At 32.6% G+C, this 137,425-nt stretch overlaps 13 protein-coding genes, 2 long non-coding RNA genes and 3 pseudogenes across 19 annotated transcripts; 10 read left to right on the top strand and 8 right to left on the bottom strand.

Annotated features, from left to right (window-relative positions):
- Nucleotides 1–5,553: 5,553 nt before the first annotated feature.
- LOC107605436 (7-deoxyloganetin glucosyltransferase) lies at nt 5,554–8,575 on the bottom strand. Its single transcript, XM_016307316.3, has 2 exons — nt 7,975–8,575; nt 5,554–6,663 (listed from the first exon to the last, which is right to left on the bottom strand). Exons 1-2 carry the CDS (start codon nt 8,498–8,500, stop codon nt 5,717–5,719), a joined length of 1,473 nt encoding a protein of 490 aa, XP_016162802.1. The 5' UTR covers nt 8,501–8,575; the 3' UTR covers nt 5,554–5,716.
- Nucleotides 8,576–10,765: 2,190 nt separating this feature from the next.
- LOC148563097 (uncharacterized) lies at nt 10,766–12,977 on the top strand. Its single transcript, XM_088489737.1, has 3 exons — nt 10,766–10,829; nt 11,376–11,660; nt 12,730–12,977. Exons 1-3 carry the CDS (start codon nt 10,766–10,768, stop codon nt 12,975–12,977), a joined length of 597 nt encoding a protein of 198 aa, XP_088345863.1.
- A 3,453-nt stretch (nt 12,978–16,430) lies between these two features.
- On the bottom strand, nt 16,431–18,257 carry LOC148563096 (uncharacterized). Its single transcript, XM_088491166.1, has 4 exons — nt 18,177–18,257; nt 17,956–18,048; nt 17,279–17,647; nt 16,431–16,472 (listed from the first exon to the last, which is right to left on the bottom strand). Exons 1-4 carry the CDS (start codon nt 18,255–18,257, stop codon nt 16,431–16,433), a joined length of 585 nt encoding a protein of 194 aa, XP_088347292.1.
- A 13,546-nt stretch (nt 18,258–31,803) lies between these two features.
- Nucleotides 31,804–35,579, bottom strand: LOC107605435 (7-deoxyloganetin glucosyltransferase-like). The gene is made up of 2 exons (XM_016307315.3): nt 34,792–35,579; nt 31,804–32,879 (listed from the first exon to the last, which is right to left on the bottom strand). Exons 1-2 carry the CDS (start codon nt 35,309–35,311, stop codon nt 31,933–31,935), a joined length of 1,467 nt encoding a protein of 488 aa, XP_016162801.1. The 5' UTR covers nt 35,312–35,579; the 3' UTR covers nt 31,804–31,932.
- A 21,555-nt stretch (nt 35,580–57,134) lies between these two features.
- Nucleotides 57,135–61,992, top strand: LOC107605434 (putative protein phosphatase 2C 60; annotated as a pseudogene). Its single transcript, XR_015886093.1, has 11 exons — nt 57,135–57,378; nt 58,125–58,247; nt 58,333–58,396; nt 58,968–59,076; nt 59,549–59,702; nt 59,787–59,912; nt 60,161–60,284; nt 60,425–60,501; nt 60,722–60,774; nt 61,148–61,202; nt 61,576–61,992. The product of XR_015886093.1 is annotated as a putative protein phosphatase 2C 60 (transcript).
- Nucleotides 61,993–62,715: 723 nt separating this feature from the next.
- On the top strand, nt 62,716–64,231 carry LOC107605431 (uncharacterized). Its single transcript, XM_016307311.3, has 3 exons — nt 62,716–62,923; nt 63,271–63,406; nt 64,016–64,231. Exons 1-3 carry the CDS (start codon nt 62,841–62,843, stop codon nt 64,112–64,114), a joined length of 318 nt encoding a protein of 105 aa, XP_016162797.1. The 5' UTR covers nt 62,716–62,840; the 3' UTR covers nt 64,115–64,231.
- A 1,714-nt stretch (nt 64,232–65,945) lies between these two features.
- On the top strand, nt 65,946–68,069 carry LOC107605430 (uncharacterized). Its single transcript, XM_016307310.3, has 4 exons — nt 65,946–66,445; nt 67,085–67,155; nt 67,243–67,375; nt 67,492–68,069. The coding sequence occupies exons 1-4, from the start codon at nt 66,338–66,340 to the stop codon at nt 67,669–67,671; spliced, it is 492 nt and encodes a 163-aa protein (XP_016162796.1). The 5' UTR covers nt 65,946–66,337; the 3' UTR covers nt 67,672–68,069.
- Nucleotides 68,070–68,630: 561 nt separating this feature from the next.
- On the bottom strand, nt 68,631–70,155 carry LOC107605432 (mitotic-spindle organizing protein 1A). Of its 2 annotated transcripts, none has more exons than XM_088491327.1 (3): nt 70,007–70,155; nt 69,625–69,883; nt 68,631–68,937 (listed from the first exon to the last, which is right to left on the bottom strand). In XM_088491327.1, the coding sequence occupies exon 2, from the start codon at nt 69,879–69,881 to the stop codon at nt 69,663–69,665; it is 219 nt and encodes a 72-aa protein (XP_088347453.1). In that variant the 5' UTR covers nt 69,882–69,883; nt 70,007–70,155; the 3' UTR covers nt 68,631–68,937; nt 69,625–69,662. The 2 variants fall into 2 exon arrangements, with proteins under 2 accessions (XP_088347453.1, XP_020960868.1); XM_021105209.2 differs by having other exon boundaries at nt 68,748–68,929; nt 70,007–70,139.
- A 15,239-nt stretch (nt 70,156–85,394) lies between these two features.
- Nucleotides 85,395–86,608, top strand: LOC148563095 (uncharacterized). Its single transcript, XM_088491165.1, has 5 exons — nt 85,395–85,490; nt 85,566–85,658; nt 85,714–85,815; nt 85,921–86,238; nt 86,516–86,608. The coding sequence occupies exons 1-5, from the start codon at nt 85,395–85,397 to the stop codon at nt 86,606–86,608; spliced, it is 702 nt and encodes a 233-aa protein (XP_088347291.1).
- Nucleotides 86,609–89,092: 2,484 nt separating this feature from the next.
- LOC107648524 (sugar carrier protein C-like) lies at nt 89,093–95,416 on the top strand (annotated as a pseudogene).
- A 3,703-nt stretch (nt 95,417–99,119) lies between these two features.
- Nucleotides 99,120–100,668, top strand: LOC107605429 (uncharacterized). Its single transcript, XM_016307309.3, has 2 exons — nt 99,120–99,567; nt 100,202–100,668. Exons 1-2 carry the CDS (start codon nt 99,223–99,225, stop codon nt 100,520–100,522), a joined length of 666 nt encoding a protein of 221 aa, XP_016162795.1. The 5' UTR covers nt 99,120–99,222; the 3' UTR covers nt 100,523–100,668.
- A 1,931-nt stretch (nt 100,669–102,599) lies between these two features.
- LOC148563094 (uncharacterized) lies at nt 102,600–104,004 on the top strand. Its single transcript, XR_015886111.1, has 4 exons — nt 102,600–102,757; nt 102,841–102,906; nt 103,528–103,578; nt 103,735–104,004. It is a non-coding gene; the product is annotated as an uncharacterized LOC148563094 (long non-coding RNA).
- A 967-nt stretch (nt 104,005–104,971) lies between these two features.
- LOC148563093 (sugar carrier protein C pseudogene) lies at nt 104,972–106,522 on the bottom strand (annotated as a pseudogene).
- Nucleotides 106,523–118,333: 11,811 nt separating this feature from the next.
- On the bottom strand, nt 118,334–119,021 carry LOC148563092 (uncharacterized). The gene is made up of 3 exons (XM_088491164.1): nt 118,980–119,021; nt 118,609–118,845; nt 118,334–118,486 (listed from the first exon to the last, which is right to left on the bottom strand). The coding sequence occupies exons 1-3, from the start codon at nt 119,019–119,021 to the stop codon at nt 118,334–118,336; spliced, it is 432 nt and encodes a 143-aa protein (XP_088347290.1).
- Nucleotides 119,022–119,076: 55 nt separating this feature from the next.
- LOC107632839 (sugar carrier protein C-like) lies at nt 119,077–126,589 on the top strand. 2 transcript variants are annotated; one of them, XM_088491417.1, is made up of 2 exons: nt 119,077–119,091; nt 125,081–126,589. In XM_088491417.1, the coding sequence occupies exons 1-2, from the start codon at nt 119,077–119,079 to the stop codon at nt 126,587–126,589; spliced, it is 1,524 nt and encodes a 507-aa protein (XP_088347543.1). The 2 variants fall into 2 exon arrangements, with proteins under 2 accessions (XP_088347543.1, XP_016191970.2); XM_016336484.3 differs by lacking the exon at nt 119,077–119,091 and having other exon boundaries at nt 125,039–126,589.
- A 967-nt stretch (nt 126,590–127,556) lies between these two features.
- LOC107605428 (uncharacterized) lies at nt 127,557–128,991 on the bottom strand. Its single transcript, XR_015886099.1, has 4 exons — nt 128,810–128,991; nt 128,655–128,720; nt 127,983–128,033; nt 127,557–127,826 (listed from the first exon to the last, which is right to left on the bottom strand). It is a non-coding gene; the product is annotated as an uncharacterized LOC107605428 (long non-coding RNA).
- A 1,326-nt stretch (nt 128,992–130,317) lies between these two features.
- Nucleotides 130,318–133,508, top strand: LOC107605426 (uncharacterized). 2 transcript variants are annotated; one of them, XM_088492093.1, is made up of 7 exons: nt 130,363–130,672; nt 130,760–130,815; nt 130,916–130,970; nt 131,063–131,134; nt 131,657–131,934; nt 132,431–132,501; nt 133,150–133,254. In XM_088492093.1, the coding sequence occupies exons 1-5, from the start codon at nt 130,462–130,464 to the stop codon at nt 131,878–131,880; spliced, it is 618 nt and encodes a 205-aa protein (XP_088348219.1). In that variant the 5' UTR covers nt 130,363–130,461; the 3' UTR covers nt 131,881–131,934; nt 132,431–132,501; nt 133,150–133,254. The 2 variants fall into 2 exon arrangements, with proteins under 2 accessions (XP_016162790.1, XP_088348219.1); XM_016307304.3 differs by lacking the exon at nt 132,431–132,501 and having other exon boundaries at nt 130,318–130,672; nt 133,150–133,508.
- Nucleotides 133,509–133,842: 334 nt separating this feature from the next.
- Nucleotides 133,843–134,837, bottom strand: LOC107605427 (early nodulin-like protein 13). The gene is made up of 2 exons (XM_016307307.3): nt 134,525–134,837; nt 133,843–134,372 (listed from the first exon to the last, which is right to left on the bottom strand). The coding sequence occupies exons 1-2, from the start codon at nt 134,712–134,714 to the stop codon at nt 133,981–133,983; spliced, it is 582 nt and encodes a 193-aa protein (XP_016162793.1). The 5' UTR covers nt 134,715–134,837; the 3' UTR covers nt 133,843–133,980.
- Between the last annotated feature and the right edge of the window lie 2,588 nt (nt 134,838–137,425).

The following is a 137,425-nucleotide window of genomic DNA, read 5'->3' as shown; positions in this document are numbered from 1 at the left end:
AGAAAACACGTGTTGCATAATCATTCGTTGTCCAATGATTTTAATATGCTTGTTTTACATATGACAGATGCAAATTTGTGGGAGACAAAAGCTTAAAGTCTATTAGTATTAGGAGGTAGTCAGAAGTTGCAGTGAATTAATTAAAAAGGTTGCAGTAGATTAGTAATTAATTAATTTATTTATTAAATGGTATAAACAGCATAATAAATTCATTGTTTTTATTGCGAATCGTGGGTCAAAATTGGTTTTGGGACTATGGGTGTATATTATGCTTTTAGTTTTATTTTGTTGGGTTAAGTTTATTGTGATTTATATTTGTTTTTGTTGCATTGTACTACTTGGGCAAAAAATTTATGGGCTTTTTGGTGGATTATTGAGAAACATGTCCTAAGATAAAATAAGTCTTTGTTTGTCTAATCATGAGATTATGAGCCCAATGAAATAAACTAGGATATAAAGAGCTGTAGCAATCTGACCCAAAAAAAAAAAAACGATTGTAGTTACAAGACCAAAACAAAATAGATGTAACTAGGGTGCATGTTGGGTAATTTCTTTAGAAATAGATGAAAATTGAATGTAAAAAATTTGATTAGCCGAGATAAAATATACGTAACATAAAAAATATTTTTATAATTATATTTATTATTATAAATATAATAAATTTTTAAATAATGTCAGAAATAAATTATAACACTAAAATAATCATTTAGATAACACTATATAAGTTAAATAATTATTTAAACAATAGCATGCTAATAAAGCAACGGTACAAAATCAAAATTAAATACAATTTTAAAATTAATTCATGAAAAAAAGTAAGAAGCCACTGATAAAAATAGTGGTGAAATCATATACACACAACACAATACTGTGTCTTTGAATATAATTTGTTCTTTGATTTTGTGGTAAAATTAAAGTTTAAGTACGATTTTGGTCTCTAAGATTTTGGTCGAAATTTTTTTCGTCCTCAACCTTTTTTTACATACAAAATAGCCTCTAAGATTTTGTCTTGGTTTTAAAATCGTCCATGAAGTTTGACTTAGTTTTAAATTTTTAGCGGTGGAAGCAGAGACAAAGGTGGATCGTGAACAGCTGCTTGTTCTTCTTCCCTTCTCCCTTGGCAGAGGCAGAAACACGCTTCTTCTCCTAATTTTTTTATTATTTTATTAACTTTTTGGTTATGGGTAATTTGATCCAAATTTTAAAATTTAAGTAAAAAGAACAATTTTGTATACCAAAAAAGGTTGGGAACAGAAAACATTTTCGACCTATATCTTAGGAAAAAAATTATACTTAATCCTAAAATTAATCGCACGAATAAGGAAAGAAGAAATGTATAATAAAGACATGAAATTTAATTTTCTCCACATATATGAAACAACTCTCACTTCAGTAGGGTTTAGTGAATAAAGGGTGAAAGGATATTGATAATTGTGTAGGGTTTAGAGTTAAGGAGGTAGGAGATATGGTGATTAGGGTATAGTATATTTTATGATTTAGGGTTTGGTATCTTAGGAGTTAGGGTTTAAAGTTTGTTTATGTCGTGAGTATAGGATAGGGTTTAGGATTTAAGGTTCATAGTTTAGGGTGTAGGATTTTAGTGTTTAGAGTTTAAGGTTTATGATTTTAGGGTTAGGAGTTAAGGTTTAGGGTTTAGGATTTTTGTTTAGGGTGTAAAAATTGAAATTTAGGGTATAGAGTATAGAGTTTAGGTTATGAAGTTTTATGGTGTATGATTTTACTATTTAGGATTTAGATATTTATAAAGCTATTCTAACTGAGAATTTAATAATGGTAAAAATACATGTACAATTATATTAATAGAAACTGATTGTGGACAAGTGTTACGCAATCAGGGATGGATTCAAGTTTATGGGTGTGAGGGCAAGTGCCCCTAGTGAAATTTAATTTTTTTTTAACTAATACATAGTAACAAAATTTATTTGCTCCCACTGTATAATTAAATTTGACTCAGTATGATTAAACTTCACTCATCAACTTCAATTATGTAGAAACAAATGATAATTCAATATTTAAATAAATTTATTACAATAAATTTAAAAAAGAACGAGTGAAATAAGTATAGATTTGTTATTTTATAATTACAATTAATAAATAAATTTAAAATTTGAAAAATCAGTTTATATACTTAGTGAATATCATTATTGTGCTATATATATATATATATATATATATATATATATATATGATTATTTATTCAAAATAGAAGTGACTTCTAATTTAATATCCAAAAGATTCAAGCGCAAACAAAAATATTTTCTAAATGATTTAAAAATTACAATAAAAATAACTAATAAATAATATATTTATTAAAAGTGATAAAAAAATTTTCGTATTTAACCAATGACATATCTATTTAATCTTAAATTGTTTTGTCAATGTTTGAATAAATATTTAGAAGATGAAAAAAAAAATATTTAGAGCAAAATTTAATCTCTAAATTTTTTTTTATTTTTCAAAAAAATTTAGTCATTCACAATTAAAACAATTAAAATTTTTTTAAACAATTCACTTGAAATAAAATTATAAATTTTTAAGAATAAAAAGATCTTATTTTTTAATATTATTTATAAAAAATTACATCAAAATATGACATCTAAAGTCTTTTTTTAGAATAAATATTTAATTTATATCTAGTTTTTGGGACTTTTTTATATTGACTATTAAATAAAAAAAGGTTAAATAAATAATAATAATAAAATAAAAAAAATACTGTTTATTTATTGGTATTTTTTTTAAAGTTAATTTTAATTTTTTTTTGGGACAACATTAATTGAAAAAACTTTTTTAAATATGAATATTATAAAAAATCGATTTCGTAATTATATGAGAGATATATTTTTAAATGATTATTTAACGACATATATAAAAAGAGAGATATTTGATTGTATTAACAATAAAAAATTACTTAATCTTTTTAAAATATAAAACCTAAAAAAGTGAAATTTAATTTTTATATTATTATTTAAATTATTATTTTAATATTTTAATTTGTTAGTTAAATAATTTAAAAATTAATTATATTTTATAATAATAAAGTATAATTATAAAAATTATTATCATATTATATATTATCTCCACTCACAAAATTTTTTGAATTTGTCCCTGTACACAATTATTATTAATATTATTTTTTTAAAATCAGTTCTGGTGTTTTTTTGTTAATTAATTAAATAATTATTATGTAATCTATAAAACACGTAGTATGTAGGTGAAAGGTTTGGTATTAAATAATAATAATAATAATAATAATAATAATAATAATAATAATAATAATAATAATAATAATAATAATAATAATAATATAAATTAATAACGGTATAGTAGCTGTTAATTTACCAATAATGATAAATAAGTCATTCCTATATTCTTGTATGTTTGTCCTACAAATTTTTAACCTCCTCCACTTCGGACCTAACTCATATTGGTAATAACATATATAAAACTTGGCCCACAAAACAGAAAACTCAACCACTAATTACAAGCTCATTATATCAACATAATCATAATTTAATTATTTTTATTGAGGAGTGTTAGGGGATAGCAACTTTTGTGATTTATAGCCATCAAGTAGTCATCAATGATATTTTTAATGGTGTGAGATTTCATCTAATGATATGGGATTACTCACTTTTCTTTTACTGATTATATGCTGGCCAGAATTTAATAAAGTTGCTAGCCCCTAGACTTTTCCATTTTTACTTACACAGAATAATGACTCTACTAATCACCACTACTTACCTGTCCCACTCCTGCAACAAATACAGAGTTTGTCCCCTTTTAATAAAGTCACACATCACATTCTGTAATTTATAATTAGAGAGCTGTGCCAGTGTGCCACCATAACATACTCATCTCTTTATACGTGTCTTCTATATGTATAGAAGGAATCTTTCTTTTATACCATAGTATTGCCCATTTATATAATGTTACTTTTATTTGTGCATGGAAAATTGTTTATAATCTTCTACTTATATAAGTGTTTTGTCAATTTTTAGCAAATCGAAAATAATAGTTTGATATCTAATATCTGGGAGCGAAACCTATTCTTCTATGCGAGTACCAGTTTTTTCAAAGTGCATCAAAAACTTTTTAATTGAACAAAAAGATAAGAAAATATGAAAACAATAAATAAAGACTTTGAAAATAAATTGACTGAATTAAAAATGATTGCATTGAATTTAAATAAAGTAATAAAATGCCTTCAATTATATCAAAGAACTTTTGAATTCGAAAAATAAAAGTACTAAAAATGTAAATTGAACAAGAATAATAAATGTTGCTTAAAAGATAAATTTGCAAGAAAAACAGAGTTTGCAGAAAAAATGTAAATGAAACGTAAAACAAGTGGATGAAACCCTACAGAAATTTGACTCGAAGCAGACTCAGAAATTCGTTGGGATGTGAGTGTGCGTGAGTAATTTCTGAAGCAAAGTTCCAACCCTTGCACTTTCGAGCCTTCTTCTATTTATAAAAATTTTCAACCAATCAAATTGAAGTGTAACTCCCACGCTCATTAATGCATAGATAACCATTCCTGCTTCTTTTGCTAGACAAAAAGTAACATTGATAACATCATAACAAACAACCTTCAAACTTTTGGTCCTTCAATTCAGCATCTCAATCAGCTTGTTGTCCGACCACAATAAAGTCCTGCTCGAACTTCCTTACCATCCTTTTTATATTATCTTTCCTTCAAAAACACACGCTTATTGCTTTTCGAATCCTCTCCTTTTCGAAATAAATTATTTTCGACCAGCAATAAGTTAATGAATTTTAATCTACTAAAATACACTACAAGAAAAATATCTATTCAGGTACACTTGAAAAGTGTAGTCAAAAATGAAAAAAAGTGATGTCTTAGGCAAAGGCTACGCTTTTTAGGTTTCAGAGACGCTTTTGTAGGGGATGCCTATACCAGTGTTGCCTATTCTCAAAGGTTACGCTTATGGCCTTTGAAAATAGAGTACGCTTTTTAAGTGATGCTGTTTAGGATCAAAGGCTACGCTTTTTAGCAGTAGTGGTTACCAAAGTTCAAAAGAATAGGCTACACTTTTCAGGACTACTACATCACTTTACAATCGTAACAAGTAGTATACCTATAGCTACTCTATATAAGTGTAGCATTTTATCCCTCATTTTTTTTAATTTCTGTTTATATATATATATAAACAGTAATTTCTAATAATATTTTTATCTAAATCTAATATTTGAGAATATATATAATTATATATATAATGCTATAGTACTATAAAGTTTATTAAACAGTTTAAAATATGTAAAGTAGCTAGCACAAGGTTGAAAGGAGTTAACATAATATAGTTATTTCATTTAACAGATATTGTTATTATATGTGTTAACTTATATTTGGGTAACCATTAGCTGAAGAATACGTACCGTGCTTGAACAAAAGGTACCGTGCTTGAACAAAAGATACTAAGTTAAAGTATCCACAAATATTGATAATAAGTTAATAAACAAGTTGTACCTTAACTATATATATGTGACCTCTTATTTAGCACAATCTTGATATTTTTAGAAATAATTCACATATCTATTTTATTTCATTCATTCATCAACTCGACAATTTGGTTCTATACGAATCTACGGAGGAAGACAGAAATTATTACAAATAAAATATTTTCTCACTAGCTATCATAAGAAAAACGACACCTTATTCCATCTAAACCACACTTCAATTTTTAGCAAATTTGCTCAAGAGAACTTGATGAATCAACTTGTCTAGATTCTGAAATGAGGATCCATTTGGGGCAGAAGCAGCTTCCTTTGCTAATTTCTTCAATTTCAAAGCCTTTTGTTTCATATCAACACCCTTCTCTCCATCCATTGACTCCCTCACAAGACTCTCAATTTTGTCCCTCCTAACATCTTCAATCTCCAACCCAATTCCCCATTCCGTACAACAAAACCTACAATTGGTTTGTTGCTCAGCAAAGAAGGGCCAACATATCATGGGCACACCACCACACATACTTTCCAATGTTGAGTTCCAACCACTGTGTGTCAAAAACACCCCAATTGATGGGTGAGCCAAAACTTGTTCTTGGGGACACCAATTTGCTAACATGCCTCTAATTTTTGCCACTTCCACAAATTCAGGAGGTAACACAGCATTTTCACCAGCCACAAGATCTGGCCTAATTACCCACAAGAACTTTTTGTTGCTATTGGCAATTCCCCAAGCAAACTCTATTAAATTTTCACTGGTCATAGTTGTGATGCTACCAAAGTTTATGTACACCACTGAATTTGGCTCTTGTTTGTCTAGCCACTCAATACACTTTGGATCTTCCTTCCAAAGATTAGATGCAATGGATTTCAAGTCCTTATCTGTGATATGGTTTAGTAGAAGATTCAAAGGACCAACGGAATAGACAGGTGGCAAATTATTAATGGTGGAGAATGCTTCCAAGATATCATGATCTAAGGCATCAAATGTATTGATTATGATTGCATGAGCTCTTTGAGCTCCCTTGGATTCTCTTAAAAAGAAATTAAGCATAATATCATTTGGGTCTGTGGTTCTGATAAAGCTGGGCATATCCCTCAATCGGATCTCTTTCATTCCGGGTACCCAGTTGATAGTTGTCTCCAAATACCCATTTGTGATATCATTCATGTCTGCATGTCAAGTATGGCACATACTGAAACTCAGAAACATGATATCTTCTAATTAATTAATGTTATTGATATTTTAAACACATTTTTCTAAAATTTGACCTATAACTTTTTTTTAAAAAAAGATCTTTTATAATATATAATTTGTAAACAATATTATTTGTAAGAATTGAACTCACAATTTTTTTTAATTAGAGTATAAAATACTAACCATATCAACTAATTTCACCATCATTAATGCTAGAGTTAACAAAAAAAAAACTGTTAAAATTTGTTTTATTTAATATTTATTAATATTATTAATTATTAAATAAGATAAATTTTAATTATTTTTTATTAATTTATATTAATTATTAAAAAACTATTAAATTATTTTTAATTATCAAACAATTTTTTTAGTCCAATAATTTAAGTATATATTTTAAATTATATTTTTAAGAGTAAAATATCATTTTTGTCCCAAACGTTTGGGGTAAGTCTTATTTGTATCCCTAACGTTTAAATCGTCCTATTTGTATCCTTAACGTTTATAAAAGTGATTCAATGTTATCTTACTATCAATTATACTAACAAGTCAAATTATATTTTTCAATTATTCTCACTTGTATGTATTCATTCTCAATTAGGTTTCACTTGAATGTGTTCGATTTTAATATTATATCCACTATTGTGTTTAGATTCAATTATATCCCTAGAAAAGTGAATTATATAAATATTGTAGAAATTAATTTCAATATTTGATGAGCTATTTCACGGAGTAGATCATCAATTATATCCCAAACATTTATATTCTAACTTCAAGAAGAGATTTTTAAAACTCAAACTAAAGCGCTCATGATGTGTAATTGACGGCAGGATAACATTGAATCACTTTTACAAACGTGATACAAATAGGACGATTTAAACGTTAGGGACACAAATAGAATTTACCCCAAACGTTGGGAACAAAAACAATACTTTACTTTATTTTTAAATATTAATAATTAATTAATAACTAAAAAATAAAAATAATAAATTTTAATAATTTTTTAGTATTTTTCTTATTATTATATAAGAATGTTTTTAAGAAGGAATATTTTTAGTATAAGCAAAAAGAAAATTAATTAATGTTATTTAAAACAAGACAAAAAAAAACATTAGTTACTTAATATTTATTTTATTTTGTTATTATTTAAAATTAATTTATAGAAAAGTAAGCTAATGACTAATAGCTCAAATGACATAGTCTGTTCATACTTAATTAAGAGGTTGTGGGTTCGAATCTAATTAAAAAAAAATTTATAGAAAAGTAAATTCAGAGAGGAAAGTACATACCTTTAAGGGGAGTGAAGTCTTTATCAACAAGTTGGCGATAGTGCATATAGCACATGGTCCCACACCCACTAGCCGTCCAAAACACCACCACTGGAATCTCCAATTCTTCCGCTGCCTCAATCCCGAAACTCATCGTTCCGTCAGATACTATGCAAGTCACCGGAGGAACACCGCTGTCACCGCCATTCAGCTTTGAAATCAGCTTCTTGAAGTGCGGCAAGCACCTTTTACTAGTGGAGTCACACAGTAACGGTACATCCTGCGTTGCATCCACAGGGTTAGGGTCCACGGGTAGACCGTCGGGGATGGTTTCGAATCGGAAGGATGGTAGGTTTCTGAGCGAGTCGGAGCCTCTGGATTTGAGAAGGCGGTTGCGATTGTATTCGGTGTAAACGAACGTGATGTGGAAGCCATTGTGGTGAAGAAGCTTTGCTAGTTTTAGCATTGGGTTTATGTGTCCTTGTGCTGGGTATGGCATGAACACCGCGTGTGGCTTATTATTCTTTGTTATGTTCAAAGAACCCATTTTGTTTGTTCAATTCTTGCTTTCTGTTGTTGATGCAAGGTATTGGATTTTATAGCGGAGCCGTGGAGGTGTATGTGTCTGTTGTGAAATTAAGTAATTAAGTAATAATATATTTGGTGGTAAAAATTTCATGTGGAGTTGATTTTAAGTGAAGTTGATAATTTAGAGTCATTAGATAAAAATTTAGTCAAATCAATTAAATCATTATACGACTCTCAATTATCAACTTTATATGAATTGGACTGCATCTAAGTTTCTACTATATTTGGAGGCTCCAATTAATTGTGGTTGTGGCGGTGGTAGACTAGTCGTCTAGTAGCATTAGCACCGGCACCACGATATGAATTTTATATTTCAATAGATTGAGAATGGGCGGGACTTGGGTACTGGATCTTTTATCTTTATCCTGTAACCAAATTCAATTACTTTTTTTGGTTTACGGCATCATATTATATTATTATGGACTGTTTTTATCAATATACTAAAATTATTTATCAAAATTAATTATTAAAATAAAATATATATTAAAAATAAATTAAATTATATATATTTATATATAAATAATATTTTTATTATATTATATAGAGTCAAATTCTAAATTGATTACTATTTTTTATTAGCCGTTTCGTTGAATTTTTAAATTATGAGGTAAATAATCAATTTTAAACTTATATAAGAAACATTTTAGTCTATATTCTAAATCATCACAACTATATATAATTTTAGAATTCAAGGAGTAACAACTAATAAATAACGATTAAGAACTAACGCAGTATTTATTTCAAGGGAATTTGGGGGAAAAAATAAACAAAAGAAAAGAAAATGAGTGATTAAAAAATAATTTACATACATTAATATATTATAATTTATATATAATATAGAAAAGAATATTAATTTAATTTTACTTGGTTATAATATTTTTTTTATTTAAATAAAAAAAAATTTATTTTTTTGTATTTATTTTTTTTCCATCCAAATAATATAAAAATAATTAACTTTTTTTTATTTTTTTATTTTCTTTTTTTTATTTTCTATTTTGCATTCTTTTTTTTTTTGGTGACTTCTATTTTGCATTCAAATGATCTCTAAGGTACCGCTCAAAAAAAAAAAAGAAAAGAACCAATTTGAAGTTAAGAAAAGAAGGGGGAGGTGGTTGAACGATGTTGCATTAATTACCTCTTTTAATGTATAAAAAAAATACTCTTTATTTATTTAAATCATAAAAAAAATTAAAGTATCAAACAAAATACATAACTAAATTTAATAAAATCAAATTTATAGACACGCATTTCTTTAGATTTATGTATATTTTTGTTCTTCTTTTTTTTTTCTATTTTTTTCTCACAATAAAAAAAGAAAAAGAATAACACAAAAAAAGATAATAAAAAAATACAGCATTGATTAAACATATCATTTAATTAAAAGTAATATCAAAATTTTTAGTAAATAATATAAATTTTTTTTAAAGAATTATAAATTTAAAATTTTAAAAAATAAAAGATTTTGATTAAAAAAATTTTGTATCATAGTTAAGAAATTTGGCAACCAAAAAGATTGGAGGATAGGTGAAGCGGCGATACAACTTGGAAAAGGAGGGTGCGACATTGCACAGTAGGAAAAACAAAAAATTGATTGCTAAACGTGAGTTACTTTCTGTTACCGTAAATATATAGAAAAAAATTTAAGTATATATCGAAAATAACAGTATTTCAATTATTTTAACCGTTGATTTCAATTAATATATATTATATATATTTCTTATAATTTAGATTAACGGTTAAAACAACTAGAATATTGATATTCTCGGTACACATATATGTCTGAAAGCAATAAAAACTCTGGTCAGTTATATGAAAAGAATGGTCTATCTTATCTTTTCAACCATAACTATATATTAAAAAAGGGCAATTTATGTTATTAAATTGTTTCACTCTCAATATTATGCAAATGCATTGTTTCCAAATCCAATACGCAAATACATTGATTCACATATCTATATAAATCGCTACTGGCAATAACGGTTTACAGGTGTGCATAAACCGCTACAAATAACAGCGGTTTACATGTGTGCGTGTATAGGGTAAACCGCTATAGGCTATAGCGGTTTACGTGTAGTGTGCTGTGTATATAAACCGTGGTGGTAGCCGCGGATTATTCATTTAGAGGGGTTGTGAAGTTTTTTAGAGAGAGGAAATTCTAGAGAGAGGTCAGAGCAAGTTGAGAGCGGGTCCGAGGTATCTCAGTGGTGACTTCCGGCGAGTTATCATGGCAGACAGGACCTTGTACCGACTGAACGGTGTTGCGCATATTGCCGGTTCTATTGGTGACGAGGTTAGTTAATAATTATTTTTTTCTAGGCTTTGCATATGTTAGTCAGAAAAATTGTATGTAAGGTAGACGAACTAGAATTTATAGATTATTCCCTCTAGTTTGAAATTAGGTTTCGCATGTTAGGATGTTAGTTTAATGGGTTTGGTTTAGTATTTTGAGTTTTTCTTGTTAAGTTATAAATATGACTACTTAGCTGAATTTCAAATCCCTTCAATGAATGTTATTCTACATGGTGTTGGTTTAGTTTAGGGAAAGGGACAGTTGACGTTAGTGAATTATTTTAGTTTGGTTAGTGTATTTGTATGATATGAAGTTTTTAATTTTAAAGCTTTATAATATTTTTATATTTCTGGCTGTTATTTATTCAAGTATGTGTGTTGTTATTTTTACTATCGTGATTAGGGAAATTTTTTTTAGATAGGAGAATTTGTTGATGGTTCATCATTTGTTGATGGTTTAAGATATTTGTATCCAGTTAGATAGGGGAATTTTTTTATGGATAGGAGAATTTAATTGGACTTTGTATTTTTTTGCTGTTCTGTGCAACCCACTAGGTGTATATACAGTGTGAGACGGCAACAGAATATGTCCATGCATAAAAGGATCATCCCGTATTTAGAGAGGGCTGGATTGTACCATTTGGCCAGGCTAAACAGCCAATGGTTCTGGTTGGATGAGCCATTGGTTAGTGCGTTTGTTGAGAGGTGGCGTCCTGAGACGCACACGTTCCATATGCCTTTCGGAGAGTGCACAGTGACATTGCAAGACGTGGCATTTCAGCTAGGGCTGCCTGTGGATGGGGAGGTTGTGAGTGGTTGCCTTGGTGAGTTTGAGAAATACATGGAGGGTGGCCGACCAGCTTGGGAGTGGTTTGAGGACCTATTCGGTGAGCGGCCTCCACCGAATAAGGTCAAGCAGATGACAGTACACTTTACATGGTTCCACGAGAGGTTTAGGGTGCTACCACTAGATGCGAACGAGGACACTGTCCGCATCTACGCACGGGCCTACATCATGATGCTGTTATCGACTCAGTTATTTGGGGACAAGAGTGCGAACCGGGTACATATACGGTGGTTGCCATTTTGTGGAAAACCTTGATGACCAAGACTCTGCATTTTTTCCCTCCACGAGTGCAAACGCAACAGGCAAAATATTCGAGTTACCATCCTGAGCAATCGCCAACAACAATGTCCCGCCATACTTGCCATAGAGGTGTGTTCCGTCGATGCTTACGAGCGGCTTACAGTGGCGGAATGCCTCAATACACGGAGGAAATGTCCAAAACATCCGATGAAAGTAGGCTCTATCTTCATCAACTTGGTCACCCACTCTAACCGGGGAGGTCTTCAGCAGAGCAACGGAACCTTCCATCGTGGATGTGACCCCAAGGATCCATCGAAGTAGATCCGCATATGACTCCTCCCAATCGCCATATATCTGCGCTACTGCCTTCTACTTCGCCAACCACACCTTCCGATAACTAGGCCTGAATCCATATGTCGCCTCCGTTGCCTCTTGCAACACCTTAATCAACACCGACGCATCAGCTCTAACCAATGGAAAGATTCTCGCACAGATGACATGATAATCAAGTTGCTTGTGGTCGCTTGATATCGATGTGGCCATACACGTGTGCGGACCGTTGTACCTCCTAACTTCCCATGTGCTCTTCCTTTTCCGCATGACTATCCGAATCAACCACCTGCACCCGTTACCAAACTCCTTGCATCTCCCTTGATATTTCAGATTGTCGGACTCCATTACCTTGTACTCAACTCCACGCCGAATACTGTAATTTTTTACACTCAACACGGCTTCCTCTTTACTCTGGAACGATTGGCCAATCTGAAATTCAGTCAGAGGTGTCCCATCATGCATCCCCTGCCCATCGAATGTTGCATCTACATTCTGGTGTTGGCCGATGGCTTCCAAGTTCAAAGAAGAGAGGTGGGGAGGGTACTCTTGTGTTCCAGAACCGAAACCTCCATGGGTTGAACATGTACCTCTTGGAATATCATCATCACTGTCCCCACCAATATCGACAGGCTCCTCATCCGAATCATCGTCACACAGTGCATTCTCAACTCGATCCGGTCCGGCATCACATTCAAAATCAGGCACAACAGGAGCAACATATGCATGAACAGCCCCAGCATGTTCGGGCTCAGGAATCGGAACTGCCGCTGCTATCACAGGCATCGATGTCGATGCACCACCGGCTGTGGTCGACTGAGGATTCGGTGCCGATGTCCTAGAGCTATCCACATCATCTTCCAACTTCGCAAGCAGCTCAGGTATCCTCACCTCCGGAAAACTACGCCTGCGGTGAAACAAGACCTGCAGGTTTTCATCCGACCGATCACGAAGGTCTCATATCTCACACCAGTTGACACAACGGCAATGGGAATCTTGTAAAATAACTTTTTTACCCACTTCGTCCCACAGGTACCGAACTTCCGTAATATGCTTAGCTTAATCTCTGCCAACGTATTCGACGATCGGATAAAAATACTAAACGGTTCTCTATCTGTGAATTTTACACCATGTCTTTTGCTCTTTTGAATTTTTCCAGAGCAGTGAACCAGAGCCACAAAACTATCCTCCCCTTCCATTTGTGAATAACACTCTACCTCTCCACATTTGGCCCCTCCATAGTTTATATAGGCAGTCCCATTCAGCCAACTACACGTAAACCGCTATAGCCTATAGCGGTTTACCCTCACACACGCACACACGTAAACCGCTGTTACTTGTAGCGGTTTATGTATTACCCTTTTAACACGTAAACCGCGGCTAGTTGTAGCGATTTATGCACACCTGTAAATCGCTACTGTCAGTAACAGTTTATATAGATATGTGAATCAATGTATTTGCGTATTAGATTTGGAAACAATGTATTTACGTAATATTAAAACTGAAACAATTTACTAACGTAAATTGCCCAAAAAAAATCCCTTCATACTCCATGATTTAAGTATACCAATCAATTCAAATATTATAAAAAGCATATTCTGTACCATATGCGTCAAGAAAATATTCAAAAATGTCAAACACATGGAGACAACATGTGCTGTTTTAATACGAAAGATAAGCAACGTGTCGAATGTCGAGTGAAATTTGAAAATGGATTCAACGGAGCAGTGCTGGTGGCCGAAAATATCAAAATAAGATGGTGATGACCGATACTTCACGTCATTGGACAAATATTTCTAGTGTTCCTCAAAATAATCCAAATCCTTTCAAGTTTGTCGTATATAGCGATTAGCAGATGATTGAGTCTAATTATTGTATCCACGTGCATGACCAAGCAGAAGATTTTAGTCCAGTTATATATTTAAACATTTTTGCTTTTTGGACTTTTTATATATAGAATTTTTCAAACTAATTAAGTCTAAAAAATAATTTATAACCACACATGTAATGCAGCCATTTCTATTGAACTCCGATAAGAAGTTAGAGAGTATAGGACCACATAAAGTCACGGGTCTCATTCATTATATATACATCATGATCAATCATACAAAATAATAATGCAGGCACTCAGGCAGCTAGCTAAAAAGAATTGAGTAAATTTTTACAATAGTACATGAAGTTTGCGTGAATATTTAATGTAGTTCTTAAAATTTTAATTTTTTTATAATTATTTTTTAGATAGAACTTCAAATATTTATAATAGTACTTAGAAATATTTTTGATGATGAATCATTATCACAGTGTTTACGTGGTCTTGTTTTGCCACATTAGATAGCTCTAATAGCTAGTTTAGCTGGCACGTTTTTAATTTATATTCATGTTGATTTTTTTTTTATATTTAACTCTAAATTTTTAAATATTCAAAAAATTTATTTTTTTTCTTGTTTATCGTTTTCTTCTCATTCTTTTGGTTGCTGTTCTTCGTCATATCGATGATGGGTGGTGCAACAGCTGGAAGCTCTATTCATTTTTTCCATTTAGTTGGAATTAGACGAGAACGCCAAACAGAAGCAGAAGATCAAGACTGCTAGAATGGTGCAGTTATGACTGCCGGCCAATTTTCAAATGGTCTGGAGTAGATTCAAATCCAAACAAACAATTTTATAGTTGTCCTAATTATAATGTAAGTTATCAGTATTACTTGTGTTGTTATGATTGTCCTTACCTCACTGTTCTTCTCTTGTTTTTGTCTAAAGTTTGAGCATGTTATATCTTTTTTTATTATAGACAAGTGGAAAGAGATGGTGTGAACTTTTGTGTGAACAGATACTGAAAATGATGAATAAGTTGATAAATTAGAATCTTCTGGCGATGATCATCAAGTGAAGATGAACTTTGATTGGAGGTTTCGGAGGTTAGAAGATATCCAGATGCAAAAAAGTAGTTACCTAATTGTTGGTGTTAATTGTGTCTGTATTGATAATGTTGATAATTATCCTGCATGTATTGTAAATCATGAGTGAAATGAGTTGGTGGTGGGTTTTCTTTATTCATTGGACGCGCAATATATGTAAAAATGGTATTTGTTGATGGAATGAAAACCTAGTTAATTATAAATTTATTGTATTTATATTTGTTTATGAAATGAACCAAAAACAGTAATATGTTAAAGAATGCCACAAAAGTGATTGAAAACCACAAAGCATTAGTGTATTAAGGTAAATTTTATAGTTTAGCAAAAAAACAGCCAATGACAAATATAAAGGGCAACCAATTAACATGAAGTTGTCAAATGTAGTTGCCTCAAAAGGAAGGACTTTCACTACAAGAAAACAAGCTTTTTGCTACGCTTTTAAAGCGTGGCGAAAAGTCCTTAAAAGCGTAGCGATAGCTTTTCGCCACGCTTTTTGAGCTACCGGCACGCTTTTCAAAGGGTCACAACTGCAAGGGTGCCGGTTGCTCTATCGCCACGCTTTTCGTGACCTATTGGCACGCTTTTTTTCTTGCCACGCTTTTAAAGACCGGCACGCTTTAAAAGCGTGGCCATATGTGTGAACTATTGCTACGCTTTTAAAGTGTGCCAAAAGCAAGATATGGCTACGCTTTTAAAGCATGCCAATATCAAGACATATAGCTACGCATTAAAAGCGTGCCAATAGCAAGACATATGGCTACGATTAAAAGCGTGCCAATAGGTGTGAGATACAGCTACGCTTTTAAAGCGTGGCTGTTCATGTGCACTGCAACGTATATCGCCACGCTTCCAAAGCGTGGGAACAAGTAGAGATATGGGTACGCTTTAGAAGCGTGCCAATAGGTTCTGAACTGAATTACAGCTCGCTTATAAAGCGTGGCTGTTGATTGCTGTTGTGTATGGCCACCCTTTTAAAGCGTGGCTGTAAAATAGTTCAGTACCTATTGGCACTACTTTTTTTATAAACCTTACAAAATCATAGATAATTTCAAAATTTAAAAGATGACTACTAATTTTAAATCAACAAATCCTTGCTTCATAAACTTGTCACAGAGAAAGTGTTTGATCACATGTTAGTTATACTTTAACAAAATACCAAAAATCAAAGTCTCATCCACTAGCAGTTTCTTAATACATGAATTACAATTCCAACATGGGTTACATTATCTACTTCCTTTACACTTCATTACAAAATATAAAACTTCATGATTACTGATCACCATTGTGAGCGAAACTGTTTTCAACACTTCCCTGCATAATTTTAAATATTATTGTGTTAGTGCATCTTATACCAAACCAAAAAATGGAGACATATATTATCAACAAATGAATGTTATAGTTGTACAATAATTGTAACCAGCAAAGGCTTTTCTTTCATTGAAAGCCAGGATACTTATTTTGTTCTTAAAGTTTTCAAAAAAGGAAAAAAGGGTACTGCTATAGCTAGGAAGCTAACAATCAAACTGCCCCCCTCCCCTCCTTTTTTTTCTGCAACAGTCACATGTTTCTCAACAATGGCATGTATCACCCTAACTCCTAATATATTTCACAACCAAATTAACCATTCTTGTAGCCCTATACTGCAGTCACATGCATGCACAATTTATACTAGCAACTGGAAAATCAATACAAATTGCATATGGATCAATTCTATAACTGATCCCCAATAAATAAATCAAGCAAAATGAGATATACCATGAGAGCCATTAATTCCTTCTGGAGTCTGCAAAAATCAAAACAAACAAAAACATTAAAATTCAATTATGGTTTCTTTTCTTTTTCTTTATCCAATTTGATTAGGAAAAAAGTGCAAATCTTCAAAGATTTCTCGTGTTTTCCAAAATTGAGATTCAATCCAAAATTGAGATTCAATGCCACACTAGATACAAAATAAAACACTACTAAAAAGTCAACAACTTTGAATTCAGATTCCAATTCAACACCATTAGCACCATTTAGAATCTTTTATCTCACTATCAAATGTCCAAAATCAACAACAACAATAAGTCAACTACTTTAAATGGAAATATATCGAATATCCAAAGATAGTGACTTACATCTTTGGGTGGAATATGAGTTGATTCGGAGGAGCGAGGAGTATTTCTCGGTCTGCTACTTGAGGCATCCAAAGGAGAATTTTGGGCAGCTTGCACTAAGGCTGCTACCTCTTCCTCACTCATTCCAGGGTTGACTTGGTGCACCAATACCTTTAATAAACTACATACACCGTCCATCTTCTTCTCTAATGATTCAACCTTGTTGTTGTATTCAACCTTGACTTGTCGAATCTCCTCATCATTTTTAAGAGAGCTTTTTGTAATCGAAGCCCCAAAACAACGAACTCGACCTGGTTGGTCCTTTCCTAACACTCCTACAAATGCATCCTCATCATTTTCCCCTGCCTCTATGCGGGTTTGAAGTTCAGCCTGCCGCATTAATTTAGCATACAAACAATATTAATAGAAATCACTATAGAAATCACAATAGAATTAATATTGTACATTTCCAAATACAAATACAAACAACTCACAATTGTGCTTTGCGTTTTAGCATCAATTTCTTTTCCTTTTTTACTTGTGCGAGTTGCTATGAAAACTTCAACTCTTGATGGTTCTTCACTGTTCTCTTTAGAGTCGCGCTAGAGTACATATAGAAAAATTTACATGAAGCATGCTAACTAGTAAACTACAACCTGAATATAAATGAGAAATTACAAAAAAATAAGTTACATTACCAGCTGCTTGCGCACTATTCCAAAATTTGTGGAACCCATCCGGTGAGGACATGTTTGCTTTGACCTATTTTCAGCATTCTTAGTAGACACAGCCTAAATATAAACATGAAAAAGAGATGTTATTATTCTTAATAAACATGTTTTCTTGTTTTTTCAAAATCACACTACCTTTTTCCAAAACACCAAGTTTAATCACATAAAGAACTAAAAGACAATATTACCTTAACAGTCGGAAGACTCCAATACCGAATTAGTTTGCGAAATTGAACCTCCGGGATCTCTAACGGTCGGTTCTTTATCATTTCTTTCTTTGTGTTGTACTTCAAGAAATGTTCCTTTTTTATTTCGCCTTTGTATTTTTTCCATGTATTTTTTAAAATACATGTCAAGACTCATTCCTTTTTTCGTTGAACTTGCAGTTAGCTCGCTTGTATCTTCTCCCTCATCATCAGAACTTAAATCATTTTGTTCCATTGTATCAGCTTCAACAGTCCTCTGATTCCCAGTTTTGGAGGTCTTTTCAGCTTGAGACATTGTCCCGTTCCCATTATGTTCACATTCTTGAAAAAGTGACATTGGTTACACCTTTTTTTTCTTCTTTGGAGTCCTAACTTGCTCTTCAATGGCATCTTCCACGATTGTGATGGGTTGGTTTCTTGTTTGATCTTTTGGGTCTTGAGCTTGGAAGCTAGCCTTCTTATTTTCAGCCATGATCTTTTCTCTTTTAATATTGTATTGTTGTAGCAATTTAGCACTTGACCTCACTTGTGTAACCTCAAAGGAATTCTTTTTTTTTTTGGACTTTTTTCTTTCATTTTTTGTGCTAAGGTACTTATCCGTTTTCTTTTAGCGATCTCTCCTTTCTCCATTCTGCATACACAAAAGAGTTACAATGAAAAAAATATTATTTTATGAATAATTAAACGAACATAATCAACATAAGCGAGTAATTAAATAAGCAAAATAACTAAAACAAATGAGACATTTAGAATTCTACCAAAACAGCATTACATGAAAACATGTCAAGATGTTTCAGAATCAGAGTCCTCCATGTACCCGTATTCACTCCCCTCATCTTCCTCACCACGTTGTTTGGCAAACATATTTGGAGCCACATCTATAATGGTTGCTCGTAGATCATTCCTCACTAGATCAACTTCGCCATTATCATTTGGGAGACTGGGAATCACTTCAGGTTCACATGGCTCCCTTGCATATATTATGGGGGAATCCATCGCATATTAGATGGTCATACACGACATCTCTCCTTAACCAAAGTCTATTACAACACTTTGCACATGGGCATTGAATTTCATCCCCTTGAGGAATTCCCGGTGATGAAAAAGCAAAGTGTAAAAACTTTTCTACACCGAGTTGATATTCTTTTTCATGACGTGGTGTATCCATCCAATCCTTGGACACATCCATCGAAAACCTATATATTTCAAATAGATAGCTAAGTTTCTAGTTTGAAGTCTTTACTGCTAGTCTCACTAACTGCGAGTCTAGCTTCCTAATTAACTAGGAGACAATTTTCCAAGTCTCCAAAATACTTTGAAGGCATTGGACATAAAATAGCGAAGAAAATTAAATTTTAGCAATTCTTAAAGGTCCTGAAGTGAGTGCCTCAGGAAAGCACTTAAGTTGTCCACATAACATTAATAACAAATTAAGAGATGTATTTAAATTCACATGAACCAACCTTAAATACTGTCGTAATCCGTACAACACCAGCACCAAAGTAGTAGCGCAGCAGAAGCAGAATTAGAAAGGTAGCAGCGGCAGCGAATAGCGGTTCGGCAACAGATAATCAGCACCACAGCAACATCAAAGCAATACCACAGGAGCAGCAGAATAAAAGAAGTGGTAGTAGTGGTGGATAGATAACTATCAAAAGCCTGTTGGAAAGCATAAAATTAAAATGCTCTTGAGAATTAAATTTTTTTCTTAATTTAAAACATAAAAAAACCATAGAAATTTGAAAAATGGGGGAATTTAGAAAGTAGGAATCGAAGAAGTGGCTGGAGAAAACCCCAAAAGGGCAGGTAAACCCTTGGCAACTTTAGAGCATTAGTCTAACTGCTCAGCATGAACTGCTTGAAAATTACATTTGAAATTAAAATAGCATCCATTTAAATATATTTAGCACAAATTGTGGGCCATAATCCATTTAAAAAAGGCCATATTTATATATATTAATCCAATATATAGCTTGGTCCAGACCTAGGAACTACTATATGAAATATAAATTATATGCACTATAAAAGGAAAAAGGATTATAACCACCCCCATATATTCAATTTAGCATCAGCATCCTTCAATTCTATATATATATATATATATATATATATATATATCTCTACTATTTGAAGATATTATTTGTAGCAACCAACCAGCAATTAACAAATTTCTTGATTATTTTTCGCTGTTATATAAACTGTTTTATGAATTACTAGTACTATTTCAATTTTGACTTAAAACTGGCAAGTATGTCTCAACTTTAATTTCTCTGAGATTAAAGTATATCTAGGCTGTGATTTTCCAATAATCTAATTTTAGGTCTCCTGATAGGTATACTTTAAATACAATCATTCTCAATCCATAAGGTAATCATAATAATAATAAACTTCTACCTAAGAATAACTGTATTAATTAAAGATTACTCCGTCAAATACAAACATCAAAGCATGAAAAATTATGCAACTCTCTTTTTCTGACCACAGCAATCACCTTCGAAAGACATGAGCAAGCAACTCAGAATCAGAGCGTTAAACCTGTAGTGCTCTTTCTTCACTTTCTTCTACATTCTGCAGTGTAAAAAAGATTTCCAAGTAGTATTCAGAAAATCCAGAATGAAAAGAATAAGAACTCCACAACCCAAACTATCATATGTAATGTCGGTGGCATATGGATGGCAAGAAACTGTTAAAAATAGTTGAAAGTTTAAGAAACCAAAGTATAAACAAAGCAGTACCATAGGAGCAGCAGAATAAAATAATTGAAAATAATTTCATACCCTTAGCTTCAGATCCATTTTTATCCATTTCAAACATACAACAACAGATCATATTTATATTTTTGTTAAGAGTTTTCATTCATCAACATTTAAAAAAAAACTAACTATATATATTTTTTATATATTTTATACACTAGCATAACAACAGCTCAATGAAAGCAACAAAAGAAAACTGCTTAGACAGAAGGCAACTAGAATTCAGAATTGTGAACATGCATAAACCAGAGAGGAATATCAAAGAGGCATATCAGAGAGCACTTGGCGTGCATTAATACTGATAATAACAAATAGCATAAACCAAGCGAACCAAATGCACCAATTCACAAAATTCAATATTAAAAGCACAAACAGTGGCAATCGGCAAAAATTAGTATCCAAATCTAGTAATAATAATCCAATAATTCAAGACAAAGACACCAGTAGCATCAATTCCCAAAGCCTTTACGAAATTCAGAAAACAGGGAAGGAGGAAGAAAAAAGAGGTAATACCATCAGCAGACATAGCAAAAATTAACAAGTTTCTTGGAGTCTTGTGGTGCAAATGGTAGAGCTTTGAAGAAATTGAATTTGTGAGATTGCTCCCTGAATTTGAGAAACAAAAATTTGTTACTATTTATCCAAAGTAAATTACAACATATCAGCATGAAAGCCTTATGCATGGCACATATAATAAATCCTATAGGAAGGAAATAGATTAACCCATGAGATAGAAATAAAAGAAAGATAAGAGAATTCAGAGAAGTGTGTTTATAAGGAAAAAAATCTTAAACCAAAGGATTGAATTTTGGAAGTTAATTTTTACCTTGTAGGTACGGTTTGGAAGACAGTCGCAGGATACAGTTGAATCTGCAGTTTGAACAGCACACAATTTCAGGGTAAATCATACAAGAGTATGAAAAATTGCCGTGCATATACAGACGTGAATAAACTAATATTCAGATGTCGAACATAAAATTTGCACCCGAATAATGTAAGATAAGAAATTCTCAGTTGAGTTCAATCTAGACTAGGAAATATGCAGCTACCTGAATATTTACAATGAGAATAGAAGGAACATCCCCAGGTTTGCTGATAGAAGGAACTCCTAAACAGCGTGCAATATGTTCAGGTTTTAGCTGAGACAGAAAGAGGTCTGCTCCAAGGGAATAGAAAGCAGCATTGGTTGGCGCAAATTCTTTCTTCTTGTCCCTGCCAACCAAGTCCAAGCAACAATGAATTCTAGCACTATCAATAATGAAAAATTTTGTTTTTGTCATGATATCCTCAACATGAGGGTGATCATAACCCAAAGGTTAATCATTAATCCCCCCAAAATGGTGTGTATACAAAAACAAGTATTTTGTACCAACCTAAAGCAGTTTTTCCCTCTGACTTTGAATGAACTTGGCTCAATTAAAGACCAAGAACCAGGGCTTTGTTTCTCTTATCCAACAAAATGGAATTAACAAACCTGCTATTGGCTTTAGTTTAGGTGCCTTGGGTGAAACTGAAACAAATGAGACCAGAGTGAGAAACAAGAAAAACTACCAAAAAACAAGGGTAGTAAACATCCAAAAACTAAAAGCAAATAAACTTGGAAACTAAATTTTTATGTTCATTTATTTTAACTTCTTGTCTTAACAGCTGGGGAAATAAAAGAAGCTCAATCATTCACAAGAAACACCATTTTCACACCCATTCTAACTCTTCTACTGACATAAAATAGAAAAATAAACAAAATTAGGAACAAAATAGCTTCCCCTGCATAAATAAAATATAAATCAGCTCTACAACCAACCCTGATTCCAATGCAGAATTTTAAAATCTTTTGGCTGATGGTCTTAAAACAAACTCAAATTTTATGTGTTATTTTCCTTTTCAAATTTCAGATGGTCTTATGTATTGGGTTTGAAACCAGTGCCCTTTCTTTTCCAAATGGTGTATTCCTGCTTCATTTCTACTAATAAGTCTGCATCAATCGAACAATATTTTTATAAGAACTGTTGAATCTTGAAAAAGTCACCTACATATCACTCTATGTCCCTTTCTAGTTTATAATAATTATTAAAAATTTTCAATAACAAACAGGTCATAGGTAGAATAAATAATCTTAACCTTTTTTTCTTTTGAAATTTAGAAGTTCAATCACAGTTGAAAGTAGTCAAAGATACCACGTTTATTTTGAACTGAAATAAATTCTGTTCAGGACTTCCTATTAGAGCCGTGATCATAACAGAAAAAAAAAACAATGAAATAACACCCAATTTATATATTTTATATTTTTTATAAAAACAAACAAAACACGACACCAAAACATGTCAAAATGAAATATGGTTACTACAAACTCCTAAACTCTGGTTTGAGTCCTCTTGTGTCCATCCAAACATGTAAAAAGGGCACCTAAGAAAGGTATAAGTACCAGAAAAAAGAGATTATTAGTTACCTTTAAATTTGAGGACAAAGAGAGCACCTGCATCAACATCTTTTTGGTGCTCATCAACTTGGTTACAATCATCATGCTTCTCTGCTTCATGTGATATAACACCCAATTGAACTCATGTTTGGTGCAGAAACCTAAACTTACACACATGAACATAGGACATGATAGCTCAAATGAACCTATAGTAACCATCACAGAAACCAATTTAAAACAACCAAAATGAAGATACAGTGAGCCAGTAGAAAATCATTATTAAGCTATAGTAATTAATACCCAAATGAGTTAATAAAGTAGAAAAAAAATGCTCTTGACTAATAACTATATGCGTTCAATTCTTATTTAAAGTGACAGCAAGATAATACATCAAACACACTAAAGTTTTGGCATATAAGTAATGAAAGATTAATGCATCATAGTGAAACTAATATATATGTTTAGCTTTTGATAATGGCAAGAGCTTAGCTCTTGGGGCTGTGACACTAAGCTAGACAAGTTTAAGTAACTAAAATAAGGTAGAATCAAGAGTTAATAAGAGTTAGAAGTCTCTAAAACTCAAAATGATCATTTAGAGTTTGAACCGAATTCGACAGTATTTATTGTAGAAATGGCAATAATTTTCATAAATTTCTGCTCTCAATCTAGACATCCAAAATTAGTGAAAAATAGTTTTTATAAAACTTTGAGAAGTCTATTACATTCTTAAAATTCCAGTCAAACAACACCACCAACAAGATCAACACGATGCACTCTTTCTCTCAGAAAATGAAGCTACAACTTCAAAACATTCACCATATACATGTTTAGCTTTCAAGCTTCCCTTTCCTTTTCTGAAACTGAGATCATTTCCAAAAGGTGAAATTGCAAAGAGGCAGTTAAATGCAGTTAGATAGAAAAATAAAGTGATCAGAAGCATCATCTAATTGCCATAAGAGGGAAATATTACCACACTTGAAGCATTACACAAACATAAAACAGGGTAAATGAAACAAAATGGAGATACTTATTTACGCACCTAGGTTCTTGTCAAGGGTCTTGGTGAACTAGTTCAAAGCTGGTGGAGCCTTCAACCTCTGCTTGAGGATCCTCTTCTTCCTCTGCTCCTCTGATCCCGAACTGCTTAGCATTGTTCTCGACTAACGGGTTCCTCACCTTCTCCTGAAGAAATGCATGAGAATCAAAACAATGAACAATAAAAAAAAAAGACTGAAAACTTAGAGTCATCCTCATGAATCTGACTGCAGAAAAATAAAAGGAGGAGAAACCTACAGCCTTATTCGAAGCTGGAAATGGCGCTTTTCCACCTCGTCAGATGTTAGGGTTTCGACGTTCTTCACGGAAGCGAAGAAGCAGGAAGCGAGCGGCAGCACGGATGGGAGGGCTTCGTCGTTCTTCACGGAAGCGAAGAACCAGGAAGCGGGCGGCAGCGCGGAAAGGAGGGCTTCGTCGTTCTTCAGGGAGGCGAAGAACCAGGAAGCGAGCGGCAGCGCGGAAGGGAGGGCTTCGTCGTTCTTCACGGAAGCGAAGAAGCAGGAAGCGAGCGGCAGCGCGGAAGGGAGGGCGTCGTCGTTCTTCGTTGGAGTGTTGTCATCGCGGTGAGGGCAGGGGTTAGGGCTTTTGAAGAAGGGTTAAGGCGAAAAAATTGAAGACTGGTTAGCTAGGGCTTTCGGAGGGGGAAGCGGTGAGGCACAAAGAAGGAGGAGATTGGTGGTTGCAATTGCCATTGGGGCTTTCGAAGGAGGAGTTAGGGCAGAAGGAGTTAGCTTCTTTTCTCTAAGTGTTAGAATCACGAAGGAGCTGAGTTAGGAGCGTTTTTGTTAATTCGAGCTTTTTTAATTTTTTTTCTGAGGGAACCTTTTGGCCATGCTTTTCAAGCGTGCCAAAAGGCTTGTAGGAAACGGCTACGCTTTTAAAACGCTACAATAACAAATTTCTGTTGCTACACTTTAAAAGCGTGCCAAAATCTCTCTATGGCTACGCTTTATAAGCGTGACAGAAAAAAACGTGGTTAAATCTCACATCAACTGCCACCCTCATAAAAGCGTGGCCATATAGAGATTTCGGCACGCTTTTAAAGCGTAGCAAAAAAAAGCCTGGCAAAATCTCTATTCAAACGCCACCCACACATAAGCGTGGCCATAGCCTACTTTTGGCCACGCTTTTAAAGCGTAGCAAAAAAAAAGCGTGGCCATAGGCCTTTTTTCTTGTAGTGTTTCCAACAAAACATAAAGAATCACACATCCTTATATAATCAGTGTCTAGTGAAAAGATTTAATAACGCAAAACAAAAGGCTATATACACATTTATTTAAAGTCTTCAATTCTTCTTTTTTGGAGGCTTAAGTCTTGGAATTGGACGAACTTCATCAAATTGACAAATTTTGTTGTTGTTCCTAAACTAGTACCCTGCATGAGATTCACTATTGAAGAGGTTGTCAATGGAGAGGATCTTCTTCTTGGTGACAATTTTGAAAGCCTTTTCTTACCAGAATTCTATATGAATAAAATTTGGCATTACACATAAATGAGCATTCACCTAAATTACAAAAACCTAATGATATAAATATTAAGCTACCTGTTGAGACTTGGTATATAGTGGAAGTAACTATGACTACATAAATCTCATTTTAGGGAGATTCACAACAGCCTCTATAGTAGTATTACACCCCTCTCCACCATCATCATTCAAATATACAACTGTGTTATTGTCCTCTAAAACTTCCGACACTGACACTCCATGCTCGAAATATACATTATTCACTCCATCATTTCTCCTATCACAATTCACTATCTCTCTTATTTCCTTGTCATTGTTTAGGTTTTTCAACCCATTCTCCAAGCCTTTTTCAGGAACATGCCACCAACAATGTTTTATGTCATTGTACCCAAACTCTTTATAGTAGTTTTGTATGTAGAAGTCATCTAGAGTATTAGCGTCTAGATTACCTAAACACGCCTTGTTGTATGAAGAATATACCATTATTTCTTCTGTATTTTTTTTTTGAAATCATTCCAATGATAAAATATGATGTCTAACATCTCTTCCATTTGCAAAAAATTCAAAATTAACATTTAATATAAACAGACTTTGTTGGCCTACTAATGCATAATACAAAAACAAAATCAATACCATAAGAACACATATTTTTTCAATTCTATAAATATTGTTTATCCTATTCTTGTTTCATTAAGGTAAAATAGAGCATCCCCACAAAATTCTAACCTACCTTCAAACCCTAGAGACTATAATGACAAAAAAATGAGAAAATCTCAACCACACTAACAACTTACATATAATGAAGAACCAACACTGTATTGAAAATCCAAAGTAAAAAAAAATGGTTACCTTGAATCTGATGAGGATGTCAGAACCTCGTGCTTCTAATGGAGGAGGGAAACAATTAAAAGAGTCTTCAGTCGAATTAGTTCTTTCCTCAACTTTTTTAACCCCGACAACAGAACCCAACGACAACGCTATTGATGAAGAGACGAAGAAGAAGTGGGAGGGTGAAAGAAGAAAAGACGAGTGAAGTGTTTGTATTGAAGATAAAACTGTTTTTTATGCTACATATTATCCAAACGGAGTCGTTTTTTACACACTAGGGTGCCAAACCAAAACGACAACGTTTTGGAGCCATTCAGCATGGCAAAACGAGGCTACGTAAATGCTGCAGTGATGACTCATCATCAGAAATATGTTCAAGGGCCACTATGAGTGTTCAGAATTCTATCTAAAGGACTATTATAAAAAAAATTGAGATCTTAAAGATTACATTAAGTATTTACGCAAATCTCATAAAATATTATGGATATTTACTCTAAAGAGAATTGGTAGCCACCCAATTGCGTAACCTAAAAGTAGTGTGTGTTGTATCATTGGTGTGCCTAGCACAACAAGAGAAATATATTCTGTACTAGAAAAAATTATAAAGAATTTTTTTAAGTATTTAGTTAATACTAAATTTTTTAGAGAAAATTTGAAAGGCCACATTTTTCAATAAATTCTAATTAGTATTTGTCTGTTTTAAGCTTTTAATATTTTGTTACATTTGAGAATATTAATATTAACTGATGATTCAAAATAATAAAATATATTAGTCATGTAGTATTATTAAATTTTTTTATTTTTGGAGAATTTAAAATTTATGATTCAAAATTAAGAATTAAAAAATGTTAATTGACATTGACTAAAAAAATTAGAATTAAATTTTAAAGTGATCCTAAACTTGCAATCAAGTTTTAATTTTGTCTCTCAACTTACAATTATTATAAATTTCACTCTAAATTTAACAAAAGTGACTCATAGTCGTTCTTGAGGTATATTCTGACGAATATTTATGAACAAAATGATGATGTGTACGAAACTGGATAACCAATAACTATATTACGTGACAATTATAATTTGTTAACTTAATTTATCCTAATTAGTAGTTTATAACCCTAATCCCAATTTGACCACCATAAAGGAAAGAAAGAAAGAAATAGAGAGAAAGGAAAAGAAAGAAATAAAGAAAAAAAAAATTGAGTGAATTTTTTTTAGATATGTTTAGATGGAAAAAAAATAAGAAAGAAAAAAATATTATAAATTATAAAATATATTTAAAAAAATGAAAGGATAATATTAGAAGTAAAGAGAAAAAATAAGTTTTTTTTCCAATGTTAAAGAAAAAAAAATTTGGTAATCCCACTAATTTTTTTCTATTTTTTTTTTTAATTTTTCTCTTCAATCAAATAATAAAAAATAATTTTTTTTTATTTTATTTTCTTTTTTTTTTCTTTCTTTTTATTTTCTCCTCAAACAAACATAGCATCAAAGTCACTCTTATTTCTCGTCTGCTATTGTTAGGTGCATTTGGAAATAGAGATGATGGGTGGAATCTACTGAGGGTTCGACTACGATTTCTGCAACCTCTGCTGAATCTATGATAGAGGCACTGAAAGTGAAGGAGTGGGAAGTGGGAATGTTCCACGATGAAGTTGTTGCTAGTCAATGTATAAGGATAAAGAGGAAACCACCAACAGGACCCCCTAAGCATTATGTAGGACCCTTCGAGTCCCAATTACAGAATGAGGGCAATACGTCCCATAACATTTTGGAAGAGATTGTGTGGAACAAGGATGTAGAAGTTTCATAGGTACTGATAGTTGATTTATTTCATTCTTGGTTTCCTGTGTGTATATATATTCTGAAAGAAAATGCTTTAATGTTGGGTAATATTTTATTTTCAGCTTAAGGAAAGAAAACCGCTCATTTCTCGACAACAAAATTTTGATATGGAAGTAAAATAAGTGATATATTTTAATATGGTAATTTTTGGTGTTTTTTAAAATTGTGGGAGTACACAAATCGGACCATCCGATTTGTGTTAAAAAAGTTGAAAAAAATTCAGAGTACACAAATCGGACCCTCCGATTTATGTTAAAAAAAGTTGAAAAAACTCAGAAGTACATAACTCGGACCATGCGAGTTCTTGGTCATGAAATTTTGCTTCACAAATCGCATGGTCCGATTTGCAGTTGATGAAATTTGAAATCTGAAACATAGAATTCGGACTCTCCGTTTTGTTTGTTCTGGGTAATTTTTTTTTACATTGTGAGGGACACAACTCACAGTGTCCGAGTTCTGCTTTCTCTTATCCCACAACGAGGTGAAGCACCCTCCTCTCCATACGCGAATTCAACACTTTCTTTGGTTCCATATTCAAATTAAAAACTGTCATTTCTCTAAGGAAAGACCTTCAAAATGTTCCTCCTACAAGTGGAATTTTATTGGTGCTTTGAGGGCAGCAAATGAGCGAAGTGGACTTACGAAATTGATAGCCGAAGTGAAGAAGGCTTCGCCAAATAAAGGTGTCTCTTGAGAGAGAATTTTGATCCAGTAAACCCATTTTGTTTCTTTGCTATGTTTTCGGGCCTAAAATTTTTATATTTCTGTTTCTTTATAACACCTTTGGACTTGTTTCATCATAAGTGCTTGCATGTTTGCAATGATAGGTCTTAAACTATTTTATGCTTATGACCAAAAAAAAAAAAAAACTATTTTATGCAGTTATGCTGTATCAATTTCTTCATTTGAGTATCTTAGTTGCGTTTGTTTCTAAAAACATGATAGAACAAGACACTGAAAATAGGACAGGACAATATATTGATGGACAGAGACACAAAATTTTATGTTCTTGTATTCTGTTTGATAATAAACTAGAATCAATTATAAAAATTTAATTTATTTTCATTTTTTTCATTCAAAAAATTTGAGATGAAAAATATAATAATAAAAAATATAATTATGAAAAATTAACAAGAATAATGAAAGAAAAAATAAAAAATAAGTTGTGTCCTTTGTTAGTGTCTCTGTGTCCTTCCTGTCAGAATGGACACAAAATACACTAATTCAGTGTCTCTTAACACATTGTTTCTATCCATGTCTCCTCTACCAAACACGATTTTGTGTTTCAGTGTCCTGTCTCTGTAAACAAACGCAGCCCTTAAACTTTTTGCTTCCTTTATACATTATGAATTATTTTTATTCCTTTGTCATGACCACCAAAATGAGTTGTTTCTTCCCTTTCTACCTCCATCCATCATTACCCTTTCCAAACGCACTTAACAATGGTGGAGGAGAAAAAAGAAAATACCTTCTGATGGGGAATGATATTTTTTGGAACTCAAATTAGGATTAGGATGATAAACTACTAATAGAAACTAAGTTGCGTTAAAAAATTATAATTGTCAAGTAATATAACCATTGTTGTCTAGCATGGCTTCTCTCCATACACATTATCACTCCGATCATAAATATTCGTCGGAATATGCCTCATGGATAACCAAGAGTCATTTTTATTAAGTTTATAGAAAAACTTGTGACAATTGTAAGTTGAGGGAAGAAATTCAAACTCGATTGTAAGTTTAGACTTTGAGATTTAACTTAAAAAATTAATTGATCTAATTCTCTAATTAAACTCACAAAAAAATATTTATTCATAATATTATTGTACTTAATTTAAAATATAAAAAATTATGATGTACTTTTTTGAATAAATTATGTTGTATTATTAATATCAAATCAAGTATATTTAATATTGTAAATTTGTAATAATATAAACTAAAGTACAATGGTTGGTAGTCGTAACTTAATTTCCTAATAAGTACGATTTTGGTCCCTCAAGTTAAGGGTCAGAATCGAAATTGTCTCCAATGTAATTTCCGATTTATAATCATACTTAACGTTTTTTTTCGTATTAAAATTGTCCTTTTAATTAATTTTTTTTGGACAAAAATACCCTTACCACTACCAACACAATTACTTCCTCCATTAGCACCACCACCAACACCATCACCACCACCACAACCACCACCAGCACCAACACCAGTACCACCACCACCACCACCACCACTAACACCAACACCAATACCAACACCAACACCAACACTAACAACCACAACCACAACCACAACCACAACCACCACCAACCACTACCACCACCACCAAGAAAGCAGGAAACAACACCAAACAGAAACAGAAACAACACCAAACAGAAACAGAAAGCAAGAAAGCAGAATCAAGGAGCAAGGCGGAGGCGGCGAGGTGTGAGGCGGCAGAAGCGAGGTGTGTGGCAGCAGAAGCAAGGCGGAGGCGGCGACGTGAGGCGGCGACGCGGAGACGGCAGAAGCGAGGCGGAGGCGGCGAGGCGGACTCCAACAGCAGTGGCTCGCCATCCCCCTCCCCCCTTTCCCCTTCCCCTCCTCCTCCCCCTCTCCCCTTCCTCCCACCCCCACCCCCACCCCGCGTCCTTTCCCTCTTCCCCTTCCCCCTTCGCGCCGCCGTGCCCCTCCCCCCTTTCCCCTTCCCCCTCCTCCTCCCCCTCTCCCCTTCCCCCCACCCCACCCCGCGTCCTTTCCCCCTTCCCCCTTCGCCGCCACCGTCCCCTCCCCCCTTTCCCCTTCCCCCTGCCCCGAACCCGCGTCCCCTTCATTTTCTTCCTCTTCTTCTCCGGCTTCTTCCACTTCCCCTCCTTCCTCTCTTCGCCGCCGGCGCCGTCCCCCCATCCCCCCTTCCCCTTCCCCCTTTCCCTCCCCTCCCCCTTCGTATACCCTTTCCTTCCCCCCCCAACCAACGCGTTTTTTTTTTTTTTAATTTTATAATTTTGTTTATTATAGGGGTAGTTTAGGAATAAATTAAAAAATTTTATTAGAAAGGACGATTTTAAATTTAAATACGACTTTAAGGATGATTTTAAATTAAAATATACACGAGAGACGATTTCGATTCTCACCCTCAAGGTGAGAGACCAAAATCGTACTTATCCTTAATTTTTACTTTAAATTTTTTATTCTTTTATATTTTAAAAAAATAACATGTATATATTTAAATATTTGCGTATTTAATTATTAAAAGAATAACTAGAACTTCCAATCATTTATCTAAACTAAATATGCATTTAAAATTTATATTATCGTTAGGACCATGAATGTTTATCCATTACAAAGTACAAATTCCATTAAGAAGGATATGTAATAAGCAAATTCAAACTTCTATATATTGACACTAATTTTTAGCAAATTTGCTCAATAGTGCATCATGAATCACCTTGTCTAAATTCTGAAACGAGGATCCATTTGGGTCAGAAGCAGCATCCTTTGCCAATTTCTTCAACTCTAAAGCCTTTTCTTTCATCTGTTGACCCATTTCCCCATCCATTGACTCCCTCACAAGACTTTCAATTTTCTCCCTCTTAACATCTTCTATCTCCAACCCAATTCCCCATTCATTACAAGAGAATCTACAATTGGTCATTTGGTCCGAAAAGAATGGCCAACATATCATTGTCACACCATTGCACACACTTTCCAATGTTGAGTTCCAACCACTATGTGTCAAAAACACCCCAACTGAAGGGTGAGCCAAAACCTCTTCTTGGGGACACCAATTTGATAATATGCCTCTAACTTTAGTCTCTTCAAGAAATTCATTAGGAAGAATAGCATTTTCACCAGCCACAAGATCTGGCCTAATTACCCACAAGAATCTCTTGTTGCTATTGCCAATTCCCCAAGCAAATTCTATTAAATTTTCATTGGTCATAGTTGTGATGCTACCAAAGTTTATGTACACCACTGAATTTGGTTCTTGTTTGTCTAACCATGTAATGCATTCTTGATCCTCCTTCCAAAGGTTGGATCCAATTTTATTCAATTCATGGTCAGTGATATGGTTCAAGAGAAAATCCATAGGACCAATGGAATAGACAGGTGGCAAACTATTAATGGAGGAGAATGCCTCCAAAATATCACGCTCTAAGGTATCAAATGTATTTATTATGATTGCACAAGCTCTTTGAGATCTCTCCATTTCTCTTAGAAAAAAGTTGAGCATAATATCATTTGGATCTGTGGTTCTGATGAAGCTGGGAATATCTCTCAAACGAATCTCTTTTATTCCGGGGACCCAATCTATTGTAGTTTCCAAATACCCATTTGTGAGATAACTTGAGTCTGCGTTAATATCAAACGCATAATTAAATTTGTCAAAATCATCATAAACTACACAATTTTTTTTTTCCAATAACATTTAGAGAAATTCTTAGGGTCATAAATTTCTAATATTTTTTGTTATTATTTCATCAGTACAAATATTAAATTATTATTTTATTAATTTATGTGTATAAATTTTAAAAAATATAGATAGAAATTATATTGATTTATGTGTGCAAAATTCTAATAAATATATGTGCAAATTATATATTTTTTATATGCAAAATAATATTTATAAATATAGATATAAATTATTACTAATTAAGTACTGATAAAAAATAATAATATTTATGACATATAACATTATTTAAATATTTAAAAAACTATAAAAAATAACCCAATAACAACTAAAATTTACTTTATTTAATATTCATTAATTATTGTCACTAGAATAATTGTACATAAAGTCATAAACCACTATTTTAGACCTAGTTACCAAAACTAGATAGGAGAGACCGATTCGAACAAAAAATCAAGTGAGTAATAAGTAATTGGATCAGAGGAGTAATTATATTAATATGATCAAATTCGGTGAGAACAGGATTGATTGAATCAACCATGCTAACTTTTTGGATCGCGCTTGATGAATTCAGGGTGACATGAAAAGCATGGTCTCCATATCCCATTTATGTTAAAATTGGGCTCCTTGGGAGTCAAACCAGGTTGAATCAACTTGTTCAACCATGCATTTTACATGCATGACCAAAAAATTAAAAAAAAAATAATTATTATAAAATTAGATAAGAATATAATTTAATTTAAACTCAATTTATCAAAATTTGATTTAATTATCTCTAATAAAATAATTTTTAAAAATAAAACTTTAAACGAATAAAATAAATTTAAATTGATTCATAAAACTTTTAAAAGTTTAAAATTATCCATAAAAATATGGTAATTATGTATTTGAAATATTATAATATTTCATTCTGACTTGATTAAACGAATATATTAGTTTCTTAAGCTATTAATTTTCTTAAAAAAAAACTTATTTATTTTGTGTGAAGATATTTTGAATAAAAAATTGATTGAATTATGTATAAGTTACAATACAAAATTATATATAAATAAATTGATTATAACTTCAGCTAAACGTGATTATACATGATGGTAATTGATTAAATAATAATAAAATAGAAAACATAAACATTAAACCTAATAATATAATATGAAACAAATAAATCATATAATCTATTTAACTTTTTGAACAAACTCCCAGTGTTTTCATCGATATCGAATCTAAACAAAATTAGACTACAGTGTAATTTTCTTGTTTTTTAGAAGGGTGTTTTCAATTCTTTTCTTTTAGGTTTACGTACTATTTTAAGTATTTGATTTTTATTTGCACATATAGGACAAAAACAATTAAACTTAAATTTAATTTGTGATAAACTTAATTATTCTATAACACTTCGAAAGTACGAAAACTATACTTTTTTAATAATATTTATTAACTAAAATTTTTTTGCTGGATAATATTAAACTAAACAAATAATAAAACATTACTAAACAAGAATATTTTATTAAATAAAGAAGTAAAAAATTTCAAATTAAAATATGAAAAACTTTTAGAGATTACTAATTTTTAGTATTTTTTCTATTATTTGATTAGTATAAATATTAAATTGTCTTTGACGTATAAATTTTATTAATTTATGTATATAAATTTTAAAAAATATAATTACAAACAATACTAAATTATGTATATAAATTTTAATAAATATAAATATAAATTATATATTTTTTGTGTATAAAATTTTTATAAATATAAATATAAATTATTATTAATTAAATATTAACAAAAAATTAATAATATTTACTAACCACGTGGTATTACTCTTAAAATATTTAAGAGATAGAAGATAAAAATTACCTTTGAGGGGTACTAAGCCTTTACGAAGAAGCTGAGAATATTGTATGCAACATGTGAACGAAGAAGCACTTGCTGTCCAGAAAACGGCCACAGGGATTCCCAATTCTTGAGCAGCATCAACTCCAAAACTCATCACAGCATCGCACACTATGCAACTAACACCAGGAACAACTTGGTCGCCGCAATTATTATCATTCAGCTTCAAAATGAGGTTCTTCAAGTGTGGCAAACAACTTGTTGCTGTGGACTTACACAAAGAAGGTATATCCTGCGTTGCATCCCCATGATTAGGGTCCACAGGTAGACCATCGGGGATGGTTTCGAATCGGAAGGAGGATAGACTTTTCAGTGAGTCGGAGCCTCTCGATTTCAGAAGGCGGTTGTGATTGTATTCAGTGTTAACGAAAGTGATGTGGAAGCCTTTGTGGTGAAGAAGCTTTGCTAGTTTTAGGGTTGGGTTTATGTGACCTTGTGCTGGGTATGGAATTAATACAGCATGGGGTTTTTCCCAAGAAACCATTATCTTGCTTCTTATTAATGGTAACTAGTAAGTTGTCTTCCTAGCACAAGAATTTACAAGGGAGAAAAATATATAGAGATATATAGACAGGGATAGATGGTGTGCTTATAATTACTGTGAAAAATTTCACATATTTATTACTTAGCCTCCAATAATATTGTCACATATCCATCGTATGAGTTTTATGTCCATTCTTTCTATAATGAATGAGAAAATTTGCTTAACCATGATGCAGAGAAAAAATAAAAGAAAAGAAAATGGTTATTAGAGCCAAGTTACTTTCTCTATGTGTTTGTCAGTTTGTGTGTGATCATATATTCAAGTATACATTAAAATTAGCCACTAAAATTAATCATTGATATAAAACACATATTAAAATATAAATATACATTAAAAATAAATATATATATATATATATATATATATATATATATATATTAATGACTAATTTTAATGTATAAATAATATTTTTGTCATATACTATATACATATTTACTATGGTGTTTAAAAATTATTGCTTAATTACTAAAAAATTAAATGTTTAATTTTCAATTTAAAATTAAAATATAAAGGTTAAAAATTATTATAAAAAATAAATTAAACAAAAATAAAACACTAAATAAAAAACACCACAAAATTAGTCTTCTATATGTCTTTAAATATCTAAATACTATAGTCTTGTGTGAAAAGAAAGTTTCTATATATATTGTGTAAATGCATTGTTTTCTCGAAAAGTAAAAAGAACTTAACTGTACTTTTGGATCCTAACTTAAGATGAAATAAGGTAATTATTCTGATAATCTACAAAAACTTTTTGTCTTTAAATTTCTTCAATTTCCTCTATATATACTTCATATATAGTTACTCAGTCACGCTTGGGTATCCTCCTTTCACTTTCAGCTGACTCACGCTTGGTTGAATGATTGGTGTAGAAGAGATTAAGCATTGCTGAGAAATAGTGCTCATGACTCATGAGCAAGAGATTAAAGCACAAGATTCTCTACGACGAATCAGACAGTGACAAAATATATCTTATATATGTATGTACTTTTTGTTAAATATATATTCGTTGTATATTTTTATTCAAAAATATTTTATGAATACTAAATTAATTATCAAATATTCATCATATATTTTTGAATTAGATATTCTAAAATAAAAAATTTAATCACCATTAATTTTATAATTTATATAAAACGTACATCTCATTATTTTAATTCATTAAAAATATTTGGTAACTAAAATAAATTAATCAGATAAAACAAATTTTAACTTTTTCTTTTTATTTCTCTAACATTATCATCATTAATTCATATATATAATTAGACATTTTCAACCAAAGTTGCCCACTTGCATTATTGTGCCCACTCACTACAAAAAACACGTTAATTTGTGGAATTTTTTTTATTTGCGACAGTTTTTAACTCTCACAAATTGCGTAATGGTGCGATTTAGTAAAATGACGTAATTAAGTATCGTGCAATAAATTATGAAAGTTTTTTAAGAACCGACTCTATTTTGAACTTCAAATATCGGCAGTTTTTTACCTTCCGCTGTTTGCGGCAATTTCAACTAAATTGCATTGATTTCCAAAGACATTCAACGGTCCTGTGTTGTGGCGGTTTTGATTCAGGTTATGGGGGTTTTAAACCCCTGCCAATATCATATACTTAAAACAGTTTTTTTTGTTGAGAGTTGTGAACTTCTGCAATTTAAAATGTGCTGCCAAAATATTTATACTATGCATATATATAGTTTTTTCTTATTTTATAAAATATTAATTAAATACAGAATTTAATAAAAGTAAAATTCTCTAAAGTATAAATATACTACACCAAATTATTATTATAATGTCATGATGTATTCGGCCAACAAATTGTGTAACTATGCTAGCTCTGCAAAAAAAATCAATTACCTTTACAACACTGCTAACGATAGCCATCCATGCTGAGTAACAGCGTGTGGATCGAGCTTCGTTTTTTGCAAAGTGAAGAGAAGTCTCTATCAATACTTCCTCTATTTGCATCGCGAGCAAAGTTCACGTGTTAGCTCCGGTGACAGTGCAGATATTGGGTACCAATAAGCAGAGAGATGGATGGAGAGAGATCTGATAAAAGAAGAGAATGAGTTTTATTTATTTTCATGCCCTTATCCTTTCACTGCGCCATATAATATGACACTTCTTTTTTTAGCTCAGAACCCATACATAATGTTTTTTTTTTTAATTTTGGACAGCTTCAGGCCCCATTACCAGTCCTCAATTGACCGAACCCACAATCCAACTGTCTGAATCTGAAAAAAAGAAAAATAACGCCTCACCTTCATTCTCCATGACTGGTGCTGCTGTTATTCATTATGCTTAAAGAAGATTTAAAATTATTTGGCAAATAAACAGTTAAATAATTAATTTCCACCCAAAGGTGGGCCCAAGAAAACCAAAAAGACATATATGTAAATGAACAAAAACATATGGGCTATCTATATGCATATGCTCGAATAATGGCTATTCAATTTTCTTTTAAATTGTCATTTAGGGTTCGGAAGAAGGAAAGACTGTAACTCCTCCACACATATAATAACCATTTAGGCATCTCTTTATTTAGTGACTAACTAATTAAAAGGAAAATAAGCAAAGCAAAAAAAAGAGAGAAAGAAGTTTCAGCAGAGGTACATAATAAGAGTTTGCGCCAATAACATCTTTCTTGAGATCCATCTGAAGAGCAAATCAATAAGTTCGAACCATCCATGTGAAATGTCATCTCCATCTGAATTCTAACAGTCTCTCTTAATACTAAGAGAAACTAAAAAATTTCTTTTTTTTATTATTCTAATACAATCTCTTTCGTAGTAAGAGGAAAAAATCGTTGATCTCTTCTCCAGTGCTGAAAAGATGATTAACAATATCACAAAATTAGATGGCGGTGCATGCAGATAGGAATGATGCCAACAGGTAAAAAATTGAACTCTCGTTGATCCTTATTTTGCATGTCTATAAGAAAATGAACATACAGTAGCATTCAATTGGTAGATGACATAGAAACATACTACACTAAATTGGTAAAATTGCTAGTCCCCTTGTCCCATATTTAGGGAAAAAGTCTTCAAATCATACAAACTTAATTAGGTTTCATAGGTCACAGTTTTAACCCTTTTTAACCAATAACAAAGCCATGAAAACTTGATAGGCTATACATCCTTAGAGACCTCTTTTTATCAGTTAGAAAATTTTACAGATTTTGTTTTAACGGATTCAACTCATCATTAAATGGTCAAACTCTATTTTAAACTCAGTATAAAAAGGTAACTTCATAAAGAAATTGACAAACAAAATTTATTTTAAGTACTTAAAAATAAAGATTCATCAAAAGGATAGATGATATTTAACCCAATTGAACAAAAAAGAATTCTTAAGAATTTCATTTTTTGAGTAGTATTTATATATATATAACTTTTTATGTAGCTGTTTTAAAAATAATTTTTTTCCGAATCAAATAACAGATATTTAGCACAAGATTCATGAAATAACTGTACTCATTAATAATTTATCATGTACCAAAAGTATTGTTAATTTTTTTTATATGATTAATTATAATTATTGTTTAATTAACTATTTTTTATATGTCATATTTTATTAAACTTGGCTTGGGTTAAAGTAACTTATGTCATTGGTTGACTCTAAATCTTTCAATTCAGATTTCTTTACCACTCTATTCATTTACCAAAAGCACTGAAACTAATTATGGTATCTACAATTTGTATTTAGTTTCAAAATAATCATCCGACGATCACATTCCATAAATGATGTTTGTAATCTATATGTTATTGTCATAGCCAACTTTTTTTTTTTTTTTGCTCTTATAAAGCTTAAATATATCAATCAAAAATGACTATTTACTTTAGGTAGTACGGGTCTATTTCTTAGAATACAAATAATCGAAGTCTCACTAACCTATTATGGTGTTATTATATTCTCTCAGGAGGTTTATGGCAACCCAAGAACACTGGATTAAAATTAAAGAAGAGACTTTGAGGTTTCGACTATACGATGGGCAGGTAACCAAATACATATAATATTATGTTTTGTATTAAATAGCTTGTGAGGGAAAATATTTAATTTTAGATGTAATATGTAATACATGGAGACAGAACTCTGCCACCACATATTTTGTAGCAATTTATGGCCACCAATTAGGGTCCTCATGCTACGCAATTGATGAATGGGATAATTGTCTGGTGTTGGATCTAAAAAGTAAAACTAAACAGAAAGTCATAACTAAGGGTTCAATTGAGCTGATTAGAGATTCCTATTTTGTTAAAAGAAGGACTACTATACAGTTTACCTATGCAGATTTTGGGATATTTTTTATTCCACTGTGCAATGAAATAAACCAACCTATTAAAATTGTTCTAGATAAAAATTTTTATGTAGGGACGATTGGACCAAAATATACTACACAATGTAGAAAGAGCATTTCATCTAAAGTACAACAGCAACAGTGATACCTCATCACCTGATATTATGGTACTATCTGGATCCGAATCATCTGAGCTTCAGGACTCGTCAGATAAGGATGAAGATTCAACAATGGAAGGTAATAGCCCTAATAATCCAATAATTATGTGTGATCAAAACAATTCATTAGTTAAGTTGAGCGAACAAAGTTCTGAAAAAGAAGAAATACCTGACAACGGATAATGTGACACTTAATTTTTATATTCACCCATAAATTTTATTTCTGGATAACATTATTGAACTATATTTTAGAATGGAGACTAACAGTTTAAAGTATCCACAAGTAGATACACTCCATATGCTTACTATAGGAAGACCCTGACACGTGCTGACCTGACTGGAAGTAGATTGGCAAGTTGATTCTAAATAATTCATCTTAATTTTATGCAAACACGTCAAATTCTAGTTATGCATTTATGATAGATAATCTTAACAAATTCTTCCTAAACACTAACAATAGTTCATTTGTTGCAGTACTTGAGTGTTAATTTTGCTGCACATCTTATTCCATTTGGACATGGTTCGATTTGGCAGATCATTGGTTCACCTTCTAGCAGAGACAACAACGTCTTTTTTTTTCATCTACTCAGAAGTGAAGGGAGAAATAAAGAGTGAAAGTTCGGGGTTGAATGGACCAAATGTTGTCAAATGTATAAGTTGAAGGCCAAGGACAACATTATCCTGAAGCTGGATTCCCTGCGGATCCGCCAGATAGATCTGGTAATTGAAAGATTTTAAAGCATATGGGTGATTGGGATCTTAACCTTTACCTTGACCATATTTTAAACTATGTCATTAAGTGTATTGTTCATATTTTACCTTATTATCCATAACTATATGAGAATCCCTATTTTAAATATGACCAACAATGGCAACTAATAACTGGTCTCTACATTAACTCTATATTATAATGAGTAAAATATACATAATGTATATGCTAAGATATACATTTGGTTTACTCATTATAATATAGAGTTCATGTAGAGACCATTTGTTAGTTGTCATTGTTGATCATATTTAAAATAGGGGTTCTCATATATAGTTATGGATAACAAGGCAAAATATGAAAAATACACTTTATGACATAGTTCAAAATATGGTCAAGGTAAAGTTTAAGATCCCAATCACCCACACGTTTTAAAATTTTTCAATTATCAGATCTATCTGGCGGTTTCGCAGGGAATCCAGCTTCAGGATAATGTTGTTCTTTGCCTTCAACTTATACATTTGACAACATTCGGTCTATTCAACCTCGAACTTCCACTCTGTATTTCTCCATTCACTTCTGAGTAGATGAAAAAAAGACGTTGTTGTCTCTGCTAGAAGGTGGACTAACGATCTACTAAATCGAACCATGTCCAGATGAAATAAGATGTACAGTAAAATTAACACCCAGGTACTACAACAAACGAACAATTGCTAATGTTTAGGGAGAATTTATTAAGGTTATCTATCATAAATGCATAACCAAAATTTAACGTATTTGCATAAAGTTGAGATAAATTATTTAAAATCAACTTACGTTAAAATCTTAAGAGAGTGAAGCAAAAAAAGGTAAGAAGAGGGGAATTAAATTTTGGAAAAAGAAAAAGATTTTTCGTCTGCCAAATTGTGTGGAGAAATTCTTTTTAATTTAAGAGGTTGTTAAAAACCTACTATTTAAAATTAAAGTTTTCGATAATAAATTTTTTAATAAAATAAAAGAGAATGTTTTATTTTTAAATTCAAATTTATAAAATTTTTTAAAAATCTCCGTTAACAAATTTCTACAATTTATTTTTTTTTTTTTTGTAGTGAGTACTACTAAACCTATGAAATTAAATGGGGACTTTGATCTAGATGCCACATGTGACCTATTGCTTTTTCATAGTGTTCCCTTTTTTAGTTCTAGTTAAATTAATTTCCCAACACTGAAAAAAAAGGAAATTATTATCACATTACACCTTTAAAGTGTTAAATAATTTAGAATTTAAATTTTAAAATAAAAATATATAAAATTAAAAATATATATAAATGAATAAAAAAATGTATTTAAAATTTAAAGATAAAAATAAATACAAGATAATAAAATAGAAATAAAAAAAATTTGTAACCAATTCTCATCCTGCCAACTTTCTTTAAAATTAGCTCATTATTTTTTGTTTATTTTCGGATATTTCTTTTTGCATATTTTTGGAATATTCTTTTCTTTGTATTTCTTGATGTTTCTTATTGATACATTAATAAAAATAATTAAATTGATACATTATTTATTTTTTGTTGACTTTTATAGTGTATTTTTGAATTTTTTTTTTGTACTTTTTAGATGTTTTCTACCAATACATTAATGTATATGCAGGAGAAATAATAATAGCATGCTGAAACAAAAGAAAGAAGTGAAGATGAAAGATAGTTGCACGCGACAACAATGAAAAACGGTGGCAGTATGGAAGAGGATATCTTTGGAGATGACGGTGAAGGCTGGGTTTAGAGGTTGTCCCCAAAAAAGTCTCCAAAGAATGAACAATTGTGATGACAAGGATATTAATGATGAGGATAAACAGCGATAAGGGAGAGTGTAAAAGAAAGTATTTTTTTATTTTCTTACTGATACATTGTTGGGAATAAGAAGTATGACCACAATCCAATCAATCATGTATCAAATAATTTGTTATTATTATTATATTAAAATGTTAATATAATAAGGTCCTTGATTAAATTTAGAGATTTATCATTGTGATAGTGATCATAATATTGAGAGATAAATCTTTTATAATTTAATCTAAATTGTTCTTGGTCATAGGATTATTAAAAAAAAGGACATTAATAATCCGGAAAGATCAATATATATATAATGGTCTTCATTGGATGAATATTAATAGTTCTCATTTATTAAATTATATATATAGATGGTGCATATAGAGATATGACCATTGAACTGGCTCAGTCTGAGAATTCCTAATGGTTATAATTACCGTATATTTGTCAATAGGATATTCTCAAGATGAACATAGTAATAGAGTTTCCTTTGACATGCAACTGTCATAGTAATTAACAATGTATTTATTATACTTTGATTCCGGACACCTAATACCCTAGGGTGCTAGTTGAATGGATATTGGGTATAATTTAAATACTTGTAGAATTAATGATTAGTCAATAAGGAATCCATCAACTCTCGGTAAAGAGTTTAAGCTCTATGATTATAATGACTGAGATGAATAAAATCTTGGCCAAGGAGATTGAATGAATGAAGAAATGAGTTTCTTAGGTCATTCACAGTTCATTATAATAATGATAACAAGTTAGAGTTTGACAATTAAACCATACTTTAAGGGTTAACCAAGAGTTGGAAAGATGGAAGGAATTATACTTTGTTCTTCTGAGATTCTTAGTAAAAATATATTACTTCATAATATCGGGTCGTTGATGAGTGTTGCTAGACGCCAACCTTGATTAGTAAATTTAGTATGACTAATTTACTACCTGCTTAGTATTGAACCTATGGGGTCACACACTAACGAGTGTTCTAACCTTTGCTGTAGAATTATTTAATTATTATTTTGATTTGATCAAATAAATAATTATATTAATTCAAATGAAATATTATTATATTCTTTGCTAGTACTAAGAATATAATAATAGTATGATAATTGAGAATATTATATGAGATTTGAGAATAATTAGTTATTCTATTTCTAAACTTGAATTCTAAATTTGGATGAGATCCTAACTAATTTTGTTTCAAATTGAGTTATGATATGATTCATAAATTTGAAAGATTCAAGTTTAAAATAACAAGATATGATTTAAATTTGAATTGAGAATCAAATTTAAAATTAGTAACAAGTCTCATACTATATATATGTATGCCAAGAGTAGAGGAAAAATGAGAATAAAACGAGAATAAAACACAAGGATTTTTTTCCTTTACCTCTACACACATAAACGTATGTGAGCCTGATTCTTGGAAAAGAATTTTATGGCGTGCAAAGAGTTGCAAGAGGTTTCTCAATTTATATCAGATGTCCATTGGTCAAGGAGTTGACAGCAAATGTTGGTCTCGGTGTGGATACGCATAGAGTCTTCGTACAATCGAAGAATAAAGTTTTTACTAAAGCGTCTATAGGTATTTAGATCTGATCTATATATTGTTTATTATTGGAATAAAGTTTAAGCACAAAATAAATCTTTAGGATTACCTTCTTTTCTTCCGTTTCGTGTTATGAACACATGGTAATCCTTCATACATTAATAAAAATAAACTGATACATTTATTTTTTGTTGACTTTCGAATATTTAATTTCTTATAGTGTGGTTTTGAATTTTTTTTTCTATACTTTTGGATTTTTTTTTCGGATACATTAATGTATATGCAGGAGAAACAATAACAGCAAAAGTTGAAATAAAAGAGAAAAGCGAAGATGAAAGATAGTTGCACACAACAATGAAAAATGGCGGCAAGATCGAAGAGGATGTCTTTGGAGATGATGGTGAGAACTGGGTTTTTTCTGGAGAGGCTGTTCTCAAAGAGATCTCCAAAGATTGAACAATTGTGACGGCAAAAACATCGATGATGAGGACAGACAGTGACAAATATAAGAGAGTTTTAAAGAAAAGATTTGGATGGTTTTTTAGGTGTTGAGAGGGAGAGTATGAGAGAAGTTATGGCGATGGCGATGGCGACGACAATTATTTCAACAACAATGAAAGACGGCGGCAAGTGAGAAAGTGAGAGAAAGAATTTTAGATGATTTTTCATTATTGAGAGTGAGAATTTGAATACATGAAAAAAAAGAGGAAAATAAAAGGATAGTGCGATGTATGAAATTTTTTTTTTTATGATATTTAAAGAATGATTATTTTTTATGTAAAATAAATTAAATAGCCTTTCATTTTAAATATTACTCACAAATTCACACATCTATTTACACACATACAATTATATATAGGTTTTTATATTCCACTAGGTTAAACCATGTTTTAAACCCGAATACGGTTATATGGAGATCAGATCATCAACAAATCTACTATTTGTGCCAATCTTTATCCGCATAGAATGATTGTTTAAATATTTTTGGATTTTTTTTATTTATGGACTTGATTTTAGCTTAATAAATTATTGACTAATGTTGGTTAAAACATAGTTAATTGTCTAACATAATTGTACGAATAAAAACATTTATCTTTTGTTTTTGTATCGTCGTTGTGGTTGTCGAAGTAAAGCCTGACAAAGTCACAAGCAAGTCCAAAAAGAATAGAAAGAAAAAAGTCCGTTCCCATATTTTGTCGTGGAGGAATATTACTCTCCATCCCTATTTTTTATGGGGTCCCATTTTTCGCGGGGACCCCATTCTCCATCTACATAATAGTTCTAATTAATTATTAATTTTTATATGAATAGAGCTGCAAGTATCTATCTTATACAAAAATGGTAAGATTTTATATAAAAAATCTAAATGACACGATGGTGACTTATTTCGAAATGACGCAATGGGGGACGCAATGACGAGCCAAGGACAAAGCAGTGGATGAAGTATGTACAGCGTTAGGGATCTCTGAATTGAAGAAGGGTTATACAAATAAAAATTAGGAGTTTTGGGTTTCTATATATATATGTGTGTGAGAAATGACTAAAAAACATATATGAGAAATAAACTATTAAGGATAATTCAGGAAATTCATAAATTTTGGGGAATAGTGGGGACAGAACAGAGATCCCCGCTCGGGTCCCTACGCCTGCTTCGGAGGAATTTTGTCTCTCATCCCATCTCCGCAGAAAAAATTTTCCACAATCGAATCCCCGTTCAGGGCAGTTTCTGCAGAAATCTCCACGTTTCGGAGAGTTTTGCCATCCCTACCTATGAGACTCAACAATATCACACAATATGTGAGTGTATGACCATCTCAAAGAACATAAGCATGCTCATATACTTATCATCATTTATTGGCTACACGGCTTATAGCGGCGTGAAGGAGGGGAGAGACAGGGTCTTCATTTTGAAAGAAAGAAACAGAGTGAGAAAGGACATGTTGTCAAGAAGAGAAGAAAAGGGAAAAATGACAGTTTTAATTTGATCTTATTAAATTAATAAATTACTTTACTTTTTATAAAATATTAGTATATTGTTTTTAGTATAAAAATAAATATTAGAATATAATTTATTAGTTATATTGTATTTTTTTTATTTAAAATATTTATTTTTATAGAAAATTTACATTAATTTTATCAGATTTAATGATATATTTTATTAATTGTTAAAATATTTTTGTATTACTGAAATAATTAATTGTATATCTATTATTTTAATAGTAAAAATTTTTATTAGACTAGGTCTTGTAAATTTTTTTTTCTTTTTTTAGGCGTTTTCCTGTGATAAAAATTTTAATATTTGATTGTTTAATTTTTGTTATTATATTTATTACTTAAAATGTCTTTAAAGTTGTCTATTTATTTACATTGATAGTAAAAAAATTATTTTTAGTGTTTCTGCTTTTAAACAGATTATTGTCTGAAAAACATCATTAATATCAAGGTCCAATATCTTTAAAATCTTCTAAGACAATTTCTTCATACAAAATTCATCAATTACATAATGGGCTTATCAAAAAGTATTTTTGTTTGAAATGAATCTTCTTAATTTTTTTTAACAATTGATAAAGTAAAATATGATCTCTAATTCTTCATTATTTTCTCTTTTATGTTTTTTTTTAGTCCCATTTATAAAATTAATGGTGAGAGATTACACTTTACTCCCTCAATTATTAAATTTTTTTTGAAAGGATTCATTCTCGTTTTTGCTTTCATAGCAACTAACTAGCAGTGGATATGCGCTTTTAAATTTTTGTGTGGTAGTTAATGAGGTATTTTTTAATAATATGAAAATTTGGTGGTTTTTTCTTAATGGTTGTCAGATTTGTGGTTTTTATTTTTTTATTTATAAATATGAGAATCAAATTTTATTTTATTTTTATTTTAATTTTTTTAAATATATAAATTTGAGGATTAGATTTATGCTTTAGAATTGAAAAATTTTTGAAAATACAAATTGGACTCTCCAATTTACTTTATATTGAAATTTTTTTTATTTTATCATAAATTGGACCCTCCAATTTGTACACTATAAAAATCTAACTCTTAGATCCAAATTTTTTATTTTTTTAAAATAAATAAAATTCATATTAAAAAATATATATTAATTAATCATGGTATTAAATTACACACAATTTTTTTCATTACCAAAAAAAAATTAGCCGTGGATATGAGTCTGTTTATGCTTTAATAGATACGGATAAGTATTATTTTGGTTCCTAACGTTGAGGGTCAGAATCGAAATCGTCCCTGATGTAATTTTTTATTTAGAATCGTCCTAAACGTTTTATTTTGTATTAAAATCGTCCTTTTAACTTTTTATGGACAAAAATACCCTCCACCACTACCAGCACTTTTACCCCTACCATCAGCATCTTTACCACTACCAAATAGGGGTGTTCAAAAACCGATTCGGACCGAACTAAACCGACGAACCGAACTAAAAAAACTGAGAACCGAATTAACCAAAAACCGAAAAAACCGAAAAAAATAGATTTTGCTGTTTTTGTGCGGTTCGGTTCGGTTTTCGATTTTGACTCTGAAAACCCTAACCGAACCGAACCGAACCAGTTCGGAAAAAATCCTAAATACACCTAACCCCACCCCCCCAGACCCCCACCCCCCAAACGAACAAAGTGCCTGGCCCTGCTGCGCGAGTGTGAGAGCGCCCCCTCCCCCCCTAGCCGTCCCTAACCCTAAGGCCTAATCCCCCAAATCCCCAATCCCTAACATGCGGCTGTGCTCTCTACTCTCTATTGCTCACTTGCTCAGTCGCTCTCGCTCTCTCTTCTCCAAATCCCCAAAGCACGACGCCGCTCATAGCACCACGCCACCCACAGCACCACGCCGAAGCCTTCCTCTTCGCGGAGACACCACCCACAGCACGACGCCGTCGCCCACGCACAGCACCACGCCGTCGCTGTTGAGACGCCACCACCCAGCGCCAGCAGTGTTTCTGGGCTCTCCCACTCAGCGCCATTATCATCAGTTCAACCCACTCTCAGCACGGCAGAACCCTAACCGAGTCTCCCAGTCAGCCTTCCTCCCAAGTTAACATGGAGCCCGAGCCACCGATTCAGGTAATTTGCTGTTTATTACTGTTTACTGGTTGTTTATTGCTGTTCATTCCAAGTTGCTGTTTAGTGGTGGTTGTTTAATATGGTTGTTTAATCAACTTCACTAACTCATCCCTTTTGGCTTGCAACTTTTCCACCCTATTCTGTAAGTGTTTGATGTATTTCACCCCTCATGCATGTGATCAGAAGTTGACCGCTTTCCCTAATGATTTTGGTCATCATCAGTAAACAATACAAATAATTAACTGTCCAAAAAATCATGTTTATACTTGGTTTCAAATTTTAATTACTTCAAAATTAAAATTTGAAAATAAAACTAAGGAGATGAAATATTAATACATAAACAATAAAATACAATGTGTATGGTATGCATAAATAGTTAATTACCTACCTTAATATATTCAAAAGGTAGAAGAGTTCTAAAGGTGGTGCAAAGTCTTGACATTTCTTGCCTTCTTTGCTGTTTATGGTTGCTAATTTGCTATTTATTGCTGTTTAATTTGAATTATTCCAAGTCAATATGGTTGCTGTTTATTGCTGTTTAATTTGCTGGTTATTGAATTATTGTTAAGTTTTGATAACTTGGTAATTGGTATTGCTGGATTGCTGCTGGTTTATTGTATTGCTGGATTGCTGGATTGCTGCTGGTTTATTGTATTGCTGATCCCAATGAAGAAGATTCTAGTGTTGAGTCTAATTGAGTACATCTTGTTATGGTAAGAATTGTTCTTCTTATATTATTATTATTATTGTTGTTGTTGTTTTTTTTTTTTTATTTCAGGTTGGTATGCATTAAGAAGTTTAGCTATTTTGTTGGAGAAGACACCATAACTTTGTTTTCAGTTTAATGACAATTTATTTTTATTTTCAATTGTGTTGACTGTTGAACTATTGAACTTCTTTAATTGTCGTATTTGAATTCTGTTGTCGTTAAATTTCATTAGATCAAGACTTTGTTAGCTATTGTGTATTTCGGTTTGTCGATTTCAATGTTACGACTTTGCATAATAGTATGGTAGAAAATTTTTTTTATTTGATTGAAAAAACCGAACAAAGTGAACCAAACCAAACCGATTTTAATTGGTTTGGTTTGGTTCGGATGACCTTGACAAAAAAATCGAACCAAATCGAACCGCACTTTAATTATACGATCGGATCGGATGGTTTTTTCCTCAAAAACCGAACCAAACCGCACCGCAAACGCCCCTACTACCAAATACACTAAATCAGATTCAAGAACACCAAATCAGATTAAACAACATCAGATTCAATAACAAAATCAACACACAACAACAATAAAATCAGAAAATAACAAATCAAAATTAGAATTAAAAGCAAAGACAGAAGCAGAAGAAGACACAGAAGTCGAAGAAGCAGAAGAAATAGAAGCAGAAGTTCAAGCAGAAAAAAGAGAGGGGGAAGAAGGGGTGACAGCGAGCCAGTGACCAAGGGGGGAGGAGTCGCCGCCGTCACTCGCGTCGCCGTCGCCATCGTGTCGCACCCATGGGGAGAGGGAGAGAGAGATAAAGAGGATGCGAGCAAGTGACCAAGAGGGAGGAGTCGTCGCCGTTACATGCATTGCCGTCGAAGTGAGGAATGCGTTGCGCCCAGCCGCCGCTCAGCCTCGTCCCGCCGCATGGTGGAGGTCGTCACGTCGCCGCCGAAGAGAGAGAGAGAGATAGAGAGAGAGAGAGCCCGCAAAGATGTAGAAGACGCGACGGTGGTGGTGAGTGATCACTGTGTTGCCGCCGCTTCCGTCTCCCCTCCCCTCTTCCTCTTCCCCTTCCCCTTCCCCCTTTCCCCCTCTTCCTTTCCCCTCCGCTCTCCTATCGCGTACCCTTTTTCCTTTCTCCCATCTTCACCAACGCATTCTTTTCTTCTTCTTTTTTTTTTAAATTTTATAATTTTTTTTATTAGAGAATGGGTAATTTAGTAATAAAATTAAAAATTTTATTAAAAAAAGATGATTTTAATACGAAATAAAATATTTAGGATGATTCTAAATAAAAAATTACATCAAGAACAATTTCGATTCTAATCTTTAATATTAGAGACCAAAATAATACTTATCCTAATAGATATTATTACGTTGATGGATACATATTAGTTTTATCAATACATACTTTTAATATACATTTTGAAAAGATCAATATTTTTTACGAAAATTTGTTAACACTTGTCGCCTAAAACTAAAAGTTTTACATTTTGTTTATGTTTTTTAAATAAAGGTATAGATTATATACTAAAATAGTCCTCGTACGTTTTATACTTTTATCAACAACAGAAATTAAACTTAGGTCCTTATAGGATTTGAATACTTCTTTTATTAATTGTGTTTGACTTTCTTGTGGTAGATTATTTATTTTATTTTATTGGTTCGGAAATTCTCAAGATCAATTTTTATTTTTTAAATTTAAAAAATTACTTTCTTTTTATTTTGTCAGTATTTTTTTTTATTTGGTCTTGACACAAAACGTTTCTCAAAGCTACTTGGTTTTGTTGGGCTCAGTCTTATGAATTGCGGTAAACTAATGGGCTCAAGGTAAGGACCGTTTGGTTTCTGTTTACCAATCTAAGCTTGATGTTCAGTGTTTTATGAAACACACGTTGCTTGTTTCAATGTTCAACAAACATAATTTTTTAGTGTGTAAAAAAATAAACTATTTCAAATATTAAATTAATGATGCAAAATATATATTAAAAATATATAAAATAATATACATAATAATATAATATATATAATAATTAATTCTTAGTATTTATATAATATTATATAGTTGACACATAAACACATTCCGCTTTTTAATTTTAGTGTTAGACTTTTAATAATATTTTTAAATAATGTGAAAATTTGATGTATTTTTTTATACGAAGAGCATAAATCTAAAAGTTCAGATTTATGACTTTTAATTTTTTTAACATATAAATCTAACGATTAAATTTATTTATTTTTTTTAATTTTAAAATTTTTAAACATACAAATTTGAGAATCAAATTTATATTTTAGTATTAAAAAAATTTTAATGTTTAAATCAGGCTCTTCAAATTTTTTACGGCAAAAAAAATATTTTAATACAAATCAAACTCTTCGATTTGTGAATTTAAAAAATTTGACCCCTGAAATTTTTTTACAAATTTTATTATTTTTCAAATCTAAAAAGTTTGATTTATTATTTAAAACAAAATAAAATTTAAAATTTATATAAAAAAATACCAATTAATCATTACCATGAATTATACGTAATCTTTCTCCATATCTAAAACAATTAGCCAATACAGTCATCTGTGTTTTTCCATTGTTCCTCTATCAAGTACAGAATCTCCATATTTTAAGTGAATAAATAAAACCAAAGCAGTAGCAGCAACAGCAACAAGATTTAATTATTTTATTAATTTTTAATTAAATTTTATTTTTTAATTAAATACTTATACTATTTTTAATTTTATAATTAAAATTTTATTAGTATAAAAAAATATTAGAACTAACAAATTATTTTTTTACAAATTAAAAGTATCTATAACTAAGAACATAATTAAAATTTTGGCCACATATTTTTTGAAAAAAATATAGAAGGAAGCAATATGAATGGTTATATCTTTAACAATTTTTCTCGCACAAAAACCTTTTTTGGTTTACTTAATTTTTGCATAGACATTCTTTTTCTTTTAAATCTTTTAGACATAGAACTAAAAACTCTAATACTATAACATAAAATTACTTATTCCAAAAATTTAAGTTGATAAAAAGAGACAACATAAATAGTTATATATCTAATAAAATCTAATTATAAAATTAAAAAGGTTTAATTACTCTGTCAGTCCTTATAGTTTCATTGAATTTTTAATTCGGTCTCTAAACTTTTTTCTTTTCGATTAAGTCCCTATATACTATATTAGATTTAGTAATTAAGTCTCTGACGTGACAAAAATATTGTAATTAACAGAATATTTCATTAAACAAAACGAATATACTTAATATTTGACTGAATATTCTATATAGTTAAATAGAATATTCTGTTAATTCTAATATTTTTGTCACGGTAGGGACTTAATTACAAAATCTGATATAGTATAGGGATCCAACTAAAATAAAAAAAAGTATAGAGACTTAATTGAAAATTCGATAAAATTATAGGAACTGACAGAATAATTAAACTAATAATTTAATAAAAATACAAAAAATTAATTACAAATTCACAAAATAATTAAACCTAATAACAACATCTTTCCTTAATCTATCATCTATCATTTTTTTTCTTCTTTACTTAAAATCTAAAGGATTCTCTCATTGTTGATTTTGTTTTTCAGCTCATCATTCGCCTATTGCTTTTTGTTGTCTATCATCATTTGCACATGCATTTAGTTAAGGGAAAGCATGAGGATCCTTTAGTTAATGCAATAATAAGCTACTCTTTTTGTATTGTTTAGAGTTTAGACACAAAGTTACACCTAATAAACCTTCTAAATTGAGCATTATACAAATTGATATCCCTCAAAATATTGTTAACATAAGTCTCCTATTCACCCCTTTTTATTTATGGAAAATTTTTATACACTTGCATGGCCATACAGGCTAACGTACGCTATATAATAAGTGCCATTAAAATAGTACAAAATATTCATTTGTTTCATATAAATTTAAGACATTAAAAATAAAAATCATCGTAGAACAATTTATAATATTGCACAACAATTTATATTAATAAATAAAAAATATTTTTATATGTATTTATATGCTTTGTATTTATTTATTTTGAAACATAACAAAAGACTATATTATTTACTATTTTTAAAATATTATATATTAAAATATATTTATGTATGTCTTAATATATTTTATATTTATAAAATTTATCAATACTTTCATTTTATAACATCTTTTGATTTTTATTTAATAAAATCTAATAAGTAATAAAAAGTAGCCAAATATACACAATCTAATAATTAAAAAAAAAAAATTCAAGAACTTGGCGAGCGATTTATAAGACAATAGAAAAGCTTTGTGATAGTTTTGATTGGTGTACAGGCAGGATGTCTCAATCCTTTTGGTATCATACTTGGCGACCATGTGGAACGCTAGCTCCTTTGGTTCCTTTTGTGCACATCTCTGATTCTCACTTGAAACTAGAAGATGTCTGGTACCATGGACATTGGTGGTGGGATATTCTTTGCACAATGATTCCGGAAGAAGTTAAACTTGATTTGATGCTCTTTAATCCTATCAAGTAGGCAGGAGATAAAACATGTTGCTTTTGGACGAATTCAAATACTCTCACCTACTCGACTAAAAGCGGGTATGAATGGCTATTGAAGAAGAAATTTGGCTGGAACGATAATGAAAATTGGCTTTGGCTTTGGCGCTTGAGAATACCGGAGAAGATAAAGTGTCTGCTCTGGCTTTGTCTCAACAACGGAGTTCCTACAGCTAGTTATCGGTTTCAAAGAGGTCTTGCTATTTCTGATTTTTGTCAGCGATGTTATCTTGCTCTAGAGGATATTAACCACTGCTTTAGGACTTGCCAAAAAACTCGTCAGATTTGGATTAGCTTAAATTTGGGAATGACCGCTGAGGACTCTAGTTTGGATTTTGTGTCTTAGATTCATTCTAACCTCAACAAAAATGAGTTTCTCTTTGCAGCAGCCTTTCGGTGGATTTGGAGGGATAGGAACAATGATATTTTCCATCAAGATGATCCATGGAGTAAGGAGAAAATTGTTCACTTAGTTCAACATGTTGCTCGCGATTTCTCTAAGGTTGTTACCAACCAAAAAAATATTATTCCTTCCTCTCTGCAATATAATTGGGAACCACCTCCAATGAATGTCTGTAAAGTGAACTGCGATGCAAGCGTTTTTGAAAATGGGCAATTAGCTGGCTTTGGATGTATTATTAGAGATAACATGGAAATTTGGATGAAAGGTTGTTCTGCTAGTATACCTCTTTCTAGTGTTCTCTCTTGTGAGCTTCATGCTATTTGGAGAGGGCTTGTTATGGCTTGGGATTGTGAGTGTAAAGAGGTCATATGTGAAACTGATAATCTTGATGCGTTTCTTCTTGTTTCGCGAGACACAACCAGCATGATTACGAATGACTCTGATCTGCTTGACAAAATCAAAGAGATGTTTCAGGCTTTCAGCGCAATTGGACAGCTATTTTAGTGCTCATCCAGCGTACAGCAAACAGAGCGACTGATTTAATGGCTAAGACTGCTGCTTTAAACAAGCAGGTGTATCTAGAATGGTTACAACCCCCTAATAATTTAGACATTATTATTAGAGAAAAGTGCTACTCTTTCTCTTAGGTCTTCTTTCTTTGTGTTATGTTCAGTCACAAAAAAATATACACAAAATTACTAAACTTTTAAACACCCCTTCATATGATATTCTTTATATCCAAGTCAACTTTATTTTGAGAAAGACTTGAAGGTAACCGTCGTTATCTGGTCCTACTCAATTATCAACAAGAACATGTAATAATATATAAGGTTTCCGATTAACCAACAGAAAAATGGGTTTTTACTATTTTTTTTTTTTATATCCAAATCAATATTTCTTAAATATCCATAAATGAGTTTGGGAGGGAGCGGGGGAGTTGAAAGTTAAGATGCCTTTGCCCTTTGGCCTTTGACCTTTGGGAGTTGAAGTTTTAGAGAGACAGAGATCGAATAACAAAAAAGGTTCGAGAAAAATGAAATGATAAAAATAAGAGCGACTGATTTTTTTTTTATATTAGAACAAATTGTGTGATGTGTTCTAATATTTTAGTGTATGTGAGTTTTATTTTTATATGAAATATTTTTTTATTTTTTAAAAGACACAAAATATTATCCACATTAGTTTTGCATGTAAAAATAATTTTTAAATTTGTTAAATACAAAACGAACAATGCCATTTTCATTTAAAAAAGAAAAAAATATTTTCTACAAAATAGCAGAACTGTTTTGCATGGAATAATCTTTTCTAAATTAGGAGTAGAAAAACGTCAATGACGTTTTGGGGTTTTTGAATTTTTTTTTTAATTAAAGAAGTTAAAAACCATGGCGACGTTTTATATATTTTCACAACGAAGTTAAACATAATATTTTAAACATTTTGATAGATTACACTAATACAGATTCAATATTAAAAAAAAGTTTATAATGACTACCATATCATTAATTTTTTAAAGAAAAATATAGGTAGACAATAAGAATACTAAATAATGTGAATAATAAATATGTCAGATGTTTAATTCAATAGGTATGCAGATGATTATGTTTATTATTTTTAATTGAATGATTATTTCTTTTGATTTAATTTACTCATGTACAATTAACAATAGCTAGATGTTTAATTCACTAGGTGTGCAGATGATTATTCTAATGTCAAGGTTTAGGAAGGAATTTAGGGGTGGAGTGTTTTTTTACATTATTGGATCAATCTTCGAGTCCATTGTTCACATTGTTTACAAATATACTAATATTTTGTTGGTTATGATATTAAAAATTAAATGACACACTATCATATAAGATGGATTATGTTCACATTTCTGATTCGAACTTCCGGATACAGGATATCTGGTCGGTTGGTTGGTGACATTTGGATACTCTTTATTCTCTTTTATCTCAAAATCTGAAAGGTAATATTCTTTCTTACAATTCAGATGTGCAAGTAGGTTCGAAAGTGGATTGGTATTGGTCTGGATCTGCTGCCAAAGTTTATGATTCACCCAATGGTTACTTGTGGTTGTGTAAGCAGCCGTTTGGTTGGGAGGAGCGGGAGAATTGACTTTGACTTTGGTGTCAACTTGTTTCAGAAAAGCATAAGTTTTAGCTTGGCTGTGTCTTAAGGAGGCTATTCCTACTACAAATTTTTGCTTCAGAAGAGGTATGTCGTCATCGGATAGGTGCTCAAGATGTCTTTCTAGCCAAGAATCAGTTTTACGTTGTATTCGAGATTGTCCAAAAGCTCAACTTATATGGCATATGTTGGATATTTCTTGTCATCCTCTGGATTTGAAGAACTGGTTCTTATATCATAGCAGAGAGCATCCGTTTAGGTTCTTTTCGGGATTTTGGTGGATATGGCGAGTAAGGAATAATGACATCTTTAATCCTCATAAGATTTGGCCTCCGAAAAAAGTAATTTGTCTAGCATTAGCTTCAGAAACGGAGCTTAGAAATACTTCTGAATTACAACGTACATCCTTTCCTTCTATTCTAAATAGTTTTTAGAATCTCCATGCATTTGTACTTTCTAGATTAATTGTGATGCTAGTTATCCTGGTTCGGGTGATAGTGTTGGTTTTGCTTGCGTTATTAGATATTGTAATGGGAGTTGGCAAATGAGATGTTTGCGAATGATGGCGTATTTTTCAAGGGAAATTATTTACTATTTGGAGAGGATATCTCTTAGTTTGGGATGTGGGTGAACGAGATATTATTTATAAGATGAATTGTGTGGAAGCGTTTAATCTTGTTACTAATTACCAAGATAATTTTAGGTTTATTGATCCGTTGGTGTTCAAAATAAGGAATATCATGCATTGAAATTGATGTGTTAACTTTTGTTTGATTATGAGAGATGTAAATACGGTGACAGACACTATAACAAAAATAACAATAAAATTACAATTTCATCATGTTGAACTTCTTTCTCCTTAAAAAAAATTTAAAAACAATCTTAAATAGGACAATAATTTATTTATTTTTTTATTTAATTTATTTAAGTCACAAACAAAAATATTAACGAAATTCTTAACTCAATTATTTGGATTCTTTTTAGCTCTATTGGGATCTAATAAAATAAACTAATAAACAGTAAAAAGAAGAAATTGCATATCCAAAATTTATATCGGTTCATTATTAACTGATATTTGTTATTTTACATGTTAATTAATCCTTTAAAAGAATATTAATATCCAAAATTGCATATCCAAATATGGTTATATTTTGCCATGAAAATATTGTTCATTTGTGGTGGACTGGTGGCGGTGGGTGAACAGTCACTCTCACACAGAAAAACTTGTAATTTCTTAGAAGCTCCTCAAAATTAAAAACACAAACTAACATATGAAAGGATCATTGTATTCTGTGCCAGAAAAAAAAAATAAAAAGAAAGAAAGTCTTCTCCTTTTCTTGTCTTTTGTTTTTTTTTTTTTAAATTATTCTCACTGACACCAGTCACCACTAGTTGTGCTAGCAACTTGTTTTGTGCATGTACATTCATTCTTCTGCTCTGTGCCTCAAACCTTTCTTCATTCTCCCCATTTTTTTTTATTCCCAATTTCCAGTTCTCGTTTCCTTTCCTTCAACAAAACAAAGAGAGTGCTGTTCATTTTCTCCTTCTTTATAAAGTGAAAGTCTTCTCTTGAAACTCATAAAAAGAGTTCCTTTTTGACTTTCCAAGGAGTCACTGCAAAAGTCAAGTGAGTCTGCTATGCAAACAATTATGAGTTTTGGAACTCTTTTTTTGTTCATAGCTTCTCTTTGACTCTTTCTCTTTATTATCATCTGTGTCTTGCTTGATTTTGGATTCTGACTCTGTTTGATCTTTTGACCGGTGAATTCTTTGCCAAATTGAAATATAATGAGGCCTCCATTAGTTTTATCTATTCAAATATTCTGTCGTTGTCATTCCATTTTCATCACTGCTTGTTGTAGTTCTGTTTGCTCTGTGTTGAAATATTTAGTTATTTTGTTCCTTGGTTTGTGTTGAATGCTTTATTATCACCTATGAATTATGATGCACAAATACTTAATTTCTTATTTGCTTGTACATAAACTATGCATATATGCATCAAATACTGCTATCTTAAACCTGTTAAATTTATAACTAATTTCTTTTTAATACTTGTATTCGTATTTGTGCCTCATAGGCTAATGATATCAGAACTGATAAGCATTCTGTCATCAATATTTTTCTTCAGAACTTTGATTTCATTGCCCCTGGCACTTCTAGACAATATTTTTTCTTGTTTGGTTCTTTCTACTTTCCTTTTGAAAATGGAAGATTTGATTCTTAATTTTTTGTTTAATGCTTGTGAAATCTTTCATAAAAACAATTACATTATTAAATGGCATCCAGGTTATTATTTTGTCACTATTTTGGTGTAGGTTTTTCTTTCATTGTAATGCTTGAAGAAATAAAACTAATGCATATGTTTTTATTCAGATAGGGATGGGAACAAATCTGAGTTTTCCCAAAACTGAAAAGTTTTCTGAAGACGGAGAAAATGACTGTCTTAGATATGGTTTGTCATCGATGCAAGGGTGGCGCGCAACAATGGAAGATGCTGTGAGTAATCAGTAATAAATTACTTGGAACATAGCTTTTGAAAATGAAAATATGTTGACTTTTTCATGCCATTTTCTTCTGCTAGCATGCTGCACATCTTGATGTGGATGCGTCCACTTCATTTTTTGGTGTATATGATGGGCATGGAGGTGAGGATTGAACAAGTTTGGCTATTTGGGAAGAATGACAGATTGCTGGTTTAACTGTTTGTTACATAAAGGAAGAACATTCTAGGCATTAGAATTTAGAGCTTAGTAATAATTAGCTACATGCATATTCTAGGGAAAAGCCGGGTAAAAACAGGACTAAGAAATTACATTTGGACTCTAACTGGATTGCTTTATTGCTATAGAATCGTCAGTAAATATGATCACGAACTCTAAATCTCTACAAGAATGTGGATAATTACGAGTTCCCTCAACTTTCGCTAAACTCTCACCATAACTTAAGTTACAAGTATCACTATCTATCTCTTTCTTTTTCTTATTTATACATAACAATTTCCCAAAATATGAATGAAATTGTTACTCTTCGATTTTGAAGGAAAAGGGAAGGATTTCTAGTGTAAAGTGAAGTCTCTTTTACTTTTCAAAGCCTTTCCCTCCAAAACTTCAACTTGGAAACGCACATTACATGTCCTATCAGAATATTACTGAAATTATGTATGGTTTTGTAATCAACAATGTGTTTTCGATGCTTAATAAACTCCAAAATTTCCAGGTAAGGCGGTTGCGAAGTTTTGTGCCAAGTATCTTCACCTTCAGGTGCTTAAGAGTAAAGCATACCTTGATGGAGATATAGCAGCTTCTCTTCAGAAAGCTTTTTTCAGGTTATATGAGAAAGAGGTCCCTTAAGTGTGTTCCCCTGTTCTTTGTTAATTACATCACCAAAATAAGTTTTGTGTTTGTATACAGTCTACGAAGTTTGAACTATTTAGAGTATAAACCTTCTTTTGGCTCACAAACTTTTAAAGGAGGTTGTGGTTCCACTTCCCAGCTAAACTATCCAAAAATAAATAAGTGCTTACATAATCAATTATGCATAAAAGCGACAGTATAAATAAGAGATTATTGAAATGATTTTAATGTTTTAGTCTTACCAAACATCCTAAATAGTCCCTTGCAGGTATACCAGACACTTGAATATTTAAAAGGTTCTCTTTTCTGAAAAATAATTAAAAAATGAAATAAAATAAAATTATATAGTTAGTGAATGTATATGACTTAGTCTACATATTGTTGACCAAAATAGCATATGAAAACGGTGAAGTTATGAACTAGTTTTTCATTATTATTATGCAGAATGGACGAGATGATGCAGGGTCAAAGAGGTTGGAGGGAATTAGCAGCCTTGGGTGATAAGATGAACAAGTTTAATGGGATGATGGAAGGTTTGATTCGGTCTCCACGCGGCAACAATGTTAATTGCCAAAGTGATGATTGGACTTTTGAGGAGGTAGGGGTTTTGTTTATTTCTTTTTCTTTTCTTACCAACTTACCATAGCTTAATTTGATCTTATATATTGTAATTTCTAAGTAGGGACCCCATTCCAATTTTGCTGGACCAACTTCTGGAAGCACTGCTTGTGTAGCAATTGTTAAAAACAACCAACTTTTTATTGCAAATGCCGGTGATTCGCGTTGTGTTTTGTCTAGGAAGGGTCAGGTAATAACTTCATATTGAAGCTTCTTAGATTTCTATCATGCTAACTGCTTCTTTGAATGTATAACTACACTGCATGCTGTGTTTTCTGTGAATTGCTAGTGTACATTTCATAACATATGTCTCTTGAATTAACTAGTTAGAAACTTAGAATGCATAGATATTGTTTTTGCTTCTTTCTCTTGTGGACTATGTCTCTTAAAGATTGTAGATGTATTTTTTTAAGTTCTAACTATGGCTGTTTTGCATAGGCATACAATTTAACAAGAGACCACAAACCTGACCTTGCGATTGAGAAGGAAAGAATCTTAAAAGCTGGTGGTTTCATTCACGCAGGACGAGTTAATGGGAGTTTAAATCTTGCAAGAGCTATAGGTATTTACCTACTGCAGCTTTTCAAATTTTAGTTTAAGCTTTTTTCTCTTCTTTTTTCTTTCTTTCAGAAATTTAATTAGGAAGATCCATGAATTTGTCAGTATGAAAAGACACATTCAACGTGTATCAATTTTCCGCAGGTGACGTGGAATTTAAGCAGAATAAATTTCTCTCAGTTGAAACACAGATTGTGACTGCAAATCCAGATATAAACATTGTAAGTTTGTTCTTGTTGAAATCAGTTAAGTTCCAATGTGATACATAGATCTACCATAGTTTCTGATTTAGTGATATGCTAGTCCTAGAACTCATAATAAAATGTGTGGTTAAGAGTCTCTCATTACTTCATAACCATGCATATTATTTGTTTTAGTTTCTATTTCGAGTTTTTAACTCGAATTAACCTGCTAACATATATTGGTTGACTTTTTTTATAGGTTGATCTTTGTGACGAAGATGAATTTATGGTGCTCGCTTGTGATGGCATATGGTATGCTACTAATGTTTCTCATATTTCCATTTAGATTTTTAATGTTATCTTGAATTTGGCAGAATAGTATGATTATTTAAGAAATGCAAAGTGAGCTCAGTGTTGCCCCAAGGCAAAAGAAACATTGATGTGTTAAACCAAAAAGCGAGTCACTTTGATGCGGTAAGGTGATGCAGCCTCATAAGTGAAGTGATGCACACATTTTAGAAAAAAAAATCCCTGAATATGCATCTTAACAACAAATCATCACATAAACTAAAACTTGAGTCATAAAAGTGTGAGAAACTGTACTGGTGGATGTATTTCCCTTTTACTTTCTCTTGTTTAAATCCCTGAATTTTTGTGAACGTTTGTTTCTCTTTAATTTTTTCAGGGACTGCATGTCAAGTCAACAATTGGTTGATTTCGTGCGTCAAGAACTGCTGTTGGTGAGTTTTATACAAGTTTCCTAATAAGGGTCAGTATGGTTTAGGTGCTATAAATGAAGTGAGACATTGGTGGATGAGTTTTGTATATAACTTATTTTTCGAAATTTGATCTTTTAAAATTTTATCCTCCAACTAAACTGAGCTAAGAGAATGAAGTAAATTCAAGTTTTCAGTTATCTTTCATCAACCAAAAGAAGTTACCTGTCATTCTTGTCATGTCATGATCAGAGTTGTGTAAGTTGTATTTGGACTACTAAGCAACATGATACACCAATACTTAACCTTTCAAGGTTACATTTAAGTTTTATGTAGTTTTGGTTCATGTGATTTCAAACAACAGATGTTCTTAAAATGTTACTATTTAACTTGTCAGGAAACAAAACTTTCTGCAGTGTGTGAGCGAGTACTAGATCGTTGTTTGGCACCGTCAATTACTATTGGCGAGGGATGCGATAACATGACCATGATCTTGGTGCAGTTCAGAAAACCTTCCCAATTCATGCCCCAACAGAAGAGCAGTACTCTTCAAATGAAGCAAAACTAGAAGGAAGTCAAAGTTAGGACTTAGCAGCCACAATTCCAGTGTGAATTGTTAATTTATAGTGTTGAGCACTTGTTAGAATCCATCCATAGATTGCTCCAATTCCAACTAGCTAAGTTTTGTACCATGGAATGGATCCTCAATTTAACTTTTCACTTTACAAGGTTGAGCATGTTTCTCCTGTATAATCTGTTGGGTCCTAACTTGCATAACAGAAATATAGAGACGTTGAAATACAGTTACAAAACATGTAAACGGTATTTGTCTTGTGTTAAAATTTGTTCAAGTTTTCATCCAAAATATTAGGACAATTTGAACATGGACAGTATTTTCCTTTACAATGTGTACAATGGAGATTTAGGGATGTATTAGAGATATAACCATTAGTGTTACCTTTTCCTATCAGCTTGAGTTTTTGGGATGAGTAGCTTTATGACATGGTATCAGAGATCCGAAAGATCAAGAGTTCGATTCTTGGTGAATCTCAAAATCTGCTTAAATTTTTGGGACATGAGATATTTATTATCCCTAGTACCTGATGGTTATTTTGGATAGTATAGGTGATGTTCATTTTTTAATTCATATCCCATTGTACACATTGTACAAATATTCCATTGGCTCTCTAGCGAAATTCCTTCCTTTTATATTCCATTGTTCACATTGTTTACCTCCCTTATTGTCTCCTTATACTTTTCCTTTGTGCCACGTCAACCGAAAAGCGAATATGAAAGGAAGAAAGAGAGAATTCATGAAACTTAGTCAATATATAGATTTCTTGCTCCCCAAGGATTTCAGAGGGTTTTCATTCGTTAAATTAGAATGATATGAATTTCATTTTCATTTTCATTTCCATTTCATTTATCACATGCTGAAACAAACTAGTTAGTTAGTTATATTCTTCGCGCTTAGTCGGTTACAACTGACAACACGTCACTTCACCCGACCTGAAATAAATACTTCACTATTTCATAACTGAACCGAATCCAGACACTCGTTCATTCTTCATCATAGCGAACAAGTTCGTTCTTTCTTTGCGAGCTTGAATTGAACGTAACGAGCCTTCGAGAAGCGAATACTAGTTGCTGCAAGCAATAACAATGGAGTGGTGTGATCACTGTGTGCGCTATCAACAAACCAGAATTCAACAAATTCCCGACGTTTTCCCCAAGAATTTCAACGGGTTCTTCTTCTTACCCTGGATTCCTCTCTTCTTCTTTTTTTTTTCAATTAATTAGCGTATCAAAACTACAAAGAGTAGGGTTTTTCTTTCAAATCTATACTGCAATTTGCATGCATTATCATAATTGCCATCTTTAATTCTTTTCTTTTCTTTATTTATTTGTATTTTGATTTTAAGATATAGTACAAAATTATCGGAAAAGAAAAGATAACGACAATGTTCTTGGGATTTGGTGTTTGGAGAAAATTTTTTATATTCTAATCATTCCAATCTCGTTGATTGATTAATTTACCCTATCTGGTTTTTATTTATTTTTAATTTATTTATTATCTATGTTGTGTTTGCAGGTCTTGTAGTACTTGTGGGAAGGTTCTATGGGACATGAGTATCGGCTTCTACCAACAAGTTAAGAATAACAGCAAAGGTTATGACAGAATGAAGAAAGTGAGAAAGGTCAAGGACAATCCAAAAGTTGAGAAATGTGTAAGTACTCTCAATATTCCTCTGTTAATTTCATAGAATTTCAATATTTTAATGCAGTTTCAATAAGAAATGTTGATTGCAATTTGCACCATATAGACTATTGTGTTGGCCTTACTGTTTCTTGAACAATTGCTTTCTTTATTTGAGCCCTGCCTAGAGACCCTTATGGTTTTGATTGATAATATATATATGGTGTCTAATTATATTCATATAATGAAAACTGATATGTTCAAGGTTTGAAATTCTGTGAAAGATGAACTATATGATGACAATCATTAAGCCTTACCTTGAATCTTAATGTGTGTCCTCGGCAATCTTCCAGATTGTAAGGGAAATTATGGTTTGCTCCAGTTTCTTGTGCTTCTTTTTGTTTGCATTATATTTATATGTATACTTTATCATTAATTAGTTATAATTTATATGGGAAAGTTATTCATATGTGATATGTTTTTTAAGCAATGTTATTTGCGCACTGAAAAAACTTATGTTTAAATTTGAGTTTTAAGTAACATTCTGTATTTGTTATATTCGACCCCATTTTCAATTTATGCTTTAATTAATCATCAGATGGTTGAATTGACAATATTTTTGTGTGGATGTTCCATGCAGATTGTAGTAGATTCTATGGATGAAGAAGATTATTCTACGGATGAAGAAGATAACGATGATAAGGAGGAAGACAAAAGTATCAATTCTGATATCAATTGAAGACTGATGAGGCATGTAGCTCAGATGTGACATACCAAGATCTTATCAGAACAATGTTCTTCAGATTTTAATTTTCCAACTTTTATGGTCAAAATTCAAATGTCTCTCTTTCATTGAAACCTCATTCATTCGATTCATGAGGCCCCATAGTTCCTGGTTGTTTTGTTATTTGGCATTCATCTTTTCAATAAAATTAGAGCTTTCTATTAAAAACAAACAAAGAAAAGCTCCTTCATTTTACTGTACTGTGTTTCAGAAGAGTAATTCATCCTCTTTTATTATCATTTGGACTTTAGATACATGAATTTATGATTGAGTGTTGACTTGATCTTTATAATATCTAATAACTTTTCTAGTCTGAATTTCATTCATAATTACATTATGTGTTATATTTTACATGATACTTAAAAACTATGCAATAAATGTGAGCAAAGTTTTACGGAAGTTTTCACTTTCTCTTTTGAGTTGAACTACCTTATTGCTTTGACAACTTGAGGCCTTCTTTCTTTGTTGGCGTAATCATGTTCTACCTAGAATTCATTGGAAGAGGGGGGAGGGGGGGATCAATGGCTATGAACATACTAAAAGAAATCTTTATATATATTTATTTTATTCATTCGTTTCTTTATTGTTACCAGATTTTTGAAAATTAAAAAAAAAACGAAAAGAAAAAAAATAGATATAGTTAACATTCTTATCATACTTGTATGTTCATACTTCATATACGGGCCATTACATTACTTTTTACAAAACTCAATGAAAACTATATAAAGGGAACATGACAATTTTTAATTCTTTAAGTTAAAAAACCCTTAAATTGAGTCAAATGTATTGAATATTATTTTGACATAATACAATGCTAGGTAGTGTTGAAATTGTAACACATGACTAAGTTTTTTGTTATAACCTGACTAAAAATGTACAAACACATACCCCTTTTAATTGTCATATTTAATTGTGACTTGCTACTAGTTTAGTGTTTGAATTTTGAAACTTTAATTTGTTCTATTGTCTAATTGCTTAGGACTTTGGGTTAATGGTTTTTCTTATCTTGACGTTGATTGTTCAAAATTCTTTTTTTTTTGTGTTAGTATAATCCATTATGAATGCATTGCGATAGTTGTGCAAATAAGAAATACTAACGTGATAATCATAGATTTATAATTTGATTTTTAAATTTATTATCAATATAGAAGATAGAATAAGATAGATAGATAGATTATAAATATCTTTAGAAGTATCCAATATATTAGGTTAAAATCCAAGATTCTAGATGATGACTAGTCTTCTTTAACTTGAATTCTATTAAGATTTTCAAGTACCAGGGAAAAAAAAAAGTTTTCCTGTTTTATATACAGTTTACAAGTATCATCGTTCTTATTTTATTTGTGGTTATTATTGTTTTTTTTTTTTTATCAAAGATAAAAGATTCGAATCGCAACCTCTTAATTGAATATGAGATTATGGGGAGATTATGCCATTTGAACTATAATTCATTGGCTTGTGGTCATTATTGTTACCCTCGAAACAATTTGAATTAATATTTTAAAAAAAATCAAATTTTAAAATTCATATAACTTGTTATCGAATCTCAATAGTTAAATATAAAAGATAAATAAATAATAAAAATTTAGATTTAGATTTATGGTTAAAGACTTAAAGATATCATAAAGAAAAAAAAATCACTAAAAGTATTTTTTTTTTTAAATAAATAAATAAAAATTTTTTTCTTTCTTTCTTCCAAAGAGAAAAAAAAAAAAAAAGCAACAATTCAAAGGGAGAGATGCTCCTAAGGCAGAGAGATAATACAAGTACAAGAACTGAAGAAGACATATGTCTTCCGAATTCTGTTCTCATCATCTGATCTGAGATATCATATCAAATCATATCATATCATATCTTGAAGCCACAACAATTCAGTATCTTCCCACATTTACCCTTCTTTCTTTCTTTCTTTCTTTCTTTCTTTCAGTTTCAATGGGTCCATTATTGCCTTCTTATTATTCTTCTTTCCTCCTCCTCTTCTTTCTTCACGCACACTTATGCTATAATAATAAACACAATACTCACCCTCCTCCTTCTTTTTCTTTCGTTCTTTCCTTTTTCTTTCTTCTTCTCTCTATACAAAATTAATAAAAAGGAGGAGGAAGCACAGTGTCTCTCTTGAGGATTTCTTCTTCTTCTTCGTTTTTTATTAGAAATCCCGATATTGAAGAGTTAAAGATGAAAAGGGCTGCTGTTAATTCCTCTCAATTTTGTGGTTCTATGAAGAATTCCAAGTTGAGCAACAAATACAATGGTTTGTTGGAAGATTATTTAGAGATACAGAAGGTTAGTATTTTATCTTGTAATTATTATTGTGAATTAATTAATTTGAAAATATTATGAGGCTTTATTTTTTGTGGGCCTTGTTTATGGAGATAGCCGAGAAGACTGAACTGAAAACATGATTCTTACTCGTTAGTGTTAGGAATGAACTACCAATCTGTGCTTGAATGATTTATTACGTTTGACAAATCACCTCAATTTCGATTCCCAGAACCTACTTGGGTTTGGTGAATTTGTATAGGAAATTTATCTTTTTGTATCAGGAGCTCAATATTCAGCGTATCAATCTTTTGGGTACTAAATTGATTCTGTTTACCTTATTCTAGCATTGATCTTAAATTATGGTTTGCAACAGCATAATCTGTTTGTACCTTGTTAGTTTTAGATTGTAGTCTGCAACCTCATGGCTACAATAGAAGCAGATATCTGTGCTTGAAAGCTTGTGAGATGAGGGCTATAACATTTTGTGTTTGGTTTATAAGGCTTTTGTTGCATCTCTGATTGATAATAAACAAGTAGTTCATTGATGTTTGGTATGGTGGTGGTGTCTTTGCTTTCTGTTTTGTGATTTCTTAGTTTTTTTCACAGTTGATTGATTTTCCGGTAGTTAAATGTTCACAAAATTCTATCACAATGTTGCAGGAGTATGTTTCGAAGAAAAGGAAATTGAAAGTCGAAAAGCAGAAGCGAGATATTCTTTTGGAAGAAGTTAGGTATGAACTGTACACTTAAGAGTTCATTGATTGTTAATATGCATTCTTTTATCGAATATTTCTTTGACCAGTGCCTTTTGATTTCAGGTTTTTGAGGCGACGGCATAGACATTTAACAGAGTTACACACTGCTAAGGTTGAACAAGATCATGGTCCTTCTGCTGATGTAGATATTCATGATGTGCCTGTTAGGACGAAGGAGAGTGTTGCTCAACATGAGGTATTGACTTCATTTGAAATCCTAACTGTTTGTCTTTCGATATAAATATCGTTGAGAGATCGTTGACTATCTACTTTGAACCAAGAATCATCACATTTGTTTTGTTTATTTAACAGAAACAAAGAACTACATTAATGCAGACAAACAGAAGGGAAAATGTCAATGAGAAAAAGAAGCTTGTGAGTAAAGCCCCAAGGATGATAGAGAAGCCACCTAAGACTGTCAAATTCATTGAAGAGAAAAGTGGAAAGGAGAAAATCTTGTGGCCAGATGATGAGTTAGCTTTGAAGCTCTGAATTCGTTACTTTCAATCAAGGAAGAAAATAAACACACATTTTTTGCTGAGGAGAAACCTCTCTTTTGGTGCATCATCCTTTGAATTGTTGGCTAGTGTAGGATAGATTTTTGGCAAACTTAGGTTGGGAAAACTTGGCCTGAGTAAATTCAAATTTTCTTTTGATATTTTTTGGATCTTTATCAGGATCCTGTTACAAGAAATGTGAGTAGTTTGTTTCGGCCTTTTGGGGTTAGTTATTGATGAGGTCTAAAATCACCTGAGACCATTGAAACAATAATACAAAACTTTAGGTCTTTATTTACAGAATAAATTTAGTTCATATTTTATGAAACTTAACATGTATAGACACACTGTTATTTAGTCATCAAGTTTCTTTACTTAATTTTCATATTAATCACTTGGTTAGCATCTCACAATATGGTTAAGATTATATTATAAAAAAGTTCAAATTTGTCCGCCAAAAGCCTTTATTTTACAATTTCACTTAATTTATATAACCTTTTTAACATATTTTTCTTTTCCAAAATTATGTCAAAGGTCGATAATCTTTCCGGTGTTACGAAAACTTTCGTTCCTTTGGTTCAATTTTGTTCACACCAAAATCGTTGGGGTAGATTTTTGGTATTTTACTTCACTCCAGCTAGCATAATTTTGCTTTGGCAGTTACATCGTACTAATCAAATTTGGCAAAATGCAGTGTTTTATTGGATGAAAATATTTGGGTCGCAGTGACACATTAATTTTTAAAGATAAATTTGCTCAAATAAAACACAGAGAGATCAGTCTTTTTAGTTTCTAAATTTATACAAGTACTTTTTCATTGTTTTCAAACAAATCTGAACCTATTTTCACACAACTTGAAAATAGGTAGACTGATGGCTGAGTTCGAAGACCAACTAAACGTATGAACACCCTAAGATTTAAAATCAATGCAGTTGCTTCCTTGTCTGAAAATACATGTCATTTACTGGGGAACTAAGGATCAAGTTATATGGTTGACGTAAAAAATCATAACAATATTCATCCCCTCTACTTGGCAATTGTTTATAAAACATATGAAAATGATTGATTTACAGTAGCATCTATGTTGAATATATAGAGCTGAACATAAGAAAAAAGAGTACAAAGTAAGGAAGCTTGCTTAGTTTTTCTAAGTAAGACAATAATGCAATTCCAGTACTCATCTCATCTCTTATAACCTCCTATCTTTGTTTCTTCTCATCTCATTAGCCAAGTTGCTCTTTCATTCTTCTCTACTGATGACCTAAAGAAAATGACTATCAATCAAATGCTTAATAATCAAATACTCCAGAAACTGCATATGAAATAAGTACTTGTGTGAACGAATGGGACTCTGCTCAAATATCTAAATGAAAGGTTGCCTTCAAATAAGCTATTTTGATTGCAAATATGTTCCAATACACACATCAAATCAGTAAATCATTAAAAAAATTAGTTTGTTGACAAAAATGATCCTTCAAAGATTGAGAATTACACATTAGTCTCCAAAGATTGGTTCTGCTTGACTTTTCCACACAAAATAAAAGACTCTTTTGCTAGCAAACTAATATTTCAAGGGCCCAAATGCTAGATTAATAAAAAAAAAAAAAAAAAAAAAAGGATAAACCACCAATTTAGTATCCAAAAGATCATGACACTTAAAATTTAGCTCCTAAAAACAAATAAATTAAACATGCCAATGAACCCTCTAAGATAAATAAGGTCTAACAAAATACCCCAAAATCAAAGCAGCAAAATGGACATTTATCCAATTGTTCATATTTGGAGGATTATGTGTATATTTCTTTATTCATTGGCTAAATTTGAGAGATTTCATCCACATCCATTTTGAACTCAAACAATGACCGTGGATAGATCACAAGATAATTAAAAAAAAAAACAACCAAAACATAAGAAGCAACAGTTAGAATGGTTCAAAATGTAAAAGTACCTGAGCAAGAAAAGAATGGTATCAAACAAAACGCAGATTTATGACAAAGAAGACCTCGTTGTTGCAGAAGACAAGGAAGGCTTTTCATTCCTCAGCTCTTTAACAAGGGCAGCAAGTGCTTCTGGGTTAACTCCAAGATCACAGAGAGCAATAAGAACAGAGAGAGTGTGACGGTCAAGGCCAGTGTCGAGTATATTCGACATTTGAAATGCCAGGTCAAGAGATTCTCGTGCAGTTCGTGAAGCTTCCGGATCCATACCTGATCCAAGGTTGCAAGAACCGAACCGGTCAGTGAATCATGAAATTATGATTAAATTACTAATCAAATTCATGAATCATGAAGCAAATTCAATGCAGCAATTGACAGAGTAGTAAGTCTTACCAAGGACGAGGGAAGGAAGCAACCACAGCGGAGAGGTTGGGCAGACACGGAGCCGGAGAGGAAAGCGTGTGGCAGAGATGCTTGGCGGCAGCGATGCGGGTAGGTAGAGACGCTGGTGCCGACGAAGAGTTGAACGGAGTAGCAATGAAGGAGGATTCCAGTGATTTCGGATTTTAATTTTAGGGTTTCTTATATTTTATTTTTGAGCTAAAACCCATTCCATTACGCCCCTCACAATTTTATGTGAGTTATTAATATTATGATTAACAAGTGTAATAATAGGATAATTGGAATTATAATTTTAAGTTATTTTGTTAAAATTAATTTGAATTATAATAATTTAATTAATAAAAAAATAACATGTTATGTATTGTTTATTTTTTTTAAATTTATATAATATTAAGTATATTAATTTTAAAATAGTTATTAATCAATTTTAGTAATATTTTTTTTAATAAATCATATATATATACTTAATATCAACATCAATAATTTAGTAATATTTAGACCCACCAATAAATTTTTATATATTGGTTTACTGTTAAGTAAGGATATATCAAAATCAGTTCAAAATGAACAATAAATTATTAAAGAATTTTAATGCACAAAATTTTTCAATAAACAATAAATAATTTAAACCCGCTAAAAAATAACTCAACACTCTTCTTTAATGCCTGTAAAATATATATCTAAAATAATATTATATTAATGTTAGTATAAAAATTATATGATTAACGTAATTTTAAAATAGTTTATCAAGAGAATAAAATAACATAGATTTTTATGATATAATTAATATTCTCAAGCTATAAAATTATAAAATAAGAATGTATTATCTATTAGCACCTAGAATTTATCAATTTTGTTAATTGATAGTAGTAAATTTGATTAAGAGAATTAGAAATTACCTTTTTATTATAAGCTCTCAAAAATTTTTCTATATACAACATTCATCGTGCAGTTATCTTCTAAGTGTTCGTAATCTTGCAATAACACTCGCAATCCATCTTTACTCTTTACTCTTAATAATGCAACATACAATTGACCATGAGTGAAAACTGGCCTTAAAAGGTATATTTCAACTTTTGATAGAGTTTGTCCCTAAGACTTATTTATTGTCATTGCAAATGACATTATAATTGAAAAATGTCTTCTTTGAAACCTGATTAGTAATGTTTCGTTATTTGGAATTAGATTCAGTCTTGGGATAAGAACAATACTTTCAACTTTGTTACCGGTTAAAGTCTTGCATTCTATTACATGGTTTCTCATTCTTCTAACTTGCATTTTCGTTCCATTGCACAAACCATTAGTTTGGTCTATATTTCGCAGTAACATAATAGGAGCGCCAACCTTCACGATCAACTTTTGTGGTGATAGACCTGAACAATTTATTCCATTTAGAATCTCTAGTGAAAAAGCATCTAACTCAAATTCTAAATTTTCCTCCTCAGCACACACAGAGTCAGAACTTAAGTAAACTCTTTCTTGTCCAGATAACTATGCAGTCATCTTGTTGTTGACATCAGTGACACAATCCAAAGTTGGTGCAAGAATTGTTCTATCTTTAAAATAATTTTCAACGGATAAATTTGATAACATATATGGATACACAAAATCAATGAGGTCATCTAAAACTGTCTCAGAGTTCTTAACCAATATTTCAGATGGTATATAAACGATCGATTCACCACCTGTTGTATCACCAGCCAAACCATCACCAATTTTGAGTAGCCATTTTGTAAATTTTTTGAGTTTTTGTATGTTGTTGTTTTCACCTAGTGATAATTTCATATTTTTTGTAAGCTTTAGAACCTTACAGTTATGCTACAAATATGAAGAATTAATAGAAGACTGAATTATATCTTACCTTGAGCCTTTGGAAATCACGGGTAAATTTTTTCTAAAATCTCCTTTAAAGACAACAACTTTACCTCCAAACGACAAATGAAAACTATACGAATATGAGCACCTCAAGATATCTCTGAGGCATTTGTCTAAAGTTTCGTAACAATACTTATTTATCATTAGAGTTTCATCCCATATGATTAATTTGGCCTTGGTTATTAACCTTACAACAAAACTTCTCTGGTTAATGTTACACAAAAAATCGGGCAAAAAACCATATTGAGCCAAAGCAAGAATCTTGTAACCAAAATGCGCCAAATCCAATTTCGTTTCAGCAATGAGCCAAAGTGTATTTTAATATAATTCGAACCAAGCTGGTTCGAATTGCACTCCTTCATAATTCGAACCAAGATGGTTCGATTTAGTGTTCTACGTTTTTGAATAATTCGAACCACCAAGGTTCGAACTTCTCCCATACATAATTCGAACCAATAAGGTTCGAACTCCTCTCATACATAATTCGAACCAGGGTGGTTCGAATTATGCTTTGTATTCGATTCCATGTAATTCGAACCAGGCCGGTTCGAATTACTCCTAATGCACTCCTTCATAATTCGAACCAGGCTGGTTCGAATTATGTGTGATTCGACTATATAAGGAGTTCGAATCACCCTCATTCGAACCATTATCCCTCCCCCCTACCCCACAAAATCTCAGAGAAAACGACCCAGATTCTCTCCGAGAAAGACCTGAACAGACTACTCTGCTGATGGGGGACGATCCGGCACGGTTATATCGGTTGGACGGAGTCGCTCATATAGCCGGGGTCATCAACGACGAGGTTAGTACGGAAATTTTTTTTGATTCAAGCGTTAGTTGTGCCTTAGTGGTTTTGTATCTTGGTTAGACGGTACTTTATGTTAGTGGTTTATGTAGGTGGTTTAGGTGAGGGGATTATGTAGGTGGTTTATGATAGTGGTTTAAGCTAGCGGTATAAGTTAGTGGTTTATGTTAGTGGTTTAGGGTGGTGGTTTAGGGTAGTGGTTTTTGTTAGTGGTTTAAGTCAGTGGTTTTTGGTAGTGGTTTATGTTGGTGGTTTATGTTAGCGGTTTTTGTTAGCAGTTTTTGCAAGCGGTTTTTTTATGTGGTTTAGGGTAGTTGTTTAATGCTAGGTGGTTTAAGTAAGCCGGTTTATTGAATTTGTTTCTTGTTAATGGCTCTCGTTAATTGTGGTATATGCTAGCGGTTTAGTTGTGTGGTTTAGGGTTTGTTTTCCAGTTAGTTATCTTTCATGTAATGTTATGCTGTTTAATTTAGAAAAATGGTTAATGTAAACCGGTTTATGGAAACCGTTTTATGTAAACCCGTTTACGTAGACCGGTTTACTGTGAACCGGTTTATGTGAACCGGTTTACTGTAAAACCTGTGTAGTTATATATCTCAGTATGCGGTTTTTTTCATGCGCAGCCCGAGCGATGCATTAGGAGCATGAGGCGGCAGCAGGGCATGCGTCTTGATGACAGATACGTTCCATACTTGCAGATGGCAGGGCTATACCATCTTGCAAGGCTGAACGACCGGTGGTTCCGGCTAGACGAGGCGCTCGTCAGTGCATTCGTGGAGAGATGGCGTCCCGAGACGCACACGTTTCATATGCCGTTCGGAGAGTGCACGATCACACTCCAGGACGTGGCATACCAGCTGGGTTTGCCAGTCGATGGCCGTTACGTGAGCAGGTGCCTGTCAGAGTTCCATATATACATCGATGGAGGCCGTCCACCCTGGGTCTGGTTCCAGGAGTTGCTAGGAGTTATACCTCCTCCCAGTCAGGTTCAGAAGTACGCAGTGAACTGCAGCTGGTTTCAGGAGACCTTTGGTGAGTGCCCTGAGGATGCAGATGATGACACTGTTCGCCGATATGTCCGTGCGTACATCATGATGTTGCTCGGCACGCAGTTGTTTGCGGACAAGTCTGGCAACCGGATTCACATTAGATGGCTTCCATATGTAGCGAGGCTGGAGGAGCTGGGTACGTACAGCTGGGGTTCGGCAGCACTGGCCTGGTTGTACCGGTGCATGTGCAGAGTGGCAAACAGACATGTTGTGAAGTTAGCGGGCCCGCTCCAGCTACTGCAGTCTTGGATCTTTTGGCGGTTTCCTCAGTTTAGGCCTACAGGATATGAGACGTTCAGCTGGCCGTTGGCGTCGAGGTACTATACTGGTCCTATTCTTTTTCAATATGACTTACAGAATTGCGTGTATGTTAATACTCTATTGCATAATGTAAACACAGATATTAGTATATGTAACTCATGTGTATGGTGCAGATGGGCAGGTTACAACCCTTCCGGTAGCGAGAAGGGTCCGAGAGTGCGGTCGTGGAGGCTTAGGATAGACCGGTTACAGTCCAGGGAGGTTAGTATGCTAATTAATAACTGATGTTGTTTTAGTTAAATATTTTACACTTGGGTCGTACAGTTGCCCTGATAAGGGTCGGTTTGTTCTGCAGTTTATATGGATGCCGTACAGTAGCCCCGACGTACTTCAGGTGTTGCACCCGGAGGTTTTGGAGCCTCGGCACATGGCGGTGTGGCGCTCTGTGACCGCGCTGATCTACTTTGCTGTCATAGAGTGGCATCAGATAGATCGTGTTCTTCCTCAGTTTGGAGGGGTACAGGCCCCTCCGCGTCCCGCCTTGAACATCGACTTTCTGATGTCCAAGGACGGGAGAGGCGGCGATCGATGGTTCCCCTCTTCCATGCCGAAGTGGCATGCATACTGGGACGCTCGTCAGGACAGTGTATTGAGGTTCGACGTTGTTGCCGACCCTGGACCGTCTCATCAGTTCCTTCAGTGGTGGAGTCAGTATGGGAAGAGGTTCTTGGCCCCGGACACTCAGCTGGGGGATCCGAGATCAGTTCCTATACCAGTTGAGGCCTCACAGCGGGGTCCGGGGCGAGTGCCTGACATGGATCCTCCGGATGACGTGCCTGACAGGCGCAGGGTTGAGAGGAGGATGGGTGTAGGGACACGGAGGAGCCAGCGTCAGTGGAGGTGGCCGGATCATACGGCGAGGAGTGGTCCTGACCATGGGGACGACGATGACGACCAGCCTGGCCACGTTGGAGGAGGCACACACGATGGAGGTACTAGTACACACGATGGCGGTCATGGAGGTGAGTGGTATGGCACAGGGCTCGGTGACGGGGCTGACACTGGTGACGCTGGACCTGGACCGGGCCCGCTTGGAGATTACTTCGTTGGTGTGCCAGCGGATGATCAGGCTGAGCAGGGTGGTACACCTTGGCGCATATCAGGATCACAGTGGGCAGACTTTGTTGGGTCAGACTCGTTTGTTGGGGACTTCGGGAGTCCACGCTTCCTAGATGAGATCACCGCCATCATGCAGGGTGACGTGACCCCCCGCAGAGCTGGCCAGACCTCAGGGATCCAGGCCCCCTTAGATGTTGATCTGAACGAGCCTCCATCCTCATCCGCTGGTCAGCAGTTTCGTCTTGGAGGTACCCCTACATCCGCCTTCACCGCTGCATCAGAGTCTATCGCAGGATCGTCTGCAGCACCGTTGCGTGTTGCGCCACCAGTACAGCCTGCTCCGCAGGAGGAGGAGGATGAGATAGAGGATGAGGAGCCGCTTGTCCGTCGAGGTCAGAGGGCACGGGTAGCACGTCGCTGTGGTACTGGTTCGCATCTGTTTAGATGAGTCACATTTCATGTATTTTGTTTCCTCTATTTCAGTCATGTATGATAATTAGGTGTAGTTTTCTTGTTATGTAGTGCTCTGTTTATGTATGTTGTTCGTAACTTGTGTTCGGGGACGTTGACTATTTGTATTAACTGAAACATGATAAGGTATAATGATTTCGTTTAGTTATTAAAATGAGAATCAACGAGTCCTGTAGCATAACTTCTAATGAAAGACAACATATTCATTACTACTCACAAATACCAAAGTTCAATGATTTAATCTCAACAAGTTACATTCGTGCTCAAGCAATGCATCTAACAAGACAACTTAAATGTAAATAACACTAACAATAACATCATGGAAACTAATTTCGCCCTGTCTGAGACGATCCTACTACCTGTGGGCATCTACGTCTAGTGTGTCCGGGTTGGCGACAAAGGCCACACCTTTTTGGCCTGTTTGGATCTGCCTCATCCATATTCGTCCGTATCCTTGTGGATCTAGGCCTCCCCTCTCTCGCACGCCTTCTGTTTGGGTCCGGAATCACCGTGGGCCCATCGTAGGGTGGCCAGAATCCCTCCGGGATTGGAGGTGTGAATCCCATCCGATAGACATTGAACACCGAGCTAATCTGATAGACGCTATGAACATAGGAGCTCCAGCTCACACGTGCGTAGGCACAGCATGCAAGTGCGTGCTGACACGGGAAATGAAGCGCCTGAAAGTACCCACAGTCACATGTCCGGGAGGCAAGCGATACTCGGTAAGTACCCAATGAGAAAGTACCAGTCGGAGTGGTCTCCGCTACGGTGAACTCGGAGTTATCACGGTCATACAACGTCACCGTGAAGCACCTGGCCGTCTTCAAGTTGGCCTCAATACACTTCACCAAATGCTGACTGAACTGCTGTCCGGTGCCCATCTGGGCCTCAGCCTCTCGCCCCTTGCGAACAAAGAGTTCGGCCAGCCTACCATATGTTGCCTTCACCAGGGATGCTACAGGAAGATTTCTTACACCCTTGAGGATTGAGTTCACACACTCGGAGATATTCGTCGTCATGTGACCGAATCTCCTCCCCTCATCGCGATGCTGCGTCCACAAGGAGTAATCAATACGGTTCGCCCACTCACACATCGCCGGGTCTTCAGACCGCAGTATATCAAACCAGTAATCAAACTCAACCTCAGTCTTCGCGTACGCTGCATTCACGAGAAGCCTCCTAGCGTCTTTGCCCTTGAAGGTAAGGGCGAAATTGGCCGCTACGTGTCGTATGCAGAATGCACGGTACGCAGATGGTGGTAACCAACCTCCATCCGGGGCCTCAAGCGCAGACTTGATGCCGTTGTGCCTATCCGATATAACCAGCAGACCGGGCTGCGGGGTCACGTGCTGCCGAAGGTGCGAGAGAAAGAATGTCCACGACTCCGCATTCTCACCCTCTACTAGTGCGAATGCGACAGGTAGAATGTTGGAGTTCCCGTCCTGTGCAATCGCAATTAGCAACGTTCCCCCATACTTACCATATAGATGTGTGCCGTCAATGCTGACTAGCGGCTTGCAATGCCGGAATGCCTCGATGCACGGAGGGAAAGTCCAGAAAAGTCTGTGGAAATAAGCTTGAGACTCGTCCACCTGTCCTCCAACTAGAACCGGGCTCGTCCTGAGGACCGCAACAGTACCAGGCATCGTCAGCTGAACACCCAACACCCACCTAGGTATCTCGCTGTATGACTCATCCCAGTCACCGTAGATGAGGCCAACGGCCTTCTTCTTCGCCATCCAAACCCTCCTGTAAGTCGGCCTAAAACCAAAATGCGCTGCCGTGGCGTTCAGGAGCACCTTGATGCTAACCGATGCGTCAGCCCTAACCATTGGCATAATGAACGCCGAAATCACAGAATGATCCAAACTTCTGTGATCACTTGATATGGATGTGGCCAGGCAAGTGTGAGGGCCATTGTACCGTTTGACCTCCCAAATGCCCTTGCGCTTCCGGAGACTGAGTCGAATCAACCATGTGCACCCATTCCCGAACTCGGAACACTTGCCCACATACCGGCGGTGATCGGACTCCACCACCTTGTACTGTACCCCTCGCCGGATGCTGTAAGTCTTCACACTTAACAGGGCCTCATCTTTATCCTGGAATTGCTGACCAACCTGGAACTCTGTGAGACCAGCATTTCCTTCCGCATCTCTAGCTCCGAATCCAACAGGGTGACCTAGCGCACCCTCATGCCTCATGGCGTCCAGGTCCAGAGAAGAAAAATATGGTGGATACTGCTGTGTGCCAGAGCTAGAACCACCGCCAGCCAATGCAGGCCCAGCCGCTTGAACCTCGTCCCCGCTATCATCCTCAATCGTTTCGGGCTCAACGTCGTCCTCATCAGGATCACCCAACTCTCCGTCTCCGACGCCAACCGGTGGAACGCCGTGTAAAGCGTTTGGCAGAACATCAAAGGATCCTACCTCGTCGCGGACGCCGTCATTCAAATCAACAGCAAATGACGGAGAGGCGACAAGTTGGGCCGCTGGCTCGTAAACTGGGACGGAGGAAGAAGCCACAGCAGCCATCGAACTGGAGCCAGCTGCCGTGGCTACATTGGCGGTATTCCGGTTCGAACCCCCTGAGCTGGATACCACATCAACCAGCTTTGCCAGCAACTCTGGTGTGCGGACCTCCGGAAACTGCCTCCGACAAAGAAACATGACTTGGAGGTCCTCATCACTACCAATCGTCAGACAATCATACTTCACCGTATCGTGCAGGATCGTGACTGGAATGCGATAGAAAAACTTCTTAATCCGCTTCGCACCTTCCAGGCCAAGTTTCATCAGCACAGCTCTAACCAGGTCATCATAGCTTGTCGTTCGATTCACCACAATATAGAGAGGATTCTTATCTGTGAACTTCACTCCGGACCGAGTTTTCCTCTTGATGGATCCTTTGTGGTGTACCAAAACAGCAAAACTCTCCTCCTCACTAGCCATCTTACGTCCTCTAATGAGAGCAATTCACGTTTACAGCGTTTATATAGAGCTCTGATTCCTACTAATTCGAACTAACCTGGTTCGAACCATGATACATGTAATTCGAACCAAGCTGGTTCGAATTACTACAATCAACCTCTCTTTGGTTCGAACTAACCTGGTTCGAACCATGATACATGTAATTCGAACCAGCCTGGTTCGAATTACTACAACCAAGCTCTCTCCCCATAATTCGAACCAACCAGGTTCGAATTACATGCTCTCTTGGTTCGAACCTATCCGGTTCGAATTATTCAAATTTTTCCAGTAGTAGTTCGAACCAAGATGGTTCGAATTACTAGCTAATAGAGTTCGAACCTTGGTGGTTCGATTTATATAAAATTGCCTCTTGGCTTATTGCTGAAACAAATTTCTGTTTGGCGTATTTTGGTTAAACTTTTCTGCATGTGGCTTAATATGGTTTTTTGCCCCAAAAAATCTTTACTTATGGTTAAAGGAATTTTAAACTTTGAATGTGCAGTTCTTCTATTTATAGGCAATAGAAGTGCAGCAATCCCACTCGAAGTAACATTTAAAACTATACCTCATGTAAACCTAATTGAGCATGATATAGTTGATCATAAGAATATTTTTTCACAACCACCTTGATCATATAAGAAGAAAAGTCCACCCATATTACCGCTAATAGCACTCATTATTTGATCATATGCAAATTTCTGCTCATCAATTAGTTTTTCTAAATACCCACTTAGTTCACTCGCAAGAGTATTAACATCAAAGTTCAACTCTTTCATTATAATTTTGTCTTCTAAGATGGACACCAAATTTTCTTGAGGATATGATATTCCACAATATTCTTTCAATGACTTGCCATTTGACTGGAGTAACTCTTTAATTTTTGTAAGTACAATATTTTTTATTTAAACTTCTGACATCATCAAATCTGTATTTTTTCAATTTAAAATAACAATTAATTAAAAATTTATTGAATAAGTGGTCAAAATTTTTTGAAATGCATTGTTAAATAATAAATAACAATAACTCTTCTGAGTTAAATTTAATTATGACTAAATAAATAACATAGATAACAATTAATATTATTTTTTATTCTTTTATGTTGGATATTTGTTGTAAATATAAAAAATACAATACTTAATGAATAAAAATATGAGTAGAAAATGAGTAAACCAATATGCTTATAAATACTTTTGTTAAATTTTGCAAATTCGAGAATAAGTATGTATTTAGTTGCTTGGTGATCACGTAAATAATTGAGTAATTAGATTGTAAATTGATCCCATAGTGTGTACATTATTTTTTTCTCATTTCTAAATAAAAGGGAGAATGAAAAGAAATAAGTAGTAATATATAATAAAAAAGATAAAAGATTTTGCATATGAATAGATAATTGTTACAAAATAAAATTTCATTGTGAAATATTAAAATTTATCAATCATGAAGCTCAATAACAATGTAGTGGTCACTTCTCTTTGTTTTTGACCATGATATAAGTTCTCCTTTTTCGGTTAAGAATCTAATAACATCTAATTGAAAAAAAAACTGAATTAAAAGCATCAAATTAAGGACAAATAAATGAATAACATTATAAATTACTTATAAATTAAAGAAATTTTATCAATTTATTTTATAGGGTTAAGTATGGTTTTGGTCCCAAAAGTTTTTCGCCATAATCGAAATTGTCCCCGACGTAATTTTTTATTTAAAATCATCCTTAACATTTTTTTCGTATTAAAATCGTCTTTTTTAATAAAATTTTTAATTTAATTCCTAAACTACCCCTATTTTAATAAAAAAATAAAATTTAAAAAAATAAAAAAAACACGTTTTGGGGAAGGGGGCAAAGGAAACGCGTTGGGGGTGGGGGGTGGGGGGGAGAAGGAAACGCGTTGGGGTGGGGGGAACCACCGTCTGCCGCTGTCTCTGCCGCTTTGCAGCGGCGCACACGTTCTGGAGTTCCTCCATTACCTGGATCAGTTCGGGAAGACCAAGGTGCACAACCCTACCTGCCCCTTCTTCGGGCTCCCTAACCCTTCGGCACCCTGCCCCTGCCCCTGCCGGTGGTCCTGTTTCACCTTTTGCATCTGCTTCTTTGTGCTTTGAATTTCTGATTTGGCTTTGTGATTGAATTTTCTGCTTTTGCTTCTCTTTCTTGTTGAATTTTCTGCTTCTGCTTCTCCATTGTTGAATTTGTGCTTCTACTTGTTGAATTTGGGAGGGGAGACGGAAAAGGGGAAAGGACGCGGGGTGAGGGTGGGGACGCGTGGAGGGGTGGGGGTGGAAGGGGAGGCGGAGAGGGGGAGGGGACGCGGGGTGGGGGTGGGGGGAAGGGGAGGGGGAAGGGGAAAGGGGGGAGGGGGACGGCGGCGGCGTTGGTGGTGGTGTTGGTGGTGCTTGTGGTGCTGGTGGTGGTGTTGGTGGTGGCGTTGGTGGAGGTTGTGGCGGTGGTGTTGGTGTTGGTGGTGGTGGTGGAGGAGGTAATTGTGTTGGTAGTGATGAGGGTATTTTTGTCCAAAAAAATAAAAAGGACGATTTTAATACGAAAAAAATGTTAAGGACGATTTTAATTCGAAAATTACAAGAGGGACAATTTCGATTCTGGCAAAAAATTTTTGGGACCAAAACCATACTTAACCCTATTTTATATTAAACGATAAAATTAATAATATATTAATAAAATGATATACCTTAAAAAAAGTCACAATACAATTTCAAACATTTGTATAAATAAACTGTTAAAATTTATGTTATCGATAAAATGATGCTATTATGTAATTTCTTGACAAAAAGTAAAATAAAAAAATTTGTATGTAGCTTAATACAAATTAACTACATACCAAATAAGTTACATTGTTCATTTGTTTGTCTCAATATATTAGCATGAGTAAGAAAATTGAAATGATTGACAGGAATTTTATGATCATCGATCGTATTTACTATACGTGACTCCTTCTTCAAAGTTATTCTGCACATATGTACAGTCGGAAGATAAATTTCACTTGTTCCTCGATCAGAAAATTTGAGAAGACATAGACCTTCTCCTCGATTAGTTCATTCTCAAACATCTTTGCCAAATAATTCTTGATTGAATAATGAATTTTATCACACTGTAAAAAAAATTAAATATAAAAGCTATTAGCACTTATCAAGCTATTAAATCACACGGTCTTTGATTTGTGCAAGGGTCTACTTACCAAATAAACTTAAAATATGAACAAAAAATATTTTTAAATTAGAACTAGCACTACTTGAAAGAATCATGAAAAATAACTAACTAACCTTATCATCCATGAGAACCATTTCTATATAAGCCGTCTTATTCTTGTTAAATTTAGATGGGACTTTACATAACTTTATAATTCTTGCCTTTATTTTTCAAATTTTTTCATCACATAATCTATCATAGGTAATACTATTGATAGAATCATAGCTAGTAGCCATTAGGTATGAAGAATAAAAAATAGAAGAAGAACTATGTCAGAAATATGAATTTTCTAAATGATAAATAATTATAAAAATTTACTATTACTCATATGTATATATACACACACTAATTATGTACGGTAATAATTAGGCAATATTTTCAATGGAGATACTCGCTACAATTAAGTAAAAATTATGTCATTATATTTTATTAACCTTTATAATGAATTAAATGGAGATACTTACTCAGTATATATATTATCTACATTAATTATATGCCAATATTTTTAATAAACTCTTCTTGAAAGCTTCATAGAATACCTTGCCATCTATATATACGAGTCAGTACCACAATCACTCACAGTTATTATTATTAGTGGTATGAATCATATTATCATGTACTACTAATTAATAACAAATCATTAGTTACATGCTTATATTTGTTAAGGTTTAAGCTTATATTTGTTAATTTAAGGTTATGATTAATCCTTTGATTTGTTCATAAAGTTTATCTTTAACCTAATTTTGTGTGAATATAACATACTTTTTGAGTTAATTTATCAAACTTTTTGTTGTTAAATGCATCTGCAACAATGGCGAAGTGTAAACGTTTTACTAATCCGCTGAAATTAGCACCTCAACCTGAAAGGAGTTTTGATCAATCTAATGAGGACATAGTACACAGTTCACCTACGGATAGCTTACCACCTAATCATGATTCCATAATGCAAGGCAATCTGGATAGTATTACGGATCACTCATTTCCTAACCAAGGATCCCAAGAACATACTAAGCACTTTGGTGGACGTCAATCTTCTGAATATTGGACAGTGGAGACAATAGGTACAGTGCACAATAAATTTGTTGTCTCATGCTAAGTTTCTAGATAATTGCTTTCTAAATAAATGCAAATGATTATATTTCAATCTTTATATGTTATATTTTTTTTATGCAATTTCTTGTATGAAAGTAAAGAAGTGATCAAATGATTTTTGAATATACAGTATGCCAATATGTATAGATCTAATGCTTTTCATTCATGTAAGTTTAAATTATATATAGCATTTTTTAGTTTGTGGAAATACACATGTTTTCAATATTTAAAATTGAATTCTTTATAGAGGTAGTTTAATCAATAGTGTTTTGAAATAATCAAGTTTATTCCATTATACTCTTCCGTTTTAAAATAGAAAAAAAAAATAAGTATTTGAATTAATAAGTATTTGAGTTGTATACTTATTCGGCAGGTTTAAATAAATTTTTTAAAGGGTTAAGTATGATTTTGGTCCCCAACGTAGGGGCTGAAAATTTATTTCGTCCCTCGCCTTTTTTTCGCTCCAAAATGGTCCCCAAAGTTTCAGTTTGTTTTAAAATCGTCCTTTTTACCAATTATATTTTTTTATTACCAAATTACCCTTTATTAAAAAAATTATAAAATAAAATAAATATAAAATAAATAAATAAATAAAGAAAAAAAGAAAGAAAGGGGGATACAGAAGCGGGGTGGGAGAGGGGGGCGAGAAAGAAAGAAAAGGGGGGGGAGGGGGCCGAGAAAGATGTGGGGGAGGGGGGGAGGGTGGAGGGTGGAGGGTGGAGAGAAGAGGGACGCCATGCCGCCGCACCGCCGCCCGCCGACCCCACCACCGCACCGCCGACCCTTCTTCTTCTTCTTCTTCTTCTTCTTCTTCTTCTTCTTCTTCTTCTTCTTCTTCTTCTTCCCCACCGCCGCACCGCCGCCCGCTGTCCGCCTCTTCTTCTTCTTCTTCTTCTTCTTCTTCTTCTTCTTCTTCTTCTTCTTCTTCTTCTTCTTCTTCTTCCCGCCGACACCACCGCCGAGCCGTTGTCCGCCGCCCGCCGCTTCTTCTTCTTCTTCTTCTTCTTCTTCTTCTTCTTCTTGCTGATTCTGGGTTCTTGATGATAATGATGATTTTCTGATTCTGAATAATATTGTTGTTTGATTTTTCTGGATTTTCTGAATTTTGGGTTTTGATGAGGATGACAATGATGATGTTGATTTTCTGATGTTTTGATTTTTCTGATTTTCTGATGTTAATTTTTCTGGATTTTCTGATGTTTTAGTGTGATGGATGCAGGTGATGGAGTGGCAGTGGATGGGGGGATGGTGGTTGTTCTGATTCTGAGTTCTGATGATGATGATGGTGGTGGTGGTGGTGGTGGTGGTGGTGGTGGTTGTTCTGATTCTGAGTTCTGATAATGGTGGTGGTGGTGGTAGTGGTGGTGGTGGTGGTGGTGGTAGGTGGTAGGTGGTGGGTGGTGGTGGTTGTGGTGGTGCTAGTGGTTTGCATAATTTTGGGGAAGAAGGGAGAATTTTGGGGAAGAAGGGATAAGGGCATTTTGGTCCGAAGGACGGTTTTAAAACAAACTGAAACTTTGGGGACCATTTTGGAGCAAAAAAAAGGCGAGGACGAAAAAAATTTTCAGCCCCTACGTTAGGGACCAAAATCATACTTAACCCTTTTTTGAATTAATAAACTTGGTTTATTTTTAAAGTGTTCTTACAACAAAAGAAACAAGGAGAGGGCGGATTTCTACAATACAGATGGATTTCATTTAAAAAAGTATTAAGTCCTTTTATATATTTTCTTTTTATATATCGTTTTGCAATTTTAATTATAGGAAAAAAGAATTTAATAGAAGGATTTGTCTTTTAATATTAATTACTCAATTATGGTTTCTGTAATGCGTTTAAAACACTTTTAGATTACTTTGATTAAGCTTATTCTCCAACATAGAAAACATTTTCTACTTGTTCTTACATATAATTAATTTTATATACAAAGAGTTTATTTTTAAATTTTTAATTTAGTTCAAAAATTAATTTAGTTTAAATTTTTAAAACTTACATAGGAAATATCGGTCACTAATTTAGTTTATTAATCCCTTATTATTTCTCATAAATTATTTTTTATATGCAAATAAAGGCACAGATGGAACTATTAAGACTATAAGGCTAAAAGTTAAAGAAATTGATAACTTATCTAGAGATGAGCAAGTTGTTGTAAACTTTGAAGATCAACAAGCTATTGAAAAAAGCCAAGGTTTGCTTGCTGGATATTGAGAGACATTAGCAGTTGATTGTAAGTTATTTTCAATCAATTTCTCAAAGTAGTCAGGACCTCTAGATATACCTCGATCTAGGTTTAAAGAGTGCTTTAGTAACTTGCTGAAGGTATGTATTATGAATATTTACTTTTATCAAATGCCTATTAAAGTTATACATTAATAATGACATCTTGTTATCTATGTATAATTCTTTTTGATAGCCAAAATTTCATTTCAAAATTTCTGAGGGCATTGCAAAGCGATATTGCAAATTGAGTCTTGCAAAAAAGTGGTCATAACATAAAATTAAGTTGTGGAATGAGTTCTATGATCCATGTATGAGTAGACAAGTAATCATTGATAATGTCCCAGTTGGCATCGACAGAGATCAATGGGCATCCTTCATTCAATATCAGTTTCTACCTTCTACAATGGTAACATGCTTTCTTTTTTAAAATTAATATTAATATGTGATCAATTCTTTCACCTTAATTTTTCTTTTTTAATAGGAGATGTGTAGGAGAAACAAAGAAGTTCGCAAGAAACAAACAATTCCCCATACTGGTGGCTCAAAACCCATCTCAAGGAAAAGACATGAAATAGTATGAACTATAATTCAAAACCCATCTTAACTTTTTTTTATATTTTTTTACATAGTTTTTACAAAGTGGGCGAAAAATTAGCCGTGGAGAAATGTATATAGAAACTCATAAGAAGAAAGATGGGTCGTTTGTGACTGATGAAGCAAGGGATATAGCGGTAAGTTGAATTTATTAGTCTATTTTAGTAAAAAATGTAACTTTAGAATCCGACAAATTTTAATGTTATTTTATTATATTTTCGTTGTTTAAATTTCAATTGTAGGAACAAATTGAACTACTTATGACTCAAAATGAGAAAGATGAATCTGGATCATCCACAAATAATGCTATTGGCAAACTGTTTGGGGAGGAGCATTCTGGTAGGGTGCGATGTTTGGGAATGGGAGCTACACCTACTAATACTTTCAGCCAGTTTGCTAATACTTCAATTTCAATGTCTTCTACCAATTACTCCCAAGCTGATTTTAAATGTTTAGAGTCTAAATTTGATGGGACATTGACTGTACTAAAGGCTTATTTCCTTTCTAAAGAAGGAAGAATTTCTGCTGAACTTACTAGTATATTTGACCACGGAGCTCAGGTAAATTGCCTTCTCTTGTGGCATTTATGTTGCACTAATCATGTTGAAAATTATGATGAATCATAATTGTTACATTAATCTAATGTTCTAGCATTGTTAGTCTCGTATATTCTAACCTCACACCTCTACTCTTTTCAATTTGTTGTTCAAATTTTTGACATTTGAAAAGGTTAATGCTTTTTTTACACTTTGATTTTTTTTTTCTTTTGAATTGTTGTTATAATTCTATAAATGTTGGTAATTTTTAGGTTGAAATTTTTGTTTTAATTTATTTTAGGCTAATGATGTTGAGAATGAAACTATTACACCAATAACAGGAAGAACATCATCATTAGGTGGAAGCAATGAAAATCGTGAAGACATTGTTTAGTATTATTTTAAAGACTGATTAGTTGTGAATTTTTTTTCTTTTTTTAGGATATTATGTTAGATTTTATTTACTAAACAAACTTATTCAAATAGTGAAATTATTAGTAGTAGTTGTGAATTTATTGAATTTTAACATTTTTAATTTTTAGGAATAGATATATAAAGACAATGTTAATTAAGATATTATGCATTTTATTATAATATAAAAATGTTATTATTCATTACAATGAGTTATGAATTACATTTATATTTTATATGAATTTATTAGTATTAAAATTTTCCATATTTATTAATATCTTATAAAATAAAAAACTATATATATGCAAAATAAAAATATTATGGTAGTTTTATTTGTGTAGTGGTTTTTAAATTGAGGCGGTTTATAATTCCCACAAATAGAAAACTAGTTTTTAGTCTTTTAATTTTGTAGGGGTTAATAACCCCCACAATGTCAATCAAGACCGCCGCATAATAGGGTAACTGGATGCCTTTGAAAACCGACGCAATATACTGAAAATCTCCACAATTTGCGGAGGGCGAAAAACCCTCGCAATTCAAATTTGACATAGCGTCAGTTTTTTAAAAACCCCGTAACTAAACCGCAGGACACCTAACTCTGTCAGTTTTTAAAACCGCCGTTACACAACTTGCGGGGGTTAAAAACTCGCGCAAAACAAAAAAAAAACCCCGCAAATTAGCGCCTTTTTGTAGTAATGATCGACAATTAACATAATTACATAGAAAATAAAACATAGCAACTAAAATTAAATTTGTTAACTAATTGAAGTTAGGTAGACCATGTTTGATAATTATTTTAGCATTTAATTATTAAAATCTATTATTATTATTATTATTATTATTATTATTATTATTATTATAAATGGGTCACCATTAATGTAACAACTTGTCACTAATAAAATTATTGCATAATGAATGAGAATTTTGAATTGTATCAATATAATTAAAATGATTAAAAATATTTTCGATTGATAATTAGTTTAATAATGTATTAAATATTTTTTTTATATAATTATAATAAAGATATTTTTCTAAATTTGTATAATCATGCATTATTCATTAAATGCTAATTGTAATATAATTGTAATATTGTAATATAATTATAATAAAGCTATTTTTCTAAAATAAATTTAGAGGAGAAAATATTACTTTCATTTTGGAGAGAAAATGAATTCATGAAAAATTGACACCTCACTTTCATTAGGTGATAATACATTAAAGATTGATTTTATACAATTATGATAAAGATATTTTCCTAAATTAGTATAATTATGCATTATTCATTAAATGTTAATGATAATATAATTATAATAAAAATATTTTTCTAAAATAAATTTAGAAGAGAGAATAGTGCTTTCATTTTGGAGAAAAAATAAATTACGAGAAATTGACACCTCACTTTCATTAGTTAGGAGAAAACCTAATTTTAGTATATTAAGTAGAAGTAGATAGATAGATTTAATTTACATATACCGTTCACCAAAAAAATTGCGTATATCTAAAATTTAATATAATTTTAATATTTTAATAGTTTTTAAATAATAATAAAAATATCTAAAAAATATTTTTTTATTTATTTTTTATAAATAAAAAATGAGGTAAATAACAATTTTGTATTTAAAAAATTTTAATATTGATAAAATAGTACCTAAATAATATCATTAATAAAATAATTTTTAAAAGATTTTAAAATTTGACAAACATATTCTAAACTAGGTCTGACAATAAAGATGCTGAAGTGATCACTATATTTTAAAGATATGACATGTTTAACAATTTACTGAATTATCTTTTATAATTAATTTTAACAATTATAAACAAAAAAAAAATCTTAATTCTTTTGCCCTAGTTTTTGCTAAACCACCCTCCTCCAAGTCAATCTCTCCAAAAGAATTTCTCTCACACCTTCTATGGTTCCTCTCTCCTCCACTGATTGTTGTTTCATGCACCACCACTATCACTATCGGTCTAAAAACTACCATAAGAAGAAACGATTATACCACCACAACTCGATTGATTATTAGCTGGCAAAGTAGCTGGAAAACTTTTTGTAAGTTTTGGTATGATATACAACCAAATATTAAACAAAATAAAAAAAAAACAATCATTTCCAATCTATGATTCTCTTAATGTTTGTGTTTTTGTTATATAATCTGATAGATTAAATAACAAAACAAAACAAAAACGTTCAAAAAGAAAAATCAAAAACAAAAATTGAAAAATAATAAAAATATTAGATGTTGAAACACAATGAATCATAATCCCTAATACTACAACACACCAGATGGCATAATAAAAACTTCAAGCTTCAAATTTAAAATTCAACATGCAAATAACAAAATCAAAAAACAACCATCTAAAAAAAAAACTCAAATAACATTAAGAGGCTGAGATAAAAAAGGCAGTTACAGCGACTAATGACAAGCATGAATAGATACAAGTGGAGATTGGCGGTGAGCAGTGAGCAATGGCGAGTAATGACTGGCGGGGGAGAGACGAGGCACAACTGCTGGCGAGAGGCGCGATGAAGCCGATGAGTGAGACGCCACTACTGTGTATGTCTGTTCTTATGCTTGATCGCAGGAAGAGAAGTGAGCCACCACAAAGCACAGACCGGCGAGGTAACGTTAAGGAGACAACAGTGAAGGCGTAGGGGCAATGGAGAGTGGGTTCAGGTGAAGGCACAGGGACGACGCAAGCTGGCAGACACAGAGGACTTGATGACGAGACGGCGATTGTACGGTGTTGGTGATAGCAGCTCTATGAAAGTGAGAAGATTGAGACACCGCGTTGAACTCCATTACCATTTTGGCCTATTTCAGAGTGAGAGAGTGTGTTGGGGAAGGGGATTAGGGTTCATGAGGGTGGGAAGATTTTTCAGGTTAGATTGGGTTAATTAATTAAAAATTCCACCTTGGTATATACATTTAACGAAGTTACTATATCATCAAAATACGGCCGCCACCTCAGCATCATTTTTATTGGAGTTGTACTCCGCCGAGCTCAAAAACACGCTTGCCGAATTTTAAAAGGGTTAATTACTCTGTTGGTCCGTATAATTTTACCAAATTTTCAATTAATTTTTATATTTTTTTCTTTTTAATTATGTTTCTAAATTACTTTTAATTTTGTAATTATGTCAATTTTAGTGTAAAAAATAATAAAATTAAATGAATATTTTTTCACAAATTGAAGGTATCTGTAATTTTTTTTTGTCATGGAAAATATCTGCAATTAAGAATGTAATTAGATCTTTATTCTTTAATCACATGTTTTTCGAAAGAAATATTCTGTTTGTTCATACTCTGACTCAAAAAACATAGTCAAGTCCAAGAGGAATAAAAGCGCACTCAACGAAAGTGGCCTCATCTACTCCTACCCGACCTCATAAAGGTCGAGCGCGACAACGGACAGTTCAACCTTACTTATTTGAATAAATAATTAACTCCTAAGATATTTCCTATTCATCTATAAGGGAGATCTTAGTCCCTAGAAAAGGGGACTACTCTCTAAAAGGTGGTTATCTTGTTTACTATAAATACACCGACACACTCAAGTATATTAAAAATCCAATCTACAAAAAACTTGCTTAAATCATTGCTAACTTAAGTATCGGAGTCCCTTGCAGGTATTACCTCCTACCTCTTCACGAGAAATTCGGACGGCAACACGTTGGCATCAGCGAAATCGGATGCTGCCCTAAAAGGAATTTAGACCTCACGTCTAGGCCAAAATCCATCTGTTTTAGGTAATCTTTGGAACACTATTATTCTTAACGTTTTTGAGATGAAAATGACCTACTTATAAAGTTAAAAATAATGTAAGGATCCAATTGAAATGAAAAAAAATATAGGAACCTAATTAAAAATTTGGTAAAACTATAAGAACTAACAAAATAATTAGACCATTTAAAATCATTCAGGAACTATTTTATCAATAACATTATTCAAGTAATGCTAAAATTTTTGGTACCGATTTAGTATTTACTTTTTAAAAAATTAAAAAATTATTAATATTTTTTAATTTTTACACAATAAATTTAATTAATATATATATAAAAAATTTTAAACGATTCCTAACAACAGGACTCTTAATAAAAATTTGATAAATTCTAATTGTATTTTAATAGATAAATGAGCGATGTAGACATATTTAATTAAAAAAAATATTGACGGTTAATAAATTTTACAGAAGTAAATATCAAAAGACAAAAAGAAATTTTTTTTATGGTTGAAAATCTCGTTGTGTAATTATCAAAGATTATTTAAGATTTTTTCTTTTTTTTAAGGAGGATCGAATTGTTATGGATCGGTTTACCGATTTCTTTTCCCTCATTGATTTTTAAATCGGTTCATTGTTGGTTATTTATAAAAGGGTAAAGTATCATTTTTGTTCCCAATGTTTGGGTAAGTCTTAAAGTTGTCCCTAACGTTTCAATTGTCTTATTTAAGTCCTTAACGTTTTAAAATTGACTTAATGTTGTCCTGTCCTTAGAGATCCGTTAACAGAATTGACGGCGGGACAAAATTGAAACAATTTTGAAACGTTAGGGACTTAAATAGGACGAAAACGTTGGGGACAAAAATGATACATACAAATAATTTTTAATTCAATTTTATCTTTCAATAATATCAATTTTTTACTGTACATAGTATTCAATTATTTTTAATTACATTTAAGTAAATTGCACTTAATCACATTATTTTTATTTTAATAATAAAATTATTTTTTTATAATTTTAAAGAATTTTGATACACTAGAGATAAAAGATATAATTTATATTTTATTATATATATATATATATATATATATATATATATATATATTATTTTTTTCATTAAAGCAAGTTTATATACTAATCATTCTACAAATATTTCATAATAATTAAAAATTTTTAAGAGTAAAATTATAAAAAAAATTAATTTATTTAGAATGAAAGTAATATGATTAAGTGTAATTTACTTAGATGTAATTAAAAAATAATTGAATATTGTGTATAGTAAAAAATTGATATTATTGAAGGATAAAATTAAAATTTATTTCTATGTATCGTTTTTGTCCCTAACATTTTCATCCTATTTAAGTCCCTAACGTTTCAAAATCGTATCAATTTTGTCCTGCCGTCAATTCTCTTAACGGCAGAACAACATTGAGTCAATTTTTTTAAAATGTTACGAACTTAAATAGGACGATTGAAACATTAGAAACAACTTTAAAACTTATTCTAAACGTTGGGAACAAAAACGATCATTTACTTCTTATAAAAAAAGATTTGATAAGAGAGTCGATTTTTGATTTATTCAATTAGAACCGATTGATCTCTTACGATTCAGAACAATGACCTCAATTTTAACTAGCTGGGTTTGCTTAATAAATTCACCGTCACTAGAAAATTCTAAGCAACTAAATAAGAATAAATAAACGTAATTAGTATCGCAATAAATATGACATAAACCGTACGATAAATTAATATATTTATAAAAAATCTGACTTTGGGGAATTTAAACGGTTCAAATTAAGATAAAACAAAAATAGATAATATAATAAAAGATAAAAAAAATAATAATTCGGTTGAAAAGTCATAATTGCCCTTGCGTGAATTCATGTATAAAATATCCTAGTGTTTGCGTTCTATCTCTCGTTTCATCTCAAATCAACTACAAACCTAATACTGGTCCTTTCCTTTCTCTTCTCTACTCATCTCTTAGTCATCTCTCCCAGACGTGTATGCAATGGAGATGAACATGAAGCCATCTGACTACCAGTATTACAAGTTTGACCGCCAGATTTTGACACTCTTCACATGGTCCCTGTATCTGGCTGCTCTCGTGGCATCACTCTTTACGTCTTCTATCACTCGAATCTTTGGAAGCCGTCTTACCATGTTGTCCGGAGGTATTCTATTTCTCACCGGTGTCGGTTTTAATGCCTTTGCTCAGAAAGTGTGGATGTTCATCGTTGTTCGCATGTTGCTTGGCTTTGGAATTGGATGTGCCAATCATTCTGTTCCAATCTATGTGTCGGAGGTTGTTCCTTACAAATACAGAAGCGCCCTTAACAGGATGTTCCGATTGGCCATCACCCTTGGCTTCATTGTGGCCAACGTCCACAACGATTTCTTCCCCAAGATGAAGAACAGTGAAGGCTGGCGCTACAGCTTGGGTTTCGCGACTGTCCCCGCCCTGATGAACGTCATCGGCGCAATCTTTCTTCCCAACTCGTCGCCGAGCTCCTTGATCGAGCGTGGCAAAGATGAGAAAGCCAAGCAAGAGCTGATCAAGATTATCGAAACCAGTGATGTGGAAGAAGAGTTCAAGGACCTTGTTGAGGCGAGTCAATCGTCTATGGCAATGAAGCATCCATGGGCCACTCTGTTAAAGAGGCATTATAGGCCTCAACTCGTGATGGTCATAGCCATTCCTTTCTTTCTATGCTCCTGTTTTCTTCAGAATTTTTGGCTTTGGCAGCAAGGCTTCCCTTATGGCTTCCGTGATTACGGGTGGCTTTAATGCACTTGCTATCTTTGTTTCAATCTTTACCGTTGACAAAGTTGGAAGGCACAAGTTCTTTCTCGAAGGTAGAGCTCAGATGTTTATCTGTCAAGTCTGTAAATAAAGAAGTTAAAGCCAAGGTTAGATTCTTTAAGACAGTTTCAATTTTAATTAGGAACCAAAAGTGATATAGAGTATATAGGTTTTTTAAGGTTTTATTTCTATTTTAATAAACAGTTAGACTTGTTATTAAGATTTGTTTAAATTTTGGTTTAATCCAATATATTTATTTTTGTTTTTCTTTGAATTTTTATAATGTTATTTAGTGAGATTATCAAATATTTTTATTAGACAATTTCATATCTTAATTTATTATTTTATTAGGACTATTTGAAAAGGATTTATTCCACCTAGAATGAAGTTGTTTATTTGATTTGTCTTGACTGGTAGGATCAATACAAAAGAGAGACCAATTCGCTTTGAAGTTATTAACCAAGAAAATATTTTGTGTTTTATGTAACAGCAATGATAAAAAATGGTCACCACTTATTTATTGGCCGTAATTTTTTTTGGCAAGTATGATATGCTAGGATATCATATGTTAGTTTACTATGGACGGATATAGTCAAAAAGCACTTTTAGAGTTGGACTCAGACAACAAATAAAAAAGAAGAAAGAAGAGTGCAAGAGATGGATGGTGTGTTTTTTAACCATTATGTGGAACGGATAGTTGGAACGAAACTGAAGAATTTTTCAGAATAAAAGAAGAGAAGTAGAGGATATTATACATGTCCTTTCAGAATTATAAGGAGTGGTTAGATATAGACCCTTTTTGTTGTTAATAGTAATGTCGGAGATAATAAAGGAATTTTTATGGTTATAATGGTTGTGTTGGTTATTATTTTCTTGTTTATTTGTTTTTCCTTTGTTGTTGCCGCTATGCTTTACTTTTTGTGTTGAGTTTCTCTTTAAAAAATAACTTTAATGAGAATGAATAACAGAGAGCAATTTTGTCGGAAGAACAACAAAAAATATAAATAATGTGAACAACAGATTATATTTCAAGTCTACTAATAAAAATTATATTTAATTAATTTAAAATTTAGCCTTTTTAAATTAAAATGAACTTTTTTTTAGCTTATTATTTACGCTGTTCAAATAAAATATTATTCTCTTATAATATTTTTAAAAAAAATACAAATATTTAGTTTTACTTTTTAGAATTTGAAAGGATCCATGTAGTTTTAAGTTTAAATTTAATGAACAAATAAATAAATCCATTATTGCCCCCATCATAGGTACAACCGGAAGAAAAGGAAAAAATTATTTTGAATGATTAATTTTTATAATATTTAAATAAAAGTTGATTGCATTACAGAGGAAGTTTATGTGGGGCAAGGAGGATGGAAACTATGGTATACCTCTGGTGAAGTGGGAAGTGGTTCAAGCACCAAAAAAGGCGGGGTTTGGGAGTTGGGGATGCAATGCTCAGGAACACAGCGCTTTTGTTTAAATGGTGGTGGCGATTTTTAAAAGAGGAACGTCCGTTGTGAAAGAAGATTGTTTGTTCTTGTAACAATTTGAATCCTAATGTACGACTATCAGATCAGCTTGTACCAGTAAAGGGTGGCCCGTGGAAAGACATATGTCAGTTGAATATAAAAGAACAACAGGTGTAAGATAAAATTATTAGTGGGATGGCAATGGAAGTAGGGGACGGTAGGAAAGCTATGTTTTGGGAAGACAATTGGATTCAAGGTAGTCATTTGAAAGCGAGTTTTCCAAGACTTTTCTCTGTTTTAAACCAATAAGGATCTGTGATAGGAGATTGTGGATTTTGGGATGGGTTAGAGTGGATTTGGAATTTTCAGTGGCGGAGAGAGTTATTTCAATGGGAGTTGGAACTTGTTCATCAACTTCATGAGAGGTTAAGGCCAGTGAAGCTATCAACTGGTAGACAGGATAATATTGTTTGGAAATTTGATAATAAAGGTATTTTTTCTACTAACTCTTTGGTGCAGGTGCTGCAATCGGAGACTCTTTCACAAGAGATTACGAGCTATAGCTTCACAAGTGTTATTTGGAAAAGGGTTGGTACCGTCAAGAATAGAGCTTTTTGGATAGTTTGTTCTAGTTGGTCAGGTAAATACTAAAGGGAGGTTGAGTAAATTGGGCGTCATCCAGCAGAGTGACAATATTTGCGTCCTATGTAAAAAAGAGATGGAATCTGTTCATCATCTATTTCTGTTTTGTGAATTTACTTGGCAGGTGTGGTGCCCGTGGTTGAGGGGCTTTCGTAGAGATTGGGCAGTCGCAGGAACCATTAAATGTCTATTTGAGAGTTAGACTAGTATGCTTAATAGAAAAGAGGAGAAGAAGAGGTAGCTGACTAGATTCTTTGCAGTAATTTGGAACATCTGGATGGAACGCAATGACAGAATCTTCAACAATAGAAAAGCAGGTGTTGAGGTCATTCAAAGTAGAACGTTTCTGAGCTACAAGGAGTGGGCTGGTATTGATCCTTTTGGTTGTTAATAGCTATGCCGGAAATGACAGGGGATTGATCACCTTCGTGTTTGGTTTCTTTTTTCTGGTTGCTTAATATGCTTGTTTATCTCTTGCTCCACTTTATTGTGTTGAGCTTTCTTTGTTTCCAAAAAAAAAAAATATTTAAAGAAAAGGATCAAATCTTTTTTTAGAAGAAACAAATATATTCTTAAGTTATTTTTTTATTTATTTCTTTTTTATAAACATATCTTTTTTCTAATTATATATCATACTCAAATCTTTATTGATATACCTTTATTTATAGTTCATATAGACATTTGTTGTTGCCAATCACAAAACATAAGATCTCAGAGTATACTAATTTCTTACTATTATCATATATAAAGTAGTCAACAATTAGCATAAAACAAATCATTCAGAACGTGTGGAATTTGACTTGATAGATCTCTTTTTTTTCAATTATTCAAAACTTAGCCCTTGAATAATGCAATAATCGGTGCTGATTTAATTGGTCTCTGTCATCTATTACTCTTCACGATTTGTTTGTTTTCGAGAAATTTCTAATGTCTTATTATTTTGTTTTATAGAGTAGTCAACAATTAATAGTAATTAATCAATATTAATGTTTTTTTCTTGTAATCCATGTTTTTATTATTTGTTATTTATTGATTTATATTTTTGCATAGACATGGAATCTACTATTCGTCAGTGACAAATTTTTTGTTATTTTCACGTTGGAGGCAATACTAAAGTTGTATCAAATCAAAAAATTATTTATCATGGAGGAAAAATTACAGGAGAACTAATTAAAGAAGAATGTACGCATTTAAATTTAATGTATAAAATATGGCTTCAAACCCAAAAAAATATGCAGAACAAACACATTACCTACATAGTCAAGTTTAACCAATCTCAACTCATGAACCTTATTGATACTGGTAACCAATTGATCATATTCAATGATGATACAACTCATGTATACATCATGGAGGTAGAAAAGACTAACCATGATAGTACACCTCATGAGGACAATGACGACAACGTTCATGATAGGTATGTATTCCAACTGTTTTATCTTTTTATAAATTTTTCTTATATTAGTGATTAGTGAATTGTTATAAAAGTAATTTAAATTTTTTTATGATTAGTACACTATCAAATAATTCAACTCAAAGAGTCGACGTCGTCTCTAATATTGATAGTCAAAATCCATTAACACCAATTCCATGTACAACCCAATTTGTTCCTATATCCCAGATTATCAATGATTCTGCTAAGTGGAATGATCTTATAAAAAAAGGACATATTTTTCAAAATGCAAGTGAGTTGAGAAAAACATTGTTTAAATATGGTATTGCTCATAAGTTTACATACAAGTTCTTAAAGAACAATCTGGGTAAAATAATTTGTGTCAGCTAGGTTGAAAATTATCCATGGAAATTGCAGGCTTATGCTATGGGAAAAAAATACTTCGCTCCTCGTAGTGAGACATTTTATCAAGAATCATAAGCACTCAGCTCAAGATGTATTGGGAGTACTCACTCTTTTAGGTCTAATTCGGTGTCTTTAATTATTGTCGACAAGTTGATATTAACTCCTGAAAAGTTGCCTAATGACATACGAAATGACATTTTCAAAGAATACAGATTTTCACTAATATATCACCAAGTTTGGGCTGCAAAAGAGAAAGCATTAGCTAAAATTAATGACGTACCTAAAGATTCATATATGCTAATTCCTTGCATATGTGTATTTACAAATGTAGCCGATGTGATCAGAATGGTCATAATCGTTCTAAATGTAAAAATCCTAATCCAGAAAGAATACGAGTATTTTTGGATAGTTCTAACTTTATAGATTGTCACATTTGGAATTGCAATGTTGGTTTTTCTTAAGTTATGTATATGAGGTGATTCTACTTTGATTTTAGTTGTATTTGTGAAAATTTGCACTTAAATTTTATAGTTTTACTTTGATTTTTAATTAAATTTATGTAATTTTACACTTGAATTTTGTAGTTCTATGTTGATTTTAATAGCATATGTGCAAATATGCACTTGAATTATGCAATAGGTTTTGGCTTTAGTTCTATTGTGTAATTCTACAATCAAATGACAAAATTCTATAATTTTGCATTAAAGTTGCTGCATTTAGTAAATAAAAAATCCACAATTCTGCATTAATTCTATGATTTTGTACTAATATTCTATAATTTTTTGCACAAACTCTATAATTTTGTACTAAAATTATGTAACTCTGCTCATAGTTAAACAAAAAAATCTTAAAAAAAAAACACTTTCTATAAAATTTTCAATTAATATTTCATTACAAGTCAAATATCCAATTAATAATTATGCTTCTATATCAGGCTTCTAATAAAATTAGACCACTCTAATATTTTCATATCACTATTCCTTATGCTTCATTGTACAAGTACAGGGTAAAAAACAACAATCATTAAGTACAAATACTTTCGGTAAAAAACAACAATTATTAAGTACAAATACATTGCAAAAGTGTAACTAAAGGATTGATCAAAACCAGAACAATCTTCTTCTAACACTCCATCATGATCTAACAATGCATTCTTATTTTTAGTCTAACTGAAGTCTCAAACACTTTATTGCTCCAACCATTGTCATCTTGCATGTATTCTTAAAGATTGGGGTCAAGCTATTCACTACAACACACACTGAATATGATACAAAGAGAACCAATAATTGGTTAAAACCTTACTCTAGTAATAGAAATTCCAACTTCTTGCAATTTTTTTGTGTAAACATAATTAAGAGTCATGATATATAATCAGGTTCTTTTAATTAGACAAATAAAAAAAATGCTATAATCATAAGCAACGCCAAAGCATTGCGTTTAAAGTCTATAAAAAAATTTTCTAACACAACTTTAGAAATAAAAACTGATCCATCTTCATTTTTAGCCTCATGCCAAACACACCTTATTAAACATAAACCCTTCAAATTTAAATTCATTCATTTGTTAATATATTTTTTAATATAGACAACAAGTGTTATTAGAGTTCTTATTGGAATTAAAAATAACGCTCTTAACATCAATAATACACTATTATTATATTCATTAAAAAAATTAACTTAGATTTTGTTTAATGCATATGCACTTTATGATTTGAAAGAAATAAAATTAAAAATCACATAATCAGTAAAATAAAACAGTAATTAATAATCTCATATGCTTTGAATTAAGGCATTTCTTCGGCTAGATCAATTTTAAGGTATGGAGGTGGAATGAGTTTAAAAATCATCATTTTTCTATGAGTAAAAAAGATGGGAGAAAGAAAAAAAAAAGAAAAAAGAGAAATTATTGAAATAATATTATCTTTTCAATTTTTATTTTTTTATTTTTATTTTTAATAATATATAAATTAATCATTTTTAATAATTTTAATATTAACCGTCCTTCTTATTAATTAAGTTTTATTAATGGTCTTTACAATAATTTTCCCTATAAAAAGGGAGTGGTGCTTCCACTCTCTGTTGCAGTTACCACATTTGAGTCCTGTCACAAATTTGAATCGATTTAGGGTTTTAACTCTTAATTTGCTCTCAAAATCGTAACGCAAATGGCAGAAGGCACCGCACCGGAACCCGTCGATCCCAGCGCCGCAGCTGTTGACATGGAGCTCGAGAAGGACGACAACGTCGCCGACCCGAACCAGAAGCGACCCAGAGAGGATGCCCAACAAGAAGAAGAAGCGAAGGAGGACGACGTTGTCGCTCCGAAGAAGCAGAAGGTGGAGACTGAGGAGAAGTCCGTAGAGGAACAACGCTTGGAGAAGATTGACGAACCCAAAGAATCAAAAGAAGCCGTGAAGTTGGGGCCCAAGAGCTTCGAGTCTTCCTCTGACATGTTCAATTACTTCTACAACTTCCTTCATCTTTGGCCTCACCATGTCAACGTCAACAAGGTATGCCCAAAACAAAATGGAATATCGCGATTCATTTTATTTATGATTAGTTGAATCTGTGAATGATATCGATTGAGTTCTGCTAATATTTGGAGCAAAATTTAGGTAAAGTTTCGCAGGTTGTTGCAGATCATAATTTTCTCAAGGGAGGGTCCAGCGGTTAAAAAATATTATACATTTCACTCTGAGCACCGAAAGAACTTGGCCCAAATTTGGTTCTCTTTAGGCGTGTTAACTTTCTTTTCAAAGTGTTTTATACACCTTCATTAACTGATTGATTACCCATATTATATCCAATTTATGTTTATACTTTGTGGACATTCCTGAACTCTTCAATCTTCACTTGGATTTTCGAATCTTTCTATTAAGTCATTAAAGATTTAGGAGGGGCGAGCAGCCTTACCTATTCATCAGAAGAACCAGCATTCTTGATTTGATATTCAGTGCCTTGGTTTTGGCAACAGAGTTTCACTGTATATTTGCATTAAGTTATTGAATTATTGAACTTTATGAGAGTATTTGCCACCAGATGTTTAAATTGGTTTTGAAATGTATCCAGATTCTGAATTCTGAATTCTGAATTCTGAAGGTGTATATGTTACTGAATCATTAGTGACTTTCTTGTATGCATCAGTATGAACATCTTGTGTTGTTGGAGTTGCTTAAGAAAGGGCATGCTGAGTCCGACAGGAAGATTGGTGTAGGGATCCGCGGCTTTCAAGTCCGCAATCATCCAATCTACAGGAGCAGGTGCTTCTTCCTCATCAGGGAGGACAACACTGCTGAAGATTTCAGCTTCCGGAAGTGCGTTGATCATATTCTTCCATTGCCAGAAGAGATGCAAATAAAATCTAATCAGAACAAAGCATTAGGCGGCAGTGGTGGAGGAAGGCCTCATCGTGGAGGAAAAGGTGGCAGAGGGAGAGGTGGAAAAGGCGGAAAGTGGAGACAATAGAGCATAAAATAGTTCTCTAGTAGGGGGTGTCGGTCTCTGTTTTGTTGAAATCTAAGTTAATTTTATATATGCATGAACAGTTAATTATTGTATTATTTTTGCTTTAGTATCATATTAAACTCTTAAAAAGAATGTTCTAAACAAAACCATTTAAATTGGCAGTTCGTTTTTGGCTGTAGATTACAAGAATGTGACCGACTAAAAAAAAAAAATCTGTTTTAAGAGTTTTATTTTTAGAATAAAAAATTTGTCCATTCAAAAATTAGCTTTTTTTTTTTTAACTTGATAAATTAGCTAATTTTTATTGAAGTTAACTAAACTTGCCTCAAAACAAGTTTTTCAATGATATTTCATAAGGTCATTTAGCAAATCAAAAATATATTGAAGAAAAAAACAGTGCTTATGCTGAGTCTTAGATATTAGAGAATGAGAATAAAAATACTAAACAATGTGAATAATGGATATATTTCATTTCAGTAGGTATGCGAATGGTTATTCTAATATTGAAATTTAGATGGATAATTTGGAGGTGTAGTGTATTTTGATTTGATTAATGATTATTTATGTTTTTAAGAAAATTATTGGTTACCTAACAATCATAACCCTTATTTTAAGAAAAGGAAAATGCTACTTATACAACAAAATTCAGCCTTTAAATTTAATATTTTATTATTTTAATTTTTTAATTAATTATATTTCCTATTTTTAAGGAATCACTTTTATTTTGAATACTTGTCACGGTAACCACTTGTAATACATTAATTTTTCATTAATTTTTTGCAAACTAAACCATAAAACTCGTAACAACTTTTCGTGTACTAATTTTAAAAAAATCAATGAACATAAACACATTATTTTTTTATTTTTTTTATTTAAAACATTCAAAATTCATGTCAAAAACACATCTAAAATTAAATAAACAACATAAACACATTCAAAATTATGTATTAACACATCTAAATTATTCTCATTGTAGTTCTAAATTACATATTGAACAAAGAAAAATTAAACTCAAATACACATCCAAAATTATAAGAATGCACTCTAAATATTTTATCAACACATCCAAAACTCATGTAAAAAAACTTATATATGTACATAAGAACATAATGAATAACATAAACACATCCAAAATTAAATATTGACACATCCAAATTAGGTTAACATTACAACTCCCAAATCAAACATATGAATGCAAAAAAAAAAAAATGATAATCACAAATACATTTAAAAAAGAAGAAGAAAAAACACAGACACTTCCAATATTGTACATAAATTTAAAAAAATATAACTTTTTAGACAGCGAAAAAAAAGGATAATATATCTTCATGAATGAACTCAACCAAATCTTTTTAGAATTTTGCAAAGTAGAAATACCAGAGATAGAAGGAGTGCGACGTGGGGAAAGAGACAGGGGAGGCGCGGGAGAAGGGGGCGGTTGTGCGTGGTGCGAGGGAGGAGATCAGGGATGGAGAGGAGCCCATCGATGGAGGAGGTGCGAGGTGTGCGTAAGGGAAGTGTGCGTCGCGGGAAGAGCGCGTCGTCGAAGGAGGAGATCGTCGCAGAAGAGTACGCAACGCGGGAGAAGACGAAAACGGCTACAGATGAGAGGGGGAGGCGCTGCAGCTCTGGATTTTTACGGAACGAAAATTTTACTAGTGATTTAAGATTTATTTTAAAATTTTAAATTCGAAATTTTGAATTCTAACTAATTTGATTTTTGGATGTGTATTTAAATTGTAATATAATAATTAAATATATTAAATCTGAAACAAAAATTTAAAATTTAAATTTAAATTATAAATTTTAGTTTTATTTAGTTTGTATTTTGAATATGTATTTAATTTTAAAAAGATACTAAATTTGTTTATAATTTTTAGATGCATTTGTTTTATTTTTTTTAAATTATTATAATAAAAGACTGAATATTGTACAACTTTTAAAAAATATCTAACTAAATTATTAAGAAAATTATTGGTTACCTAACAATCATAACCTTTATTTTATTTAGTTCAAAATAAATAAAATGATCAAGTTATTCCTGCATATTAAAAGAAAAAACAAAAATGAAACGCTCACCCAATCCTCCAAACAACCATTTCCCCTTCCTCCTTTCTCAATCCCCATTGTCTCCCGTCAGTTCAACCCATTTCTCCGGCGTCACTCTCTTGCTTGGCATCGAGTTCGCCGTCGACGAGGAAGCTTTGCCACCGCTTCTCCAGTGCTTCGCATACGGTTCTCTCTCTCCCTCTGTCTCTCTTTCACTTTCGATCTCTGTCTCTCTCTTGCCCTCTCTCACTTTCTTCTGTTGGTTGCAGGGGATACTAAATAAGAGCAAATTGGTTGCTATTGATGCTGGAAACAGGGGCTACCCTCCGAATAAGGTATGTAAGTTGATGATTACGATGTTTTTGACACCAAATTTCTGATGATTTGATGATGACACTGATCTGAGGTAGTTAACATCGTTGTTAAGTTTGCATAAGGTCACAAGTTGAAAAGTTGTTTTCCACAGTGAGTGCTTTTGAGTTTGTGGTGTTTGAAATTTAAGGGGAGAAAATGAAGGTTAGATGGTGAATTGGTGATTGAGTTTTGGAGCACATAACCTAGTCATGTGTTTGCTGTTTTTCATTGTTTTTCAAGAACCAAAATTGCTTGCAATTCTTTTACTCTGCCAGATATTTGCAATTATGTCACTGAGAGCTAAAAAAAAGATAATTTTGTTTCATTACAATTTTGTTAGCTGAACTTGAATTTAATCAACTCAATTTAACTATTATGCCTTTGCATTCTTCTACTTGTGTTCTATTTAACTATGATGCTTTTGATTCTCTTTTGCTGATATCCTACAATCAAACTTCAAGCTATTTTGGATTAGAATTGAAGTTCTCTAATTTGTATAAAGCATGTCTGCAGCATTCAATTTATTTGATATTACCTTTCATTAAAATTAAATGATGATATAGAATTTCACTTACAATGACAATGTATATTTCTTCTTCAAGTCGAGGGCTTGTCAAGAGTATGCTGCGGAAAAATCCAGAGCTTAGGCCAGCGTATGTTTACTTGCTTGACTTCTTAACTGTTACTTTCCATCTTTTAAACTGTGTATTAACTGGTGAAAAGTTGAAAATCAAAATCTACCCTTGCTGTTTGAATTTGCTACTAGTTTATTGATAGGTTCAATTTATTTCCTCTCTTTTGCTGAACAGATCTGCTACATATACTATCATCTACTCCGAGACATCCAAGCCTCATTGAGCACACCAGTGAGAAAGCCAAAGAAGCTAAAGATATACAAGTGAGAAAGCTAGTGGATATATAGCTTATGCATCACAGAAACTCTTGGAAGCAAAAGGAACTACATATTAAGTTATAGTGTTGTGTTTTACATTGTAATAGGAGCATTTGTTTGTATTTGTGAACATGTTATAAAAGCAAGTATATGAATGAATTAGATTGGCTGGTTTGTTGACATTGAATTCTTGAAATTATATTGGCTGTTTTGGAAAATAATTCTCTTCTTTACCTAGTTACAAACAAAGCGAATGCAAAATCTGATTCAACAAGGTTTTCAAAACAACTAAAACTGTATATGGTCATAATTTCATATAAACCATTAATATAGATGGGAATAACAATTTGCTAATAACATAAATGGTAGGAAACTATGAATTTGGCATATTGAAACATAGCATGAGTAAAATTTTTATGACAACTTGCTTGATTACTACATTCTTGATTAATATTCTTCCGTTTTCCCTTAGTTGAAGAACTTCTATAACGGTAAAAATCAACTGGCTCAAAGATAAATACTAGTAGTAGCAAATAGCAACACCGAATCTCAATCTTTTTCTTGTAAATAACCTAACTCTTTCATAAATCACATTTATAATTAAAGCTAGTATCACAATAAGTGAAGTTAGCTATAACATTGTAGTGTCCAATCATAAATCATATTCACATCTAACCACATATCCATCAGAACTCCTCTCCCCATTACTAGAAACAAAACCCAATTTTCATAAATAAATGACTTAACTCACCATGTTAATGTCTCTTAGCTGCAATTTCAGAGCCTCTGAACATTCATGGTGGTTTTTGAACAAACAAGCTACTAGTAATATTGTGTCATACGTTTTTTAAAATAGCATCAAACAAATTAAGATATAAAATTTTATATTTTTTTTAGTTATTAATTCTTATTAACGCTGAAAAGTAGACAACAACTTAAGATATGAAATTGCGTGAGAAGAACATTTAATAATCTCATTAAGTAAAACTATTAAAATTTGAAGAAGAACAGAAAAAAATGTATTCGACTAAACCAAATTCTAAACAAAAACTTAATAACAAGTGAATTGTTTACTAAAATAGAAAAAAGAAACTTAAAAAAACAATAGAGTCTAAATCACTTTTGGTTCCTAATTAAAATGGAAACTGTCTTAATCAACACGAGTTATCGACCTTGGCATTAGCTTCTTCGCTTGCAGACTTGACAAATTTCTTCCAAAAAGAATGGTTCTGCCACACAACAGACATCTCTTCGATGGGAACTCCCTTAGTCTCGGGAAGAAACTTATGAATAAAACCGCTCATGACCAAAACAAAGAAAGCAAAGAAGATGAAGAGGCCAAATTTCATGTGGCAGAGCATGGAGGTGAATACTTGAGCAATTGCAAATGTGAAAATCATATTGACGGACACATTAATACTCTGAGCTGCAGATCTGACTTCAAGGGGAAATATCTCGCTAGGAACCAACCATCCAAGAGGACCCCATGACCATGCAAATCCCATGACATAGATGCATATAAATCCCACCACAAGGAACGCATACCATTTTGGCAAGATTCCGGGGTTTCCATCCACTCCAAATTTACTTGCTATCGCGGCGGTTATCACAATCTGACAGATAAACATCTGAGCACCGCCTTCGAGAAAGAGCTTGCGCCTTCCAACTTTGTCAACGGTAAAAATTGAAACAAAGGTAGCAAGCGCATTAAAGCCACCGGTGATCATGGAAGACATAAGAGAAGCGTTGCTGCCAAAACCAATGGTTCTGAACAAAACAGGAGCATAGAAAGTAATGACGTTCATGCCAGTGAGTTGCTGGAAGAAAGGAATGGCTATAGCCATCACAAGCTGAGGCCTATAATGCCTCTTCAACAGAGTGGCCCATGGGTGTTTCACTGCCATGGACGATTCACTCGCCTCAACAAGGTCCTTGAACTCTTCGTCCACGTCACTGGTTCCTCTAATCTTGATCAGCTCTTGCTTGGCTTTCTCATCTTTGCCACGCTCGATCAAGGAGCTCGGCGAGTCGGGGAGAAAGATTGCGCCGATGATGATCATGACGGCGGGGACAGCCGCGAAACCCAAGCTGTAGCGCCAGCCTTCACCGTTCTCCATCTTGGCGAAGAAATAGTTGAGGACGTTGGCCACAAAGATTCCAATGGTGATGGCCAATTGGAACATCATGTTAAGGGCTCCTCTGTATTTGTAAGGAGCAACCTCCGACACATAGATTGGAACAGACTGATTGGCACATCCAATTCCGAAGCCAAGCAACATGCGACCAACAATGAGCATCCACACTTTCTGAGCAAAGGCATTGAAACCGGCACCCACGAGGAACAGAATACCGCCGGACAACATGGTAAGACGCCTTCCAAAGATTCGAGTGATGGAAGACGCAAAAAGTGATGCCACCAGAGCAGCCAAATACAGGGAGGATGTAAAGAGTGTCAAAACCTGGCTGTCAAACCTGCAATACTGATTGTCAGATGGCTTCATGTTCATCTCCTTTGCATACACGTCTGGGAAAAATTTCTTCAGAAAAGGATCCATCGATGTAACTCCACCTGAGATGCCAAGATCATATCCAAAAATTAGTCCTCCAAATGCAGCAACCATGCACGTCACAAAAACCCGGAAAGTGAGTTTTCCCGGATATTGCTTCCCATTGCCGGATCCCTTTCCAATGACTCCACCCGCCATTGTTATATTTGATCGGTTAATGGAATTGCTAACAAGGGAGAAGAGAAAAATAATTACTGATGATGAGGGAGAGATATGACTAAGAGAAGAGAAGAGAAAAGAAACGACTAGTGTTTGGTTTGGAGTTGAGTTGAGATCAGCCGAGAGAACAAACACTACATATTTATAGATGGATTCATGACTTTTCTGCCGAATTATTATCTTTTTTTTTATCTTTTATTATATTATCTATCTTCTATCTTTTGTTTAAAATGATACTAATTATATATCCTCATTGATTTGAGATCAGACGACAGAAAGAACGCAAAGACTACTATATCTATACATCTTTTGACACTATTTTAAATATTAAATCAATAAGCAGTTTAAATAAATCTATTTTTAAACATTTTAAAATAATATTTAAATGAAATTTATCCATATCTATATATAGATAGATGGTATTAAATTAAATTTAAACTGCAAAGACTACCTACTTATATATCTTTTGAAATCGTTTTAAATCTAAATCAATAGACAGTTTAAAATAAATCTTATCTTTAAGTATTTTAAAATAAAATTTATCTATATCTATATCTATATATAGATAGATAATATTAAATTAAATTTAAATAAAACAACAAAACAAAAGTCAAGTTATCTAATAATAAATCAAAATTTAATTTTAAAAATAAGATAAAAGATTGTTAAATGTGCTTTATCTTCTAAAAAATTTTGGAACACTATTATATATAGATGAGGTCAATATCAAACCAATCCACTGATAATTTATTGATGAAAGATAATACTAATTAAGAAGTTAAGTGAAAGAAAAAAAAATTTTAGATTGGCTAGGAAGAATAAAAATGCAGTGCCATCCAACATCTATGAACGGAAGCTACAAGCAGAGCTTTAAGAAAGACAAAAAAGATGGTTCGAACGAACATGATTACAACAACTCTTATAGAAAGGCGAAGTTAATGGCAGCATTCTTAAAGCACCGAATTAACATGTATTCAAAGAAAGAGAGCTATAGTTTAAGCAGAAGATGGATTGATCCCTTCTCTGCTCCTCCGACTGAACTTGAGGCTCTGGCCATATCGAAGATCACTTATGATGATGAGAGTTCTCATTTCTATAGGCAAAAATACCTTGCAGTGTACAATTCTATGAAAAAGTTCAATAGTGATCAAGACAAGTTCATCAAGAACAAAATACACAACTGGTTTCGGATCAAAAACTCAAAAGAGCAATATAGAAGTAAATCCAAAAAAATTATTGCTGAGTTTAACAACAATGATAAATTATCTCTTTCTAAATTCGTAGACATTGCTAGTTCTTTTAAAGTATTCTTTTGTTATTTCAATGTGCAGTAGAGTTTCAGCAAAAACTAATTTAGAGATAAATTTTTCAATCTCTTCATTAATTTTATTTTATATAATCCATCTCTCAATAGTCATGTATATACACACATGGCCACCTTATATCTATATCCATCTTGTTGCATAGGATTTGAAACTTGCCGTAAGCACTTCTTTTTTTCTTTTCAATATATTTTTTGTTTGTTAAATGACCTTAAGAAATATCATTAAAAAATTAGTTTTGAGGCAAGTTTAGTTTAATTTAAATAAAAATTTGCTTAATTTTTTAATGTTTATTGGATTGTCCGTTGTCAGAGACAAAGCGATTTCAAAACCAGGCCATAATTCATCAGATTATCTTGATTTTTGAATGAACAAAATTTTTATTCTAAAAATAAACTCCTAAAACATAGATTTTTTTTAGTTGGTCACATTCTTTAATCTATAATAAAAAAAAATGAGCTGCCAATTTAAATAATTTTGTTTTGAACATTTTTTTAAGAGTTTAAGAAGATGTTAAAGCAAAAATAATACAATAATTAATTACAAACATTAAATAAATAAATATAGAATAAAATCCTTAAACATACACAAATTATCTTAAATTTTAATAAAATAAAAATCAACACCTCTGTTAAAGAACTATTTTATACTCTACGTTTCTACTGTCTCCTCTTTCTTCCTTTTCCACCCCTCCCCTTGCTATCTTTTCCTCCATGATAACGCCTTCCTCCACCACTGTTGTCTAATGCCTTGTTATGATCAGATTTTATTTACATCTCTTCTGGCCATAAAAGAATATGATCGATATACTTCCGAAAACTAATTTTTAGTTGTGTTATCTTCTTTAGTGTGGAAGCACACATTATGGTGTAACTGACTATTTTGCAGATTTTTTTTTTATTATATTTATTTACTGTTAGATGAAATGAGATGATATTACTGTAATTTTGTTATATTTATCTATTTTTTGTTTAAAATAATTTTTTTTTCTTCTAATTTGAACAATATTAACTCTCTAAAAAAATATGGAATATAAGATTAAGATAGAGATAATCAAGTTTTAAATAAAAATTAAAAGATATAAATTAGAGAATATCAAAGTGTGATCAATATAAAGATATTGTATAAATATGTGACATATAAGTTAAAATTTTAAATAACAGAGGAGCTAATAAAAAATCTGACAAAACAACTTAAATAACTATCACTATTTTTTACTTATTTAAATTGAAAATGATTTAATTTAAAAATAATAAACTATTTATGAGTGAAGCCAAATTTTCCTTTTCATAAAATCAAATATTTATAAAAATAAATTAAATAATAGTTTAATTTGATACACTGAATATTATATTTTATCTTTAAATTCATGCATTTAAATAACTATTTCATATATTTTACTTTTACGATTTGATATTTGTAAAAAAAAAAATTATATTGCATATGAAAATTAAACTTTAAAAAAACAGTCACCTAAATAAAATAAATTGACCTTAATATTACATGAATGTCATAAATTGAGTTAAATTTCAATTTGACCCTTGAAATTTGGTCTGATACTCAGAATGACCCCTACAATTTCGTCGACCCCAATTAGAACCCCCCAAATTTATAATTGTGGCTCCAACTTGTCTTTGTGATCATCTCCGTCACCAGAATGCTGATCTGAGGCAATTACACGACACAACAGACACTACTTAAATGACGATGTATTGATTTCGTGTCCAAACCCTTTGGAAACCACGTCGTTTCAATTTTGTGTGGGTTAAAATTTATGATCGTTGTAGTGGGATGAGAGTTTTAACCCGCATAAAACTGAAACGACGTGATTTTCAAAGGGTTTGACCGCGAAATCAATACGCTGTCGTTTAAATAGTGTCCATTGTGTCATGTAATTGTCCCAGACCAGCATTCCGGTGACGGAAATGATCGCAAGAACAAACCGAAATCACAATTGCAAATTTGGGAGTTCTAATTGGAGTCCATAAAATTGTGGGAGTCATTCTAAGTATCAGACCAAATTTTAGAGACCAAATTGAAATTTAACTCATTATAAATTTGTTACAATTTTTCTTATTTTATTGTGTGCAAGTTGTAACGATTTAAATTTAATGTAAATCGTTTTACAACGATTTAGTAAGTAAAGTCATTAGTAAATCGTAAGTAATAGATAATAATCATCTAAGCACATATATTTAGTTGGCACTCTGCACTCATTTAGTTGAACTTTGTGATAAATAGTAGCATGCTACAGGAATTTAAGACACATGAGGAATAAATCGTCACATTTTACAACGAATGCAACTGAAATAATGAGTCAATGCAAATAAAGATAGAGTCCTACTAAAACAAAGAATAAAATTAAAATAGAGTATAATTAAAAAACAAATTCAACTAAAACAATGAGTACAAAGCATGTATGACCAAGACAAGCACTTGCATGAAATTAAGGAGCTTATTTTACTCTTTTAAATAAACTATAGTGATAACTCGTGTTAAAATCTTACCATATTATCCCATAATAATTGTTATTAGTTTTTAAAATATATTAATTTATTATCAATTTAAAGTGAGATAATATGATGTTAAATTTAGGTTGACTTTGACCCATTAATTTACAATGCTTCCAAAAAATTTCTGACTATAATATTATTAGGTTTTTTATAAATTGGGAGGTCTATTTACTGTCATATAAATCATATATCCGACAACAATATTATTAACATGTTAATCCACTAATATCATTTTTTTCAAATAAGTGTAATAGTAATTCTAAACAACAAAGTATTTATATAACCAAATCATAATACATACGCGCTTTTTTCTTCTTTATTTGTTTTTTTTTTTTCTTTCTTTTTCCTTCTCTTCATTATTCCTTCTTTTTCTAGTTGATTATTTCTCCTTTTTTTTCCTCCTTTTCTTCCTCCTCTTTTTCCTCCTCGTTCATTACTATCATCATTATCTTCGTCATTGTTATCATGATTGGTATTGTTTTCTTTTTTTCCTTATACTTTTTTTCTTATTCTTATTTATCTTTTTTTGTTTGTTTATTTATTTGTATATTTTAAAAATATTTTGTGAAGGAGAAGAATAAGAAAGAAAAATAGAATACAAAAAATCACAATGAGAACGAAGAAGAAGAGAAATGACACCGAAATTTTTTATATAAAACACAAAGTGAAATAGAAATGACATCAAAATTTGTTATATAAAACACAAAAATGTTACCATAATAAACACAGATTTAAATTTATCTTTCTGTCATATTGTAAGACAATTTGTTGCTTAGGACTTAGGAGTATACCATTCAATTTTCGAAAAATTTTGTTTAGATAAAATCCTCTATTTTTGAAGTAAAACATAAGAAGATACAAAAAATTTGTTTGTATCAATAACAAAACATAAAAGAAAAGGAGAAGAACATGTTTGGAGAAAAAAAAGAAGACAAAACATGAAGAAAAAGTAAAAGAATAAGATATGTTGGAAGAAATTTTGGTGTCATGCTTGAGAAATTTCAATGATATTTTAAAAAAATCTCGGTACTATTTTTGTTTTTGATAATTTTTAATTAGTTAAGAAATTTTCTGTGTCATTGTCAAAAAATTTTGGTGTCAAAATTCAAAAATTTCTTGTGTCGAGCTTAAAGGATTTCAGTGTTATTTTTCTGATAAATTTAACACAATTCAAAATTTCCCTTTTCCTCCCCTTCGTCGTCATCTTTTTTTTCTTCCTCTTCTCTTTCTTGGTTTTTTTTATAATTTTTTTTAATAAGAATAAAAATAAAAAAGAACATAAAAAAATACTACAATAATATCATAAAGAAGAGAAGAAATAAAAAAAAATTGCAACAACAATAATAAAAAATCAAAAAAGAAAAAATACGCAAAAGAATGCAAAAAAAAATGTATGATTTACACACACATTATGAGATTAATTATTTTTTTTATAAGATGATAATTATAATTTTATTCAAAAAAAAATATGATATTCATATTTCAACTCATACATAAAACAAAGAGAAAATATGAAGTTATGTATTATTCTTTGGTCTACTTACAAAACTTATATTTTAAGGATTTCTAAATCTAATGCCAATCTAAATCAACGCTAATTCATGCCTAATAGAAAAAAACAGCTTTTTTATTTAAATAAAATAAAGAGAGCTCAATATCACTAGATTTTCTTAAACCAATGTTTAAAACATGAATCTTCTGTTCTTTTTAATATATACACTACAAAAAAACACGTTTTCTGCTACGCTTTTAAAGTGTGGCGAAAAGCTGAAAAAAGCGTAGCAATAGCTTTTTGCCACGCTTTTTGAGCTATTGGGACGTTTTTGAAAGGGTCACATCTGCAAAGGTGCCAGTTGCTCTATCACCACGTTTTATTTTTTGTTAGCTTTTAAAGCGTGCCAATATCGAGATATGGCTACGCTTTTAAAGCGTGAGATAAAGCTACGCTTTTAAAGTGTGACTGTTGATGCCTACTGTACATTATGGCCACTCTTTCAAAGCGTGCCAATATGGGGAGATACAGCTACGCTTTAAAAGCTTGCCAATAGAGGAAGATATGGCTACGCTTTTAAAGTGTAGAAAAAAAAGCGTGGCCATTGACCTTTTTTCTTGTAGTGATAAATCATCCAAGGGTTATTTGTATTAGATAATATATTAAATACTACACCCTAGAATGATTTATGCATGGAAGTCTTAAAAAAATACACATAAATCGTCCCAACGTACTGAGCTTCCCAAAATGAACATAAATAGTCCCAAGGTAAGTAGGTTTATACGTTTTTTCCCTAAAACACATTAGGGTAAGACAACTTATTTGCATCCACAATACACAACATCCTAGTACAATTTATGTGCAACACGCTAATGTATAATAGGCTGTGACAATTTATGCATATAATCAAACCCTCAATAGCTTCCCATGAGTAACATTTGCCAAAGAGAACCCCCATTGACGGTGACGAAGGTCTTCGAAGGAAGGAAAGTTAGGGAAGAAGACGGTCCATGACAAAGGAGGAAGAAGAATCCTTGGGGTCAACGGCAGAGCCAGGCACGACTAAGTGGGTACCGGTGCATAGCGCAGCCCGAGGCGAATGATGGCAACGACAGCTGCGAATCGTGGTGGTGGAAGCGTTGGTGGGCTGCGGAGGGGGAAGTTTGCGGCAGGGCTAGGCAGGGTAGGGGGATAAGCAATTTTGGTGAAAGATGGCAAGGAATGAGGGAGACATGTACCGATTGAACGGTATTGCGCATTGAAGGTTCCATAAGGCTTAGAGAGGGGTTGAATCTATGGCCTTCTTTAACTTTGATTAATTAAGCCATAAAACCAGAAATTAAACTTGGCTTCTGTTTGGTCTACGCAGCGGATTATGTAGGAGACAATTTTGTTTTGTCTCATAAAAATTAGAAAAATTAGAAAAAATAGAACTAGTAGAGAGGAAGAAGGTGACACAGCCATATATCCTGGTTCAGTTGCCTTGTGCAATGCAACCTACATCTACTCTCCACCACAACGTTGGTAGAATTTTCACTATCTTTTAAGTATTACATACACCAATTCTCTAGGACTTAAAGTAATCATATCTGAGACACATCAAGTTTCAAGACAAACTTGATTTGGTAATGCAACTACCTAAACTAGACACACTAAGTGCTTACCCAACTTAGCAAGAGATACCTCTCAAGTACTTGATACAACATAGAAAACAACCAAAAGAAATCTGAAATCACTCTTGATTTTTCTCTCAATTGTTTTCCTCAACCTTTTTACTCAATGGCTTTTATCAACGCCTCTCTCTTTTCCTTTTTCCTCATACAAAATACAAAGAAAGATATACACCACTGAAACAGAAACACAAATAGTTAAACATGAAGGAAATGATGATTCACAGCCTTTGTTCTATAAATTGAACCGGATTCAGCTATCTCTAATGAAGCTCTCCATCTTAGCGGAATGTTTCTTTGATGTAGAAACACTGTCTAAAATATTGAACTCTCTCAAGGAAGCTCTCAAACAAACTTAGATTTTGGTTCTCTCTTCTTAAACTCTAATGAGAATTATTTTTCTTTTTATATCTTGATCAGAGCCACAGTTAGGGTTTTTTCAAAGTCAACTTCTTGAACCCTGAATCACATGTCATCCTTCTTTCTCTTTCTTCAATCAACCCCAAAATTAAGAATTTGAAATCTGGCTATTGGCTTGACCAAGGAGGAAATAGCAGTAGAATCTTGTTTGCTCAGTGATAATTCCAAATCTAAACCCTTGAAAATGTGCTTTAGCTCCAAGTAACATTGTAAGCCATTGATTTACAACAGAAAAAGTTCAGCCACCTCTTTCCTCTTGTTACTCGAAATGGTGGTGCAGAGAGTTGGAAAAAAAAGTAAAGAAATCAACTTGCATGCAAATGAAAACTAATTACTTTTAACCTCTGACTTAGCTTAACATGCTTTTGATTAGTTTGATTGGACATTGCTTTCTTTATTAACTTTCTCTTTCTTTCTTCTCTTGTGTGTGAGTTCAAAGATGAAGCTCTCTCTCTTTCTTTCTTATGTTTACCCGAAGTGCACATGTGAAACCTAGCTTAGGTTTGATTCACTAAAGCTTGGTTGGCATTGGGCTTGGTCTCTGGATCATTTTCCACTTTAATCAGTAGCCTTGGGTAGATTAGTCTTCATAGGTTTGGGCTGCAGTATTCTCTTTTGGGCTTGCACACCTGCAACACATCATCAAGGCCCATTTGGGTTATTAACCCAATTAACATGTTTGTCATCATCACTGTGTTAAATATTTTTCTTAACTCAACAATCTCTCTCTTGATGACAAACATAGTTTCAAAAGATAAAATCAAAGGAATTGAATTAGATCAAATTAAGACACTTCCCTTTAATGATGTCAAGAAGTTTTGATGTACCCCCTTTCTTTCTCAAGGGTTGCTCCCCCTTAATGTGTGCTCTTCTTTTGTTTTCCGTTCATATATATACATATAAAGAACACAACTATACAAAACATACACATGCTTGTACAAAAAGTTGTGATTCAACATTTTCGATAACTTGATAAAAAAAATCCATCATGCATTAAACAGCACCCAAGCTATGAAATCAAGCAACATATCATGATTCAAGTGTGATATCAACACTAGTCCAAAGTTCATTCAAACACCTTGTTTATGTCAAACCAATGTCACATTTGGCAAAAAAAAAATCAAGGTATTAGAGCCATCAGCAAAAAATTTTAAAAAATGAGTATGCACTTAATCATTCCATAGTAGAACAACTTATCATACCACATGCTTGAAATCAAAACTGCCCAACAAAACTAACTATAAAACTAACACTACTACTACTCCCCTTTTTGTCATCAACGAGGATACTAAAGGCAACTCAACCCTACAAAAACATGTTAGCAGAAGAGGAATATATAATCCGAACGAAAATAAGTGCAAATTAAGTAGTTGTTAGGGTTTACAGTCATCTAAATCATAAAACAGTATCCAAAAAAAATTACATTATGTCAACCAGCAAAGAGTCAAAAAAACAAAAATCAGCAACAAGAGACATCTTCAAGCATCCGAGCCATTAGTTCGGTGCGAGGAGGAGAGAGTGAAGGCATTGGAGATGGAGTGAAGGTTGGGTTTTTAGAAGGTGAAGAGCCTCTAGGTTTTTGCAGACCTCGACGGACTCGGCAAGTATAGCTGGGGTTCGGCCACTTTGTCCTGGTTGTATAGGTGTCTCTGCAGAGTTGCTAACCGTAATGTTAAGAATTTAGTTGGGCCACTAACACTGCTGCAGTCTTGGATATTTTGGTATTTCCCCACATTCGGGCCCAAAGGGTTTGAGACCATTTTCTAGCTCCTTGCATCGAGGTGAGTACATTTCATGAATGAGGTTTATAGTGCACTAGTTATATACTTTTTTTCTAAATTTAATGCTTATCATTATAAATCTTCCAGGTGGGATAGGTACATGCCATCGTCAGATGAGTAGGTTCCTCGGGTCATCGCTACTCGACATAGACTAGACATGTTGAGTGTTGATGATATAAGTATAAGCTTCCATTACTTGCTTTAGATTATACTGGTTCATTGTTTATGTTTATGTCATAATAGTTGAATCTGATCAATTGTCATGTTGCAGTTTATTTGGATGCCATACAACACTCTTAAGGTTATCTAAGTAGTCCATCGTGATATCCTCAGGCCTGAGCACACGCTATTATGGAAGTCGACTACTGCGTTGATTTACTTTGCGTCAATTGAGTGGCATCAGGTTGACAAAGTTCTATCTCAACTTGGGAGAGTTCAGCACATTCCCGATCCAACCATCAACATTTACTTTCTGTTGTTGAAGGATGGTTGAGGACCAACCCAATGGTTCTTTGAAGTATTCGCCACATGGCATAGTATTGGGACCAAAGACATTAAAGCGTGCTCGCATTTGAGTTAGTGCCAAATCTTTGACCTTCGGCTAAGTATCTTGAGTGGTGGTATAGGGTAGTATGTAGATTCCTTTCACACGATCAGGACCTAGTTGACCATCGCCAGGCTAGGATTCATATTGCTATTCCAGCTAGACAATAGGGACCAAATGTCCCAGACAATCGACGTATGGATACTCGTGAGTGTGTTGGCACCTGATACAACCAGCCTATGGCAGGCAGGTTCAATAATGTATTTGGATTGGATGAGGAACATGACATCGATGATGATGATGATGAGGGAAGTCAGAGTCATCGAGGAAGTTAAGGACACGATGAAGGTGGTGCGGGTGGCTTTGGTTGGGGAATGGATGGAGGAGCTAGTGGTTCTGGAGGTTCTAGAGGTAGAGGAGTTGGGGGCTTTGGAGGGCAGGGTAGTGGTGGTTAAAGGTTCTTGTGTTGCTGGTGGGGGTGGGGGTGAAGGTGGAGTGGTTGAGGCTTACACACTATTTTCGAACTTCGGTAGCTCGAACCAGATGGAGCAAATGTTTGGTGCTGGCAGTGTTTTTGTGCCTGAGATTGCACAATTTGCCAGCCTAGGTGGTGATTATAAGCCACAGTTTGAGGGAGGTGTTGTGGGAGGTCCATTTGTGATGGGTGGCACTCCAACATCTACCTTTGATGGACATACATAGATACCATCTACTGATTAGTTGAAGCAGGTTTCAGCACCTGTGGTTCTGCCACCAAATCCAATGTTCCAGTCACCCAGAGGAAGAAGCGCATCATTAAGCCAACAAAGTGTGGCACTGGGTCACATATGTGATAGTTATTGGGTTTGGATATGTTAGTGTTATTTTATTATTATGTTATCACTATGTTATTGTATCTTTTACCTATTATGGTACATTGGGTTTGTAACTCTTATATTTTGAAGTCTTTGCATCATATTATAGTTTCTCCTAGTTATTGTATTATCTGAGTTAATGTCATGTTGGATGTAAAATTTAGTGCAACAAGGAAAACAACTATAAGATAAACATGATTTACGTGAATTCAGTAACAATAGATAACATACACCACATCGTCCAAGACATTGTGACTAAAAAACACAAGTAGTGCATCACTAGAAACATAACATAAAGGTGACATAAAGCGAACATAAAATCCTAACGGCAAAAGCTAACCTGCAAATAACATAAGCTAAAAGGAAAGTCACAAAACGGCAATGCGTTGCTCCCTTCATGAGCACCAAAAGCACCTGGGTGATAGGGATATTGTCTCCTAGTACGACCCGAAAGCCTACACATACCACACCTCTTTGGGAGATCATGATCAGTCTCATCCATACTATTTCTTATTCTTGTAGTCCGAGGATGACCAACTGTAGCTTGCATCATGCCAGGATCAGAGATAACCTGAAGACCCTCATACAAGGGCAGAAAGTCATCATGAATTGGTGGAGAAAAACTCATCTTATAAATATTGAACACGGTGCTGAGGTGATACACGTCATTAACGTAAGTCCTCCAATCTAGTTTGCAATATGAACATGCTGCAAGCACATGACGACATAGATAATGGAGGGCTTGAAAATATCCACAGTCGCATGTGTGCGACGATAGCGATACCGTATATTTCTTCCCCATGTCGGTGTAATCTCATCCACAACAAACTCTGAGTTTTCTCTGTCATATAGATCAACCCGCATATTTCTGGAGGCCTGTGGATTCTTCTCAATCGCCTTCACAAGTGTCTGACATAATTCTTGCCTAGCCCCGAGCTGCAACTCTGCTTCCTTTCCTTTCTTAACAAAGAGCTCAGCCAAACGCTCATATGTTGACTTAACAAGTGAACCCACTGATAGGTTGCGTGTACCCTTTAGGATGGCATTAATACACTTAGAAATATTTGTTGTCATATGACCGTATCAGCGGCCGTCATCCTGATATTGGGTCCACAACTCTAATATGATCCTGTTGCACCAATCAAGCATTGCTGAGTCTTCCTGCTTCAGGATATCCATGTAATATTGATGCTTCTATTCAGCCTTCGCATATGTTGCATTCACAAGAATCTTTTGTGCATCCTTAGACTTGAAGTTTAGCACAAAATTAGCAGCTATGTGTCTTGCACATAATGCACAATGTGCGGTCAGCGGGAGCCACCCACTATCTTCGACAACCAAGGCAGCCTTGATTACGTTGTGGCAGTCAGAGATAATTATAATGCCAAGCTAAGGAGTCACGTGCTGACGAAGGTGACCCGGGAAAAACTTCCACGAATCCGTCTTCTCGCACTCGACTAACCAAATACAACTGGGAGAATGTTTGAGTTTCCATCTTGTGCAATCGCCATTAGTAAAGTACCTCCATACTTGCCATATAAATGAGTACCATCGATAGATATCAGTGGCTTGCAATACTTGAAGGCCTCAACACACGGAGGAAACTTCCAAAACAATCGATGAAAAAACATCCTTGTTCCATCGACTGTATTACTAGCCCTAACAGGTAAAGTACGCAATGCTGCTATAGTGCCAAACATATATATCTGAACTCCAATGATCCACCTCGGAATCAGGTTGTAAGACTCCTCTCAATTCCCACATATATATGTGCAATCGTCTTCTACTTAGCCATCCACAGCTTCCTGTAACTGGGCTTGAAACCAAATTTTGATGAGACCGCATTCTGCAACACTTTCACGTAGATTGATGCATCCGCCATGACCAATGATAGAATTGACGCACAAAATACATGATAATTGAACTGTCTGCGATCGATGGATATCTCTGTTGTAAGACATGTGTGCGGCCCATTGTACTTTCTAACTTTTCAGTAGCCTTTCTTCTGTCGCATAGTCACATGTATTAGCCAATTACATCCATTCCCAAACTACACAAACTTTTCATGATACTTCAATTGATCGGACTCAAACACTTTATACTCAACATCCCGACGAATATTATAATTCTTTACCGTCAATACAACTTCCTCTTTGCTTTGGGACTGCTGGCTGATTTGAAACTCGTCTGTGCCAAGCGTACCAAGCTTGTTTCCGTGAATAGCAGGGAGCTATTTATCTGAAAATGCAGATTTATTCATTTCCTCAAGTTCTAAATTAGAGAAGTGTGGAGGGTACTGTTGTGTCTGAGAGCTTAACTGAGCTTGCGATCTCCTGACACGTATTGTGTCTTCTTTGCCGTCGGTATCATCACCAATAATGGGTGGTTCCAAATCCGACCCATCATTGCTTATAGCCTCGGCAAGTGGATCTCTATCTCTGACTTCCATGAATGCTGGTGCACCATCCTATACAGGTGTTGCTCTCATTACAGCTGCAAGCTCTTCGAAGGTACGGACATCACCCAAGTCATCTGCATTATCTGCATGAACGGGAAAATCTGCTACAAATGATGGAGACGAAACATGGGCAGTAACCTCATGACCAGTTGGAATGACCCTAGAACTCCGTTCTATCACGCCAGTTGGCGAATTTAGAGCAGATCTACCAGAGCTACTCTCTACATCAACCATTTTCGCAAACAATTCCATAGCGTCCAAATCTGAAAATCTAGCTTGACTGTGAAATATAACTCGCATGTCCTCATTACCTAGAATCTCATATTTTTCAAACATAACATAACCTTGCCTGAGTGAGATAGAAATCTGAAAAATACTTGCTTTACACGTTTTTTGCTGTACTTTCCTAACTTCTGTAATATACTATTTTTTAAATCTATCAAAATCATTGACAGATTTACAAACACACCAATCTGCTTTTTACTAGAGAACGTAACATCATCACTTATGTTTTCATCAATTTTTTCTCGGTGATGAACTAGCAAAAACACACCATCCGCCATCTCTCTCGAAACTCTCAATTCATGTCTGGCTCGTTGTACACCATATTCGTTTATTTATAGGCTCATTGTCTTCATAAATCGTCTTAGGGTCTTGAGATTTATGTATTCGCACGTAAATTCTCACCGTGTCTTGAGGGTTAGCTTCCAACACGTAAATCATCACAAGGTGCTGTGGTTTAGGTTTGAACGTAATCCCAAGGTGCTGTGGGTTAAGGGAAAAAAGCGTAAATCGTCACAAGCTGAAAGGATTTACGTTCATTTTGGAAAGCTCAATACCTTGTGACAATTTATGTGACTTTTTTAAAGATTTTTATGCATAAATTGTCTTAAGATGTAGCGTTTAATATATTACTTAATACACACACTTTTGTAACGATTTATATATTAATAGGAAGAGAGGTTCCGCATTTTTAAAATTAGTTTAGAAAAATCTGGTAATATTGGGCTCTCTTTATTTTATATAAATAAAAAAATCTAACAAATTTTTTATGAAAATATCGAATCGTAAAAAATAAAATATATCAAAAATATTTAAATGCATAAATTTAAAAATAAAATATAATATTCAAAGTATCAAATTAATCTATTTTTTAATATACTTTTACAAATATTTGATTTCATAAAAAAGAAAACTTAACCTTACTCCTAAATATATTATTATTTTTAAGTTAAATCATTTTCAATTTAAATATTATTAAAAGTAGTGATAGTTGGTTTAAGTCGTTCTATCATATTTTTTTATTAGCTTTCTTGTTATACAAAAACTTAAATTTATATATTCCATATTTATACATTATCTTTTATATTGATTACATCTTGATATCCTTTAATCTATATTGTTTATTTTTTATCTAAAACTTGATTATTTCTACTTTAATCTTATTTACCTATATATTTTATTTTTTTTGGAGAGTTTAAATTGTTCACATTAAGATAAAATTATAAAAGATGGATAGATATAATAAAGTTATAATAATATCATCTCACTCATCTCATCTAACAATAAAAATTAAATAGAATAAAAGATAAGAAAAATATAAAAGTTCAGCAGAAAAGTCATAATATGTCCTTGCGTGAATCCATGTATAAAATATCATAGTCTTTGTATGAATCCATGAATAAAATATCATAGTCTTTGTATGAATCCATGAATAAAAATTCGGCAAAAAAGCACAAAATTTAGATTTCAGAAAGTGTGTTAGATCATATTTTTTTATTGATAGAAGCTATGCAAATAAAATCCGATAAGAATAAGGCATTAGGTGGCAATAGTGGAGGAAGGGTCATCACAGAGGAAAGAGTGGCAGAGAAAATGGTGGAAAAGGAGAAAAGTGAAAATAGTAGAGCATAAAATAATTTTTTAGTAGGGATGCTAATTTCTATTTTTATAAATTTAAGATAATTTGTGCATGTTTAACCAATTTATTCAATATTTATTTAGTTAAGGTATTCAGTTAATTATTGTATTATTTTTGCTTTAATTTTTTATTAAACTTTTAAAAAATTGTTCTAAATAAAACTATTGAAATTGGCAGCTCATTTTTTTTTGTTATAGATTGAAAAAATCGACCTATTTAAAAAAATCTATATTTTAAGAATTTATTTTTAGAATGTAAAATTTGTCCATTCAAGAATTAAGATAATCTGATGGATTATTCTTGATGTTTGATTTTAAAATGGTTTTGTCTTTGGTAACGGACAACCGAATAGACATTAAAAAATTAGCTAAGTTTTATTGAAATTAAACTAAACTCATCTCAAAATTAGTTTTTCAATGATATTTTATAAGTTCATTTATTAAACAAAACATATATTGAAAAAAAAAAAGTGCTTATGGGTGAGTTTCAGATCTCAGACAACGACAAGATTAAGGCAAATAGTAAATTAAGGCAAATAGTAAATTATATACCAAGGTTACACAATTGATATGTATAAGAAGAGAACCAACTTTTACGTTTAATAAGAAACTTGCAAATTTTATGTTGGAAAGAAAGTCATTCTATTGATATGATTTTAATTTATTTTTCAATATTTTATTGATTTCGTGTATTATTTCCTATTTGAATATTGAAATTTTAATTTTATATGAACTCAACTTTTTTATTAAAATTAAAGTATTAAAATAATCTAAAACTAATTAATGTACCAACAAATTTATTCATACAAAATAAAATTCAATGTTTTAAAAAAATTATCTACAAAATGTAATAATATTATTGACAAAATTATCTAAATTTTGTGTTAATTTTTTATTTGAATCAGGACTTAAAGATATTCGCTTAACTTTTGCTTTTGCCTTTTGCATAAATAATTTTGTACATAATATAAAGATTTTCAAGCATACTATGAACATATGTCACTTGTATCAAAATATAGAATGATCTCATATTTATAAATACATTTCATAATCAATATATTTGATTCTCATTGTAATTAAATTTTATAAATAATATAATTAAACTAAATTCATATTTATAGCCGGATACGAATAAAGTACAAAATTTATTGGTGAATAATTTTACATTCATAAAAAATTGAATATTTCATTATGGCAAAGTTTGATTACTCAATTACAAAATAAAAATGATTATTATGTTGTGAAAATAATTATTTTGGAGGTTATATTACATTTGCAATATATACAAATATACATATATATGATAATTAATTTTTATTATTTATAAAAATATTATATGTATATTAAAAATAAATTATTAAATTAATTATTATATATTTGTGGGGTGAATGTCCATTCTGTCCCTAATAATGTTTTCAAAGAATCACGCGGCCCCTAATAAAAAAATATCTTTACTAATTTTTTATATTTAATTTTATGAGATTAATTAGTCTCTTTTTTAATGATTTTTTTTCGAAATATGCCTATATAATATGTTAATTACTAATATATTTTTTTATTTAATAAAATGTTTAAATAAGGTTAAAAAAGCATCCTAAACAAAAGATAGATAATATAATAAAAGATAAAAGAAAAGATAATAATTTGATAGAAAAGTCATCATATAAAATATCAGTCTTTGCAATCTTTCTCTAATCTCAACTCGATTACAAACTTTGAGAAAGAAAAATATCATTGTTGCAGTATTTTTTATTATTATTTTTGTTTGATTTTCTTATTTTTATTTTTATTAAGTTAGAAAAACAAAAAAATTATAAAAAAAAAATAAGAAAGAGAAGATTAAAAAAAAAAAGATGACCATAAAGATGAGAGGAAAGAAAAGAAAACTTTTTGAATTATGTTAAATTTTATTCGAAAAATAACACCGTTTTTTAAGTCTGACACAAAAAATTTATGAATTTTGACATTAAAATTTTTTAATAGTGAACTAATTAAAAATTACAAAAAACAAAAATAGCACCGAAATTTCTTTAAAATATCATTGAAATTTCTCAAGTATGACACCAAAATTTTTTCCAATATATTTTATTCTTTTACTTCTTTTTTTTTTTTTATATTTTGTCTTCCTTTTCTTTATCTAAACATGTTCTTTTTTTTTATGTTTTTTTATTGATACAAATTTTTTTATATTTTGTTATTGATACAAAATTATTTAAATGCATGTATTTAAAGATAAAATAGAATATTCAGTGTATTAAATTAAACTATTATTTAATTTATTTTCACAAATATTTGATTTCATGAAAAAAGAAAACTTAGCTTCACTCGTAGATAATTTATTATTTTTAAATTAAGTTATTTTTAATTTAAATACAATAAAAAATAGTGATAATTAATTAAGTTGTTCTGTCAGATTTTTTATTAGTTTCTGTGTTATTTAAAATTTTAACATATGTCCCATATTTATACATTATCTTTATATTGATTATACCTTGATGTCTTTTAATTTATATCTTTTAATTTTTATCTAAAATTTGATCAATCTCTATCTTAATCTTATCATGTATATATATTCCATCTTTTTTTAGAGAGTTAACATTATTTAAATTAAGACAAAAAAATTTTTTTTATCTTAAACAAAAGATAGATACATATAATAAAATTATAATAATATTATCTCATTTCATCTCATCTCATCTAACAATAAAAATTAAATATAATAAAAGATTAAAAAAGATAAAAAAAATTCCGTATAACAGTCTGTTACACCATAATTTGTGCTTCATCTATATATAATAGTGTTCCAAAATTTTTTAGAAGATAAAGCACATTTAACAATCTTTTATCTTATTTTTAAAATTAAATTTTGATTTATTATTAGATAACTTGACTTTTGTTTTGTTGTTTTATTTAAATTTAATTTAATATTATCTATCTATATATAGATATAGATATAGATAAATTTTATTTTAAAATACTTAAAGATAAGATTTATTTTAAACTGTCTATTGATTTAGATTTAAAACGATTTCAAAAGATATATAAGTAGGTAGTCTTTGCAGTTTAAATTTAATTTAATACCATCTATCTATATATAGATATGGATAAATTTCATTTAAATATTATTTTAAAATGTTTAAAAATAGATTTATTTAAACTGCTTATTGATTTAATATTTAAAATAGTGTCAAAAGATGTATAGATATAGTAGTCTTTGCGTTCTTTCTGTCGTCTGATCTCAAATCAATGAGGATATATAATTAGTATCATTTTAAACAAAAGATAGAAGATAGATAATATAATAAAAGATAAAAAAAAAGATAATAATTCGGCAGAAAAGTCATGAATCCATCTATAAATATGTAGTGTTTGTTCTCTCGGCTGATCTCAACTCAACTCCAAACCAAACACTAGTCGTTTCTTTTCTCTTCTCTTCTCTTAGTCATATCTCTCCCTCATCATCAGTAATTATTTTTCTCTTCTCCCTTGTTAGCAATTCCATTAACCGATCAAATATAACAATGGCGGGTGGAGTCATTGGAAAGGGATCCGGCAATGGGAAGCAATATCCGGGAAAACTCACTTTCCGGGTTTTTGTGACGTGCATGGTTGCTGCATTTGGAGGACTAATTTTTGGATATGATCTTGGCATCTCAGGTGGAGTTACATCGATGGATCCTTTTCTGAAGAAATTTTTCCCAGACGTGTATGCAAAGGAGATGAACATGAAGCCATCTGACAATCAGTATTGCAGGTTTGACAGCCAGGTTTTGACACTCTTTACATCCTCCCTGTATTTGGCTGCTCTGGTGGCATCACTTTTTGCGTCTTCCATCACTCGAATCTTTGGAAGGCGTCTTACCATGTTGTCCGGCGGTATTCTGTTCCTCGTGGGTGCCGGTTTCAATGCCTTTGCTCAGAAAGTGTGGATGCTCATTGTTGGTCGCATGTTGCTTGGCTTCGGAATTGGATGTGCCAATCAGTCTGTTCCAATCTATGTGTCGGAGGTTGCTCCTTACAAATACAGAGGAGCCCTTAACATGATGTTCCAATTGGCCATCACCATTGGAATCTTTGTGGCCAACGTCCTCAACTATTTCTTCGCCAAGATGGAGAACGGTGAAGGCTGGCGCTACAGCTTGGGTTTCGCGGCTGTCCCCGCCGTCATGATCATCATCGGCGCAATCTTTCTCCCCGACTCGCCGAGCTCCTTGATCGAGCGTGGCAAAGATGAGAAAGCCAAGCAAGAGCTGATCAAGATTAGAGGAACCAGTGACGTGGACGAAGAGTTCAAGGACCTTGTTGAGGCGAGTGAATCGTCCATGGCAGTGAAACACCCATGGGCCACTCTGTTGAAGAGGCATTATAGGCCTCAGCTTGTGATGGCTATAGCCATTCCTTTCTTCCAGCAACTCACTGGCATGAACGTCATTACTTTCTATGCTCCTGTTTTGTTCAGAACCATTGGTTTTGGCAGCAACGCTTCTCTTATGTCTTCCATGATCACCGGTGGCTTTAATGCGCTTGCTACCTTTGTTTCAATTTTTACCGTTGACAAAGTTGGAAGGCGCAAGCTCTTTCTCGAAGGCGGTGCTCAGATGTTTATCTGTCAGATTGTGATAACCGCCGCGATAGCAAGTAAATTTGGAGTGGATGGAAACCCCGGAATCTTGCCAAAATGGTATGCGTTCCTTGTGGTGGGATTTATATGCATCTATGTCATGGGATTTGCATGGTCATGGGGTCCTCTTGGATGGTTGGTTCCTAGCGAGATATTTCCCCTTGAAGTCAGATCTGCAGCTCAGAGTATTAATGTGTCCGTCAATATGATTTTCACATTTGCAATTGCTCAAGTATTCACCTCCATGCTCTGCCACATGAAATTTGGCCTCTTCATCTTCTTTGCTTTCTTTGTTTTGGTCATGAGCGGTTTTATTCATAAGTTTCTTCCCGAGACTAAGGGAGTTCCCATCGAAGAGATGTCTGTTGTGTGGCAGAACCATTCTTTTTGGAAGAAATTTGTCAAGTCTGCAAGCGAAGAAGCTAATGCCAAGGTCGATAACTCGTGTTGATTAAGACAGTTTCCATTTTAATTAGGAACCAAAAGTGATTTAGACTCTATTGTTTTTTTAAGTTTCTTTTTTCTATTTTAGTAAACAATTCACTTGTTATTAAGTTTTTGTTTAGAATTTGGTTTAGTCGAATACATTTTTTTCTGTTCTTCTTCAAATTTTAATAGTTTTACTTAATGAGATTATTAAATGTTCTTCTCACGCAATTTCATATCTTAAGTTGTTGTCTACTTTTCAGCGTTAATAAGAATTAATAACTAAAAAAAATATAAAATTTTATATCTTAATTTGTTTGATGCTATTTTAAAAAACGTATGACACAATATTACTAGTAGCTTGTTTGTTCAAAAACCACCATGAATGTTCAGAGGCTCTGAAATTGCAGCTAAGAGACATTAACATGGTGAGTTAAGTCATTTATTTATGAAAATTGGGTTTTGTTTCTAGTAATGGGGAGAGGAGTTCTGATGGATATGTGGTTAGATGTGAATATGATTTATGATTGGACACTACAATGTTATAGCTAACTTCACTTATTGTGATACTAGCTTTAATTATAAATGTGATTTATGAAAGAGTTAGGTTATTTACAAGAAAAAGATTGAGATTCGGTGTTGCTATTTGCTACTACTAGTATTTATCTTTGAGCCAGTTGATTTTTACCGTTATAGAAGTTCTTCAACTAAGGGAAAACGGAAGAATATTAATCAAGAATGTAGTAATCAAGCAAGTTGTCATAAAAATTTTACTCATGCTATGTTTCAATATGCCAAATTCATAGTTTCCTACCATTTATGTTATTAGCAAATTGTTATTCCCATCTATATTAATGGTTTATATGAAATTATGACCATATACAGTTTTAGTTGTTTTGAAAACCTTGTTGAATCAGATTTTGCATTCGCTTTGTTTGTAACTAGGTAAAGAAGAGAATTATTTTCCAAAACAGCCAATATAATTTCAAGAATTCAATGTCAACAAACCAGCCAATCTAATTCATTCATATACTTGCTTTTATAACATGTTCACAAATACAAACAAATGCTCCTATTACAATGTAAAACACAACACTATAACTTAATATGTAGTTCCTTTTGCTTCCAAGAGTTTCTGTGATGCATAAGCTATATATCCACTAGCTTTCTCACTTGTATATCTTTAGCTTCTTTGGCTTTCTCACTGGTGTGCTCAATGAGGCTTGGATGTCTCGGAGTAGATGATAGTATATGTAGCAGATCTGTTCAGCAAAAGAGAGGAAATAAATTGAACCTATCAATAAACTAGTAGCAAATTCAAACAGCAAGGGTAGATTTTGATTTTCAACTTTTCACCAGTTAATACACAGTTTAAAAGATGGAAAGTAACAGTTAAGAAGTCAAGCAAGTAAACATACGCTGGCCTAAGCTCTGGATTTTTCCGCAGCATACTCTTGACAAGCCCTCGACTTGAAGAAGAAATATACATTGTCATTGTAAGTGAAATTCTATATCATCATTTAATTTTAATGAAAGGTAATATCAAATAAATTGAATGCTGCAGACATGCTTTATACAAATTAGAGAACTTCAATTCTAATCCAAAATAGCTTGAAGTTTGATTGTAGGATATCAGCAAAAGAGAATCAAAAGCATCATAGTTAAATAGAACACAAGTAGAAGAATGCAAAGGCATAATAGTTAAATTGAGTTGATTAAATTCAAGTTCAGCTAACAAAATTGTAATGAAACAAAATTATCTTTTTTTTAGCTCTCAGTGACATAATTGCAAATATCTGGCAGAGTAAAAGAATTGCAAGCAATTTTGGTTCTTGAAAAACAATGAAAAACAGCAAACACATGACTAGGTTATGTGCTCCAAAACTCAATCACCAATTCACCATCTAACCTTCATTTTCTCCCCTTAAATTTCAAACACCACAAACTCAAAAGCACTCACTGTGGAAAACAACTTTTCAACTTGTGACCTTATGCAAACTTAACAACGATGTTAACTACCTCAGATCAGTGTCATCACCAAATCATCAGAAATTTGGTGTCAAAAACATCGTAATCATCAACTTACATACCTTATTCGGAGGGTAGCCCCTGTTTCCAGCATCAATAGCAACCAATTTGCTCTTATTTAGTATCCCCTGCAACCAACAGAAGAAAGTGAGAGAGAGAGAGAGAAAGAGAGAGACAGAGATCGAAAGTGAAAGAGAGACAGAGGGAGAGAGAGAACCGTGTGCGAAGCACTGGAGAAGCGGTGGCAAAGCTTCCTCGTCGACGGCGAACTCGACGCCAAGCAAGAGAGTGACGCCGGAGAAATGGGTTGAACTGACGGGAGACAATGGGGATTGAGAAAGGAGGAAGGGGAAATGGTTGTTTGGAGGATTGGGTGAGCGTTTCATTTTTGTTTTTTCTTTTAATATGCAGGAATAACTTGATCATTTTATTTATTTTGAACTAAATAAAATAAGGGTTATGATTGTTAGGTAACCAATAATTTTCTTCAACAACATGAATAATTATTAATTAAATTAAAATACATTACACTTTCAAATTATCCATCTAAATCTTAATATTAGAATAACCATCCGCACACCTACTGAAATGAACATCCAATATATCTATTGTTCACATTGTTTAGTATTTTTATTGTCTGCCTATACTTTTTCATAAAATAATGAGACATAATTAAGTCATGTACATCTTACACTAAACATAATTTTAAAATTTAATTAAATTTTAATCTCTTAATCTCAGTCTCCCTTCTAAATATAACCTAAGATTTCTTTTCTATTTTAATAAATAATTCACTTGATAAAATATTGTTTAGATTTTGGTTTAATTAAATATATTTTCTTTTGTTCTTCTTCGAATTTTATAATTTTATTGAGTGAGATTATCAAATATTTTTGTTAGACAATTTCATATCTTAATTTTATATTTTATTTTGTTGTTGTTTGTTTTCCAGCACTAATAAAGATGAATTACAGAAAAAAGTACAAATTTTCAATTTTTATTTTTAAAATTTGAAAAAATTCATTATTGTAGTTTTAAATTTAAATTTAATAAATAAATAAATTTAATTTTTTTTTCGAACTCATCTAGTTCGAATTATGTATGTTCTTAGTTCGAACCAAATTAGTTCGAATTACTCTTAATTTCACTAAATAATTCGAGCTGATTCGGTTCGAACTATATACAAGTGCAAATCGAATTAAGTTGGTTCGAATTGCATAGAGAAGTACTTTGACTCATTTGTGAAGCAATTTTCAGTTTGGCGGATTTGCGTAATTTCTGAGCTCTCTTGACTTATTTACGTTTTTTACCCTTTTATATTTAACTAAAGTATATTTTAGATCATATATTAATATTATTATCTGCAAAATTTTTAAAATTTTTTATTTAAATAAATGCACAATAAATATATTAAAATTTAAATTTGTCATCTTTTTTAAATTAGTAATTTTAATATTGTTATTTGGAGTATATGAAAAGTGAACGCTAGAATAATTAAATACAATCGATAAATTTGAATTCTATCATAAATAAAAAAAAAATCTTTTTTTTCTTAAGACTTATTTAATTATTTATTTTGAAAAAAAATATATAGTTTACTGTCATTTGTTAGATGAACGAAACTATAAAATAGAATAAAAATTTAAGTACGATTAATTTTAGATAAAATTAAAAATTAAAAATTATTAAATAATTTAATAAATTTAATTAAATTATTTATCTAATAGACTCTCAATTATCAGGTTAACTGAATTTTCACTAATCGAATAGTGAAAAAGCATGTTCCCCTTGAATGTTGTGCTTCTCTCCTTATGAGTCACCAACATTTCTACTTCCCCTGAGACTAAAACCGAAAGAGAGACACAGAAAATGGCGAGGGGAAGCGAAAGTGTGGGTGAGGGCGTACCGAAAGAGATGAGCGAAGCACTGAGGCGCACGGTAGCCAGCCTGGAGAATCTGGAAGCAGAGTTGCCGAATATTCTGTCTCTCTCAAACCCTTTCATCCTCTCTAAAATGCCTCCTCTTCAACGCGCTCACTCTCTCTTAACCCTTGCCAACATCACTTCCACCCTTTTCTCATGTACTTTCGTCTTTTTCTTCATTTCTTCTTCCAAATTCCCAATTCACACACATGCTTAGGGCTTTTTGTTGTTTTGTTTCTGTGTAGTGAAGTTGAGATGCAAAGGGACTAATCCAGATTATCATCCCCTCAAATCTGAACTTGTAAGTTCCATTTCTCGCTTAACACTTCCTTGTAGGTTTCCACGGCCAAAGTATGTTAGTTAATCGTTAATGTTGTTGCTTTTGTCTCCGACTCTCACAGGACAGGTTAAAAGTTTACCAACGCAAACTGGAACCCTTTGGGGATGTAGGTCAAGGTACTGCACAATTTTAATTCTTTCTTGAGTTCAAGTTTCAGTTATCTGATCTTAGAATTAATATTAGTCGATTTGGTTTTTTGTTTCCGAAGCTCTACCACTGCCTTCTTCTTTCTTGGATGAGCAGGCTTCTGTTGACCACTCCTTAAGTGACCTCACTTCAGGTAAGTAATTGTAAGTTATATAACTCTGAACTTTAATGCATGAAAGTGTAAGCCTCTAGGATAATAGTCCCCAACTATAGAGAAGAGACATATTTGTGCCATGCATTTTTTATGTACTTGGAACTCATCACTTCATCATCATAGGATGATACAGTGTGATGGCCAGTTAAAATGGGGATCACACTCATCACAGTCCATCCTATGATCCGATGTGGTGAGGTAATGAATCTGAAGTGAGTAGTGGGAGCCACATTTTATGCTATGATGATAACATGTTGAGTTTCAAGTGAATACACAAAAATGAGTTATTTTATCGCTACTTTTTTTAGAAAATTAACCCCACTGGGATTAATTATTTAATTTGGGGCAAATTGAATACAAAGTAAAATATTGAATACTTCAAAGTGAATTTGCTTAAGTTGGGGTTTGATGACACAAGCTTACAATTACTAGAACTGAATGGAGTATTACTCAAATGGTTGGATGTATTTCTTTTTGAATAGAAACGGTTATTTTATGCAGTACAAAGAAAAGAAATGGCTAACATGAGCATTGAGGAGGTACCAACGATGAGCAACTATCAGGAGCAGGCTGGTCAGAAGAGAAAGCATCCATTTTCTGAAGAACACCCTATTCAAGTTGATGCTGAGGTGCACGTGAAGAAAGAACCACTTGAGGTTTTTGGTCATAACAATGGAAAAACTGAGGAACCAATAGTAATTGACATTTCAGATGATGACGAGTGATGATCATTTTGAGCTGCTTGTGCAGTTGTGCCACCCTTATTTTTCAGAATCTGGGTAAGAGTTTCAAAACTTCATTTGTTCATATACTGAATCTGATATAACCATAACTGTGACAAACAAAATATTTGAATTTATAACTGAAAAAAGTTAAGGATTTATAACTGCTTTCTTTGATTCCAAGTCAATCCAGTTGACTTACTCATTTCCAGAACTAAGATTCATCTTATGCTCAAATTGAAGAATCTCGACTTAGAACTGAAGTATGCGGATTCTGGAGAAGTTTCTAGTTATATCCAATTAAGAATTGCTCTAGCCCGCAATAGACAACTCTAGCCTTGCTAACTTTATAACTTGTATAAATGTTTAAGCTTTGTTGATTTGGTGTGATTGGTAAAATTACATTAACCTCCTCTGAGCCTCTAATTTTAAGGGACATGACACACATACCTCTTTATTTCTAAAAGTATTTACAGAACTCTTCTAAGATTTAAGTTTATCTGACATCTGGTAACTTTATATTTTTCTAAAATGGACACTGACCTCTCACCAGATCTGGGGTTGTCATTGTCAACATATAATTCATGGGGTGCTATGTGTAATTTCACCTAAAATTCAAGGGAGGTCGGTATACTTTATCATATTTATAACTTATTATCTTTGAAAGTTTAGTGTATGCTTGGTGTTAAGGTTTGATTAGACAATGTGCAATTATTCATTTATTTGTGATGTTAAATTCTTATGTTCTCAAAAAATTTCACTTAGGGTGGTTTGGTAAAACCTTGTGTTTTTCAAAAGTAATGGCTTTTGTAGCAGTTATATGTGCTAAATCGAATAAAAGAGCCTTTAAAAATAATACAAACTACAACAATTGTGTTTTGGTAAAATTTGTTTTGTAAAGTTTAGAATGACTTTATAGACATAAATATAAATATAATAACAAAAAAATAATTCTAAACACTTGTTAATATATAAGGTTATATTATCTTTTTAATTTTAAAAAACACCAGTTAGTTTTGTAAAGTATCTTTATAGGAGTTTTCAAAAGCTAAAAGCACAAATACATGATCATTTTGATTTGTCAACCACAAAGTGAAGTGTTTGTTTTTAAAAACTGCAGACACTTAAACACTTCTCTACTAAACTTTACCAAACCCACCTATAGTTTTGCGACTGGCTTACTGTAATTGAATATTTATGAGAGAAAATTAAATTCTTATTTCATCTTTGAATTTTTCCATATGCTTTATACACTTTGATTTCGTTTTGCAGTATAACTGAATAAAATGGAGCTGCCTTCAAGAGAGAGAATTCCGTGTCATCCTTGCTGCTTTCCCATACTTTTTGGATGATTTTCTTAGCAGTGCTTGAGATTATTTCAACTGATAGGAGGGGGGGGGGGTGGATGGCATGTTTCGCAGTTGGCGACCATTTGCGTCCATCAGCTGCTTGTATAGTTTTGATCTCACTGGTTATCTTCCTAGAATATCCATGTTTATTATGTTCATGTTCTTTTCTAGTAACTTTTCCAGAAGTTATTTTAAGGTTTGCCCTTTCAACTTGTAAGGCTTAATAATTTTGAATTATTATGGTAGTGTTTATTTGAAATGCTTGTTGCTTTTGTTGGCCTTTGGAATTTTGTTATTTTTATTTTTTTCGTAATTGTTTATTCATCAATGGATCTTGATGGTGTCAAATACATTTTGTAATAGTCACCAAAAAAAAATACATTTTGTAATGTTAACTTTTGATTTTGTTAAGACAGTTGTTGAGTTCCAACTAAAATGTTGTCATGTTTAGGAGTAGAACCAAAATGGCTTTGGCTTCTACATCAACCAAGTTATTTGATTTCAAGTTTGAAGTTACTTATTCGAATAGAAGAATGGTCGTCAATATGCAATATATGCAATATTTAGTAAAAATCAATATATGGTTATAAGATATTTGAAAAGGCAAACATGATAATAATAATAATAATAATAAAAAATTAAATCTTTCAATTCCTTCCCTACAGAACTAATAATCTAATAATATCACATCAATGTGACAGATTTTCAATTAAACTACTGTATTGGATATAATTCAACCATTCATTGATTCACATTAGAAAACCCACATGGCAAAAACCCCAATAAGAGTCATAAGAATGCCGGACTCCAAAGCGTTGGCACCACCACTTGAAGGAGCAACAGCAGGGGCAGGTGTATGATCTTCTTCAAATCCTGAAGAAGGTGAAGGAGCAGGAGAAGGTGCATGTGGATGTGCCCGTGAAGGTGCAGGTGCACCCCTTGGAGTCATGACCACCACATGAAGCTTCTCACCTTGCTCACAGCTACCCTTTGCTCCACTTATGAAGTAGAATGGTCCAGGGTGGTCCAGCTCCACCTTAGTGTTGCCGCCATTGAACTTCTTAATTGGATTTGATGTGTTGCAATTCCCATAATCCTCTTTGTTCACTTCCAACACTGAGTCTTTCCCACCATCATATTTCCACACTGAATAAAGAAAAAACTTATGGATTACTCATTCTCAACTTTACCATACTTTTTCATCATCAAATTTTATAATACACCAATTTCTATAATTGGTCACAAATAATCTTGTAAAGAAACTTAGATTTTGAAATAAAAAAGAAGAGGAGAATTACCAAGACGGTCTCCGACTTGAAACCTAGCTCTCTCAGCCCATTTATTGAGGGAATCAGAGGGTGAAGATGGAACCTTCCATGCATCAACCTTGCCTCCAACCAAGATATCCTTAGCAGCATAAGATATTCCAAACACAACAGAAAGGACCAAAATACAAGTAGCTGAGGAAGCTCTCAAACAACCAGCCATTGTTTCAAAACAACAACAAAATATGCTGAGGATTTTTACTGATTATTGATGTGATATAAATGGTACACAACTAACTGGTTTTAGCAATGTGCTGAGGTTATTTATATAGCGGTGGGTTTGGGTGATGAGATATTGCGATGAACTTAGAACTTAGAAGTAGCCGTTAAAAGGGTACATTGGGAATGGTACATGGTGTGGGGGCCACAGAGTTATGTTTTCTTGTTGTTATTTGTTTGGCCTCAGAAATCAGAATTAACAAACGGTCAAAAAAAAACACCATGGCTGCCTCTACGAATACTCATTAGTACAACATTGGATACTTAACTTTGGATGCAAGATGAAAAATGAGAAAAAAAAAAAGTGTTAATTTTTTTTTGTGTTATTTAAATGAGGAGAAAAATAAAAAAAATAGAAAATTTTTTTTATTTGGAGGAAAAAAAAACATATCTAAATAAACTTACATTAATACTTTTTATAAAAGTTTAATTATTTTGTTGGTCTCTATCGTTTCGCAAAATTTTTAATTATGTTTCTATACTTTTTTTCTTTTAATTGGGTCCCTGCACCAACTTTTTTTTCAATTAGATCCCTCTTGGCAGTAATTGGCTTATATAGGGACTTAATTAAGAAAATTGTGCAGGGATTTAAATAAAAAGAAAAAAAAGTGTAGTGGATCCAATTAAAAAAATAAATTGGTACAAGAACTCGATTAAAAAAAAAGTATAAGGACCTAAATTAAAAATTTCGCAAAACGATAGAGACTAACAAAATAACTAAACCTTTTATAAATTATAATATACTAATGTTATAATGACAAATTTATAATTTTATCCATTTTTTAAAATTTAATATAAGTACCACATGTACTTTTGTATTTTTTTAATTTTTATTCATTTTCTTTCTTGATCAAAACAATAAAAAAACTAATTTTTCATCTATTTTCTTTTCTTTCATTTTCTTTCCTTCCAAATTCTTCTATACCAAACAATGTGTAAGGGTAGAGAATCTTTACCAACTATCGAAAATTAAGACAGTTTGATCCGTCTCTCATTTTTAATCAAATTTTAATAGGTATGTTGAATAATAAGTTTCTAAAAATTTTATTATAAAATAATTGAGTTAAAAAATTATCATTATAAATAATAAAATTAAATTTTAAAGTAATTTTTGAGATTGGTTACTTACACTAAAAAATTTATAATATTTCAATTACACCACAAAGGTCATTAAAATTAAAAAAATTGCACCATATTAGTTCTTACCCACTTTTCATCGAGTTACTTATCACGTCATGAGTGATTTTATACATACCTTTTTACACGAGACTAGATAGAACATGTTTTTTTTTTTGAACGAAAAGCTCAACACTGTAAGTGGAGCGTAAAGACGTCTGAACAGGAACAACAAAACAAACGAACAAAAGAAAACAGCCTAGCTAAGAAAAAAGGATGCCCCATTGTCATCTCCGGCATAGCCATCAACAACAAAAGGGGTCTGCACCAAGCCACTCCCTAAAATTCATAAAGCACATGTTGATTATCTCCTCCACCCTTCTACCTTTATTCTGAAAAATTCTTCTGTTCCGTTCCAACCATATGTTCCAAATTATAGCACAAAAGCACACCATCCACCTCTTACACTCTTCCTTCCTGGTAGATAACTCAATCCAGCTTAAGAAATGCTCCTTCAACGTACCCGGATAAGACCATTTTCTACCAACATATGACATCCAAGCACACCACACCTGCCAAGAAAAACTACAAGCAAGAAACAAGTGGTGCCCATTTTCAACACCTTCATTACACAAAGCACATGACCTATCTTGTTGGTTGATGATTCCAAGTCGTCCCAGTCTATCTTTAGTATTGATTCTGCCAGACAAAACAAACCAGACAAACAACTCCACTCTTGGAGGCACTAGACCTTTCCAAATAGACTTGGTGTAGCTATAGCTTGTAACTTCCTCCGGAGTCAATTCCGCTTGCAGCACCTGCACAAAAGAGTTAGTTGAAAAAACACCTTGATTATCATATTTCCACACCACTCTATCCTCTCTATTATATGCAAGTTTAACCAGTCTTAACGTATCATGTAACTGGTTCAGCATATCCAACTCCCATTGGAATAAATCTCGCCTCCATAGAAAGTTCCAATTCCACTCAAACCCATCCCAAAACCCACAATTCCCTATCACTGATCCCTTTTGGTTTGAAATCGAGAATAGTCTTGGAAACCGATCTTTTAAAGAGCCTCCCATAAGCCAGACATCCTCCCAGAACCTCGTGCATCTCCCATCGCCAACCTCCATAGACAAACCTGTGATCAACTTCTGTCTAACTTGTTGATTCATGCCCTGTAATTGACAGATATCCTTCCACGGACCCCCTTTCACCGGTAGTGTTTGGGAGGACAAAAGCTCATTTGGATTCAGGTTGTTACATGAGCATACCACCTTTTTCCACAATGGACATTCCTCCTTTGAAAAACGCCACCACCACTTAAAGAGAAGTGCTGTATTGCGTATCATAGCATCCCCAACCCCGAGACCGCCTAATTTTTTAGGAGCCTGCACTACATCCCACTTGACCATAGCCATACCGTGCCTCCCATCCTCCTTACTCCATAGAAATCTTCTCTGCAAAGAGATCAGTTTCTCTGCAACACCTTTAGGCATCTTATACAAACTCAGGTAGTAAACCGGAAGGCTATTC

Source organism: Arachis ipaensis, chromosome B6 (assembly GCF_059453495.1).
Source record: "Arachis ipaensis isolate K30076 ecotype BB chromosome B6, ASM5945349v1, whole genome shotgun sequence".
Classification (NCBI taxonomy): Eukaryota; Viridiplantae; Streptophyta; class Magnoliopsida; order Fabales; family Fabaceae; genus Arachis; species Arachis ipaensis.
Note: the sequence above shows the minus strand (reverse complement) of the source record. Positions and strands in the feature narration are given on the sequence as shown.

Coding starts and splice junctions, on each gene's coding strand:
- LOC107605432 (XM_088491327.1), bottom strand. CDS start 69,881: ATGGATCCGGAAGCTTCACGAACTGCACGAGAATCTCTTGACCTGGCA.
- LOC148563096 (XM_088491166.1), bottom strand. CDS start 18,257: ATGATAAAGAACCGACCGTTAGAGATCCCGGAGGTTCAATTTCGCAAA. Junction 18,049..18,176: donor GGAGTCTTCCGACTGTTAAG/GTAATATTGTCT, acceptor GTTTATATTTAG/GCTGTGTCTACTAAGAATGC. Junction 16,473..17,278: donor CTCATATTCCACCCAAAGAT/GTAAGTCACTAT, acceptor AAAATTATGCAG/GGAAGTGTTGAAAACAGTTT.
- LOC107605431 (XM_016307311.3), top strand. CDS start 62,841: ATGGAGTGGTGTGATCACTGTGTGCGCTATCAACAAACCAGAATTCAA. Junction 62,924..63,270: donor TTCCCCAAGAATTTCAACGG/GTTCTTCTTCTT, acceptor TTGTGTTTGCAG/GTCTTGTAGTACTTGTGGGA. Junction 63,407..64,015: donor ATCCAAAAGTTGAGAAATGT/GTAAGTACTCTC, acceptor TGTTCCATGCAG/ATTGTAGTAGATTCTATGGA.
- LOC107605427 (XM_016307307.3), bottom strand. CDS start 134,714: ATGGCTGGTTGTTTGAGAGCTTCCTCAGCTACTTGTATTTTGGTCCTT. Junction 134,373..134,524: donor TCAAGTCGGAGACCGTCTTG/GTAATTCTCCTC, acceptor TTCTTTATTCAG/TGTGGAAATATGATGGTGGG.
- LOC107605436 (XM_016307316.3), bottom strand. CDS start 8,500: ATGGGTTCTTTGAACATAACAAAGAATAATAAGCCACACGCGGTGTTC. Junction 6,664..7,974: donor AGACTTCACTCCCCTTAAAG/GTATGTACTTTC, acceptor CTTGACATGCAG/ACATGAATGATATCACAAAT.
- LOC148563092 (XM_088491164.1), bottom strand. CDS start 119,021: ATGGCGGATGCATCAATCTACGTGAAAGTGTTGCAGAATGCG. Junction 118,846..118,979: donor TGAAAGTGTTGCAGAATGCG/GTCTCATCAAAA, acceptor ATTGGAGTTCAG/ATATATATGTTTGGCACTAT. Junction 118,487..118,608: donor ACTCAAACATTCTCCCAGTT/GTATTTGGTTAG, acceptor AACGTAATCAAG/GCTGCCTTGGTTGTCGAAGA.
- LOC148563097 (XM_088489737.1), top strand. CDS start 10,766: ATGGCAGACAGGACCTTGTACCGACTGAACGGTGTTGCGCATATTGCC. Junction 10,830..11,375: donor TGCCGGTTCTATTGGTGACG/AGGTTAGTTAAT, acceptor GCTGTTCTGTGC/AACCCACTAGGTGTATATAC. Junction 11,661..12,729: donor GAGTGGTTGCCTTGGTGAGT/TTGAGAAATACA, acceptor GCCCATCGAATG/TTGCATCTACATTCTGGTGT.
- LOC107605435 (XM_016307315.3), bottom strand. CDS start 35,311: ATGGTTTCTTGGGAAAAACCCCATGCTGTATTAATTCCATACCCAGCA. Junction 32,880..34,791: donor AGGCTTAGTACCCCTCAAAG/GTAATTTTTATC, acceptor ATATTAACGCAG/ACTCAAGTTATCTCACAAAT.
- LOC107632839 (XM_016336484.3), top strand. CDS start 125,039: ATGGCGGGTGGAGTCATTGGAAAGGGATCCGGCAATGGGAAGCAATAT.
- LOC107605426 (XM_016307304.3), top strand. CDS start 130,462: ATGGCGAGGGGAAGCGAAAGTGTGGGTGAGGGCGTACCGAAAGAGATG. Junction 130,673..130,759: donor CACTTCCACCCTTTTCTCAT/GTACTTTCGTCT, acceptor GTTTCTGTGTAG/TGAAGTTGAGATGCAAAGGG. Junction 130,816..130,915: donor ATCCCCTCAAATCTGAACTT/GTAAGTTCCATT, acceptor CGACTCTCACAG/GACAGGTTAAAAGTTTACCA.
- LOC107605430 (XM_016307310.3), top strand. CDS start 66,338: ATGAAAAGGGCTGCTGTTAATTCCTCTCAATTTTGTGGTTCTATGAAG. Junction 67,156..67,242: donor ATTCTTTTGGAAGAAGTTAG/GTATGAACTGTA, acceptor TTTTGATTTCAG/GTTTTTGAGGCGACGGCATA. Junction 67,376..67,491: donor AGAGTGTTGCTCAACATGAG/GTATTGACTTCA, acceptor TTTATTTAACAG/AAACAAAGAACTACATTAAT.
- LOC148563095 (XM_088491165.1), top strand. CDS start 85,395: ATGAGTAGACAAGTAATCATTGATAATGTCCCAGTTGGCATCGACAGA. Junction 85,491..85,565: donor AGTTTCTACCTTCTACAATG/GTAACATGCTTT, acceptor CTTTTTTAATAG/GAGATGTGTAGGAGAAACAA. Junction 86,239..86,515: donor TATTTGACCACGGAGCTCAG/GTAAATTGCCTT, acceptor AATTTATTTTAG/GCTAATGATGTTGAGAATGA.
- LOC107605429 (XM_016307309.3), top strand. CDS start 99,223: ATGGCAGAAGGCACCGCACCGGAACCCGTCGATCCCAGCGCCGCAGCT. Junction 99,568..100,201: donor ACCATGTCAACGTCAACAAG/GTATGCCCAAAA, acceptor TGTATGCATCAG/TATGAACATCTTGTGTTGTT.